Here is a 141154-nt window from a genome sequence, read left to right on the forward strand (position 1 = left end):
AGAAACAGTGGCAATTATGGGGAGCCAGTCACGAAGTGCCTGGGAAATACGTCTTTCCAGGGGCGCCTGCCTGACCCTGGGTGAGAGCCAGACCCCTCAGTAGGGCTTTTCCTCACGGACTCCGTGCCTCACAGCACTGAGCTGTCTGTGAGTACAACACACATGCACGCATGTGGTGGTTGTCAGAACGCCCTTCTTCCCCACCAGATTATGAGGCTCTGGAAGGCAGGGACCTGGACCTGGCACATCCTAGGGCTTCTATGAATCCAGTCGGGAAACCAGAACTCACGCAGGTGTTTCAACAGAGAGAACTGAATACAGGGAACTCATTCTGGGAGTGGGTGGGAATTGCTGAACAGCCCACATGGTGTGACGAGGTGACTTTGGGACACGCAGCAGTGGGGAGCTTCAACATCACTGGGACTGGAGGGACCAAGGAGGAAGCGATAACACCAGTGCCTGGGAGCCAAGATCAGTGGGGGACACTGGAACCAGAGTCAGGCGGGGGATTTGGACAGAGGGCCTGGAACCCAGGAGGTGGCCCTGTCATTGCCCCAGATGCCACCAAAAGAGGGGGTGGGTAAAGTATCCTGGTTCCTGCCCTCTGATCTTCAACCTGTTCCTCCCATTGGCCAAAGCTGGCAGGAAACTGGTTGGCAAGGGAGCCTGGGAAATGTAGTTGGGCAGGTGTCAGCCCTGAGACACAGAGTGGAATGAAGGAAGAGCAGCGCAGAGGTCTGAGTGAGCAGGCAAACGGCAGGCCCACCCTTCAGCTTATCATTCATTCACAAATGCACGAATGGCTGGTATGCACCAGGCACTGGGCAGTGTTCTAAGATTTTTACAAAGGTGAACTTGTTGAATATAAGCCTTTGTTTAAAGAATAAACAGCAGGCACTCAGTAAATGCTGTCCATCCTTGTGGGCAGTGCTGCTGTTGTCAGACTCACTCTAGAAGGCTCAGTCCTGCTGGGGTTCTGGAATTTTCTTGTGGAGACTCCAAGACCCACCCCCAGACCCTGGCCTCCCGGGACCCAGGCCCCCAGAGCCCCTGGGCAGGGAGGAAGGGCAGAGGATGCTGGCCCTGGAGCCGGAGCCCCTGTGGAGGCCCTCCACCCCAGCCCCGGGCTCCCTTTCCCCGCCTGTCAGTCAAATCCAGTGCTTGGAAGTTCAAGCGTGGCCAAAAGGAAGCAGATTTCAAAACACACCTCTGCCTGCCCCCGCTTTCCTCCCATCCCCTCATGCCCTCTGCTCCAGGCTTGGGGCGGGGGTGGGGGTGTTCCGTTGCCCCTGGCCTGTCCCAGGCAGAGCTGAAACCATACGGCATAAGTTTGTGGGGCAGAGATGCGGGTGGGGGTGGGGGTGGCTATGGGGCAGGAGTGAGAGACACCAGCAGACGCTCTGGGGTGGACCTCGGTCCCATGCAGCTCTGGGGACTGCTCCTGGGGGGTGGAGAAGAAATCTGAGTCAGATCAGGGCCACAGCTGCCCCTGCTCCAGTGAGGAGGGGTGGGGGAGGGGCCTGGGAGTGGCAGGGGAGAGGGGCCTGACCCCTGAAAATCAAAGAAGCTCAGGGCTCTTACTGTTTTTAATACTTTACCCCTGCACTCGCACAAGCCTCAGCTTCTAGAAGATTCTCCAAAGTATCTGTTGAGTGAATGAAAAGCGAATTCCCACTAAGGAGAGGTTGGCCTAACCTTGACACCAAAGGTGAAGGGGGTATAGGGCTGAAGGGTCCCCCAACCACCCGACCAGAACCAGAGCCTCAGGCCCCCTTTCTGCTGTCGGCTTCCTCCCACTTTGTCTCAACAAGGGGCTTCAGGCCAGAGCACTGGGACACCATCCTGACTCTGTTGCCGTCCAGCTGTGTGGCATCCGGCAAGCCGGTGGCCTCTGCCAGCCTCAGCTGCCCCCACCATAGGGAGACTGGGCCCCCGCAGCGTGCTGTGAGGCTTCCATCGGAGGAGACCCTGCAGATAACTCCTCACGCAGCCCCGCCTGCCCACCACAGAGGGCTTCGCAGACACGGGGGACCTTGGGAAGCCAGAGAACCAGCCAGCACGTCTCCCTTGCCGGTTGTCAATAGCGTTAGAAGTATGGCTGAGGCTCTGACAAACAGCTATTGCTTCTTGTGATTTCTGTGCAACAGCAGATGGAGATGAAGCAACGCCTCGTCACGGAGGCCCGTCCTGGAAGGAACACCCGGCGGTGGAGGTTCGCCCTTCCCGTTCGGTCGGCTCGCTTTTCACTGCCTCCTCTCCCCCAGCGCCCCTCCCTGCCCAAAGCCCAGCCATAAAAGCGGTGACAGCCAGGACCACACTGTTCACTTTATTGCAGTGTTGTTTTTCATTTGGAAAACCTCTCTCCAGAATGTGCTGGAAAGTTTGAAGAAGTGAGTTAATATATCGATGATGTCTTTATTGTCAGGACACTTCCTGAATTAGAAATAAAAGGCTCTGCCGAATTCAACACAAGGACACAGGCGGGTGGGGGCCGGTTCCTTTCCCAGAATGAAAGCCCTCCTTTCGTGGCTCACTTGGAGGGGCAGGGCCAAACTTTCTGAAGCCCGAAGATTCTTCTGAAAACTCAGGAGCCCAGCTCCCTGGAGGCGAAGGAGAAATCCCTGCCCTCTTGGGAGCAAAACCCTGCGCCCACAGAGGCCCAAGGTGTGGGCCGGTTCTGTGAACTGGGAGGAGACACACTTGGCCTTTGGTGCCCCCTCTCTGCAGAGTGCCCCTTCCCTTCTCCAGGCCCCATCAGCCTGCCCCCTTGACCCCAGGGGCCCAGTGCCCCCCCCACCTTGACCCCTACCCCATCTTGTTGATCTTTTTGAGTCTGAAATTTGTCTATGATTTATTAGAAGAGACGGACAGCAGGGTGGACTGGACAGACAAGGCTTTGGACTTGCACAGACCTGGACTTGAGTCTCTTAGTTGCTGTGTGACTTTGAGAAAGTGACTTTACCTCTCTGTGCTTCAGTTTCTTCAGCAGTGGTGGAAACACCCAGCACAGGGCCTGGTAGCTACTGTTGCTACACAAGCCACTTCCCTAGGGTCTTGTTACCACTGGGGAAGATGCGAGCCATGGGGAGAAGGAGCCTACGGGACATTGGCAGCTGCTGGCTGGGATCATAGACATTTCCTCTCAAGAGAAAACAAATGAAGGGGGTGACACCTACTATGTGCATGGCGCACAGCTACCCTTATTCTGCAAACTCAGAGAGGTCAGGTTACTTGTCCAAGATCACACTGCCAAGAGACTCAAGTTCATACCTGGGCCCCTCGGGTTCCCAGTTCATGCTGGGTGTCCTCCACTCTCCAGGGCACCTCCCTCAAAGCCACGCACAGAGTGAGTCTTGATGGAGGTGTGGAGAGGGAGGGTTCTGAGCCTGGGCGGGGCGGAGGAAGCCCCTGGGTGAGAATCCAGCCGTGAAGCGGGTAGAGGAGGGTGGGTTGGGGCAGAGGGTCCCCCAGCGGTGTCCCCCATCACAGGCAGGGTCTGGCCGGTGCCCCTTCTCCCCTGAGGGAGAACCCGAGCATCCTGGGAACTCTGTGCTGACTCAGACACACGAATGGGGTCTGTGTCCCAGGCCCCCGTGTTTCTGACTCTGTGTCTTATTTCCTTTTGATGGATTTGTCCTTACATCCCAAGCCCCTGCCACTTTGAATTTCGATGGGTCACTTCTCTCTGCCACCTTGGTCCCCATTTGAATGCCAAAGCAGGAAGGTGGGGACAGCAGAGTCTGGTGGCCCATTTCCTCTGTACTGTAGTCAGGGACACTGGGTGGGGCTCCCATGACTTGGGACTCCCCCAAGGGAGGGGGGAGTGGATGGAGAGAGAAGGGGGGATTGGCTGAATGGGGAGCAAAACACCGGTCCCCCCTAATCTGCATAATCCTCAGGATGGCGGGCAGGTGCTGGGAGCCAGGAGGGGACACTGGCGGAAGTGCACCTTGACCAGGGACAAGGGGGCCCAGATGTCAGCACTCAGGAGCAGCGCTGCCTTTCAGCCCGGCAGCCTGGGAAGGAACCCAAGACATCAAGTTCGTCTGCTCTGTGTCCACCCAACCGCTGTGCCCTGTGAATGAACAGCTGCCCCTCTCCTGCCTTGTCCTCCTCCGCAACAGCCTTGCCTCCCCACCCCGTCTCCAGTTCCATCGTCCTGACCTTGTCCCTAAAACAGGACGGTGTCCTGATTCCTCTCGCCCTTCTCCGGCAGCCTGGCTCTGTTTGCTACGTACGGAGCTCCCAGCTAATAGACATGCCGCCCCTGTGTTTCTGTGTGGGGCGCCCGTCCTCCCTGAGGCCACCCTCCCCAGCTCTGCAAGAGGCCACGTGAGTGTCGTGGTGGTGGATGCGGGGAGGGCAGCAATGACCACCCCAGGTGTGGGGCTGTTCCGGATGTAAACTGAGTGGCCGCGGTCTCAGTCATCCCTGCTCCCGCCCAGTGCCAGAGACCAGCCTTCGGTTTCAGACCCGGTTCCGAAGTCGCTGCGTGACCTGGGTACATAACTCTATGACTTTGTGCCTTGATTTACCCACCTGAGACTGAAAGGGTCCCTCCTCCCCACGCCACCCATCTCTCTCATTGCCCCAGACCCTCAAAGGAGCGGGCAAGAGGGTTTCAGCGGCTGCTGCGTGTGGGTAGAACAGTCGGCTGGCCTGGCTTGGAGGCCGGGAGGAGGCCATGGTGGGCAGCCCTCCCGCCCCTGCCCCGGCCCCAGCACACATGCTCCTGCAGCTAGACTTCCAGCGTGCCCTGACCCCGCCTGGCTGCCTTCCCCACCACCCCCAGATTTGTACCCGGAACCTGCACATTTAGCCGTTCGCCGCATTGCAGGCCAAACCATAAATCCTCCTCGGCCGGCGCCCTGGGAAAGAGCTCCCCACACTTCAGCAGAGCCCCGAGGCCTGGCTTCTGAGACCCCACTCGCCAGGCCTCCCGCGGGGAGCGTGTCTGCTCTGTCCTCAGGTGTCCCCCAGCCTCCAGACAGCGAGCCAGGCAGCTGAGAAATCGGAGTAATCAAAATAATTGGAAGGGGAATAAAAGGAAAATAAGAACAGTTCACCCGGACCTGGAGGAGATGAACTGGGACGTCTCTCCCCATTTTGCAGATGGGTAGCCTGAAGCTCAGGGTCAGTCCTGAGTCCTCCAGGGTCAACTCCTGTCCTGTCTCAAAGGCCCGGCCAGACCAAGTGAATTTCTAATTCTCGAGCCTGGACGCAGCTGGAAACTACAAGTGGATCATGGTGTGTGGGACCCACACACTTGGTCTCAGTCCCGACTCTGCCCCAGCAGCTGTGTGGTTGCGATGATGGGTTTCACCCTCTGGGATGCTCCCCTCTCCCTCTCCTCCTGAGCCCGCCTCCTAGCCTCCCCCATTCCTGTCCCAACCCCGAACAGGCAGGGCCTTTCCTGTCACGGATTCTCTTCCGTGAAATGCAGATGGACACCCCGAGAAAGCTGCTCCAGGAAAACCTGCAGAGCAGACATTCTGGTTGTCTGAAGCCACCCTTGAACCTGACCCCGACCCTAACATGCCAGCCATCAGCATTTTATGAGCCCCGCCCAAGGACCCGAAGGTACAGTGAGCCCCTCGGAGAGCTCATTCAGTCCTGACCTAGCCCTTTGGGGAGGGAGGGCAATGAAGAGGATGGCGTCGGTGAGTGCTAGAGGCTGGACTCCAGGCCAGAGTGGTCGGAGGCAGGGCCTGGGCCTTCACCCCCAGGCGGTAGAGAACAAGACCACGGGTGTCCTCAGAAAGGAGTCCTCCCACTTTCTGCTTTGTGTGCCCCTGCGAGTGGTCCAGCCTCTCCCTAGTCCCGAAGGGCCTGGCTCTGCTGCCGTGGGCCTGGCCTCGCTCCTCCACGGCACTGGGTGCCCATCAGGGCAGGACATGCAGGTCCAGGTCTCCTGTCCTCTCTCTGATTCATGCGTGTAACAAGCGCCTCATGCTGGGCACAGTCCTGATGATGGAGACAAAGTCATTTCAAAAATGTCCTCAGACCCATTGTCTCCCGCCCAGTGTGCCTGTGGCGCCTCCTCTTTCCATTACATCTCCACTGATGGGTGAGACAGAAAATTTAGAAGGAAAATGCCCTGGCTGGTGTGGCTCGGTGGATCGGGTGTTGCTCTACAAACCAGAAGGTCACTGGCTTGATTCCCAGCCAGGGCACTCGCCTGGGTTGTGGGCCAGGTCCCCGGTTGAGGGCGTGTGAGAGGCAACTGATCGGTGTTCCTTTTGGACTCAGAAGTTTCTCTCCCTCTCATTCTCCCTCCCTTCCCCTTTCTCTAAAAATAAATAAATAAAATCTTGAAAGAGAGAGAGGAAGGAAGGAAGGAAGGAAGGAAAGAAGGAAGGGAGGGTGGGAGGGAGGGAGGGAGGGAATTTAGAGGGAAAATGGAAAAACTGTGCCTGGAATCACAAGACCTAGGTTTAAGTGCTCACCTTGTTATTAACTTCTGTGACCTTGAACAAGACACTGGGCTCTGGGCCTCAGCTGCCCCTCTGCCTGTCACACGGGAGGCCTGAACTCCAGCCATCATACAGTCTCGGTCACTCTGGTCCCACCTTCCTGACTTTTGCTATGTTCACCTACCCCCTGTAACTTTATTAACTGAATATTATTCTTTAAATAAATGTACTTTCCTCAGTTAAATAAATTTGTTTTAAAAGGAAATTTTAAATCACTTCCACAAACGAAAAAAATCAGTATCATCTGCCATTAGAAATAAAAGGTAACCAGAAAAATAAATACAGTGAAGATGAAATAACATTCTTAGCCTCAGTGGAAACTGTTCTCTGCTACAGGCTGTGGTCCCAGCGTCCTGCTCTCCTTCCATTCATTCCTCTAAGAAATGTCCCCTGAGCTCCTTCCCTGTGCCAGGCATTGTTCTGGTGCTGGAGATGAAAAATTTCAAAACAAATAGACCAGTCCCTGGTTGATGCAGCTCATGCCCTGGTGGAGGGGGACAGACAGTAAGTAAACAAACACAGCACAGTAGTCACCTGCTGTGGAGGCAAAGCAAGGCGGGTGGAGAGGGGTCCTTACCTCACCCAGAATGGCCAGGCATGGAGTTGAGGTGAATTTGAGCAAAACTCTGAAGGGAGCAAAGGCATGAGCCATGTGGACACCTTGGCCAGGAGCACTGGCTCAGAGACAAAAGCAAGTGCAAAGGCCCTGAGGCAGGAGTGTGCTCGTGTGTCTGAGAAACCCCGAGGAGCCCAGGGTAGAGTGAGCCGGGGGATTCTTGCTCAGCAGGGTCTCCAGGGCTGGAGAGGTCAAAGAAAGCAAAGCCTCGAGCTCCCCCTGGAGCTGCCATCAAAGTGGGGAGGCGGCCCCCAAATTCCTCTCTCCAGAAGATTCTAGGCTCGGGGAAGGACTGAGGGAGAGGTCCAGAGTGGAGACCAGCCTGAGGCAGGTCAGGCGCCCAGGGCACAGATTGAAGGAGTCACTCCGGGCAGGGTGGGCACTCACACACACAGAGAAGCACCTTTTTACATTTTGCTCCCTGGTGCCTGGCTTGCCGCACCCCCAGTCCTGGTCCTGATCTGGGGCCCGCTGTCTAGCTTCACCCAGGACAGCAGGAACCCACCCGCCCCTCACCCTTTCCCGCAGCTCACCGCCCCGGGCTCGCTGAGCTGCCACGGCTCACGAACAGGGCGCTGCTGCCGCCTCTGAGCCTCAGTTTCCCCATCCGTGAAAGCGAAACTGGATTAAACTGCCACAGCATCAGAATCACCTGGGACACACGCAGGGGTGGGCGTGGGAGAGCCCTACGTATTCCAGGTCTCCATCTCAGACCTACCGAATCAGAATCTCGGAGTGGAGGGGCCCAGAAATCTACTTGAAGTTGATGGACCATCTGGTCTGTGAGATACTTAGAGCTTTCCTGCTCTGACTGCCTTTGGGTGTATGTACCCAAAATACCCCCAAAGGGAGAAAAATGCCCTTTCTGGATTCATTCATTCATTTAGTCTTCCAATCAAGCAACACATTTCCTGAGCAGTTACTGAAGGCCAGGAAGTGTTCTGGGTTCACAGCTGGTCCTGTACTCACAAGGAGCGCCCACTGGTGGGCAGGTGAGAGATAACAGACAGGGCAGGATGGTTTTCCGTGGTAAAGGCTGCGAGGAAAACACACTGTGGTATGAGACTGGGGATGGGGCGGGGCTACCTTAGGGCCCTTTACAGATGCCTCCTTGAAAAGACGTCTGAGCTGATGCCTGGACAACATAACAGGCAGTGAGAACAGCCAGTGCCAGGGTCCTGGGGCAAGAACAGAGCTGGTGCATTTGAACAATAGAGAGAAGGCCAGTGCAGCTGGTGCGTGGTGAGTGGGAGGGAGGAGCAGGGGATAGGACCTGAAGGGTGAATCAGCCAAGTGTGCAGCAGGCGGTAGCAGCACGGGCTGTTCTTCAGCAGACGACCCCAGTGCTGGATGAGAATCAGCTGGGGGGCACACTAGAAGGAGCAGGAACACAACCACAGGTGTCAGTCGCGGTGAGCTGGTCTGGTGGCTGTGCTGGAGGTGGCCGAGATGTGCAGGGGACCTGATCAGGCCTCATTTGGAGGGAGGGTTGGTAGACGTTTCAGTGGACCTACCTGTGCTCCCGTGCATACACGAGTGAAGTGGTCTGAACAACTCAGGGCAGGTCTGGGACTTACTGGGCCTTGTGCCCTCTTCAGAGGCCAGGCCAGGTGGGCGTGAAATAAAGTCTAAACAGAGCACAGGTAATTCCTAACGTGTCCACAAGATGGCAGAATTCCAGCGTGTACAAGAGACTCCAACAGACACCAGGTCAGTGCAAGGGGACTGCGGGCTGGACCAATGGGTGGCACAGCTCCAGGGGGCACTCCTAGTGCTGCACTCCATGTGACTGGTGCCTACTTGGGTGATTTCTTTCACTGGGAGCCCCTGGAAAAAAGAATAAAATGATTTAACAATCGCATCTAAGGTGCCAGGTGCTTGTACATATCATCTGGTCTAATACTCCAAAGAACCCTCTTGTTAAAAACGGTTATTATCTGTGTTAGGGATGAAGAGACTGAAGTTCAGAGAGGGGAAGCGATTTTCTCAAGGTCACACAGCGGGAAGGCAGTAGAAGCAGGAGCAGAGCCTTGGCCCAGCCTCTGGGGTGCCCTTCTGCACAGAGAAACAGCCGTGTGGCATGCTGGGCGAGGAATTGGGACAGGCCTGCTCTGGGCTCTGTCTCTGCCTCTCTGAGACCCTGCTCCTTCTCTAGGAAATGAAGGGGTAGCTGAAGGAGAGTGGTCAGGAGCAGAGAGATGGGTTTGGAGGAGAAAGCAAGGGCTGGGTGGGTCTGGACTGTGACCCTGGCAGGCACTGAGAGGATGATTCATTCCTCCTCCAGGAGTGAGAGGCTGACCGGGCTTAGGTCCCAGCTTGGGAGCATCCTGGGAGCTGTGGCAGGCCAGACCTGGGGTTGATTAGCCACTGGGAGGGGAGCACGAGGGCAGTTACCTTTGGAGGCAGGCTAGTGTCCCGCTGGGGCCACACCAGGTACAGCACACACAGACATCCGGCCCACTCTCAGGTGGCCTGGTGCGTGGCTCTGCAGGGAGGGGCAGAGGTGGGGTGTGGGTTAGTGGAGACAACCCAGCTCAGGTCTGGGAGTCAGAGGACTGGGCTTCCAGCTGCAGCTCAGCCTCTGGGCCCTGGTGACCTTGGACTAGTCCCTGCTCCCTTCTCAACCAGTTTCCCCATCTGCAAAAAGTGGTGGGTGAAGCTGGTGGCCCTTCCATGGGCTCCCTCCCAAGTCTCCCAGTCCCTGGGCAGGTGAGTGTAGGGAAAGGCCGGTGTTGATATAAGAAACGTCCAAACCTGTAGAGGATTTTTACGAGTTTATTTCAGCCAAAATGATGTCAATTACTGGGGAAAAGAATCTCAACAGAGAAGAAAATGCTCCAGAGAATGACGATACCGAAGCTTATGTTATACATTAGAATCAAAGGAGGAGGGTTACATGAAACTCATTGGTGGTAGATTAAGGAGCAGAGGAAAGCAAAGTGGGGAAACCTCTGGGACTGGATAAAAAGTAAAGCGGAGAAACACATGCTTTTACATTGGTGAGCGCAAGACAATTAAAAATTCACATTTATGGAACACAGAGACGGTATTTAGACTACAGTGAGGGGTTCTGTGGTCTCAGTATCTGAGGTGGTGGGTGTGCCCTGAGGGCCTGGAAAAGGGAATTACTCCGACATCCCAAAGGTCCGTTATTTCAGATACAAAAAGACAATAGACAGGCTCGGTTAAGGTAAAGATTGACCTTTGTCAAGGAAGCTACAGGCCTAGGATGTGACTACCCACCATGGTCGGCTTTTAGTTCGGAATTTGTATGTTCAGACCAACCTGTGTGGTTGCTTTTGGCCTTTAAGTTTGCAGGGCTTGCCAGGCTGGCCTGCCCTGGGCTGCTTGTCAGGTTTGGTACCTAGCCCCTGGGGGCAGGGGGAGGTCCGGGCTGAGGGAGGACGGAGGAGAGCCCAGAGAGAGCCTGCAGCATCCTCAGGACTTGCACTCGGAGGGGACCGCAGGGGACTGGCAGTCCAAAGGGCTGACCCCGACAGTGTTGCTCACCTGCCTCCACTCCTGACTTCAAGGCGGTGGCTTGAAGCTCAAGATTGGCTTGGAAACTCCTGACCTGGGCCCGTCCCACTTCCCAGAGAATGGCCCAGAGAGGGGAAGGGCCTCGCTTGAGTTGTACAGCCAAGGAGGGTGAGGAGACAAGGGGAGGGGCGCCGACACCGCCTACCTCATGCCCTTAACTGTTTGCCTCTCTGGGAAGGTCTTTGATCTGCCAGGGCGGCCCCATGCTTCGGTGGAAGACTCGCCCAGAGGTGTGGTCCTCCGGGGCCCCTGGCTCTCTGACTCTGACGTCTTTGGGAGTCCAGACTATCTCATTCACTGGGTGACTTCCTCATTCTCTGTCCCTTCCTCCTCAGCATCTCAGGCTGGTGAATTTTCATTTCATTTCAGCTCAGAGACGCTGTCTTTTCCAGCAATGGCAGGACAAAGGCCAACTGAAAAACAAGCAAAGAAACGAGCAAATCAAGTCTTATCATCAACTATCAGACAGGGTCTGGCAACCTACCTACCTCCTGTCATAGCATTATTGCTCCCACTTGGCAGATGAGGAAACTGAGGCCCAGAATGGTGCATGGGCTCTCTCAATCAAGTGTCTCCTGCTGGCTCCAGAACCCAGGCCTCAAGACTCCACCCCATGCAGTTTCCTATGGTGAGGCTTTTCGTACCTCTCCCCCTGCCTCCTCCTGGACGCAGTCCAGCCCCAGCCCTGCCCCCTGTCTGCTGGGTCAGCAGCATCCTCACGCATCACCTGCCCCCTCCATATCCTTGCTGCTTTGTGCAGGGCTTGAAGGTGCCCAATTTGGGGGACAAGGGCGACCCCTGGTGGAAATTTATGAGCATGGCATCTTGCTAAATGTTACTGGAGTGTCCCAGGAAAATGCCGGAGTGTATTGGCTCCCTGACTTCCTTCCTCACTCAGTGCATGTTTATTGAAGGCCTACTATGTGCCAGGTACATTCTAAGGTATTAGAAACACAAAACTAAGTGTAATTCTTTCCCTAAAGAGACTTTTCACAATAGGAGGGGTGTTTTCCTCAAGAACCTTTCAGCCTATGATATTATTGTTTTATAATGACGATTATAATCACCACCATCACCATTACCAGCCGCCATCATCAAAGTCACCATCAACACCATCACTATTCTCCCCATTACTGCTACCATCGACTTTCACTCCCCTCACCACGACAGTACTATACCCATCGCCTTTATCATCATCGTGTTCACTGCCACCAACACCCGAGTCCCTGTTCCCCACACCCACTTGCTTCTTCTTTAATTTCACTCATCAGGGTTTTCTAGTTTTCCTCATATAGATTTCATTCATAGTTTCTATCTTCATACCTACATATTTCATCTTTGGATGTGCTCATGGGAATGGTGTTTTTAATTTCAGATTCCACTTGTTCGTTGCTGGTATATTGAAAAGCAATAGACTTTTGTATATTAACCTTGAATCCTGAGACCTGTAATTACTTAATAGTCCTAGGAGATTTTGTTATTCTTTCGGGTTCTCTACAAAGATAACCGTGTCATTGCTGAACAAAAAGAGTTTTGTTTCTTTCTTATCAATCTGTACACATTTGATTTCCTTTTCTTGTCTTATTGCACTAGCTAGGACTTACAATACAGTGTTGAAAAGGAGCAGTGAGAGGGGACAGCCTTGCCTTGTAACTGATCTTAGTAAGAAAGTTTTGAGTTTCCTACCATTAAGTAAAATGTTAACAGTGGGTTTTTTTGGTAGACATTCTTTATGAAGTTGAAGAAGTTCCCATTTATTCCTGTTTTACTAAGAGATTATATCGTGAATGGGTGTTGGTTCTTCTTCCTCAGAATTCCAGGCTGATGAATGCTTTCTTTGTCAATTCTTTTTTTCTGCATCTATTAATATGATCATGTGCTTTTTCTTTTTTTGTTTTGTTTATTGATGTGGTGTAATACGTTAATTTATTTTTGAATGTTGAACCATCCTTACAGACCGGAGATAAATCCCGCTTGGCCATATCGTATAACTCCTTTCATACATAATTGGATCTGATTTGCTGATTGATTAAGGACTTTTACCTCTAGGTTCATGAGGGATAGTGGTCTGCAGCTTTTTTTTTCTTTTTCCTTTTGTGATGTCTTTGGTTTTGGTATTAAGGTAATGCTGGCTTCCTGAAATGAGGTGGGCATGATCCCCTCTGATTCTACTTTCTTTTACTTTCATTTGTGGTGAAGTTTAGAACACAGATGGGTGTGAAAATGTCTATGTCCTCCAGGAGGACAACACTGAGAACAGATGTCTGAGCACCCAGGCCAGGAGCTGCAGACTTGGGACAGTTACTCAACCTCTCTCCTCTTCCTTCATTTTCAAACTAACATTGACTGTAACAAACACTCTTAACCTATAGACCTGTTTCAAGTATCAAATATATTACAGTGTGTTAAAATAAAGGCTTAGCAAGTCCCAGGACATGGGAGGATGCATCGATATTAGATACCATTATGACCAGGTCTTTAATTTTATATATTGAGGCACACCCCAGCCTGAAAATCTCATCCATGCCTGCAGCGTGAGACAGTAAGTTTTGCACAATGAGAAACCACATGCTTCTTTGTCTGAGTGGCAAAAATCATGCATTCCTAACCGACCCAAAATTCCCAACTGAGTCCCCAAATATTATAAACATGAAATAATCCTTGAAGGATTTCCACATAACATAAAGTGACTGAAACACCAGTTGCCTGATGACTCGCCCCCTAATGGGCTGGTTAGTGTGTCTGTTGGTCCGCTTGGCACACAGTCTGTGGACACAGTGATGAGGAAATCCTTGGCGGGTGAAAGTTGTCAGTCCACTCGTCAACAACCGTTTCTCTAGGTTTCTCAAAAACATGGGTCATGCTCCGGAACAGTGGTAATGCATTCCAGGACCAACGACACATTGATACTTGTTCTTTACTTTCTTACCCATGAAAATATGTGGGTGCGTGCAGTAGACGGAAGAACACATGTGGCCCAATGCACAGCTTTATGCATACATTTCTTTCTCTCTGTTCTTCTCCTTTTTTTCCTAGTTAAACAATGACTGTGTTGCTTGAGTACATAGGCATTTCATGCAACCAGAGCAGAGGCTGTGGGTGGATGACTTGTGTTTCCAATTGGTGGGGGAGGACTCGTTTGGTCTTACTATACCAAGCCAGCTGGTGAACACAGCTGGCAAATGAGGCTCTTGATCAGAATCAGACAGAATTTAGCATCCTTATCCTTTCTATTCTTCTCAAGGTGCTTTTTAAAAAATATTGTATTTATTTATTTTTAGAGCAATGGGGAAGGGAGGGAGAAAGAGGGAGTGAAACATCAATGTGTGGTTGCCTCTAGCACATCCCACACTGGGGATATGGCCTGCAACACAGGCATGTGCCCTGACTGGGAATCAAAGCAGCGATGCTTTGGTTTGCAGGCCTGTGCTCAGTCCACTGAGCTACACCAGCCGGGGCCGTATTCTTCTCACGGTGCTTTTGAACAGCAACTGCGTTCTTAACAAAATGGTAGAGATCCTCAGGAAGGTCAGGCTCAAGTCCTGGGGACTGGAGGACTTTCCAGAGCTGACTGCTCACCACAGAGGCACTTGTTCAACTAGGGATCACACCCATTTGTGAGGGGGTCAGGCCCTTCTCCGCCAGCTTGTAGACCTGCTCCTTCTCATCCTCCGATGTCAACTTCAGCCAGGTGGGGGCGCTGCAATGGTGGGGACTGGGACGGGCCCTTCCTGGGAACAGGCGTGCGACCCAGGATGGCAGGGCACAGGCAGAGAAAACAAGCTCCATCCATCTCTCTCATCACCAGTTCTATCCCAGACTATTTCCTGGATGTCTCAACTCACAGACTCTTCCTCTTTTGTGGGAAACGTGTACAACGGACAGTGTGGGAAGACGACAAAGGCGGTACACGACCCAGTGCAGACGCTGGGCGTGGATCTCGGGGGGGGGGGGGGGGGGCCCCGAGGCACCGCCNGGGGGGGGGGGGGGGGGGGGACCGCAGAGACACGATGACCCACTGCTCACCCGAGTCTTCTCCCCGGCTCCACCCACAGCACAGACGTCCTTACGCCATCTTTCTGCAGAATCATCAGGGCAGGCTTTTCGTTCTTTAGTCAGAATGAGGAAAGGCTGGGTCAACCTTTCTTCAGAAGAAATCAAATTCAGACATATTCAAAACAGCTTAGAGCAGAGCCGCCGGAAGAAGAGGGCAGGGGAGCCTGAGGTCCCTCCCCACTGAACCACCACCCTGGACTCCAGGCCCGTCCGCAAAGACGTACCGACTTGCATCACCATCCAGCTTTCTCTGAACAGCACTGAGCCGGGGCACGTCCACAGGTCCAGCCTTGCCCTGGCTGCCAGAAAGCCCAGGGCGCAGCGCTGTGCTCACTTGTCAGAACTTTTCTTAGCTAGGCTTTTTATGGGCGTGATTCCCCTGTCCCTTAAGGTCATGTTTCCATGTCTTCATTGGTTAGCAGGGTTTTCTGGTCTCCTGTCATTAGGATTGCTAACAATAGTTACAATAGGTAAATGTGTTCTAAACGCTCATTCGACCACTTGGTCCAGGTCAACTGTCCTGCCTGGATTAGTGCAGTGGCCTCCTCGCTGGTGTCCCCTCCTGAAGGCTTGTTTCTCTACAGTCTGTTCTCAAGCCAGCAGCCTGAGGAACCTGTTAAAACATAAGTCAGATCATGCTGTCTCCCTGCTCAAGTCCTTTTCTTCTGAGTACAAGCCCAAGCCCATCAGACCCTCAATCACTGGGCCCCTGATACCTCTCTGGCCTCATTTCCTACTACTTTTCCTCCATGCAGCCTATTCCAACCTCACTTTGGCCTCAGGGCCTTTGCACATGCAGCTCCTCTGTGTGAGATGCCCTTTGCCCAGGTAGCCTCAAGGTCTCATTGCCTTGCTTCATTCAGGACTTTGCTCACATCATTTTCTCAGATGGGCTTCCCTGACTCGTTATATGAAACAGCCTCCCTCTCCCAGAAACTCCCTGCTGTTTATTCTGCTTTGCCATTCTCCAATCCCCTTGTCGCCACCCGCCACGTTGTATATTATCGTCTGCCCTTCACTGGAAGGTTAGAAGCTTCAAGAGGGCAGGGCCCTTGACTGATTTGTTTACAGCTGTCTCCCCAGTGTTAGGATATTGCCCAGTACACAGCAGGCACTCAACAAATAGCCATGGGATGAAGGAATGATTTATAGTCCAGTGAGAGAATGAGGCAGGATTCCCTGCATTGTGCTGCATTGTAACTGGTGTAGGTGGCAACTCCGCTACCTGGAATGCAGCTGTCTGTGCTAGAGGGGCTGGTGGTAGAATGTCCTTTTGCTCCCAAGTAGCCACCCCCACTCCCTTTAAGAAAATTAGATAGTCCTGCCCATTGTCCTGTGATTGGTTAACCCTACCCAATCCCCTCTCTGTCCACTGGTGTGGAGCGCAACTTTAGGACTTGCTTGAGCCAATAGAATGTGGGCAAAAGGGACAGATGCCACATCTGAGCAGAAGCTCTGAGGGCCATCGCGAGGACTGGCCATCATTTTTCTTTCTCCAATAAGAACAGCATATCCCAGTAGGGGCCCATTTTTCATCTTCCATCTGGGAATGACAAAGACACAAGCAAGAAGCAGCGCCTCACCTGGCCCTCAGCAATCTTCAGTGGCCATTTAACCTAGATGAGAAATAAACCTTTGTTGTCGTAAGTCAATGAGACTGTTGGGGCTCTTTTTTACTGCAGCCTAACCTCACCAAATCTGACTGATACAGGGCTAAGTGGTAGCACTGGAGAAGTAGTTCAACTAGATGACCTAGCCCCGACTGGTGCGGCTCAGAGGGCTGTGCACCATCCCACAAACCAAAAAGTCACTGGTTCAACGTCCATCAGGGCATATGCCTGCACCAGGTGCCTGGTTGCGAGCATGTGAGAGGCAACCAATTTATGTTTCTCCCCCCCTTCCTCCCTCCCTTCTCCTCTCTCTAAAAATAAAGAAAATACATTTATCTTATTTTCTTTTAATAAAATAAAATAAAATGGACGCCCACTGAAGTCGCTTCTAGGCCCTCAGCCTGGACTTTATGGCCCATCCTCAGTAAGTGGGACATGGTCCCTCGAAAGGAGGCGTATTTAAGGAGGCGCTGTAGCGTCCCCAGGGGGTTTTGGGTCAGGCAGCCCCGGCTGGCTCCCAACTCTGTCTCTCACCAGCTGTGAGATCTTATTGAAATCATTTATAAACTCACCGAGCCCTAGTTTCCTTCTCCATAAAATGGGGATGGTGAGTGTTCCCGCCACAGGGGGTCAGTGTGAGGATTAGCTGAGGCAGCGCCCCTCAGCAGCAGCGGGAGCTGTGATGGGCCTCCGTCGTCTTCGGAGGTGCCTTACTCACGTCCTGTGAATAGTCTCCCTAGACTTGACGACATCCCCACATTACAAGTTCTGCCACCCAAAGTGGGCATCGGAAGTCTAGTTCCCAGCCTCCCCCGCAACCAGACTCATGGGCGAGTGGCCTAGGCTCCTCCAGCCAGACACTCCCGTGCAGGGCTTGGATGTGGAGGGAACAGGCTCTGCTGGGAGCCGCTGTGTTTTGCTGGTGTGACAGAGGTGGCCTCCTGGTGGTGGTTTGCATAACCCTCCAGGGGGCAAAGTTGGCTTCCTGGGACAAATGGTGTCAGATGGAGGATGGTGGTGACAGCTGTCTTACTAGGCCAGTTCTGCAGTATAATTTGAGGCCTTATTCCTGGAAACTGAGCTTGAACCTGGCTATCCAGCCCACCTCAACCCTCCCCCCACCTCAACAATTTAGGGGGCCTTGCAAGTGCCTTATAGAAAAAATTTTGCATTAACAACCAGATTATACTTCCTGTGCATATAGTGCCAATAGTTAATTTTATCCCATCACCATTATTAAGTAAGAGTAATTGGATCCTTGAGGCCTCCAGACAACTGGGGGCGGGGGGTACGGGGGACCGTAGGCTGGCTAGCATCAGCTTGTAAGTCCCACACTCCAAGTTCCCTCGGGAGGGCACTCTGCTGTTGCAACCTGCTAAGGAGACCTGATTCCATGTCTACCCTCACCTGGCCCTGCTGCCGGGGCTCCGCTCTGGTCCCGGGGCCTGGACCAGGTGGAGCCCCCTGTCCCTGCAGCCCTTCCACGCCTTGTCTCTCTCCAGGTTTCTCTTGATGTGCTGCGCTGCGTGCTATGGACACCAGAGGGCAATAAAGGCTCATTTGGGAAGAAAGAGTGTGGAGTGGTTTTTTGGGGGGAGGGGGGTTGCCTCACTCTACTCACATTGGTGAAAGTAATGACCTGCAGACAACTAACTAGTCTGTCCTAGGGCCCTAAAATAGCAAATGTGGTGTATGCATTGTCTGCAGCTTACAGGGGGAAGCAGACCCACCCAGAGAGAAGAAGAGGCGTGCCTAAGGTCAGGTGGCCAGGAAGTTAGCCAAGAAGGGGCTGGAGCTGAACCAGCTCTCACAGGAGGGCCGTGCTAACACTGCAGCTTTCACGGGGTGGGTGGGAGAGAGTAGGGAGCAAAAGAACGTGGTGCCCCTCCCTGTCTTCCTGCAAAGGTCTGTGTGGAGCTGCTGCTGCTGCTGTTGCTGCTGAGAGAGCTCACAGATTCAGCCAGTATCCATCCGCTGAGACGGGACCGCAAAGTCAGCCGCCCACAGGGACAGGCAGGTCACACAAATGAGAAAGGCAGGTTGGTGGGCCACGTGGAGTGGTGGGGACTGGCCAGCTGGGGGCTGTATAGCATGGCCGAAGGGGCACCCACACGCCGGTCCAGCCAGCTGCTGCCCCGTGGAAACACACATTGGGCCATTTGGATTTTTCTATTTTTCAAGAGAAGCTAGAAATCTAAATGTTAATGTGAAATTTCCCAATTTTGAAAGGCTGGTGTCAAATTCAAAACTTGTTCAACTCAACTCTCCGAGTCTTGCCTTTCTTGCCTGTAACAACTGGCAGAATGCCCACCTCATGGGGCCCCAGGAGTGTCCCTTTTAACCTTGGCCTGACTGGGGAAGGTTTTCAGCTTGGTCCTGCACGCCTGCAGCCAGCGGCCGGTGTGAGAGCTTTCCTGTCTGCCCCGCTTCCTGTGGCATCTCCCCCCCATCTCAGGGGTGTCCCGAGAAGACTTCTCTGTTTCCTGCTGTAACAACGACGGTGCCCTGTGGGGGTGGAGGCCAGGGCAGGGGGTCTCCAGAATGCTCTGCTACAGTTCAAGGAGAAAGTAATAGAATTTCTCCCATCCAGCACTAACCAGGCCCCACCCTGCTCAGCTTCTGAGATCAGACGAGATCAGGTGCATTCAGGGTGGGATGGCTGTAGACTAGAATTTTTTTTATTTTTTTTAACATATTGAATATTTTAAGTCATTTCTAAACTTCTGACTTTTTAAAGGTTGTGTTTGTGTATGCTGGTTTGGAATATGCGAACAACTAGCCAATTTATGCATTCATCTTAACTGTAAGTAAATGAGCTAACCTGTATTGGGGTGTGGGCTCATGACTGTGTGGGATGCCCAACCCTGCCAGGGTTGAGCAGATACCCCAAAAGGGAGAACAGCAGGTGTAACTGGAAATTACAGATGGGGAGTCGTCATTTAATAGTTTCAAATAATGACCCAAGTGCCACAGTTTTTTTCTTTAGAAGCTTCACAGTGTGTAAACTGCTACACAAATGCTAGTTATCCATCAGTTAAAAATACTCAAAGACATTTTTTGAGCCCACTGCCAGGCAGCTGTCACAGTGGCTGTGCTGGGATATCACCTGCCGGTTTGCTTTCCTCGGGATGGAGGGCCACTAGTGGGGCCTATGTTCACTCCACAGAGCTACAGGCTTTGGGTAGCCTGGGCACCGGCAGCCCTGACAAGCCCCAGGACCAGCCTAGATGCCACTACACCGACAAAAGGCTCAAGGCAGCCAAGCCAGTGGTGGAGATGGACACAACCAGATGACACATATTATCTGGCAGTTCATCAGGGAGGAACTCATCCTGCCCTGCACACCTGTCCAGCTCACATATTCCGACCTGGGGCTCCCAAACCCAGGCAAGACCAGGTCGCCGTCGACCTTGCAGTGGCCACCAGAAGTACAGTGCAGCCGTCGAATGTGCCTCCATCAGCCCTAGTGAGGTCCGTGTGGAAAAGTTTGAGCTGAAGAAGACGTGGAAGAGTCCCAACAGAACCATCTGGAACATCCTCGGTGGGACTGTCTTCTGGGAGTCCATTCTGCAAAAATACCCTCTGCCTTGTTCCTGGCTGGACCAAGCCCATCACCGTTGGCAGGCACGCCCATGGCAACCGATGCAAGGCCACAGTCTGTGTGGCAGATCGGGCTGGCCCCCTCCTGATGGTGTTCACCCCAAAGGATGGCCGCAGTGCTGAGGAGCAAGCCGGAGGCGCACGGCTTCCCTGCCGATGGCGTGGGCATGGACACACCCAACATGGATGAGTCTATCTGGGGTTTATGCACAGCTGCTTCCAGTAGCCACCCAGGAGAAGCGGCCACTGTACGTGAGCAATGAGAACACGATCCGGAAAGCCTGCAGCAGGTGCTTCGCGGACATCATGCTGGACGTCTCTGACAAATGCTGTAAGACCGAGTGCAACGAGAGCAAGATCTGGAATGAGCACTGGCTCGTTGATGACATGATAGCTCAGGTCATCAAGGCTTCGGGTGGCTGTGTGCGGGCCCGCAAGGCCCATAATGGGGGGGTACGGTCGGACATCCTGGGCCAGGGCTTTGACTCCTTTGGCCTGTTGATCCCCGTGCTGGTTGCGCCCAGATGGAAAGACCATTGAAACTGAGGCTACTCATGGGACAGTCACCCGCCACCATTGGGAGCAGCGGAAGGGCCAGCCTCACAGCATCAACCCCATCACTAGCATCTTGGCCTGGACGCGTGGCCTGGACCGAGTCAGGGCCCATCAGGTTTTCTCAGGCCCTGGAGAAGGGGTGCGTTCAGACGGTGGGGAGCAGAGCCACGACCAGAGCCTTAGGGGGGCCTATGGACTAAAGGGGGCCACATACTAAACCTGACAAGCTCCAGGGAGGCCTGCATGGCAGCTTTACCAGCTCAGAGGCCGAAAGTAACCACAAAAGATGGCCTGATAGAGAACAGGGGGACGGCGACCAGAGGGGAGAGGAGAGGGAATTTCAGGGGGAAAAGGGGAAGGATGTACAGGAACTAGTACAAAGGAGGGTGGAAATGAGAGGGAGGTGAGAAGCACTGGGGGGGGGGGGGTGGGCTGGGATGGGAGTAAAAGACAGAAAAGTGTACTTGAACAATAATTAAATAATTTTTTTAAAAAGATGGCCTGAAATTAAAATTGACTAAAAGCAGTTTAGGCAGCAGTCATGTCCTAGGCCGGAACCTTTTCTGACATTAAGTCAGTCTTTACCTTAACTGAGCCTGTCCACTGTCTTTTGCATGGATACAACATTCCTTTGGAATGTCCGATATCCTTTTCCCTGGGGCCCTTCCAAGCACAGGCGCCACGCCAGAAGATCACAAATCCCCTCCTTGTTATTGTGTCACGTTAATTATTGAGTGTTAATTGTCCTGTACCCACCTGTGTTAAAGGAGCGCCTGTCATTTCACTTTTCCTCCAGTTGCAGAGGTCCCTCCACTTCCCTGTCTCCCTGTCTCTGCTCATGTGGCTTCCCTAATCCACATGAGCAGATTTCAGGGGACCCACCTCCGTCTTCTCTTTTGATTCTAGCGTATAAAATAAGGTGCACACTGCAACTTCCTGGAGCGTTTCCTCAGTCTGCTGAGGTTTTGTTTCCTGGCAATTGTCGTCAGTTTGGCTCAAATAAACTGATAAAAATTCTTACAGGTTTGGAGGTTCGTTACGTCGACAGGATGCACCCATGGCCTCAGCAACATGAAGCAGAACGGATGCTTCCGGAGCCTCCTGGGGCAAAGCCCCTGCTGTGGGCTCTGGTCCCCAGACTTGTGCAAGAGGGAAGCCTCCCCACCCTCTCAGGGGGCCTTTCTAGGGGACAGTTTTTACAAGCAAAATGTTTTTAGAGGTATCTGCGTCTCCTCTCATGGTGACGGGAGGCAGGAACAGTGTGTTTTACCTTAACCAATCGGTAGGGTTGGCATACTGTAATTTTCATCAGCCTTGGGACATGTGCTGCCTGCCGTATTAGCTACTAAACTCTCTTCAGAGAGAAAGAAAGAAAGAAAGAAAGAAAGAAAGAAGAAAAGAAAACCTCAAAGACATTTAAAAACATCTGGTGCATGGAAACAAACAGCTTACTTTAAAAATGATAACTTCTGTTATTGTTCTTGTCATCGCTATTGTTATTGTAACAATGGGGGGCACTTCTGCAGGGGGTATGAATCAGCTTCCCCACTGTGCCAAAAGCCCCCTGAGGCCAGGGTGGGTGGGATCAACTCCCGGACCTTCAGACGTGGTGGGGGGGAGGGGGGAGCAGAGCAGGGGTCTAAAAGATCTTTGTTACATGCCTGAGACAGAGAAACCAGTGGCTCAGTCTGCAACAGAAACTTGGGTCAGGTCCCAGCTACCACCCAGTTATAATGGGTTTAGAGTTCAGATCCTCATTGGGTCCTTTGGAGAGGAAAGTAAAAGTGTGGTCCCACGGAGCCCATACAAATGCAGAAATTGGCTAGATTTAAAAATAGCCCTGCTTGAGGAACTGCTATTAACCACTTCCCAGCCAGAGACTCAGCAAAAGGGCAGAATGTGGGGCAGATTTTTGCAAAAGGGACCAGTGCTCTTTCTGCTACTCCAGCAGGAGCAGGGTCCCTTCGAGGCCCTGCAGGATGGCGTAGGGGCGGTTCTTTGACCAATGTAAGTGGTTCTTTGACCAATGTAAGCCTTGAGGGACAGACCATGTGGCTCACTGTTGGGTGCTCAGAATCTGGGTACCTGTGTCCTGCCCAGCTGGGTCCTTACCCGTAGGGCTCAGTTTCCGCAACAGAAAACTGGAGTTACAGCCCACTTTCACTTCTCTTTCCTCCATCACTCGTTGAATGACCTGGAGCAAGTTGCAGATCTTCTCAGTGCCCCTATTTCCACATCCAGAAGATGGACATCATAATCATCGGTACGCCATCGGGTTATTGTTATAAGGACCGAAGGAGTGCTATTTAAATCTGGAACTTTCAGGAAACAGTGGAGGGGAGGGAGGTGCTGAGTGTATTCCGAGGACCCTGAAGGAAGAAGATCCCAAGTACGGAAGTACTGGTTGTCCACGGTGCAGCTTATTCACTTGCGTACAAATCATTACATGAGAAATATTGTTTGCTCCATTCTTTAAATCAGCTCACTTCCTATGTGCCGCAGCTTTTTTATCCACTGGTCTATTGATGGGCACTTGGATTGCTTTCATATCGTGGCTACTGCGTGCTGCAGTGGACATAGGGATGTATATATTCTTCTGAATTACTGTTTTGGGTTTCTTTGGATAACTCCCCAGAAGCTGAATCACTGGGTCTAAATCAGCTTAATCGAGGCTCTCAGTTCCCACAGAGGAATTTCTACTCCAGTCATTCTGACACCCTGCTTGGGATAGTGGGTATTTTCCAGACTGAGGCCCTGGCCCGCAAATATGTGCAACAATATCTTCGGTCCTGTAAGCTCTTCTTGAACTTTGCCACCCCCTCATCAAGAGAGAGAAACTGTGTTCCCTCCCCTTGAACTGGGTGGGCCTTTGTGATTGCCCCCACTAGTAGAATACAGAAGAAGAGATACTACATGATTCAAGTCTAGATCAGAAAACGCCATGTGCTTCTGCCCTGTTCTCTGTCTTGCAATAAGGAAGCCCACGCAACACGCAGGGACACCTCATGGAGAGGAACTGAGGCCTTGGTCCCCAGCTCTGGCTGAGCCCCAACTTGCTAGCCACTTGAGAGCGCCATCTTGGGAGTGGATCCTCTGGACCAGCTGACACTGCGCAGAGCGGAGATAAGCCTTCCACACTGAACGGACCCAAGATTGCAGATTTATGGGCTAACTGATTGGGTGGTTTGTTACAGAGCGATAGGAAACAGATGCACCACGCTCCCTCCCTCCCTGCAGGGTCGTATAAGTCCTGGGGCCTTACCCAGGCCCAGGCATCAACGGGACCCCGACACCCATGTTCTTGCTCATGAGAACTGTCCGGTTTCCTGCTCTGCAGCTTCTGGGCCATGTTTGGCATGGGGGATCCTCTGAGAAGCTGGGAACCCCATGGCCATATCCTCCTGAGATCTTGCTACCCCACCATCTTCCCTGCCTGCACGTTGGCTGTTTGATATTGGCACTTTCTACAGTGGTTCTCACCCCTTTTCCTGACTCCAGAACTGCCGGCTTCACCTCTGGCCGGATGGGAGAATTTCACAAAAGATGAAAGTAGTCTCTCTCTAGAGGCAGGCGGCTCTGCTCTTCGCCTGGCAGAATGCCCAGGTGAGCCAGGACAAAGACTGACTCTCGCTGGAAAGAGGAAATGCTGGGAGAACAAACCCAATCTGACACGTCAGTAAAGCAGTCAGACACACATCTCCTCAATGACTGTCCCTTCAGCTTCCAGGGTGCGCAAGCATTGTGCTCGGTGCTGGGAGACAAGGGGAAGTCACAGTGCCACCCATGGACCTGGGAAACAGAGGTCACCCATGTCACCTTGCTCATGGCTTTAGGTGCTTAAAACCCTGGAAATCTCTGCCAAAGGACCCAAGGCCAGTTTTATGGTTTACCCAAGCACTTTCCCCAGGCCCGCCCTTCTGAGGGTATGATGTGGCCTTGTGTGCACTCCTCCAGGGGTGACCAATTGGTAACTATAGGCAAGACATGGGCTGGGGTGTTCATACGCCTAGGTCCTCGGCCACTTGTAGCACAAGACAGATGTGGAGCCAGGAAGAGAATCAGGGTGGGCTGGCTGAGGGCTGGGGTCAGGGCTGGCCCACCCCATGCTGTCATGTCCCTGCACAGAATCCCAAAGACTACAAGAATTCTAAATTTGAACATGGCCTTCTTGGTCGTCAGAGAATATTTCTCAAGGCAGGAGAGTAAACGTGTGTTTTTTTCCAGTCTGTTAAAGGTTTGTAGATAAGGGATGTGGGCCTTCATTTGCACTATTAACATGTCAGGGTAGTTCCAGGGGATAGTAACAGTGGGGGGTGGGGGCGGGGGGGGGCATGGAATATGGCAGAGATTCCAGAAGCTGCATGCAGACTGCCCTCCGTGTTGCCACAGCTGCCCCCATCTCTAATCTGGAGTGACAGAGACAGGAAGGGGTAGCAGAAGGGACTAGTGTGATGAGATGTCTGTCTGGGGGAGGGGGGGGCAATGGAATCCAGCTGTTTTGCCAAGTTCCAGTTACCAGCACAAACGCCCCCAGCTTGAGGGGAGGGGACACGAAGCATAGTTGAAGAGGAGGGCATTTTAGAGCCATGGGCTGGCGAGGAACCCAGCCCAGGACAGAACAGCACAGTAGTTCTCAAAGTACAGTCCCTGAACCAGCAGCATCGACATCAGCTGGGAGCTAGTTAAGCTCTTGGCCTCTTGCAAGATAGATGGTGTCCCTCCATGGGAAGAACAATTTGTGTGCAGATTCTCTGAAGAAAACTCTTTGCTGGAAAAAGAACACTTCTCAAACATACAAAGGGTGCAAGAATGGGCAAATGGTTCATTCACAATATCAGATTTGACCTCAACAGACACTCAAGATGGGTGTTATTACTACCTTTCTAAGGGCTTATCAAAGAGAAGTGAAGTACTGTGGATGAAAGAAGGGCTCTACAGAAAGTAACCTCACAGGGTGGTGGATCATAAATCCCTAACTGGGCAGGTTACGGTGGGTAGTCACCCCCAGGCCCACGATGTTTTTAGTGGAAGTTCGCATCTGTCGGAAGCCAGCCCTGTGCTTTGTTCTAGTGCATCTAGATGTTAACACACCTTGGAATAATCATAATCACCCTCACGATCCTAACCATCCTGTAATTCAACCCCCACCTTGCTTTCACGCCACCTCCGTGTAACCTTCCTTACTTCCCTCCTAGTTTCAAACGCAGAAGAGAAACGGCAAAACTGTCCTCCAAAGCATCCCAGATCTTGCTCCCCAGTAACAGTAGTCAGTTTTGGCTTGAATAAACTCAGAAAAGTTCTTTACAGGTTTGGATGATCCTTACCCTGCCGGCCTTGGGCCACAAGTCTCCCTGGGCTGTGTGGTTGTCAGACCACCCAAACTTCTTCTCAGACTTGATGGGATTCAGAATCTCCCGGAGGCCTTGCTAGGGAGCCTAAAACAAGTTGCTAGGCTCCTTCCCCCGAGTTTCTCATTTGGTAGGTCTAGAATGCGGCCCCCAAACACACATTCCTAACAAGTTCCCAGGTGCCGCCGCCGCTGCAGGTCCAAAGACCGTGCTTTGGGAAGGACCATGCTGGCCTGGGATCCAGTTCCCAACCTACTCCACCCACGTGGAATGACGCCCTTGGGAGATGCCAATGAGATAATGGGAATGAAAGAGCTTTGTCAACTGCACAGGTAAATGGCCCTGGTCAGTAACCTGCCTGGTAACCTGCCTGAAGCTGGTCTCTGAGTCTGGGAATGCAGAGGGCTGGAATGCAGGTGGGGGCCCCACTGCCACCTGAAGATCTTTCGCAGCCCATCTTAATTCTGGGAGGTTGGTTCCTTCTCTAGGGAGAAAGCCAGCTTCTGAGGGCTCAGGCCAGCAATCCCTCCTGCCACCCTCCTCATCAACTCGCGCCTCTTCCTTCACCTCAGAGAGCCTACTGGGCGCTGCTCCAATGCTGGCTGGCCCAGGCCACTTCTCCAGGGGCCAGCCAGCCCAGGCAAGCTGGGGCGGCCTCAAGCCTGTGATTCAGGGCTTGGGACAAGATCCGGCTCACACCTCCAAGTGTGAGACTCAGAGGCCACGACTTCTCTTCTCTCAGCTTCAGGTTACTCTTGGGTAAAATGGGCGCAACATCTGCATAGAGTTGTGCAAGTTCAGGAGCCAGTAGGTTTTCACAGTGCTTGGCAGAGAGCCGGGCCTCTGGCAAGAGTTTAATCAGTGGTAATGTTAGTATTTTCAAAAAGCGCTTGAGCCCAAGCCTCCTCCTGATAGAGGTTTGGACTTGGAACACAAACCGCTCCTACGCCGTGCACCGGTTGGACCCGGATACACCCTCCCTGGAATGCCAGCGTGGGGCCCACCGCCGGCCGGCCCGCGTGCAGTTTGGGTTGGAAGGACAAGACCGGATCAGGTAGGCGCTGAGGCGGGGAAGGGGCGTGCTTGGGGCGTGGCCTCATCCAAGGAGGGCCTGGGGCCAGGGTCTGCGGGGAGGAGAATGTGATGGAGGCGGGGGCAAGGCGGAGGAGAGGCGGGACCGTTAGGTAGCACTGTGAGTGGGGCTCCCCACCCAGCAGGGCCAATCTCGGAACCCCGCCAGGCCGGGGTTAGGCTTTATCTCGGCATCGCCGGGAGCTGGAGGAACACAGAGAAGAGGACTGAGGAGGAGGGCCCAGGGACAAACCTCATCCACGGTGGGCCTAGGGGCGGGGCTGGAGGGATATATTGGAGGCCATAGCGGGGCGGGGCAAGGGGCGGGGGCAAGGGGCGGGGCCCCACCCCCAGCAGGGCCGGAGGCGGGGCTGGCAGAGTTACAGCAGGGAGGCCGTGGTGGGCGGAGCCTGGTAGGGCTTGTTGCCAAGCTACATTCCTGCAGCACCCTGGGGCGGGGCTGGCGGACTGGCGTCTGGAAGCCAGGGGGCGTGTTCAGGGAGTGTTCTCCATCGGGGGCGGGGCTTGGCCGTGGCAGTTGCTTTCTCTGAGGACCGCCGGGAGGGGCCGAGTGGTTGAGCCCAGCGCTGCGCAGTTGGACGCTAACTGGGGCGCGAGAGGGCGACGCCAGTCTTGCAGCGCCGAGCGAAAACCAGAACCAGCAGGTGAGAAGGGACCGAGGGGAGGTCGATCGGCAACCAGTAGCAAAGTTAGTTTTCGCCACCACTTCCAGAGCGCGCTTGGGCAGCTTTCTCGGAACAAGTGACAGGTCGGGCCACGAAGGCAGCTGGTGGGCGAGAAGGAGCTTAAGTTCCGGAGTTCTGAACCCCAGTTCCCCAGCTCCGCCAGTACCAGCTGCGTGACCCCGGGTTCATCCCTGCCCTAGGCTCTGGACCTCTCGAGTTCCAGTAAAAGGAGTTTGAACCAGGTGAACTTCACGGTCTCGTTGCCCTTTCTTGTTAAAACCCCGGAAGGCAAAGGCTGGCAGGTGAGAACCAATGCAGTTCAGCCACAGGTATTCAGATTGCGCTGCCCAGACGGCGGTTTCTCTGGCTGCAGAATGGCACTGAGCAAAGCCAAGTCTCTGTAAACGTGAAGCGAATTGCTATACAGGTCACACTAGTTACTTGGATGGGGCTTGAACCCACAAGCCCAGGAAGAATGGGGCCCAAGTCTGGGAGATTTCAGTCTCCCTTTCCCCCCAACTCTGAGAGCCCAGTATGTCTTTGGATCGGAAACTGAACGGGGCTTTTGTACCCCTCCAAGGGCTTTTCCAGGTGAGTTGGCCTGAGAGACTCAGAGCAGAAAGCAGGGGACATCTGGTGACTGTGGAAGAGAAGGGGAATTCCCAGCCAGACATTGGTCCCAGAGTCAAGCCCAGGGCCTGGGGCTCTTGCTGCATGCCCAGGGATAGTTCTTCGGTCTAGGGGTTTCTGTCCTCAGTGGTTGTGGGTGCTCTGTGCCAGGTCCATGGTCGTTGGGCAGCCCAAACCAGGGGTCAAGGGCTTGCTTGGGCTTTGGGACAAAACTGACTTGGATTTCACTCCCCCGTTAAGCTTCCGTTTCCTCATCTGTAAAATGGGGATAATGACAGCGCCATTGTCAGTAGTGAGGACTTAATAGAATAATGAGTGTACAGTACTTAGCAAGGCTCCAAGCACATAGTGAGGCCTCACCACATGCCAGCTGCTCTGATGTGGATGGGCAGGTGGCAGGCTGGCTTGCTGCCTGAGAATAAGCCTGTTTTTGAAGGGTCAGAAGCAGGGTGCATCCCCTCCTGACCTCACAAGAGGCAGAAATTGCCACCTGCCACCAGCATCAGTTTGTCCATTTCAAGATTGAGGTTTAGATTGTCATCTGGACCAAAGAGTGGCTGAGTGTTCCGTAATATTGCTTGAGGTTGGTGGGTATCCAATTAAATAAACACAAAAATGTGTCCTGAGCACCCATTATATATTGGGTGTTGTTTGAGAGGTGAACTAGCCAGACCTGGTCTCTGCCCTCATTTTGAGTTGCTGCCAGTGAGGGCTCCCCATCCTCCCCAAACCTCTGCCAGAGAGGGTAACCCAGGGGCGGGCCCTGGACAAGGTGAGACTCCACGGATCCAGTCTGCTCTGGGGGCTGCAGTCCAGCTCCTCTTGCCCACTTGGCTCGGGGTGGAAAGAGAAGCAGCGGGGCACCTGTTATCTGTTTGATCAGGGTTGGGCGCTGGAGGAGACTGGGTATACTGCGTGCCGGCTCCCTGCATCTCCTGGGGACATGAGCCCTACACTTTGGAACCAGCTGGAAAGTACCATGGATTGAAGAGTGCACTGAGTAGAGGAGAGAGAGAAAGAGAATGAACGTCGGGGGGAGGTGGTACGTAAAAGAAGTGAGACATTGGAGAAAGTAGGGTAGGGAGTGAGGGAGCTTCTTAGACTTGGTGAGACTTGAGAGGGACTTTCTACCTGGGTTCCCAAGTCCCGGATGGTCTTGGATCAGCTTGGGGCCACAGGCTCCCCTCTTCGGCATTTGAGTGACATGAGATTAGAGTGTGGTGTGGTGGGAAGGGAGAGGTCAGTAGCTGGTGCCTGTGGGGGAAGGTGTCCATTTCAAACAGGGCTTAGTAAGCATCTACTGGAAAGTCCTCCCCACCACTCTCTCCCCCACGTGATGGTGACAAACGATGACACATTGATCCCATCCTTAGTTGCTTACTGACTGGGAAGGAACTAAGACAAGGATACCCTTGACTCTGATAGAGATGAATGAAGAAAGGATTAGAGAGATCTTCAGGAAAGCTTCTTGGAATGATGGAGTTCGGGTGGGCCTTAAGGATTAGGAGGGTTCCACCAGCCACAGGGAAGCCAGTGTTTGGTGCAGATGAAACTGTACAGGCAAAGGCAAGGGGGTCAGTGTGTTCACGGAGATTTAAAGAAACTTCTGGGTCGATCAGTCCAGCTGAAGTGTTGGGACTGTGCAAGGATTCGAAGGGGGAATGGTAATTGGATCAACCCATTGAAGGCCTTGAATGCCAAAGTGAGCTATTTGGATTGTTTTATAGAAAGTAATAGCTACTGAAGGTTTTTGAGTTGGGCAGTGACACAGAGTGACACCTTATTTTTTTTAAGATAGAGAGAAGGGAAGGAAGGGAGAGAGGGAGAGAAACATTGATATGCAAGAGATACATTGATGGGTTGCCTCTGGCATGCCCCCAACTGGGGACCTGGCCCGCAGCCCAGGTGTGTGCCCTGACTGGGAATCGAACTGGTGACCTTTTGGTTCACAGGCCAGCACTCAATCCACTGACCCACACCAGCCAGGGCCAGAGTGGCACTTTAGGTATTCTGGAGTGGGTGACCCAGTGGTCAGGGGATAATGAAGTGATGGGGAAGAAGGGGCCTGTGGGGCTTTGGGGATATCTGTAGCTGGGGGATAGTAAAGGTGCCATAAAAGGGGTGGGAGGGACCCAGGGCGACATGGTAGAGGAGAGAGTGCCCCAGTGTATGCCCTATGTTTCTTTCTGTTCCCTACTCTAGCTAGATCAGGGTGCACTGCAGGGGCTGAGGAAGGTGCTAGATTAGGTGGGTGGGTGGGGTGCCAGGGAGGGTGATGAGTGCTACAGAATGATAGAGAGGGAGTCACCCAAGGAGGCCCCATGGTTGCCATGACATCTGGGCCAAGTGGCAGAGCTCAGCCAGTCAGCAGCGGGTTTGGCAGCAGGGCAGATGGGGAGAAATACTTGTGTCTCTCTCCTTCTAGCCCCAGCTGAGGGAGGGCCCAGGTCAGAGGTTAGCCAGTGGGGCACAAATTTCCCATGTGTGGGGGTGGATTTTGGTTCCCCAGCTCCTGTGAAGTTTCTGCCATGTGGGACAGTCCCCTCTCTCTTGAGACCTCCGAGTTTTAAGCCACTGAATGGAAGCTTCTACCCTCCCCCGCCACCCCGTTTCCCCTCCACCCTTGACCCTGAGACCCAACCCCCATTTCCCCTGAGGACCAGACAGTCCCTCCTGGCACAGGGCTGAGCAGACCCAAGCCTTGAGCATTCCTTTGGATTTGGGGCTTCTGGGGCCAGCTGGCACCTCCTGCTTTGGGCTTGGCCTTGACTTCTTCCTCCAAACTGTTATACCCACTTCCTCCACCCCATGGGAAGCTGGGGGATGGTGGTTATGATTTAATAAAGAAGATCAAACCATCGGGAATTGGCCCTGGGAGAAGCAGGAGGGAGAGAAGAGTCTGGGCCCCTGTGTGGGACAAGGCGGGGACTAGGATGCAGGGCTGGTTTAATCTCAGCAGGAACTTCCCTGCACACTGCTTCCCCTCCTCTAAGCGTGGATCCAAGGAGCCAGGAGGGGAGTCCAGAGGTAAACATAAGTGGCGTGGTACCTGTTGCTTCCCGCTTCCCTTCACCCTCGATGCTGCCTGTGAGGAGGAGCCATACACAGACCCAGGCGATGTCTGGGGCCTGGCTGGTTCCTGACTCACCCCTGGGGTTCCCCCACACCATGGTTTTCCTGTCGCAGCTGATTCACTCTGTGCTGATATGGTGAAGCCGCCAAGGGGAGGGAAGAGGCCTATCTCCTGGTTCTTGAAGTTCCTTCCAACCACAGTGTTGAGTGTCGACAGGCTGTGTGACCTTCCATTAGTTTCTCCTCCTCTCTGGACTTCCCTCCCCTGCTCTGCCAATGGCCCATCCCCTTCTTGGCTCTCAGGAGGTTCTATAACCAGATCTGTCATTTGTAAAGTAGGGTCCTGTGAGCACACGGGCACGTGCATGTGTGTGCACAGACACACACATGCCACACAGGCTCTCGATACAGAACAGAAGCACGTGCCCCTACCTGCTGCCCGTCTGCAAGCAGGGACGTGGTGCAGCATGGTGGTGGAGTTGGACCTGGGGCAGGGATCTCGGCCCTGCTCCTTTCTAGCTGTGACCCTTTCTGAGCCTCAGTTTCCTCTGAAAATTATCCTCTGAAAATTGAGGATAATAACGGTAACTACTGTATCTCACAAGGGGACGTGAGAGAAAACAAAAATGTATACGTGAAGCTTAGCAATTTTATACCTGGCGCACAGTGAGTGGTCTGTAAGTCAGAGCTGTTCTTTTCTATCTCTGGCCCATCTTTCAAAGCTTGTACCAGGCTACTTTGCAGGCCTCCAGGGACATTCCCTAGTAGGTACTTCTGTGTGGACTCTCCAAGCCTCTCCAACATGAGTGTGTGTGCACCCCGAGACACTACTCATTTCCAGCTGTGTGGAGCTCCCCAGCTCTTCCTGGGGGTGGCTGGGTCTCCCCAGTGTGACTCTAAGCTTCCTGAGGGGAAGTAGGTCTGAACGTCAATGGCAGATTTTCTCCAGCCCCCCCTCTTCTGTGCTATGTACACTGAGTACTTTCCTCTTTGCAGCTGGTTTGCGGCATACTGAGTGTCTCCGTGAACTGTCCCCAGGCTGGGACTGCCCTGTCTGTCTGTATCCTGACTTCTGGCTCCAGGCCAGGCACACAGCAGGCACTCAGGAAATAACAGTTGAATGAATAAGTGATTCTCGTTGGGGCATCTCAGCAGGACCCAGCTCTGTGCCAGATCCTTGGTGACTCTTTGGCAAAGCAAAGCCTGGAAGCAGGGTCCGGGTGTCCCTGCCTTGCCCTTCAGGCCTTCTGGATCCTGGATCCTGGGTCTAGGGATGTGGGAATGGTCCCCTGGCCTGGGATTGCTTCATCTGGAGCTTCAGCTTCCCTTGTTCCCTTCATGAGAGGGGAACAACTGAACTTCCTCCAGCTGAGGGGCCACACTGGTCCTCAGTGAACTCTGACTTGGCCAGAAAAGGCACCTTCAAGTCAGCAGTTATTTGAGGAAGGTGCTACTGCCATGTGTGGGCACAGGCTCAGAGCTGGGGGAATGGGAGGCCCATTCTTCCACGAAGTCCACCTGGTGTTATCCCTCCAGACCACCAAGTGGGAAGCATTTCCACTCTCACCCATCTTCTTTCACTGAAGTGGGAGCTTCTGCCCCCGTTCTTTGGGTTCCACTCCTGATTTTTCCTGATATGTTGAAGGGTGATCTGGGATGGAAGTTGTTGAGAATTCTAGACCTAGGCTCACAGAGCCAATGCAGGGAAGTAGACAAAGTGCCAGAGGCTGGGCTTTGGGAAGCCTGGCTTCAGACCCTGGCTTGGCTCTGAAGTTGCAGAGTGACCTTTTTCAGGGAGGCGGCCCTCTAGGCCGTTTTTCTTGCTCTTCAGGCAGTAAGTGCTCCAGAAGCCTGCCTGGGGACCTGCCGAGCTCAGCCCAGAGGAGTGGGGAAGGAACAACAGGCAGTGTCACAGACTCTGGAACCAAACTGCCTGTAAAAAATTCCCGCCTCTGCCGTTTACCTGCTGGGTGTGACCTTCCGCAAGTGTTTTAAGCTCTCTGTGCATCCATTTCAGCATCTAAAATGGAGATGATAATAGCACTTGCCGTACAGAGTTGTGTGAGAATGATGTGAATTACTGTGTATGAAGCATTTGTGCAGTGTGCCGGGCACAGGGTATACATGTGCGAGCTGGTTTTGTGCGAGCTGGTTTTGATACTGTTGCAATTACTAATAGGAAGCAAGATGTAAGTCTTTGGGAGCAGAAGAACTTGGTGACTAGCTTGAGCCTGGGGATCCAGAGGCCTGGGTTTTGAACCCAGCTCATCCTTTACTTGCCGGGCAACCTCTGACAAGTTACAACCCTTCTGGGGCTGTAAAACTGTGACTGTGATCCTGCATTTGCTGCACTTGGTGTTTGTGACCGAGGCACATGTGCTGTCATAGTGGGCATCTGTAGGGCCGTGGTCATCGAAAGGACTTCTGGGTGCTGGGCCCTTTCTCTGGTAGGGAGACAGCCACCGCAGGTGGGCGGGCCCTGGCTGCCGCAGAGACACTGCAGACACGGAGTGGCAGAGCTGTCCCCACCCCAGACTGTCCTCAACAAAGCAAGAAAGTAGGTGAGTCCACCTAAATCTACATAAAACAGTGAGATTATGTAGATCAGATTGCGATCCTTTGTTTTTTTTTACTTTCCCCTATTTTCTGATTCTTATCTAGTAACCCGAATTACTCTCATGCTTAAGAAAGAACACTCATACAATAAAGCTATCAAAAAACTTACTGTACATATTTAAACAAAAATGTATTATATGAACTTGGGATCATACTGAGCTTTTTGTTGTTGTTAATAAAGCATATTTTTTTTCAAAAGGGGGTGGGGAGTTGGTTTGAAATGAATATCCATTTGTCAAGGCTCAAGACAGAGGGAATGTCCATGGAAGGAGTGGCTTTGGCCACCAGCCTCAGATCCTGGGAGACAAGAGCCTGATAGAGATGGGAGTGTCACCCGCTTCCCTGGTGGTAGACACACCCTGAGTGCTGCCTGGCATTTAGAAAACTTTTCAACGATCTTTTTAACAGTCGTTGATATCAACGGGCTTAATTTCCCTCATGTCAAAGTTAGGGCAAATAATAATAATTTAGTGGGGTGCTGTGAGGGTTAAAGGAGCTTAAAACATGTTGAGGTTTTAGAGAGAACCTTCCTTTTTCCTTCTGAATTTGGAAGCAAGTGAAAAGAAAACAGTTGACAAAGATGGAGTGCCAAACATTAGCGTCATCACTGAGAAGGCCAGCCGGAAAACGTGGCTTTAGATCCAGGGTCCTGAGGGCTTGCTAACCGTCTTCCCTGGCACTGGCAGAGTTACCCGTCTGGTCACAGGCAACGCTGGACAGGTGCCAGCCTCTCTGTAGGAGCAGGTGGTAGCAGCAGAGAGGAGCCCAGGTGGAATACTCCTGCCGGCAGCTTAGCTCAGCCAGAGTTGGGCCTCCGAGGAGCATGCCCAGTGCAGGTCTCCCAGACGAGCCAATCAGATAAGCCACTGTTGATCCCGGTGTGAAGGGGGCGGAGCAAGGCCACAGGTGTTTCCCCAGTAGAGGTCCCTCATCAAGGAAACAAGTGGGGAGGGGAATATGTGTTCCCCCTCATAAACGTAGGGCACTTTGAAAAATGGGTTTGCAATAGGCACTCAATGAGTGTTAATTTGTCCTTGCTGATAATCGTAACAATGAGTCATTCTACTAAGGTTGGAAAGTCACTCTCCCACTCACTGTCTTAGGAAATGGAATATTAGAACGTTGTGCAATGGGATCTGATGAGACGTTCTCCTATATAGCGGAAATAGACACTCATTGAGTGAGAAGTCTTGCTTTGTATGAGGTTCTGTGGCAAGTGAGTGGTAAGGCCTTGGGTTACTGTTGATCGTGTAGGCGCTGGCCTCCCTGACCTGTGGCCTGACTGACTTTGCAGCACAGATGTAACTGGGGCAGGAAGGATGTGTCATCTACTTTTTTTCCTCAAAGCTTCCCAGTTCCCTTTCTCTTTGTCCTGGCGGATCCAGCAGAGGTATTTCGTTTTGTTCTGGTCACGAGACTGTATAGAAAGAAAGAGTCACGCTTCCCAAACTTTGTTCACACCAGAAATCTGCCCCCACCCCCTGCCCCAGGTATGAGGGGGTCATGGCGCAAGTGGCACATAGGGGACAACCAGGATTGTACTTATAGCTCGGGCTTCTTCCAGCTTCTTGGGACTTGATGCTGGCCAGACCTAGGTATGGGCCAGCTCTTCCTCCCAACTCTTTGCTTGCCCTTGGGCAAGTTTTGCAACCTCTCAAAGCCTTGGTTTCCTTACCAATGAAATGGAGAGTGATAGTGGTAGCTTTCTCTTGGGTTTGCAGGAGGATTAAATGGGATCGTTCGTGTAGGTAAAATGCTTAGTGGTGGGCCCAGCTCCGAATGCGTCCTCCATACAAGTCAGAGGCCGAAAAGGCTGATGAGATGTGGTTGCTCCTGCCACTCCTTTGGGGAAATGACAAAGAGTGAGGTCCCTGATCTGGTGTGAAGATTTCCTTGGTTGTCGGGCGCTTTGGAGGTCAGGAGGGCCTTGGGCTTCTGTGGGCTTGGTCCTTGGGCAGGTTGTGCGAGCCCAGTGTCTACCTGAGTGTTCTCAGCTCAGAACTGAGGGCCAAGTTGGGTGCTTGTGACCAGATTCCCAGGCTCGTGGTTTTGTGAGCAGCTCTGTAGTGCATTGAGTCAAGCCACCTACCCAGTCTGATCCCATGGAAAATATCCAGCATTTGCTTACATACCTCAAGTCTTGGAAGGCTCACTATCTTTCTTCTCTGGACAGATCTGACTCTTAAAAAACATGGTATAGAATTTGAGCAAACCCAGCCTCGCTCCATGTCCACTCATCCTGATTGTGTTTGCTGGGACCATGTGGAATGTGGGTGCTCTCTGGGGGGACCAAGTCTCTCTTTTGGCCAGGATCACCTCAGGCTGGTGGCTTTAATATAGGAAACAGATGTTTCTGTCAACTTTTTTTAAAGAACTGCATCTCCACCTGAGCCAAAAGAGCACTTAAAGAATAACTCTCTAATTATTGAAGAAGTAATTTTTGTGGAAAGAATTTCTGGGTAAAGAACAGATGAAAGAAGGAAGTAACCGTTCAGAGATAAGTAGGGTGAACACACACACACGATTGACATCAGAACCATTTCCTGTGCTGCTGCGTTTCAGTTAATGTTGTAAGGGAGGATTTTTCCACGTTATTCGGGATTCTTACAGCATGTTTCTCTGTCCGTGGCATTGTGCCACATGGATCTACTGTGACCCAGTTAAGTGTCCCCCTGCTGTTGCACAGTTAGGCCGGGTTGAATTTTTTATTAGTATCCACATTGCTACAGTGATCACCTTGTCCAGACATACACTTTGTGCTCAGTTCTCCATGGAGTGAATTCCTAGAACCGGCTTTCAAGTCAGGTGGTTTTTAAACTCAAAGTCTGAGGGCCAGGTTCTCAGACGAGCCCTTTCCCTGACACCCACCAGAATGTACCCCCACATTTAGTTCCAGCCCCCCTAGGGAGAGGAACACACAGTGCCCCTCAGTGCTAGTTAGCAGACCCACAGAAGTAAGGGGGCAGGCTCTCGGGGTGTGTGTGTGAGAGAGAGAGAGAGAAAGAGACAGAAAGAGGAAGACAGATACAGGAGCACTTTCTTTTTTTCAACTGTAGTCTGACTTTTGACCCTCCCCTCCAGGAGCCAGTGGTGTCATTAACTAATTATGGGATCTCTTTACTGTTTAATGACCTCTCTCTATGGTGACTCCTTCTTCTCCAGCTGCCTTCTGGGAGGCAGGGGATGGGGAGATGAGTCCGTGGGAGGAAGTTTCTGTGGAGTAGGAGGCAGGTTATGCGGTAGTGCAGTGCTTCTCAAACTTTGACATATGTCAGTCTCCTGGAGGGTTTGTTGAAGCTACAAGCCCCAGAGTTTCTGATTGTGCTGGTCTGGGCAGGCGCAGCTCAAGAACGTGCATCGATAACGTGTTCTCAGGAGATGCTGCTGCGGCTGGTCTGGGGACCACACTCTGAGAGCCAGTAGAGTTGTGGGATGGGGCGGGGTGGAGGCTGTGTGGTGAATTTCAGCTCCTATGCTGCTGACAGTTGGGCCCTTGCCCTGCTTGGTAAAGCCTCATGTGTGTGCTATGGGTATATTTATGTGCAGAGGCTAAGATGACTATCGCCATCCTGATTGTACGAAAGGAAAATCGAGGCTCTGGCAGGTGACCTGATATGTCCAAGGGAGTGCCCCATAAGCCAGCAGGAACACTGATACTGGAACCCTGGCCTTGTCTCCTTTCCCTGCCCTCCCCTCACTCACTCTGGGCTTCCCCCATGCACATCCAGTGGAGGAGCAGAGGTACCTTACTTGAATACTGTGCTGCCCCAGGGGACCCCAAGTGAGGGGAGAAGGCAGGAACCCCCACACTGTCTCTGAGCCAGAGTCTTGCTCTTTTTACCTCCCCTGCCCCGACTAGTCATTCAGTAACATGATCTTCTTCCAAGATCTAGCGTCCTCCAGCTGGTTTCTGTTCTCAGTTATTGTTCTGGGCAGGTTTTCCGGGAAAAAGGAAACTTTCTCCTGTTGAGCCTGGGAGCTGCCTGGCCGGCCCAGCCGGGGGTGAGGAGAGGACCCTCATCTGGGGAGGGTGCTGGACCCTGTCCTGGGCACTTTACAGCCATGATGTCGGGTCCACCTCCCACCAGATCCCCAAGTAGAGGTTACTTTGAGCCCCCATTTACTGATGAGGAAACTGGAGGTCCTGGAGCTCAAAGGACTTGCCCAAGGTCACAGCTAAAAGGGGCAGGGCTGGGCTTTCCATCCCAGAGTCCAAGGCTGGGTCCTCTGGTCTGAAGCAGTAGTGAGTCTGGGCCTGAAGGAGCTGGGATGTGGCTGAGGGGGCCTGTGCTCCACCCACTGGCCATGCACAGAGGGTCAGCCCCACAGGCAGGGCTTCTCTGGGGTTTTGGAGTCCTGCGGTGGGAGGGCCTCAGCCTAGCCCTCAGGAGACCCAGTTAAAATCAAGCTCTGCTGCCACCTGGCTGTGTGACCTTGGGCAAGTCACTCTGGTGCTTGAGGCATCCAAGTCCTTATTTCCCCTAATGATACCTTGTGCTTTACAGCTTTTAGCAGTGAGCACTTTCTTACACACTTAGTCCTGCAAGCCTCCCAACACCTCGTGAAATGGGCGGGGTGGCAGGGGGAATGATCATTAAGCCCATTTTACAGTTGATGACAGAGGCTGTGAGTGAGATGCCCAGGATCCTACAGCTAAGGAGGTACTGGAGCCGGGACTTAAATGCATGTTGTCTTTGCTCCCCATCCTGAGCTTGGTCCCTCACCCCCCACCCTGCCTCCTAAGTAAGGAGGAAGAATTCTGGGTTCCTCTCCATCCTCAGCCTGAGATTAGGGATCCCAAGGCTTTTAGTCAGGTTGAGGGAGTAGGTCTTGGATGCAAGGGGCCCAGATCTCCAGGAAAGGGTGGCCTGAGATCCTCACTCTAGGCCAGGAACCTGGGGAGGCAAGATAGGGTGGTCCAGGCTGTCCCGGTTACTAGCTCCTGCCCAGGCCTGGGCATTTGGGACCCCTGGAGGTGGGAGGAAGAGGAATCCAGCCCTGCTCCCCTCACCTCCACCTCAGCCCCTGGCTTCTCCTGGGAACTGCACCTGCCCTCCAGATGCACAGTACAGAATTTTCCAGGCTCTCAGACCTCGGTGCCCCAACCCTGTGGCTCTGCCTGAACGCCCTCACCTCCTCCCCGTCTCCTGGCCTGCCTGCATCTTCCTCATTCTTCCAGACCCAGCTCCAGCCACTTCTTTCCTCGGGACAGCCTTGGTGCTCTGGCCAGCCAACTCAGCTGTCCCGAGTCTGTGCAGTAGGTGAACAGGCTAACTGGGTTAGTTCACTCCGCAGTGAGGCCATGTGGGCTGGGGCTGCTGCTATGGGTTCAGGACCCCTGAGGGGTCACTCAGGCTGGCAGAGCTCAGGGTCCTGGGTCTGCCTGGGCTGGGGGCAGCTGACGACTTCAGGGTCGGCCTCAGACCTGTGACCCCCAGACTTTGTGACCCTGAGCAAACCACTTATCTTCTTTGCTCCTGACTTCCTTGTCCTGAAAATAAAAAAGCTATATTTCGCACTGACCTCTTGGGAGGCTTGCATGAGGTAAAGCATGCAAAACACCTACCACGGACATCTGGTGGATTCCAGACACTCAGGAAATGCCGGTCCCTCCCCTTCCCCGCAATCAGCTCGGGCTTCATTTCACCTCCGCCCACCCAGCCCCCTTGAGTGGGTGTCTGGTTGGGTCTGAGTCTAAGCCTCAACTCTATCTGCTCCAGCTAGGGGTGTTCTAGGCTGATAATGGGGGAAAGATTGGGCAGAAGGACAGAATCAGCTCCAAGCAGGCTTAGGTCAGTTCCAAGCTGTGTGTGACCTTGGGCACAGTGCCTACCTGAGCCTCAGTTTCCAGACCTGTGGTAGAGGATTGTATGTGCCCTGCATTCTCGAGGTCACACAGGGCTTGCCAGTAGAGCTGGACGAGTACGGGTGAGAATCCAGGTGACCTGAAGCTCTGAGCGCCCCGTCCCAGGAGTCTCGAGTCTGGTCACTAGCGGTTCATTTACACATTTTTTTTCCTGTTGCAAAGCAATGAGTCTCCTTTCCTCCTGGGTACCCGGACGCTCACCAAGCTGTCGTGCTCTTGGCCCTCGGCCTGGGGTGCTAGGCCTCCCCTAAGGGGGAGCCACCCCTCTCTGAGCTTCCTCCTCTCAGAGAGGGTCCTGCCTGGCTCTTTGGAACCAAGGTCTGTCACTGCAAGGACCCTGCCCTGAGAGCCCTTGAATCTTGGTGTCTGGCCCCAGGAACCTGGTGTCAGACCACTTCCTGTAGCACCAAACACATTTCCTTTCCCTCTCTGTTTTCTCTCTGTCTCTACAGCCCCTCCTGCCACCTCTGTGGCCCGGAACCTCTCGCAGTGATAATAATCACCCCGCTTCCCTGCGTTGTGCTCACAAGTGATCACTTGTGCTCCTCCCTCTGTTCCTCAGTCCTCACACCCAGAGTGCCCTGGGAGCAGACTGTTGCTCTCCCAGAGAGGGAGGGGCCTGGTGCTGAAACCCCTTGCCCAAGATCACTGCTGAAGCGGGCAGAGCTGGGTTTTCCATCCCAAGCTCCAAGGCTGAGTGCCCTGGTCCAGAGTGGTGGTGGGGGTCTTGGACCAGTGGAGTTGGGATGTCGGGGAGGCATGCCAGGCCCACAGCTGGGACTCCTGACCTCTCCACCGGCCCCCAGCTCTCAGTGAGCGCTCACATTCTTGGCTAACTGTTGTCTTCCAGGGTCATGCCCCTCCAGTCTGAGTGGGAAGTGGGTTGAGAGAGGGGGGAGCCAGGCAGAGACCTAGGTCTCTAGCAAGGGGCGTGGGTCTGAGATGTTCACCCTGCTTTAGGGGCTGCGTAGGGACTGTCTACATTGCACAGGTAGGAAAGCTGTGGTTCAGGGAAGGGGCTGATGACAGGGTAGAGCCTGCTGGGCATGGTCAGTTTCTTCTTTCCTCCCCAGGGCCCTGAGGCTCCAGTTGGGGGGTGGTGGGGTTCATGTGGCTGCTTGGGACCTCGTGCCCGTGCTGGCCAGCCCTGCTGGCTGATGTCAAGCCCCTCTCCCTGCTCTGGCTCCTGCGGGGCCTGCGAGTGCTAAAGACCCAGGCTCCTCAGGAATCTCAGTGAGGGGGCTGTGGGGAGTTTCAGCCGAGGCACCGCCCAGTGCTCACAGAATCTGGGGGAGGCCAAGGCTGGGAAGAATGGGCTGGGGAGTGGCTGGGCCATTGCAGATGGCTGGTGGGGGGAGGGTGGTGTGGGTAACAGCCAGAGGGTCCTGGTGCCTCCAGGAGACCACTTCTCTTGGCTACAGAAGAGGGTGAGGGTGGGCATTTGGGGTGGTCGATCTGGGCCGACTCCCAGGGTAGGCTTTGGCCTGGGCCAGCAGGCTGCATGGCTGAGCAGGTTGTGCCTCGGGCTTCCCTGGGGACGTTCCACGGAGATCAGAGAGGGCCTGCAGTCGGCAGGCTGGGGCCCTGGGTGTGCAGCAGGCTCCCTTCTCCTGGGGTCCATCTCTCTGTCCCTCTCTCCAGTCATTCCCCGTCTCTCTTTCCCTATCTCTTTGTCTCTGCCTCTGTTACTCGCTCTTCCCCATCCTTCCTTCTCTCTCTTTTTGCCCCTATTGGTTCCCCTTTGAAGCTAGGGCATCTCTGCAGGGTCTGGTAGGCACTGAGGCCCGAGGCCACCCGGCTGAGTCCAGGCTGAGGCAGGTGGATGGAACTGCTCAGGCCCGGCTCCTCAGCAATCCCAGAGGGCCTGAGAGGCCCAGGGCACCCTCTCCCTGAGCAGGGAGTCCCGACAGGCTGTGCTGGGCTGTCACCCCTTTCCTGCCCAGCTACCAGGTGTCTGGTGAAATGCCGTCGCCCAGCCTGGGCCTTGGGGTTCAGGATCTACACACCATGTGGACAGCGTAGCCCTTCACCCCATCGTCAGAGGGCTGGGGCTTGCAGGTGACTGGACATGGGGTCCTCTGGGCCACTCCTCCCTGGAGCTGTGTGCCCACCATGTGGAGGGCTGGCTGGGCTGAAGCTGAGGTCCGTGTGCTGGGTGAGGTTGCCCTGGACGCTCCTTCTCTCAGGGTATGAGAAGGAGACTTAACAGATGGTCTTAGAAACAGGGAGAGACAGGGCAGAGGGTCAGGCTCAGAGGAAGCCACTGGCAGAGGCAGAGACAGGTGAGAGGGAAGAGCTGAAGGACAGGAGGGCGAGCCCCCAGAGAGCCCTGCCCTGCCCTCTCCTTACATGGGTCTCAACCAGGAGGACTACCCTCCACCCAACTTCGAGCTCTCGGAGTTAGAGTTGCCTCGATTTTCCTGTGTTTTTACCCAAGGACCCATGGGAGAAAGAGTTCCCATACCTGTACATGCAGCCCATGCCGTGTCTTTACTGTGTCTCGCTCACACTCTCCCTTTCCCTCCTTCCCTCTGCCTCCATCAAGTGCCCCTGAAACCAAAGCGGCTCTCAGGCCAGGTAGCTGCTGAGAACTACAGTCCAGGGAAGTAGGAAGGATTAGCCCATTCTACAGATGAAGGTACTGAGGCTCCGAAAAGGTACATGACAATGATAGATAGAGCCACGGTTTGAACCCACATCCATCTGATGCCCACCCTAACTACTCATGCTGAGGTGATTAGGGCTGTCAGATAGCGCTCTGTGAGGGTCTGTGCAAGAGAATATTCTGGGAAGGCTGCTTGGAGGAGGTGGCATCTGAGCAACCCTCTCTCCCCTTGAGCCGAGGGCCTGGGGAGGGTTTGTTGTGACTGAGTTGCCTGCCTGCTGCCATATGTGGTCCCTAATTGGCATCCCTTCCTTCCTAACCACCCCACTGAGGGTTCACCCCAGTGCCCAGCGTCAGTCTCTTAGGAACCCAGCTGTGGCCCAGATGTTACCACTTTGTTAGCCACCTGCCCCAGCTGGCCGGTCTCTAGGTGTGCAAGCTGGCCCCTGGGGCCTATGCAGCCAGAGGCTGTCTTCAGTTGGTTGGCGAGCCTAGCCCATGAAACTAAGTTAACTCGGGCTGGGCCTTGGCTAGGTTATCTTAGCTACCTACCATTTAGAACTGCTTCTGCAGGCAGCATAGCATGGCAGTAACACACAGGGCCTCTGGGCTAGACTGTTGGGGCTCGACCTGCTGGGGCAGCACCATTGGCTGTGACCTTGGGCCTTGAGCCTTGCGTCTCAGTGTCTTCCACTGTAAAAAGGGGGAAAAGCAGTGCTGACCTCAGAGGGGCAGTACGAGGATAAACTGAGCCAGGTGAAGCACTCAGCACAATCCCTGGCAAGTAGTAACTGCAAAAATATTGTTATGAAATAGTTTCATTGTTAAATACTGGACACTGTGTTCTCAAGAGGCTATCTTATCCCTCAAAGGAAGAGCCGGAGGCTGGGTGGGACCGCCGTGCTGCTTGATGATCGCGTTGGTGTGCAATGCTCCTTCTCATGTCTGTGCTCCTCCAGACAGGGGGCGCTTCCTGGGGGCAGAGATGGGTCTCATTCACCCACCTCCGTGTCCAGCTCGGGGCCCACTGGGAGTGGGGATTCAACGAACTGCTGTGGCAGTGGCTCGAGATAGAAATGCCGAGCAGAGGACGGTCACTCCTCCCAGAGGAGCCCCCTGGGAGGGTGGCCGCCCCGGGCCTTCTGTGGTGGGAAACAGTATTGCAAAGTCGGGGGGACCTTAGGTTTCAGAATCAGAGGGTTTGGAGCACAAATCTCTGCTGTTCTCCATGTGACCAGGACAAGTGCCACCGTCTCCTTAGGCCCCGGAGGTCCAGCTTCTGAAGTGGGGATAATGAAGCTGTGCCCTCCACCTGGAAGGGTGGTGTGGTTAAGTGAGAAAAAGATGAGCAAGATGCGCCCCCATGGGGGGCTTTCCCATGTGGTCATTCTATTCTCCAGTTCTCTCTCTGCTCAACTGGCATTTCAAGTTCTTGGCTGATGGTGACCTTTCTGGGGCAGTTCATAGGAACCTGAGGCTCTCAAGGGACAGGTTTCTGGCATGTGAGTAGGGGACTCTCTCTCATGTGAGCTCCTCCCAGAGTCTTCTGTCTTTGTCACACTCACATTCTGGGGCTTGGCAAGCTGATTCTGCCATCTCCCTGGACGAGCCGTGATATTCCCATTTTACAGATGATGCTCAGAGTGGGTAGGCAACATGTCAAAGGTCACACAGCTCAACAAAATGGTATTGGAATTAGGTCTCTCTCAATTTCAAGTCCATACTGTGACCTGGTTCGTTGTTCCGCTTCCCTCCTTGGTGCTGTGGAGGGGTCCTTGGAAGGAGAATGGCTTTGGGAGGCCACCTGGGGATCTGGGTTCTCTTATTAGGGCCCCTGGAATCTGGGACTCCTAAATAGCCTCTTCTCTTCCTAAATCTCCCTCTGAATTAGGGCCTCCCAGCAGATATACCGAAATGAGTTACAAATGTGTTAAGATATCTCCTTAGCCCTTGGGACAGAGCCTGGGCCACTCAGCTGAGACTAGGCACAATGCTGTTTGTCTACCTGTGTGCTGAACAAATACAGATCCTTCTCTGCACGCTTCATGGTGTGACTCAGGTTGGGAAGCACTGACGGCTCAACCCCAGCCATGCACACTGAACACACACTGTCCCCAGATGGGTGGGGATTCATGGTCCTCTCTGGGCCACCGTCTCTTCATCCAAGAAATGGGCACTGCAGTGGGTGACGTCAAAGGCCTTCCTGGCACTGTGAACCTGCGTGCGTGAGCCTCAGAACACGGGGGGAGTGGGGTCTGCATGGGGCCCAGACAGGCCAAATACAGTCAAAAAAGGGAGCTATAGAGAAGGAGAGGCCAGAGGCTATGGCTCTGCCTCAGCTTGAGTCTTTGGCTACACAGAGGCCAGGTGGGGAGGCTGGGGGAGCTGGAAGGCTGCAGGTGTCTGCTGTTCGCCATGCCGCATCCTCCAGCAGAGGGCCCCCTTCTTGATACTGAAGGCTCTCCGGGCTCATTGCTTAGGTTTCAGAGCAAAGCCTGCTGGGAAGGCCACATCTGTCAGACCCATCAGCCACAGTGAAGGGACACCCTGGCCAGGTTTGGCGGGGCTGACCTTTTCCTTTCTGATAGGAAGCCAAGAGTCATGCCTCAGAGCTGGGGCAGGACAGAGGGCCAGGCTGGCAAATGGAGGTAGGAAGGTGGGGTAGGCAGCCCCACAATCTACCTCATGCCCTCAGGCAGCAAGCCGGTGAGGAAGAAGGAATTCTGGTCTCAGATCAGACCTCAGTTTTAGTCAAGGCTTAGCCAGTTACTTGTGTGACCTTAGTAAAGCCACTGAGTCTCAGTTTTTTCCTTTGTTAAGTGGGGATACTATCTCAAAGGTGGGGTTTTAGAGAGATTAAGTGAGGGGCAGTGGGCACGGCATGATATAAACTATAAAGTACTGTCCCTCCTCCACCACAGTCTGGCCAGGGGTGACCACTGCCTGCGTCCCCCTGGCCTCCTTCCCCCAAATGCCAGGGGTGAGTTCCAGCTCCAGAGGGTTACCCTCTGGAGAAAGGGGGCCTGTTACCCAGGCTGGTGGACTCAGTCCCGAGGCAGGAGCTGTTCCTCATTGGGCCTTGGGTTCTGCATCCATGAGACCAAAGGGGGCCTTGGGGCTCTGAACCCCCATGACTCCTGGGAGGGTCTGATCTGGACGAGTTTTCTCCAAGCCACGATGGCGTGCGTGGTGGCATTTGCTACCTTGAATTGAGCAGCTGACAGTGCCCCCAAATATGCGCCCTACCTAGGTCTTCCAGTAACCCTGGGAGACTACGGCCTGCTGATGTTTCTGAGTTCCAAAGGAGGTGTCGGCTCGGAGAGGCTCAGCAACACCTCCCTTGCTCGAGGCCGAGGCACAGCTGCTGGGAAGCAGGGCTGGGATTCAAACCCAGGTCCTGATGGAACCTTGAGATCCCAGTCATGCCTCTGCTGTTGTGTTTTTCCTGTTGCCCAGAGTAACAGCTTTTCACTCTTGTTTTTCTTTTTTGTTTTAACAACAATAGAAAGGTAAGACTAGAAACTGAAAACTAAGACAGAGAAGAGTTCAAAAAGCCAGCCCCTGGACTCAGCTGTGTTTGCAGGAAATAATCACCTGTCACACGTGAAAACAAACATAGCCACCTGTGACCAGCCTCTTCTGGACGGGACAAAGTCCAGAGGACAGGAGAGCTGGGTCACCAAGCACCAGCTTGCAGGTGGAGTGCCTGAGGACTGGTGTCTCCCAGAGCACAGTGGGCACGCCAGGCTCTCACTCTGCTCTGTACCCAAGCAAGCAGGCTGAGCTGCCATGGGGTCAGCTGTCCCGCTCACCAGACTGGCTGGACCTCCAGGCCAAGGGCAGCCCCTGGGCACAGCCCAGAGGCTTGGAGACAGGGGCCCCTCCCTTGTGGGTGGGACAGAGACTCTCCTTCCTCAGGCGGCTTGGCCCCGCCCTATGTAACCTAACCCTGGCCCTTGCCCCAGAGCAGCGGTGGCCACCCTCTGGCAGGGATCCTCCAGCCTGGGCACACATCTGCAGGCTGGATCAAGCTCTGGAGGCTTTTTCCTGTCTCAGAGGGCTCTGGGCAGGAAACTAACAACTTCGGCATAGTAATCATCATCATCGGAACTAGTACATTTATTTGACATTTACCTGGTGCCAGGTACTTTACAGATACTAACTCATGTAAGTCTCACCGTCACCCATCATTAAGTTCGTTTTATAGGTGGGAAAGCAGAGGCGCAGTGGCAAAGTGATTGCCCAAGGCCACACAGCTGGTAAGATGTGGCAGATTGGGCATTTCGGGCACGGAGAGTAGGAGGAGTGGGCTAGGGTGCCAGCTGAGACTAAGCCCTACTGGGTGCTAGCCTGATTGCAGGTCACCCTCCCACCTGTGTATGGTGAACAGTATCCCCATTCACTGATAAGGAGGTAGCTCTCTAGCATCGCCTGAGGTTTTGAGGCTGATGTGTGGCAGATCCAGGGGAGGAAAGCAAGGGTCACTAAGCGACTCTGAGTTCGGTTCTAATACCTCCCTAGGCTGCAGCCCCGGTGACCTGGGACAGGGCAGCAAGTAGGGAGATCTCTGGACTCCAAATCTCTGAGTCCCCCACTGTGTGCTTGGCCCTGATTTCACTGTGTGGCCTGCAGGCTCCTGCTCTCTTGGCCCCTCCAAAAAACGCAGGGATCTCAAAGGGCTTCCCCTTCAGAGCAGACACTGCTCTGGGGATGTGCCTCCAGGAAGTCAAGGGTGGAACGGAGGTGTCAGGAGCTTCGTGGGAGCTCTTCATGGCCAGGCCCTGCTGTACCAGGCACCCCAGGCCTGCCTGCACCCCACTCCCAGCAGAGGGACAGGGCCCCATTAGAGTCCCCAGGAGAGCTTTAAAAAATCCTGTTGTTAGCCCTGCCTGGTGTAGCTCAATGGATTGAGCGCGGGCCTGTGAACAAAACAATCGCAGTTCGATTCCCAGTCAGGGCACATGCCTGGGTTGCAGGACAGTTCCCAGCAGGGGACGCATGAGAGGCATCCATACATTGATATTTCTCTCCCTCTCTCCTTCCCTCCCCCTCTAAAAGATAAATAAATAAAATCTTAAAAAAAAAATCCTGTTGGCCCTGGCTGGTGTGGCTTGGTACACGAGTGCCAGCCTGCAAACTGGAAGGTCACCAGTTCAATTCCCAGTCAGGGCATATGCATATGGGTTGCAGGCCAGGTCCCCAATTGGGGTCATGAGAGAGTCAACTGATCAATGTTTCTCTTGCACAGCAATGTTTCTTTCCCTCTTTTTTCCCCTTGCTTCTCATTTCTCTAAAAATAAGTAATAAGCTCTTTTTTAAAAAGTCCTAAAACTCAGACTGTACCCTGGGCCAATTAAATCAGCATCTCTGGGAGGAGGGCCCAGGCACCAGCAAGTTTTAGAGTTCCCAGGGAAATCCCTGAGTGCCGCCAGGATCAGGGACCACTACTCCAAACAAATGGGAGACGGGGAAATAAGAACCTCCTGGCTATCTGGCGACAGCCCGTGCCTGACCAGGCGACAGCCCGTGCCTGTCGCTGTGTGCATCATTCTTAGGAGACAGTTTGAAGCTTGATTGGCTTTTCTGACCCAGAGGAGATTAAAATCCAGTCTTGGCAGAAGCAACCCCTTCCCCAGTGGCACAATAAAAGTTGGTTTGTCCTCTCTAAGAAACCTTTCCCCACCTCTCCAGACTGCCCCTTTTCCTTTCCTGCTTCCTGCAAGCGTGTGTGAGTACCTGCTACGGACTAGGCACTGCTCTAGGCTCCGGGATGGGGGGTGGGGAACGAGACAGACGGCGCCCCTCCCCCTAAGCCGGCTGCAGCAGGGCCTGTAGACACAGCGGGGAACCAGCTAGATAAACGCAGTGAGCAGGGCATGCGAGTAGCTGTCAAAGCTGCTACTCCTTCGAGTCATGGGGGGGTCCCCCCAAGATTCTGATGACTTCCGGTCAGGAATTGCAGCAGGGGTGCTGCTGGGCATTGGCATATTGTGATTCTAATGTGCAGCTGGAGGTGGGGCCTGCTGAGTAGATCTGTGTTCAGGAAAAAGCCTCTGGAGGAGGGAGCTCAGCCTTCAAGGAGCAGGGAGCCAGCCTGGGGCCTTGGGGGAGGAGTGAACTTAAAAGAAGCAGCGCAGGTCAGAGGCCTGGTGGGCAAGGGCCTGCTCTACTGGAACAACAGGAGAGAGTGGCCTTTGTGTCCTGCAGAATGAGTGTGTGCATGAGAAGGAGGGAGGGGCAGGGCCCCCAGGGTCACATAAGATTGTGAATTATAGCAGACATCTTGGCTGTGTCACTGTCGCAGGGTTGCAGGGTTGGGGAGCGGCAAGATCCAGTTTGCATTTTTCAGAGCCCTACCCAAGGCGTGGATAACAGTGAGGGCAGGAGGGGGACCCGTACTGGTGCCCGTGTGAGGTGAGGCCAGGGGCCGGCAGGGGTGCTGGGTTGGGCTGTGGGTGGGACGAGGGGCCTGAGGCACAGGGAGACCTGACTGGGGCCCCCAGGTGTTCAGGCTGAGCCTGCCGGTGGGTCAAGGCCATCCATCCCCTCCCCTCAGAATCCTGCAGCACTTCGAACCCTGGAGCCCGGGCCCTAAGGGACCCCCAGAGGGTTTCCTACGCTGTGCTCCACGAGGTGTGAAGGGCTGTGAGGTGAACACGATGGTTTTAAGTCAGGAGCGGGGTCCTCAATAGCCGAATGCACAGTGACTCTCAGGGAGAACTGCTGCTGCACAAACTTGATGACAGCAATTTTTTTGTTCTTAACAGAGCATCTCCCAGGCCTCGTGTTCTGAGGAACCACTCCAGAAAAGGCTGCTTGGGTCCTGTCACTTGACAGGTGAGGAGGTGGGGTGGTATGGGGGGGCAGGGGCAGTCACCTGCGTGCCCTTTCCTCCTGAGTGACCTGTCAGAGCAGGTCACAGCCTGCACCTCCGACTCCAGGCCTCGAGGTCCAGTGAATGCTGCAGGAGCCACTCCGTGTCCCCAGGGCTGTATGGGGACATCCAGGTGCCAGGGTTGGGCTGGAAGGCTCCTCCCCCTTCCTCAGCCAAGGGACAAACCCAGCCTCCTAGTGCAAACCCACGGGAGGGCTGCTCAGAGGGGTTCTCTTAGAGACACTCCTTCCCTGTGACCAGGGGCTCCGGGGAAGGCTGGGGAGCCCTGGCAGTGGGCCCTGGCCTTCAGAGCTGGCTCTGGGTGCTAACCCTATACAACCTCCACCCCACCCCTTAGGTGAGGGCATGAGAGGCCTGAAAATAGAGTCTCAGCCACCCAGGGGCAGCGGTTCTCAGACGCCCCTTCAGGTGGCCAAGTTTAGAAAGTCCTAGTATTCTATGGGGAGTCCTGCTCCTCCCATTCACCTCTCCACCCCACCCTCCATTCCTCCCTCCATCCTTCCATCTTCTCATCCCTCTATCCACCCACAATCCCACTGGCAACATTTTCTGGGATCCTATTTTGTTCTCATAAATAATACACAGTCTTTCCCCTGGAGGTCTCATGACCCACTGGGGAGATGGGCAAGTGAGTAGAAAATTAATGAACAGCATCAGGAGTCGAAATAGTCATCTCCATTTATTGGAAGCCTACCTTGTGCCAGGCACTTTACCCACATTATCTGATTCAATCTCAGAGCAAATCTGCCAAAGAGATTTCATTTTTCCCTTTTCACAGATGACTAGAGTGAGGCTCAGAGAGGTTAATTTCTTTATCCAAAGTCACACAGCTGAAAGGTGATAGAATCACATTTACAACCAGGCAGCCCAATGCCAGAGCCTGTTGTGGGAAACGCTCCAGCATGCAGTGCTATTGGTAGGAAGCCAATTGGGAGCGCCCCTCACCCACACGTGTGTTCTTGGGGGGCGGCAGCCGGGGCGGTGATGACAAGCCCGGTTGGAGTGGAAGGCTTCCTGGAGGAGGTGGATGTCTGAGGTGAGTACTGAAGGATGAGTAGGAGTTAATGACATATTAGTGTAATAGAATTTCACTGTACAAACTGATTGGGCATAAAATTACATATTTGGTCAATTTAAATTATAGATGCTTAGAAATGGTCAATTTACCTGCTATGAAGCATAACAAAATCAGCACCTTCTTCCCGCTGCTCACACAGCTGTTGGTGACTGTTCTGGCATTTTCCAAATAAAATGTGCGTGTTTTGCGGCTGTCAAGATACCCTCTCAGGAAGGCAGGGGCAGACCCTCCAGGGTTTGCAGAGCGTGTGTACACGGAAGCACAACCCTGGGAGATGGGCCCCGCTTCACTTCACCTGCAAGTGCAACGCTCACCCTCGCTTCTTCCCCAAGTCCTGGTAAAGATGCTTATCCCAGCTCTGGCTGCCAGGTGCTGACCTCACTGTGTCTTCATAACAGGGGGTTCAGCTGGGAGCCCCACTGTACAGGTGAAGAGAACAGGGCTCCGGAAGTCCCTTCCCTGTGGCCACGCATTGGCAGAGCCAGGCTGTGAACCCTTGTCTGGGGATCCTGTGCACCACCATTCAATCCCCTATGCCAGGAAATGACAAGCTTTTTCCGTAAGGGGCCAGGCAGTAAACGTTTAGGATTTTGTGGGCCAACGGTCTGCTGCAACTGCCCCGCTCTGCGTGGCAATGCCACAGCAGCTGCAGGCAGGACGCAAACCAGAGGGTGTGGCTGGGTGCCAACCCAAATTTATTTATGGACTTTGAAATTTGAATTTCATGTGTTACAAAATATCCTTTTTAAAAAATTCTTTTCCAACTTCAAAAACATAAAACTTGCCCTGGTTGGTGTGGTTCAGTGGATTGAGTGCCGGCCTGTGAACCAAAAGGTTACCAGTTAGATTCCCAGTCAGGGCACATGCCTGGCTTGTGGGCCAGCTCCCTGGCTGGGGGCATGCGAGAGGCAACTGATGGATGTTTCTCTCGCATAATTTGTTTCTCTCCCTCTCCTCCTTCCCTTCCCCTCTCTCTAAAAATAAATTTTAAAAAATCTTTTAAAACTTTGTTCCTAGCCCATAAGCCATACAAAAAATAGGTGGTGGGTTGGATTTGATCCGCAGGCCTAGCTGGCCACCCCGTGCTGCCCTGGCCCGTGTTCCTGCCTAGAGGGTGAGGAGACTGAGGCTCAGACCCTTCAGCACGGGCAGGCAGAGCTAGAATGCAACCCCACACCCTCTGATTCCAACTTTGGGGTCTCCTCAGGGCTTAGTGGGGGTGGAGGGCTCCCAAAATTTGATGCCACGCCCCATCAGAGGCTGACCTGGGTGAGTTCCCAGCCTTCGCTGACACCCCACCTGCCCTCGTGGTACTGCCCACCTGCTGTCAGGTGTGGACTGCCGCTCATGCCTCGCTCCCTGGGGCCGTAAGGGGGAGACGTCTGCACTCTCGGGGCAGAAAGACTTTGCATCCAGGGTCCTGGCCCACAAGCCTGGGAGATACTCATCCCAGGCTCTGGTTCTTAGTACCTTTCCTCTCTCGGGCAATTCCCAGGTGGTCTCTGGACCTGTCCCGATTGGCCAAGCTGCCTGCCAGTCATGGGGCTGCCTGAGTCCTCTTCTAGCGTCTGAACCCACCCAGCTTCCTCCTGGAATGAAGAGGGCAGCCCAAGGGGTCAGCGGCCTGGATTCTGTTCCTGGCCTGTCCGCATACTGGTGGCTGAACGAGCCCCTTTAGCCCTCCGGGCCTGCGTTTGCTCCCAGCATGTTGAAAGGCTTTGCCCAATGCCTGGTATGGATTGTGTGTGTAATCGAGACCAGCAAAATGGCCCTGGGGTTGGAGCATCAGAGATGCCTGCCAGCCCACTCAACCGGGGCTCCTTCAAGCTGTCACCTGGACCCTCACCACCCGCTTGGTCAATGGAACCCCAGCCATCCCCAGATACAGTCCACAGCCAGTGCCTGGCTCACAGCATTTCACAGTGGAAAGACCTGGAGCCCTAGACCCTGGGTTGCTTAATGAGCTGAGTGACTTGGGCAAGTTAACTGCACCTGCCTGAGCCTGCCCCACCCTTCCCCAGGGTAGGAATACCCTCCTCACCTCCTGGGCAGGCTTTGATGATGAAAGGGAAAGGGGTTGACTGGCCTGGTGCCAATGGCTGTTCACAGGCAGCCCCTGCCCCTTACTGGGCAGACGTGGCTCTCACTCTGGTCTAAAAGCTGCCCATTCTGAACACCCCCAGCCCTTCAGGGCTGCATCGCAGACCTGGCCCAGGAGCAGGATGTGGGAGCCGGAAGTGCGCAGACTCCGCAGGCTCTCTGGGCCGCTGCAGTTGCCCAAGGGCTGTTTCTACACTCCTCCAGTTTCACAAGAACCAACCCGTAGGCACTACCGCTGGCTCGCTGGAGCCTCTGCGCCCCTCTAGGCTGGGATGTGGTTAGTGAACAGTGCTTCTGGTGAATGGTGACTTATCTGTAGGCTGTTTGGGTTGAGCCTGTGTCAGCCCCTGGGGCTGGCATCTGCATCCCCCACCCTTTCCCCTCCATGTCCTTTACTGGGAGGAACCCCAGACAGGCAAGCAGGTCTCTGGTTGGAAAGAAAAGCACGCTTCTGTCCATGGGGGACAGTGTCCCCACGCCTCTTTCCTCTCTGTCTGTTTGTCCCTTGTGAATTTACAAAGTGCCCCTGGTGCTGTGGGGGGAGGGGAGAAGGAAAACAGCAGTCTCTGGGCCTCCTGACTTGGGGGTGAGGGTAGCCTCTGGGTCTGGGGGAGCTCCCAGGCAGCGTTGGTGAGGTTGGTCTTCCAGGGTTCCTGAGTCACCGCTGTCCCTGCATTTCTCAGACCTAGATCTTGAACCCTGGGGGCTTGGAAGATCATCATTTCCCCTTGTAGCACTTGAACCAACTTCCTCCATAAGTCTTTATTCAGACTTTGCTTCCATGCTACTTGTGACGGGGTGCTCACTACCAATCAGGCAGCTTTTAAAAAAAAAAAGCTACCAATCAGGCAGCTTTTAAAAAAAATTTCTTCTTTGGGTGCCTTTGCTTCATGTGCCCAAACCTGACCCATAGAAAGGCAGCTAAAGAAAACTTTCTCTAATGGGGATATTAGAAAACTGAACTGAACCCCTTGGGAGGCAGTAAGTCCTCCCCCTAAACCCCCTTCCCCTGTCACTGGAGGAACATAAAGTCAAGGCTGAGCTTCCACTGGCGAGGATGTTGGAAAATTGTTATAATATCCAGAGCAGGGTGAGAGGCCTCTGTGTGAACAGGGGAGAGTCCCATGACTTAGGACTGCCTTCCACCCTGCAAGGAGGGGTGAGAGGGCCTCCATCCTCTCTGCTCTGTGGCCTCCCCCACTCTTCCCCCTCCACAGAGCAGTGGGAACAAGACCGGGTCTGCTGCCTGCTTCCCCATCCCCACCCCTACCCTCAGGGCCTGGCTCTACCCTTGCAGCTGTCCCTGGCCAGCTGTCCTGGCCCGAGCTGCCTGGCACTGGTTCCCTCACCCCACGGGGCCTGAGAGCTGGCTGTTGTCATTCCTGCGTTTGTCTGGCCTCTGGGAAGGCGCATAGGCAGCTGGCTTCCAGCTTCCCTCTTCCTCCCCGAGTCCTGCCCTAGCCTGGGGTCCTCTGAGTAAAGGGACACAGCACGGGTTGTATCACCCAGGGTAACTGAAAAGTTGTAAACAACCCGTATGTTCAATCTTCAGTGTTAATTAAATGCTTTGTGGTATATCTACATCTGGGGCTTTAACCTGGAGTCCCTGGGGAGTTCCCGAATGGGCTTCATGGGGTCTGTGAGCTCCCAGAAGCTATTTTCAAAATGTTACCTATACCCGAGTTTCCTAGGAGAGTCTCTGACTGCCCCCTCCCCCGCCACGTTAATAAGGGTTCTCAGTACCGGGAACCCTATGCAGCGCGTGTAGGGCTGTGCTGCAGAAGGATGTCGTCCCCCCCCCCCCCCCCCCACAGAGACAGTGCGCTGTAGGACGGGAAAGCAGTCGGCAGCTCAGTGTGCCGCTGTTTGTTATGCCCCCACGTGCTGGTGGTGCAGCCACTCAAAGGATGGTGGCTTTTATCTCTGGGGCGAGATAAGACTTTCTGTTGAATTTGCGTTTTTCTGTATTTGTTGGATATTTCACAACACGCACTCCTTCCCTTTGTGTAAGGTAGAGGGAGTGCTCAGTCCCTTTTCCAAGCGGCTGGAACTCTCCCTCTCCCCACAGCGGCCCCTCTGCCCCAGATGTGCGGAACAAGCCACAGGACTGACCTCTGGGGGTCCAGCCGTCACTCACTAACTTCCTGGTCTCCTGACTTCCGGGAGCCCACCTGGGCAGGGTTTGAACCCTGAGGTTCTCCTATATAATCTCCCCCCAGGCCTGGCCCCCGTAGAGTGGCTGGCCCAGGCCCTAACTGCCAAGCATCAAGCGGCCCAGAGTACTCACAGGACCACTTCCTAGCTGTGTGGCTTTGGGCCAGTCATCTAACTTCTCTGGGCCTCAGGGTGCTGTCAAGCAGGACTTCATACTAGTACCTACCTTCGGGGTTCTTAGGGTGAGCTAGGAGGATTTGGGGCCAGCAGATGGTGGGTGCCCATGGACTTGGTTCTCTCTCCAGTCCCACCTTGCCCAGTCCCACCTTGCACTGACCTTGACCTACCTGCCTTCTCTCTCCACAGGGAGCTCCAGGGCCGGCAGAATGGGGTCTGCCTGCGTCAAAGTCACCAAGTACTTTCTCTTCCTCTTCAACTTGCTCTTCTTTGTAAGTATGGCCAGTGCCACCTGACTGCCACTAATAGAGACTCTGGTCCCTCAGGCATGCCAGCCTGAGACCCTCCGGAGAAGCCAGGCCTGGGGATGGAGGTGGGGTGTGGGTGGTAGGGGCTGAAGGCAGGCCATTCCAGTGGAACCTGGTCAGGCTGGCGAAGAGATTGCTGGCGCTCCGGCCGGCTCCCTGGCGGAGCACTGGACCCTGGCCCAGCCTCCCCCTCTCCTGGGGCACTGAGGCCAGCTGTCCAGGGAGCCAGGTGCGGGGGAAGGAAAGCACTCGGGGCATCTCCTCAAGTCTTGCCATCCGGGAATTGTTGACTGGGAGTCTCTGGGGTCTTTTTGCCCTATCCTGCCCCCCAACCTTCCTCTGCCCCTCTGAGAACCTCCCTATTACCATTCTGGTCTCAAATGTGCCCCCTCACTCCCACCTCCATGGCGGAGAGTGTGTCCCGAGCCCCCCAGAGGATGGGCATGAGAAGGCTGGGCTCTGGGCCAGAGTGGAGACACAGTTTCCTTCCCCAGACCCTCCCTGGCAGGCGTCATCAGGTCCTCGAGCCAGGGGACGCCCAGATGTAAGCTCCACGCACATCTGGAGCTGCTTTTCATGGGGCCTTGATTCCCCTCGTTGGCCTGGCACCGCCCGACTCCTGCTCTGGAGCTGCCAGGATGATGGGGTGGGGGGTGTGCACGAGTAGTGGTGTCGGTGTGTGTGGGAATGTGCGCACGAGAACGTGTGAGAGTGTGTGTGTGAAGGGGTGGGGTGAGAGCAGCCGACGGGGGCCTTTGCAGCCCCAGAGCGAAGTTGGGGCTGAGGCTTCTCCATGTTGGCTCACCCTGTGCTGTTAAAAAATTGGGTTCTACAGTAAGATGTTTATTAGGATCCAGTTTTACTTTTAGACATTGTACACATACGTGAATATTTTTAAGAGAAAAACAGTACCTCTGAACGCTAATGTCAGGCTTCCAGGAAACTTGGGGTTTGTTCTTTATGCCTCTTCATTTTTCAAATTTTCTACACTCAACATGAATTGCTTGTGGAAAAAAATTGTCTTACAAGTTATATAGGATTATGGAAAGTTTAGAAACTAAAGGATCATCCCAATTCCTTCTCATAACTATAACCCAACATATGGATACTTACAAGTGAGTTGCTGGCACATGGGAGCACACACCTGTACGTACGTGCACGCACACAGACAACCCTGGTGCCATCTGCTCGGCTCCTGCCTGCCCTGCCTCCAGCCCCACCTCCCTCCTCGAGGACCATGCTGAGGCCCCACTGCAGCTCTGCCCTCCACTGATGGCAGCCAGGCCTGGATGCCACCCCGGGCAGGGCCTGGGCACCTGGGCTTCCCCAGCTTGGCGCTCGGGTCCCTCCTGGTTGGCCCGGGTCACTGCAAAGCAGCTGCCCAAGCAGCCAGAGCCAAGCTTTCCCTGGCAGGCAGTAGGATCCCAGGCTGAGGCCCGCTACAAGGGCCAGCGGGGAACAGGGGTGAGGGGGTGTAGCTTCGGCTCCACCCCTCGGGGCTCTAGAGACGAGAGAGGGGTCTGGCCATAGCCTGCTGGTGCCAGGGCTGAGGGTTCGGAGCTGTAGGCACCCCTCTGCGCCCATGCAGTGGGAGGGAGGGGGGCAGAGACTTCCTGGAGAGAGGGAGCAGAGTTAATGGTTTTGGCTGAGGTGTCCTCTCCTGTGCTACGGGGCTGCCCAGAGACTGGAAAAGCTTCTCTCGGGCCAGAGCTCCGGGGGCTGGTCTCGGGGGCCTGGCTTCTGCCAGCTGCTCCAGGGGGAGGCTGGTGGGAGTCAGGTGTTAGCTCCCTGTGTGCTGGGGCTCCAAATGGCCCCTTGGGAGGGGGGGAGTGTGTAGTGGGGGCGAGAAGCTTTTATTACAGGAGGGCGACAGGGGAAGGAGAGTTAGAGGTGACAGTGTGTGTTTGCTGTTCACTCATCCACCGAACGTCTGTTTGACACCTCTGTGTGTTCAGAGCCCCTGGCGGTGCCAGGCACACACTAACTGGCTGAAGACTGTGGTTTCTGCACTCCTGGGGCTCACGTCTGGGCGGTGATGGCCTCTGATCAACTACTCAAATGGGTGATAAAATCTCAGTTGGGGTAGGTGCTGGGAACGAAGGACGTGGCCCCTAGCACAGCAGATAATAAGGCACTTCAGTTTGTCAGGGTGGTCAGCAGAGGCTTCCTGGAGTTCCCCGTGTCTGGGGAGAAGGGGGTCTGAGCAGCAGAACATCGGTCCCTTGGGGGAGGGGCAGAGTGCGCCTGTTGGGGCTTAGGCTTCCGAGAGCGACTCTGAGCTATTGCCACAGTGGGAAGTGCTTATGTGATCGGGCTCGTGGTTTGGAAAAATCACTCTGTCTGCCGAGTGTGCTCACACATGCACACGTGTACATGTCCACGTTTTTGTCTGCGCACCCTCCTGACCCCAGACTCCTCACCAAGTTGCCTCATTAGCTATTCTCACTCACAGAGGAGCTCTGAGGCTGCTGGAGCCACTGTTCTGGGGGGACTAAGGCTGGCTGTCAGGGTCCCAGCTCCTGGCTGAGACCTGGGGGCAGATCCTGGCAGGGCAGGGGTGGTTAATGTGACGTGTGTCCAGAGCCCCAGTCTTGTTCACAGAGAAGTAAGACTCTGTGAACAAGATGGTGTCTCCCCCATTCTAGTCGGCCACGGGGCCCAGCCTCCCCGTCCTGGCTGTCTCAGGACTTGATGGCCGACCCAGCCACACCTGACTGCCGGGCTGCGGGCAGCAGGCTTGCAGGGAAACTGACAGGGCCAGATGGGGACTTACCTCTGGGTTTCTGCAGGCCAGCCGAGGAGCTTAGCCCAGCAGTCTGGGAATTTTACTCTATTTGGGATTATATCTGCCCAGAGGGGATTTTCTGCCCTGAGTCCCATTCCCTCACCCTGGAAGGACAGTCCTCCCCACCCCTGCCTGCCTGGCCGGGCCCTGCTCTGTGAGTGCTGATAGGTGAGTGGGTCTGTGGTAACAGGGCCAGACTGTGGGCCTGACCGCTTGGCCCACTGCGCTGTGATGTTTGGGGTGGGATGGGCCAGGATTCCGGAGTCTTTGGGAACCTAACTGCCAGGTCCTATAAAGCTCCCCTTCCTCCCAGCAAGCTGTGCAGTCTGAGGCACCCCCACATGGGGGTACACCCTCCCCCTCCCCAGGGTCTCAATAGCCTTCCTCTCCCCCGAGACTGGCTTTCTAAGGCTAAAACCCAAGGCAGACCCCCAGTATCCCTGCAGCTGAGGTACCACCCTCTGACCCAGCTTAATAGTCAGACCTGGCTTTGAGCTCCTGGTGGATGAATTGTGTGACCTTGAGCAAGGTCAGGGCCTCCGTTTCCCCAGGGGTAGGAGGCACAAAGGAGGACAATAACAGGGTCCGTCCACCAAAAAGATAGGGTAGACGAGTGAGCTGCTGGAAGGCTGGGGACGAAGGGGGGTGGTCCTCGTGCCTTCGTGCCTTCAGATCCACATCCATGGTCGTCACCTGCCGTCGTCTTCAAGGGCCTGGGCCAGGGTGAGACCAGTGAGACGCTCTCTGCAAGGCCCCAAACAGCCCCATCTGTGCCCCATGGGGCATCCGCTGCTTGTCAAAGGAAAAATCAGTAGTACTGAGCCTGTTTTTATGTAGAAGTTTAAAATATTTTGTCCATTCTGGATTTTTTTCCCACTAATTTTTAAAAAACAATTGCTGTAAGCTGTTATTTGTCTTGGTTACTGAGTCTTTGGTGCCCCCTTAATTTTTTAAGGCCTGAAGGAAATGTGCTGCTCCCCTCCCTCAGGGTCCCAGCTCTGGTCTTGATGAGGTAGAGCCAGCGCTCAAGACCCTGGGCCGGACCCCAGGCTGAGGGCTTTCCCGGCAGCTGCTGGTCTTGCGCCTGATGCTATGGGATGATGGCTAAGGAGGGAGCCTGAGGCTGGTGGTAAAGGTGGGCAGTGACTCACCAGGACCCTCAAGGTGGGTTAGGCCCCAGGCAAAGGCCAGCTGTGTGGGGTGACACAGCACCTGCCACCGAGTGGAACCTGTAGTTTTGTTGCCCCACCTTAGCTGCTTTGGTGGGGTGGTGGATCAAGGCTGGGGTTCCATCTGGGAAGGTGGGTTCAGGCTGTGGGCTGCCCTGGGCCAGGGCAGGGGGAAGGGAAGAGGCAGGGAATGCCTGGGTCTGGGCCTATGGCAGCCACCCCCTACTCCTTCACCTTTCTACTCCTGCATTTACAGTTAAGTTCGTGAACTCATTTATTTCCCAAGCCCTCAGCCCCTGGTGCTGGATACATGCTGTATGCGACCTTGCCCTGCTCTCCGGGAGCCTAACCAGAGCCTAACCCTGGCTCTGGGCCTATGGCAGCCACACCTGGTAGTTAACCCCAGTGGAATGCCTGTTAAGAAGGGTTTCACAGTGGCGGCCATGGAGGAGAGGCCCCTTAATTTGCCTGGGAGAGTCAGGAATGCTCCAGGGGAAGGTGGCCTTGGAGCCAAGCTCTGAAGGATAAGTTGGGTTTTGATGTTCAAGTTCACAGGAATACTTCTCAGAGCCTGCCTTATTTGGGACACTCTCAGCCCCTAGGCTGGGCTGGAATGGAGGGAATGAGCCCTGAGCACAGGAAAGGACCAGGAGATGAGTACAGGGAACCCCTGGTGGGAGGCTGTGCCCCGCAGAGCCTCCTGACCACACAAGGTCACAGGGCAGGGAGACTGGGGCTCTCTATGGTGGTCCTGCTGCCTGGATTGCTGGGGTGTCCTGGAAATTGGAGTTCGGGGCGTGAGGCCACTTTGACATCCCTGGATTGGGCAAGGATGGAAGTAGCTCCCCTGTACCCCTCTGACCTAGGTTATAGGTACAACTGGGCAGGGCTTTTTCCTAACCCCCCACCCCCCGTTCTCAGTGCCCCCGCTGACTGCCCCGTTCTCCTCCTAGATCCTGGGCGGCGTGATCCTGGGCTTCGGGGTGTGGATCCTGGCTGACAAGAGCAGTTTCATCTTTGTCCTGCGTAAGGAGCCCTCTGCTTCCCCTGCCCCGACAAGTGCTGCAGCCGCAGTGCTGCCGGTCACTCTCCCAGCTGGTTCCAGGGCCCTGCCCGGGTCCTGAGGGTGACCTCTGCAGGGGGTTCTGGAATGAATTTTCTCTCCCTCCTGAAACAAAGCATCTGCTGTCTGAAGAGCCCTGGGGGGTAGGGAGGCTTGTTCTCCCATCCTGGCCCCTTCCCTCAGCCCGACCTTGGGAAAGCCTCTTACATTCTCCATTGGCCTGTTCAGCAAAATGTGGGCAGCAGTCCCGCCCTTTCCCAGTTGAGAGAGATGTAGGAAAGAGCCAGGAGTGACAGACTGCTGGGGGTTGGTGAAGTGCCTACTGTGTGCCTGGCACTGCCTGGGGGTGTTGGGCATATGCACTGAGGAGGAAATCACCAGACACAACTTCTGTTGTTCGCAGTCACAGGGCTAAGCAGTGTGCGTATGTCGGTTGTCTTAATCCCACAATAGCTCTACAAGGTAGGAACTGTTCTGGTCCTGCCTTACAAAGAAGAAATGAGGTCCAAAGGACTTCTGCTCCTTGCTCAAGTTCACACGGCTTCTGAGTGATAGGTGTGAGAGCTTTGGTCCTAAATGCTGCCCATGGTGAGAGAGCCACAACATGGAAGCCCCTTCTCTCGCTATTTGGAATCAGGGGGAAAGAAGCCCAAGATGATAAGGGCTGTTCTGAGTCTACTCACAGTCTCCTCCAGGAAGCCTACCAGGCTTGCTGCACTGACCTCTCATGGATGCCCTCTGGTGGGAGGAGGCCTAGCACATGGCCTCAAGCAGCATGGCGATGCCACTCCCATCAGTGAGTGTGTCACCCTTGGCTCAGTTCCCCTTCCAGCAGCTGCCGGAGGTAGCGGGTGTGGACTCGGGCCCATGACAGCTGCTTGATTTGAATAAAACAGAGCTGGCTACAGTGGGGTCACACCTGTCACTGTGGTCCCAGGGGGCTAGGTCTTCTCCCCTCAGAGGGTAAGGGAAGGAAGGATGATTCACCCCCCACATACATCAGACTTGGCCTGGGGCTGTTGGCCTTTCCTCCTCCTGGGGGATAGCAGATGCACCCCCATTCTGGGGCCAGGGTCTCGGTTTCCTATCTCTACCAGGCGCCCACACTCGCCCCATCTACCCGTGGCCCCAACTAGGCCCAGGCTCCCCACCCCCCGGGCCATGGCCCACAGCCAGTGGGCACTGTGCCACCAAGCAAAGTCCTGAGGCCCAGCCCGCCCGCTGCGTTTCTGCCCTCTGCACCCCGCCCCAGGGCTCCAGGGACTGCCTGCTACTCCTTGTGCCTCCTCCGGTCTCCCCGAGTTCAGGTCCGAGACTCTTGAGCTGGCCAGACCTCAGAGGGCACCCCCCCCCCATACACCCTGGTGTTTTTAACAACGCAGGGCCTGGCCCCACCCCAGGGGATCTGACCCTCGCTGTGGGCTGGGGCCTGGAGCACCGTGGTTTTTACAAAGCTCCCCAGGTGTTTCCCAGGCAGCCAGAGCTCAAACACCAAGCTGATCTCCTAGCCCAGTCATTTTACCGTTGGGTAAACTGAGGCTTGGCAAGGAAAAAAAGACTTGCTGAGAGTCACTTTGCAAGTAAGGGTCAGGTCTGAGAACCCAGGGCTCCTGACCTACTGTGTGCCAGGCTGCATGACACAGCTCTGCTCTTAACCTAATTGAATCCTTGCTGCAATACTATCCTTTTTTTAATCCTCACCCAAGGGCATGTTTATTGATTTCAGAGAGAGGGAGAGAAATATCGATATGAGAGAGAAACACCAATGGGTTGCTTCTCTCAAGTGCCCTAACTGGGACTGAACCTGCAACACAGGCACATGCCCTGACTGGGCATCCAAACCATGACCTGTCGGTTTCCAGGAGAATGCTCCAACCGATACAGCCACACCGACCAGGGCTCCATGTTTTACAGCGGAGGAAACTGAATCACAGGAAGGGGAAGTAGCTCATCAGAGGACACACAGCCAGCAGGTGGAGAGCTGGGATGTGAACCAGGGGGTGGGGCTGCAGGGTTCTGTGGCGCACCACGAGTTCACAGGACGAGCAGATGCAGCACAGCGGCTCAGAGTGCAGATGCTGGGTACAGACTCTCGTGGTTCGAATCCTGGCTCTGCAGCCTAGCAGCTCCGTGACCCCTGCCAGCTCCTTTACCTCTCTGCACCTCTCTGTCTGCAAAGTGGCAATGAAAGAATGTGCCTCGTAAGGTTACTGTGAGCAATTAAATGAGTTATTATCTAAAAAGAGTTTAGAACAACTCTTAGTGAATAGTAAACCCGACATAGTGATTGTTAAATAATGATGTTTATATTATAATTATTAAAATTGTTAAATAGTAACATTGATAATACCATCTAATCCTTATGATATCTTTAAGAAGTAAGACTTTGTTCCTTTTCACGGAGAAAGAAACAGAGGCTGGGGAAGGGCCTGCCCGGCTCAGGAACTGCCAGCAGCAGAGCTGGGAGCAGTACTCACACATCATGGTCCACAGTCCCTTTCGCTTTGGGCCACTCCCTCCCCTCACTAGGGCCTGCTTGACCCAACAGGATTGTGATGTTTCTGCTGCATAGTAGACAGGTCACCCTGGAATGTCCTCAGGTCCCTTCCTAAGTCAGTTGCTCAGACTGGGGCTGGCCTGAGACCCTGGCCAAGGACAGGGCCTGGTGTCTACAAAATGTTCTGAAAGACCAGCCCCCACAGCTTGGCTAGCCTCCCAGGGGAAGGGGCTGGGGTTTCAGCCCTGGGCCTTGCCTGCTGGCCACCTCGGCGGCCTCAGGGCCCCTACAGACAAATCGGGGGTGAATCCCCACCCTTGGGGCTGCCGTGGGATGGTCTGGGTCAAGGGCCTGGCCGGGGCTGGCATGCTGCAGGTTTCCAGGCAGTGCCAGCCCCTTTGTTGCAGCTGTAGGTCCCGGGAGGGCTGTCAGAACTCAAACCCAGGAAGTTCAGGGAAAGTAAAATGGGGCTGCTCCTGCTGCCCATACGGATTGCTGAGAGCCAGGGCAGCGAGGGCCTGGAATAAAAAGGAAGCCCCACCCTCACACAGCGGGGCTCTGCTCTGATTCCCCAGGGGCTGCTGTGAGGAGCAGGGCGGAGGCAGCCCTACCCTGGCACCCTGAGAGTGGTGGGTGGGCCAGGGCTCTTCCTGAGCTCCAGAACATTCTGTCTGCCACCAGAAAGTGGAGCTGGGTCAGGCCCTGCTCCACCCACACTCTAGCTTTGTAGTTAGACTTTAAGGGTCCTAACGCCCCCTCAGTGGCCTCTCCCAGGCCCCCCAGGCAGCAGGTGGTCACTTCCTACTAACAGTCATTTCTGCCAGCCGTGCCGTGACTGCACCCAAGTCACTGCAGAAACACACTGAAAATGAAGGTTCTGGGTGGTTTCCTCGTGATGGGCCCAAGAATATGCATCCCCAAGAAGCTGCCCTCATCGTTGGTGTGCTCCAGGCTGTTCTCCAGCCTCTGAGGGCCTCCCTCCCAGGCTGCCTCCCAGGAGTGCGGGGCTGTCACAGTGTGAGCCCGCAGCCCCCAGCCCTGGCCATCCTGGTGTGTCTCAGCCTCGGCGTAGAGTGTGCCCAGGCCAACAGGTTGGAGTTGGGTCTGAGCTCTGCCCTGTGTGTTCTGTTGGGCTTCTGGAGAATGGCTGGCCAAGTGCCCTGACAGAGCCTCCAATCCGCCCCCACCGGGTGGGCCCTGCAGAGGGTCTTCTGCCATTAGGCCCCTCCTCTGTGCCTCTAGCGCATCACCTGTCATACTACTCGGTCACACTGGTCTGTTCATTCTCTCCATTCTTCACAGACATCAAGCCTACTTCTTCCTTAGGTCTTTGCACCTGCTTTTCCCACAGCCTGGAATGCTTTTCCCTCAGGTCTTCACCCTACTGGCCTTTCCTTTCTCACCTCAGCTCAAATGTCACCTGCCCAGACCAGCCTTCCCAACACCCCAGCCCACTCCCTGCTCTGACAGCTCTCTACGGGAGCCGGCTTCAACACCTTCACGGCCCTTTACGCAACCAGGAGGTTGTACAGTTTAGTTTTCGTCCCCACCCCACATGATGCCAACTCCTTGGTGTGGGGACCTCATCAGTCTGACTTCTGTATCCCCAGCAGCTGCCACAGTGTCTGGCACCTGGTAGCCCCAGGCCAGGACGTGGCCCTGGCATTAGAGGAAAGAGCGTGGCATTGGAGGCCTGCATATTTCCCAGTTCTAGCTCTGGCCTGTGCGCTGCACCTCTCTGAGCTTCAGTTTTCCCATCTGTGAAATGGCTGTAACTCCGCGAGTTACGTCAGAGTCGGAGACAGTGTGGGAAGCCCCTGAGGCGCATTGCGTGGGCAAGAGCGGCTGGCGTTGATCCTGTGGACAAGGAGGGAGGCAGACCTGTGGCTCGTTAACTCAGCAGCTGTTCATACATCATTTTGCTGTGCCAGACACTGCGAGGTGGGGGCTGGGGGTTCGGCAGGGCACTCACTTTCTGGTAGGGCTACAGCCATGAGCTGGATAAGCTAGCACAACGTAGTCTTCCTGATCCCGGTCAGTGCCGAGGAGATCGAGTAAGGCAGGAACGAGGTCTAGCATAGACTGAGGGGGGCACATCCAGGCAGCTTCCAAAGAAGGTGAGAAGCAGGTTCCTTGCCGAGGGGTGGGGGGCGCTGACCCAACACCCCAACTCCAAGGAGGACATTTAGGAGCAGTCCTGCCCCTGGTTTTGTACTTCATGAGTGGGAGTCAGCCAGGCTGGGCTGAACACCCTTCTTTCCCTCCCCCAGAGACCTCCTCCAGCTTGTTCAACGTGGGGGCCTACGTCTTCATCGGCGTGGGGGCCCTCACCATGCTCATGGGCTTCCTGGGCTGCATCGGCGCCGTGAACGAGGTCCGCTGCCTGCTGGGGCTGGTGAGTCGGCCCTTCACCACTGCCTGCCTAGGCCCCCGAGCCCTGCCCTGGCCCAGACTGGGTTGGGAGTCCCTGAGGGGAGTGGGGACCTGGTGGGGGTCTCCCAGCTGACTCTGCCTGCTCTGTGTTTCCAGTACTTTGTCTTCCTCCTCCTGATCCTCATCACCCAGGTGGCTGCTGGTGTCCTCTTCTATTTCAACATGGGCAAGGTAAGCGCCCCCTCCCCGTCCCTAACCTGCATTGGACCGGCCATGTCGGGGACTGGTCTGGGGGTGGGGGATAGACAAGAAGCCTCAGTTGTCACAGACAGACCCAGTAGGTGCAGGACACCTCTCTGTGGTTAAATGGGGGGCTGGTAGAAGGGAAGGCAGTATCCGTGGGCAGAGTCTCTCTGGGGCCTGGATGCCACTCCACCCCACTTGCCGTGTGGCTGTTGTGTGCAAGTTGCTTGCCTCTCTCTGCCTGTTTCACCCTCTGTGAACTGGGGACAGGAATGACATTGAACCCTTTGGGTAGCTGCTAGGGTTCAGTGAGATTATGTTAGTGAAACACAGCACAGTGCTTGGCATGGTAAGAACTCAGTAAATCTTTGCTGTTCTTGTTATTGTTGAGGCACCTGGGCAAGTATTCCACCCATGCCAGGCACCCACAGGTGAGGCCCCGGGAAGAAACTGTCAGTAAGAACATTAGTTCCGTGTCACAGCGAAGGTGCTCAGCTTTGAGGAAAAGAACATTAGACTTACTCTGGCTTAAAATCTAAGGACATGTGTGAGCACAATCAGAAGTCAAGTTTGGAAGCTCAGAGACCCTGGTTCTGGCTGTCTCTCCAGCATCCTCATCATAATGGTTTCTCTACATTTATACCTCTCACCTCATGGTCCCAAAGTGGCTGCCATAGCACCATCTTGTGCTGCCGTGGCCAGAAGAAGGGGAATGGGGCAGTGCCAGCCATGGCCATTTCTTTTATCAGAAGAGTAAGCCCCCTACAAAAGTCCCCCAGGTTGGGTTACAAAGATACCCCTGGCTTTATTGGTGGCCGAGAAAGTATCTAGCTTTTACACTCTGAAGGCAGACGCACAAGGAGCCAGGAATGGCCACTGGGTGAGCCAGTCCATTGTGATGATCACAGGTATTTATGGAACATCAACTATGTGCACAGAACTCTTCTAGAAACTTTATACACATCGTCTCATGCTCACAACAGCTCTGTATGGTAAGCATTATGTTGTCAGACAGCCAAACAGATGCTCAGAGGGATTAATAGCAAAACAGCATCAATAATAGTAATAACTATACCCTCTACCATCCCTGTATCGGTTCAGCACACATCATAGGCTGGGTACAGTACTGGCCGCTTTACATTCATTCTTTTGTCGATGCTCACCACGCTCTCCCAAGATATGTGAGAATCCCAGTCCTACGGGTGAGGGGGGAGGGCACCCAGCAGGTCAACGGCAGGCCGGGGGAGAGCTCAGGCACATGACTCCAGTGGGTGTTCACCTGTGGCCCAGCTGAGCCTGGGGCCTGCCCTCCTCCAGTGCTACAGTTCTTGTCCACTGAGCAGGTGGCAGAGCCGGCAGCTGGGGGTGGGGCTCCTGCATTTACCACGTGAAGGTCACGTTGCCTCAGATCCCTCTGCGAAGGAAGCTGAGATAACATTACACCCTCAGCAAATAGCACTTAGAACCAGTCTGGAACTAAATGTTGTGCACATGCTGATTGAGTATTTGGATTCATAGAAATTCTCAGGTCATGGATGTGAGCACTGCATTTTCAGATGTGGACGCTGAGGCACAGAGAGGTTGAGCAACTCAGCCAGAGGTCACACAGCCAGTAAATGGCAGAGCTGAGATGCGAGCCCCAGCAGCCTGGCTTTTGAGCTCATGCTGGTGAAATTTTCACTGTGGCCCCTACCTGAATCTGCTATGCTTATTTGCAATCCACATCCAGCCTATCTCCCAGGAGAGTTGGACCTGACTTCCGATGTAGGCACAGGGTGGCTAAAATCAAAGGGAGAGATCAGAATGCACACCGAGAGAGAGGAAGACCATTGTTCCTGAAGCCACGAGACAAGATGCTCATGTAGCTGAGGGCTAACTTGAATCTGAACTTCCTGGCAGCCAAGGCAAAGGGGGAAATACAGTTTCAGCAGATGAAAGGAAGCTTACTTGGCTACGGCACAGGGAGAAGGTGCTTTGGGCAGGGAAACTCCTTTTCCAGAGAAAGGGTTGTGGGACAAGCGCCTGGGGCTTCAGGGACCCAGCCAGCTGTACATTCTAATCGGGGTGGATGGAAACTGGGCTCCAGTGAGCCGGCTGCTGTGACTGAGCGCTGGCCAGCTCCGCAGGGGGCGCAGGCAGTCCACCTCGCCGCCTCTGCATGTTTCCCCGTCTCGGAGGAACAAAGACGGTGCCCATCCGTGGACATGCCAGCAGTTGATGTCGGGACTTGACCCGTTTTGCTTTTATGGGCATTTTCCACCGTAAGAAATTGAGGCCCAGAAAAGGGAAGTGGCTTTCGGCCGCAGTCACACACAGGGCGGAGGTGTCAGGGTGGCGTTGTCCATCCTGCTCCCTCCGTCTTCCTTTTCACCATGCCGCCTCCCCGGAATGGTACACTCTCTGCTCGGCTGACGACCAAAGCCACACGGAGGTCTCCCTCAGGTCTGGAGCAGGGCTTGTGCGAGGGTCACCTCTCCTGACTCCAGTCTAGACTCTGTCCCTTGTACCCCTGTGCCCTTCTGTGCCTCGCTCACCAGCCCAGGCCCGGGCCCTCACTCTCCCCTGTCCCAGGCCCCCTCGCCTTGGCCCACCTCCTCTTCTGGAAGGCAGAGGAAAGTTTTCTGGCTTTTCTGTGGAAATTCTGGCGCCACCCTATCGCCCAAGTTGGAATGAATGATTTATTTTTTCTTTCTCGGCGCATTGTGAATCCCAGTGGGAGACTAAACATGCCCTTGATGGTGTTTATTCCTGCAGATGAGGCCCAGCTGGGGAGGCGGGGCGTGGATGAGCCTGAAGGGAAAGGAGGGCCCTTTGCAAGGCAGTGGGCCCATCTCTCTGGCCTCTTCCAGGCCTCCTGGGCAGGTGGGAGGGACAGAGCCCTGGGCTCCCTTTGAAATGGTTTCCAGGCTGTCACCTGTCTTCCCTGCCCCACATTTTCAGCAGCTGCTGTTTCCAAGGCAGCAGTGGGGTGGGGGTGGGGGGAAGTGGGGAGGACTGGGTCCTTGGGCCAGGCGTGTGGCCTCTGCCGCTGGCTGCTGTGGGCTCCTGGATTACAAATGGAGGAGAATAAACCTGCCTGAACCCTACCCTGACCCAGGAATGCCGACTGCCATGTGTTTATAAAATGCAGAGTGGTGGTCAGGGCTGGGGCTCCGAAATCAGAGTGCCCGTGTTGGAACCCCTGCACTGAGACCCTTGGCAAGTCGCCCACCCTCTCCGGGCCTCATGTGCCAACTGCAGTGATCACACAGGCCCACTGTTCTTTGTCTTCAATTCGGAAACCCAAAACCACTTTGACATGCCTCCTGCCAAAGCAAAACAAAACAAAACAAAACAAAACCATTTATAACTCATTTGGTGGCAAAATGGACCTGAACGGGAGTGAGGCTATTTGTGCCCTTGCGTCCTGCGTTCAGGTGTCCCTCTGGAATGTGAGTGGGAGAGACGCGGGGCTGTGACACAGGCCCTGATCCCTTTGTAAAACTGGGACATTTCTTGGTGCAGGAGCACATGGCCCCCAGGCACCCCTAGCGCCACGGCGGCGAGGGTGAAGGCACCGACCTGTGGGAAGGGCACAGCAGTGGTGCGGGCCCGGAGCAGATGTTTGCTGGCATCTGTGCAAGGGTTATTGTTATTGTTGCCGTTATTGACCTCGTTAATGCCCAGCGAGGGCCCAGTACATGGCAGCTATTGCCGCTGTTGTCAGGATCCATGTCAGGGTTAGCGAGGGCCGTGGGAACCAGAAAGTGTGAAGCTGAGGTCCTCTGGCTTCTTCCTCACCTGTTTATCCGGCTTTCGTTTGGTGGGCAAAGGGCTGACCTGGGACTCAGGGGCACTGTGTTCTAGGGTGGGCTCTGCCACTGATTGCTTTGTGTCCCGGGACAAGTTATCCAGCCTCTGAGTCTCAGTGGACCTCCTGGGCCATTCTGAGTTCTGCCAGTCTGGGCTTCTGACTTGTTCTCTGCAGGCAGGGGAGGGTAGGAGCAGGTCAGGAGGAAGGAAGTGGACTGACTGTGCTTCCTACGATGTGCTGGGCCCAGGGCTTGCTGCACTTGTGCAGTCCATTCTGCTACCCACCCCCCACCCCAACAACCTGCACAGGTGGGGCTGCTGCGGCTCCAAGAGGTTGTGTCAGGCACTCAGCAGAAGGAGGCTAAGAGCTTGGAGGGAAGTGGGCTTGCACAGCCTGGGTGGGAGCTGGGGATGACAGTGTCTGTGTGCCCCACAGAGAGGGGGGTCAGGGCAGCTCTGACTCCTTCCTCCTTCCCTCTCCCACCTGAGAAAGCCAAAATAGGCACTGCGCAGGCGTCCTAAGATACAGGTAGTAAAACAGGTTCCTTGAGGACAATACAGGTCTGTGAGGTGTCTCTGCTCACGGAGAGGAAAACTTCCTGAGGCCCTGGCTTGAAGGCAGCTAGAGTCAGGACAGGGGGAGGTGGCCTTTCTCTTGCCCATTGGGAAGACAGAAGGCTGCGTCCAGCCTGTCCTTCTGGAAAGGGATCGTGGAAAAAAATGGGACAAAGGCTTGTGAGTGCCCACTGGGTGCCAGGACGGCCCCACCCTCAGGAGCTTACCAGGTGACACGGGGGTGGGGGGCAGTCACGGGAGGACATGACGTGGCCTCCTGCTGCACCTGGGGTGTCTGGTTGCCTGGGTTACAGCGGACTTTCAGGAAAGACTCAGGCAGTCACTGAGAGTAAACCTGCCACCCCCCGCCACACTCACCACTGCTAAGGGTCCTCGTTTCCTATCAGGATGCCGGGGGAAGCCTCAGAGCATTGGCAACATGGCCGTGGGAACCGCCAGGGAGAAGACAGGGAGATGTGGCCCATTACATTGCATCTGGGGCACCTCATTCCAAGGAGAGGAAAGAGGGTGGAGAGAAGTCTGGACACAATCTCAGCGGGTGGCAAAAGGGGCCTAGAGACTTCCCCCGGAAAGGGGAGCATAAAGGGAGACATGGTCGGTCACAGACATCTGAGCCATTTGACCTGGGAGACAGCGACCTGGCCAGTGCTGTCTGGCCCCAGCTGGGACTGGGGGTGGCGTGGGGGTGAGAACTCACACTAATGGCGGAAACCACTGGGGCTTCACTGAAAACGAAGAGCAGGTGCCAGCAGGCCCCGCCCTGTAGTGGGCTGCTGTGTGAGGTACTGAGTTCCCCCTCAAAGGGAGCATTTAAGCAGAGCCTGGAAAAGTGTGAGAAGGATTCTTATATTTAGATTTTTATATTCAACCTCTCTGTGAAAAGTCACACTTCAAGGTGAAATAAAAGCACAGACTGGCAGGGAAAGGTGGAGGCAGTTGCCCTGGGGGGCGGTGGAGTCCCCCGGCCGGTGGATATAGTGAGCGGCTTGTTGAGGTTAAGGTCACGGGGTCCTGGAGCTGCACATGTCAGTTTATAGTCATCTCTGCCTCCTGCTAGCTGTGTGATCTTGTGAAGTTGTTCTGACTCTGGGTGGCCTCTGTTTTCTCTTCTGGGAAACGGGAGGATGGTGTTGGGCAGGGCCAGGGCTGGCTTCTTAGGTGTGTAGCCTAAGTGTAGGGGTCCCGCTAAGTGCTTGGCGAAGGTGATGCTCTGCTGCTGCTGTTTTGAAATTCTCAGTAATTTTTGAACAAGGGCCCTGCGCTTTCATCTCGCCCTGGGCTGCAGACTGCGCAGCTCTCCCTGGGCAGGGCCCTCGACTGCCTGCACTGGCGATCCCACTGTAAACAGCTGGGCCTGCAGGCCCAGCTGGGTGCAGGTGCTCGCAGGCAGTCAGCAAGACTCCATCCCCTCTCCATCCTCAGCCTGCTCTCCTCTGTGACTCCCTCTCAGGTGGGCTGTCCCCAGTGGAGCCCAAGGTGGTCACCAGCAGTCCAGGCCCTCCTCCAACCTGGCCAGTGCTGTCTGGCCCATCAGATTAGCAGAAAGAGAGGGCCCAGGACCCATGAATGTGACCCTGGGACAAGGACTCACCCTTAACCCCCTTGCTGTTCTTAGGATATGAAAGCATTCAAGTGGCATCCTGGGCCTTTACCTGTCTTGGGCCCTGAGGAAGGGAGATGCGGGCAGGACTTCCAGCCACATGGGTGGGTTGAGGGTGCTGACCCCCGAGGAAAGGAACTGTTATTTCAGGAAGAAGGGAGAACAGGTGCAGGTTGGTCAGAAACCACGGAGCAGCCCCTGCAGGGACAAGGCGAGATTGTGAGCACTGTCTCACTAGGTCTCAGGAACAGCCTGGTTGTCAGGGCGACATCCACGTGGCATTGGGATCCCAAGACGTCAGCTCCAATCTGAACCAGCCCCTGCAGCCCTGGTCCCTGCGGCTCAGATGTGGCCCTCAGCCACATTCAGGGCTGGAGGACGAGCTGGCGTTCCCATGGAAACCACCTGGTCTCAGTGGAAAGCACAGCTTCCACCCCTTCTTATTTCAGGAGGGCCTGAAACAGAGAAGTTGGGGCTGCTGTGGCAACCACACTGGGGTGTAAATAGAGCCCGGTCGGAGGGGAAGGCCAGTGAGGAGGATGTGGGAAGGCTGGTTTTCCAAGCAAATATTTCTGGGGAACCCCCTTCTTTTCTTGCCTCAGAAATCATTGGGGCAGAGGTGGGGATGGTTGGGGCACAAAGAGCCAAGATCTGCAGGCAGGCAGCCCCAGCCGTGTGAATTGGGCAAACCACTTGGTTTCTCTGGGCTCCTCTTGAAAGTGCTCTGACCTACTTCAAGGTGTAGCCATGTGGTTAAAATGCAGTAGAGCTGAATGGGTAAAAATGGGTAGAATCAGACGGGCTTGAGTCCAAACCTTAGCTTTTCTACTTTTGGGCTGTGTGACCTTGAGCAAGTTAATGAACCTCTCTGAGCCTTGTTTTCTACACCTCTAAAATGAGGGAACGAGGTCAGTACCTAGACCACAGGTCTGCTCTGAGGATTAAAGTGAGGTGACATTAAAATACTTAGCATAGCACCGGTGCAGAACAAGCATTTGATAAATGTTAGCCAGTCCTATTGCTGTGATTAGTTACTGTCAGGAAAGCTTTGTAAATTGTAGAGAGCTCTGAGTAAGTAAACAAAAGCAACATGTGAAGAGTTCTATCAGGAAGAAAGGGCAGAGGGAGGTCCTGGGGGCCAGTTTCCCCAGGTTCCTGGTGGAAGGGGCCGGGAGCCACGGCCTCAGGTCCATCTGGAGGAAGTGGTTGCTCTGAACCCAGCATTCGGGGCTGCCTGAGGGGACCTGGCGGAAGTCCCTCATGCAGGGTTCTGAACCAGCCTCTGAAAGCCCCTGCCTGGAAGCGCCTGTCCCCTCTCCCTAATCCCTTTTTCTCAGAAACTGAGGGCCAGGTGTGCGGCCATCCCCTCAGTGCCCTGCCCTCTCAGGCCCCTCACTGTGGGTTCCACGAGCAACAGGTACGTGCGTGTGTGTGTGTGTGTGTGTGTGTGTGTGTGTGTGGAGAAGGGCCTTGGGCAAAGTTCACGGGAGAGGCCAGGTGGGGCCAGGCCAGGGCTGGCTTTGGGCCCCGCCCACCTGGACCAGAGGCCCTGTCCTCCGCTCTCCAGGCTGGTTTGGGTTTGCCTCCCTTTGCGTGGCTGACGAGTTCCTGAAAGGCTGCTGCTGCGAGCTCCTGTGTTCAGGGCCCCAGAGAAAGGCCCTCAGTGCTGGAGTCCTTTTGATCCCTGCACCCCTTGTCTGCCTTATTTGTAAATTTGTAAGTCAGAGTTTTCTCTGTGGGGTTAGTGAAAAGCAGGGTGTGTCTGTCTTCCTCAGGGAGGGCCTCTGAAAGCCTGAGCACAGTGGCGAGCGTCACGGTCAGGATGTGGACTCTGTGGGCCCAGGGGCAGGCGTGAGGGTTAACTTGGAGGGTGCGTGGTGATGCACATTCCTGACCATGGACACTGCACACCTGCCCAATCCTGGAAACAAATGAGCACGCAATGACCATCCATGAAGAAAGCACTTGCCCTGGCCTGTGTGGCTCTGTTGGTTGGAGCGTCTTCCCATAAACCAAAAGGTTGCAGGTTCAATTCCAGGGCAGAACACATAGCTGGTCCTTGGTCAGGGCCTGTTTGAGAGGCAACCGATCAATGTCTCTCTCACATCGATGTTTTTCTCCCTCCTTTCCCCTCTCTCTGAAGTCAATAAACATGTCCTGAGGTGAGGGGGGTAAAAAGAAAGAAAAAAAATGCAGGATATTCTTTGCAGGATAAGGAGGGCCTGGGAGGGGTTGGGGAGGGAAAGGGGAGGGATGGTATTCTGAAGGGAGGGTCAGGAAGGCCTTGCTGTGGACGTGGCATTTGAGCAGGGGCCTGAAGGAAGTAAAGGGGCAAGTTATGTTGATTTGGGGGGAAGAGATTCCAGGCAGAAGAAACAGCAAGTGCAAAGGCCCTGAGGCAGGAGTGAGCCTAGCACAGAGACAGCACGGAGACCCGTGTAACAGAAGCAGAGGAAGCAAGAATAGAAGAAGCGAGATCTGGGACGAGCACCATGAGCCACTGAGAGGGTGTTGGCACTCTTCCTGAGAGCACAGCAAGCCACTGGAAGGCTTTCAGCCATGGCATGGAGGGTTCACATTTAAAGGGTCACGTGGCTGCTGAGTGCTGAACAGACTGTGGGCTGGGAGTGGTTGGCCCTGGCTGCACTGGGCTCTGCATGGTGACCAGTAGGCAGTGTCAGGAGAGCGGCTGGGGTGGACAATGAAATGCTCTCACACTGTGAGCATGTCCCCAGGCTGGGGCTTTGGGGTGGGGAGGGGCAGTTTGAGTGGATATGACCACTGGTGGGGTATGGGTTTCAAGAATCTGACCTTGATTCTTGCTCTCCTCTCTGCAGGTGAAGGAAGAGGTGGGTGGCATCGTGACCAAGCTCATCCAGGACTACAAGGACGGCGAGGAGGACAGGCTGCAGCAGGGCTGGGACTACGTGCAGGCTCAGGTAAGGGGTGGGGGTGGGGTAGCGTGAGGTCTGGACCTGTTTGCCTCTGTGCGTCAGGGACGGAGTCCATATGCCTGTATGCGCCTGACAGGGTGTGTTCGCGAGCTTGTGTGTGAGTATGTATCTGAGGAGCACGGGGGCCCTGAGGCGCCCTCCCCATCCTGACACCTCAGCCACCACCACAGCTGCTTCTCAGGGCCTTCAAGGCTGTGTCCTGGCTCACAGTGCTTCTATCAATGACCCCGGGGGGCGGGGGTGGGGGCGTTGCAGCTCTCAGCCCTTTGGTCTCAAGCCAGGTGGGCGAGTGTTGGCAGCTCTGCCCTGTAGGTTAATAAACTGGGTGCCAGGTGTGGGTGGAGACTACCTCTAGGGAGGAGCCCGTGGAAACCTCCTTGGGGTTTGTCCTCCTTGGGAGGAATGTTCCGTTCAAACCCGGTCCAGGCGCTGGTCCTGCCGGCACGGAGGTACAGACTCGGCCAGCCGGGTTTGTGCACTTTAGCGTGTCCGTGCTCCACCTCAGTTAGAGTGTGGGGCCCAGAGATGGCTGACTGGCTGACAGAGTGGATGACCGAACGACAGACTGGCATATGGACTGGATGACTGGGAGGATGAAGGACTGGCAGAGTAACTGAACGACAAACTGGCTGAGTGAATGCATGACCGTCTGCGGGGTTCCCAGCCTGCCTTGGTGGTGACCCAGTCACCACACACACAAATCGGCATCAGTGAGCCGGTCCCAGCTGCCCCCTTGTTCATGGCCCCAGGTGCTGTGTGTCCTTGGCCAGGACCCACCTCCTCTGGGCTGCAGCCTCCTCCAGTGGGGACACTAGGTATGAGTCACTTAGGACCTGCTGGCCCTGGCTGGAGACTGAAGGGGGACTTTGTCCAGGAGGCACCAGCACACCTGTTTTCTGGGCTGGGAGAAGGGGAGGGTGATGTTTTCTGGCCTACGTGCCTCACAGATTTTTCGTGAGGACCAGGTGAGGCCAGGCAGGAGGGCCTGTGCAGGCCAGAGGGCTCAGCGCACAGGAAGGTGTTCTCATCAAGCCTCAGGTTTGACCCACAAAAGCTGAGACACTTTGCTAAGATTTGAGGGAGTCAATGCCCCAGAATGAGCAAGTGCCGCCTTTCAAGGGGCCCTGGGGGGAAGCGGGTCCCTTGGGAGATGAGCACCCCACCATGGAGGTAGTGGGCTGCTTGGGGGATTCCTGCAGCCAGCAAGTCCTCTAGACGGTTCTAATACCTGTCAGACACTGCTTGGGGTCATGGTTAGGAAAGCGGACTGTAGCCCTGGTTGGTGTGGCTCCGCTGTGCCAATCTCTCTTTGGGAGAGGAGGCAGCCAGGCAACTGCTACATAAAAAATACAACCTGGAGCCTGACAACGCTGAGCGTGCTTGGCACGCCCCCTGCTGGCCACCGGGCTGCTTGTCCGAGACTCCTCAGGGAGATGGATAGGGAGCAGGTAGGGGAACCTACCCTGCACTGGGGACGGTGGTGTGCAGCTTTCCCTTACAGCTCATTCAGTCCTCCCAGGGATCCTGGTGTCCCGGTTACTGCCATCCATTCTCCAGATGAGGAAATGAGCTCAGAGAGGGGCAGCAGCTTGCCTACACATGGGGCAGGGGCAGGGTTTGAAAGGAACCTTGCCCCACTCTGCTCTGCCTAGCCAGGCTGTTTCCAGCCCCGGCCCAGCCCCAGCCCCTGAGATCCCAATCCTGTGGGAACTCCAGCCCAGATGTGATCGAAGCCTCTCGGCGTCCCCTTCCTGAGTCCCTGGAGGCCCCTTTTAGCACACAGAGCCCAGAAAGTCTTCCCTTTTAGAACAAGAGCATTTCCTCTTCTCCCACGGTGGAATGAACTATGTCTCCTTTGTCATTCGAGTAGCCAGAAAGCTCAGGGACAAATCGAAGCTTCGGTGCACTCCCAGCCCCTGGAAGGGGAACCAGCCTTTCCTGAGCAATTACGGCGCTCTCCAGACCTGGGCTAGGTGTTCCACCTGCCCGATCCCTTCGGCCCTTGTAACAGCCCTGGGAGACAGAAACCTTGTTACCCCATTTTGCAGATAAGGAAACTGAGGTCAGTACTTTGACCAAAGCTGAGCAGCTGGTAGGTGGCAGAGCTGGGATTTGAACCCAGTATCCTGACTCCAGACCCCATGCTCTTAACCAGAGTTATTTCCCCTCCAGTTTGTCCCCTTTCAACTTGTGTTCTGCCTTTCAACTTAAACTTCCCTCCTGTTATGCTTTATATTTTTGCTGGTCCTGATGTTTCCTTCTGACTGTTTAGTAGTTTGTGGTATATATTTCCTACAAGCCACTTTAAACCCTTTGTGGCTCACGGAAGCCACAGTGAGACCTAAACTCGGATCCTGGCCGTGTGGCTGGGGCTGGGGAGGCCTGCAAGTGGCAGATCTGAGCCTCTTTCCGTGGAGGCCCCACCTCTGCCAGGAGGGGCAGCCCGCCTGCATGGGCACGGGCCCGAGCAGCCTGTCCCCTCTTGGCCCAGGGCAAGTGCTGTGGCTGGGCCAGCCCCTACAACTGGACGGAAAACATGGAGCTCATGAATCGCACCACCGTCACCTACCCCTGCTCCTGTGAGGTCCAGGACGACAACAGCAGCAGCCACCTCGTGAGGAAGGGCTTCTGTGAGCATCCCAGCAGCAACACGACCCAGAGTGGCAACGATCCCGACCACTGGCCTGTGTATCAGGATGTATGTAGGGGGCTGTGGGGCCAGGGGCTGGGCTCGGGGGGGCCCCCGTGGGTTCAGGTGCCCTGGCCACCCCAGCTCCCCTGGGCTCCCGCTCCATCTGTCCTTCCTTTTTTGCCTGGTCTTCTTTCTTTTGATCCACTTGTTCCCTCACCATTTCAACCTCTGTTACATATTCATTAATTTGTCTACTGAAGAAACTCTGTTTACACAGAGCCTTCTGGGTGGGGGGTGGCCCCTCCTGGTGGCTCTGCCTGCTGAGGGCCGGGGAGGGGACAGGACTCGGGCTGACTCGGCTGCATTCTCCCCTCGCAGGGCTGCATGCAGAAGGTGCAGAAGTGGCTGCAGGACAACCTGGGCATCATCCTGGGCATGTGTGTGGGCATCGCCGTCATCGAGGTCTGGGTCCCCTCTCCGTAGCCCTCTCTGTCCTCCCGGGCTGTCCCTGCGCTGTGGGTGTCCTGGCAGAGGCCCATCAGCTTCTGGAGGCCCCATTGTTACCAAGTGGAACCCATGGGGGTGGGGGGGGCCCACACACTGTCACTGAAACAAGCCCCCTCCCCTGGGGTCCTTCTGTCACTGTGGGTTCTTTGCCCGCCACCCTTAGGAATGGCAGCTCTCAGGCCAAAGTTTGGTAAAAAGGAAAATAACTTTTTATTCAAAAGTTATACAGGTTTAGGGTGGCAGAATGTTGCCGTTAAAAACCCAAAGTCCCTTAAAACACCCACAAACACACACAGCCCTTACTTCCTGACTTTGCCAGTCAGGCCAGTCCCAGAACACGCCAATCAGAAGTGTCGTCCTCCAGAAGGAAAAGAACAGAAGTCCACGGCTCACTCCTCCTGGTTTCTCTCAGTCATCCGTGCTTGGCTGGGCAGGTCTCCCATGGTCCCCCACAGCATCAGCTGTGTCACCGGGCCATCTCCAATTCTTAATCCAGAACCCCGTGGCACCTCCTCGTGGCCCACCAGCGGGAGTCCTTTTGCCCCGTTCCTTCCTGCATGGTCTCGCACTGTTCCCTGTCCCTCCTGGTGGCCTGCCTTTAGTTTAAATCCCAGCCTGGAGCCTCCTCCGAGACCCCATTTCCGACTCCTCCCACAGTCGGCTACACCTGCCAGCACTCTCGAATTTTCTGCCTTTCTGGGCTGCCATAGTAAGTCCAGTGGGCATGGCCCCGGGCGTGGAGTGAACCACTCCAAGCTCTCACACAGATGCTGCAACCAAGGCGATCTGCCTCCCAGTTACATGATGGGTCCAAGTTATGCATGCCTTCTGGCTCCATTCTGGCTGGAAGACTAGTGTGCTGTTATTGATATACAAAATAACCATTTTTCTCATATCAGGGATGAAGCTGGCTGGCAAAATAACTCTCCAAGGGCCTGCTCCATGTGTCCCTTCCCCCAGCCAGGCCTATTATCCTCTTCTGGAACACCCCAAATTCTGGACCCTGTCACTTGGTGGCAAGGCTGGCCTGAGCACAGCAGTCTCTGGCCCCCCACCGCCCGAATCACAGACTGGTGGGGGGAGCTTGTGGCCAAGGCTCCTCCTGGCCCCTCTGTGCTGAGCTGGACAGCAGGGAGTGGATCTGGGGCCTCTGGGAGAGTGGGCAGCCCTACGCCCTCTGACTTTCGCCCTCTCCCTCAACAGCTCCTGGGGATGTTCCTGTCCATCTGCTTGTGCCGGCACATCCATTCCGAAGACTACAGCAAGGTCCCCAAGTACTGAGGCAGCTGCTGTCCCCACCTCCCTGCCTGTCCGCCAACCTCAGGGCTCTTCCTGGGAGAGCGAGCTTGGCGTCTCCCTGGCTCCCTCCTCCAGGCCTGCCTTCAACTCACTGCCAAGGCCCCTTGTCCATCCTGTGCTGGCTGGAAATGAGGGGCCTTCTGGGGCCTGGACCCTACTCCCTGCCTTTCGCCTCCAGCCTTGAGCCTGGCTGTTCTGTGGCTCCTCCGCTCACTGCCCACTGGAGTTCTCTGAGCAGCTCAGAGAACACACCCCCTGCAGCATGTCTGCACAGGTGGGCTGGGTCTCTACCTGCCTTTGGGGATGTATATATTGTGTGGGGGAAAGTATATTAAAATGGGGGGCTATGTAGATAAGGTACCCTGGGCTGTCAGGGGACTGCCCACTGCGTGGGTCAACTTTTTTTCCACTATGATGCTTAGACCTTTGGCTTTCACGTTTCCATGAAAGGCTGTGGGAGAGGGTGGGCTTTACCTTATGTTAGGGGCAGCACCTCTTCCCCAGGCCTGGCCTGGCCCCAGCCAGGCAGCTCAGATCCGCCAGGGCCATGCCCTGGGAGCAAGACCCGTTTGAGCTCGGCCGAACGGGGTCTGGCCCAGCCCTGGGCTTCTTGGGGAATCAGGGTGCATCCTCGGGGTGTGGCACAGAGCTGGCCCTGCATCCTCTTACTGTCCAGGGAAGCGGGAAGGGTGCTCTCCCTTGTCCTCTGCCTCCCAGGGAGTGGGCGGGTGAGGCTGCGCTTTGTAGGGGAGTGGGAAGGGGCTCCGCACACAGCTCTGTAAAGCATACTCAAGATTTGAAAACTGACTATTAAACAGGATTTGTAACAACCTAGCCTGACTTGGGGATGCTGCTTCTTGAACTGCAGGAGGACCAGAGGGGAGAGCGAGGTCGAGTGGAATGGCTGGGTCCACAGGGAAGAGTGGGAGGCACCTCACGGCTGTCCCCAAGGGCAGGGACCCTTTCCAGCCTGGTGCCTGAGGGGTGTGTGACACCCCATTCTGGTCTGCCTGCCTGGCTGCCGACTGGCTGGGGTTTGGTTTGTATATTGAAACAAGAATAGATTGTATGTCTAGGTTCCTGCTCCTGAGCCCCAGGTACAGACAGGTGCACAGTGAAGTCTCGGGCAAGACTGGATTCTTTCTAGAGCATCTGTTTTCAACAAAGGAAAGAATCACTTTCATATTAAAGAAATGTGATGGAGTAAGGTGTGCAGAATTCAGGGACTTCAAAGATGCAGCGTGAGACTTTAAAGGAAGCTCTTACTGGTCACAGAGGGTGAGCCCAGCACACCCCATGCCCAGCCGAGGAAGCCCAGGGGAGGTTCTCTGGCTTTGCAGCTGCTTTATGAGTGGAAGGCGGTGGAGAAGCCTGATCTAGGAGGCACTTTTCCTCCCTCTCCCCAGTGTCCTCCTGTCTGACTTCTTGAGGCCCTGGAGGAGGAGGAAGGGTGGGACATTGGGACTTGCCTCCCTACAGCAGCACGGCAGGGAGGACTACGGAAGGGAGGTGTTCCTGAAGAATCCCCCAGGTGGCGCTGCTGCCCCAGCCCAGGAGCCCAGGAGCCCAGAGCTGTTCCGGTTTCTCCAGGGGCCTCACCAGCCCCAAGCTTGTGGTCTCTCATTGCAGTGGGAACACTGGGGGAAAAGGCAGATTCGAGGGCTCAGGAATTCTGATGCAGCACTTTGAGCTGGGGACAAGGAATCTGCATTGTTAGCTGCCCTCTGAGGTGATTACCGAATCTCATTACTTTAGATTCTCAGTCCTCCCTGATTAGATGTAGCCAGACATACCCCAAAGAGAGATGGGGGTGGGGATCCTCAGCAAGGATGTAGGGGCACACCTCCGTGGCAGTCTAACTCCTGATCTGACTCTTGATTCATTTCTTGCAAGAGGCTTTCTGTGGCTGAAATCCAGGGCCAACTCACTTTCCGGCCTGTGGGCGGCGCCAGGCACAGCACTGGGGGCTGAAGGAGCCCTGAGCTCTGTGGTGGCTCCTCCACCAGGAGGGACCCTCCCTGGGCTCTTATCCTGCAAAGAGGGCTGCAGGCTCCAAGTGAAGCCCGTCAGCTTATTTTATGTATAACCCGCCTCATTCCACAAAGGAAGGACCTATCATAAAATACACAACATAACAGAAAATAAAAATTGTATGAGGAAGAGTGGACTTGCATGAAATAAGCACATAGCTGCATTGCCCAGCCTGGTGATGGCAAACTCGTGCCATGCGCATAGTGTGCTCTCCACTGTCGTGCCCACAGCAGACATCACTGTCTCATCTCCTTGGCCCCGATGCCCCCCAGCCATCACTAGGGCTGCTATCACTCGCTGCAGCCTCGGAATCCTCACCCCCGAACTCCCCATCAGCCAGGCTGGAATTCGAGATGAAAGCAGCTGCCATCCTTGAGCTCTTATTGTTTAAACGAGACAGGGGTGGGCAGAAGTAGGCCTACCATTGTTTGAACAATACAATAATTAATTAACTAAGAATACAGGAATAAACTCTGTTCCGTGCACTTACAACTGCACGCCTACTTTTGCTTACCCGATCACTTTACCTCTGAGCTCCCCAGTGGTCAAAGCAAAAACGATACTGTTGTCAGTTACATAGCTCTCACCCCCCAGGGTTTCCTCGTGCCTAGCTACTAGGCCGAATGTGGCCATCGGCAATCTAGAATTCAAGACCATCCTCAACCACACAAACCTTGATGGTTGTTCATGACTGAAGCAAAGACTTAAAAGAGCCTGCTGTGGGTCTGACCTTGTGCTGGTTATTGGCATTGAGGACACAAGTTTGCCCCTGCCAAGGAGGCACCAGAAAGACCAAGAGAATGCACGTGCAACAAGGGGCGACAGTTTTTGGTGCAGCAATGCTCAGGTAGCACCTGTTCTGTGCTAGTTCCACTGACGTGTGTTAACTGATCTGCTCACTGCAATCCTGTGAGGTGCATGTTCATCATTATCCCCATTGTAGAGATAGAACAATGAAGGCCAAAGGCTAAATAATTTCCTCAACATCGTTCCATGGGTAAGAGGAGCTAGGAGCCACACCCTAACCACCTGGTGGCAGATGAGGAGAATCTGGGGCTGCAGCAGGACTTGGAGCTGTGTGGGGTGGGGAGGGGGTGCGACTTCACTCAGGGGTCCCTCTGTGCACATGCAGCAATTCCACATCGCTAGGACTTGGGTGGGGCACGGCTGCCCATCCCCTTTGCCCTGAGAAGGGCGCAGGTTGTGGGTTGGACAGACCTAAGTTCCACAGGAGTCTCAGTATTTTGTAGCCATGTGGCCCCTGACAAACTCCTTCACCTCTCGGAGCCTCCCTTTCCTCATCTGAACCCTGGGGTGTTGGCACGGTTGTGTGAGGCTCAGGTGACGTGGAGGATGTAGAGCCCCCAGCAAGGTGCCTGGCCCCCAAGACCCCTGAACCAGAGCGAGCCATGGCTGCCCTCGGCTCAGCCCACCTCAGTGCCCCCAGCTGAGCAGACATCTTTCCCATCTCTGTCTGAGACCATGGCAGTGGAGGGCGTGGGAGTAGAATGGAGGGCAAGGGTCTGCAGGGGGCGTGGACTGAGGAGCACAGGGCCCTAGGGGGCAGGGGCCGGAGAGTCTGGGCTGTCAGAGGGTGGGGCTTAACTGCCCTTCAGCGACACCTGTGGGTGGGAGACCCAAGCGTGATACCTGGGTAGAAGTAGCCATAAGCGGAGCTTAGGTGCACCAGATGGGGGGTTCTGCCCAAGCCATCAGGCCCGTGGAGTTGGGGATGACACCCAGGGTGGGGTCAGCCATCAGATAAGCACAGAGAAACTGGGGCTCCTTGTCTCCCATGTTTGTCTCTTCTCCCCACCCCCTAGCCCTCGAGGTAGGAAGAATGGGGGTGCTGGGACGGTTTGGGAAACTGAGAGCCCCCTCCCCAAAGAGCAGCAGCAGATGATAGCTGGCCAAGAGTGGAGCATGAAGTCTGAGTGGGTCAGGCACCAATGTCCAGGGCTCTGGGGCTTGGGCTGGGCGTCCTGAGAAGGCAGGGGCAAGGAAGACCTGAGGTAACCCTGTCCTGGCCACCTGTGGATGAACTCCAAGTTAAATGGGACCAGCTGAGAGGTATCAGCTGTAGGTCCCTTCTGTGGCCTCGGCCACCTCCCTCTCAGGGGGTGGGGGGAGGAAAGAGGAACATCAAAGTTTGCATGTGGCCTGTCCTCACAGGCATGGCTTTGTCATCATGGTTGGGTCCCCTCTCAGCTTCACCTGAAGGTACAGGGAGTGTCTCAGGATGGCTTTTTATAAATGCTTTGTCATTTGGAGCAGGGACCCTGGGCTGGAATCTAGCTCCACCTCTGTCTTCCTGTGTGGCCTCAGGCCCCGAAGTAGGGGTGGGCTCAAAACTGTGTTTGCAAAAATACTTCCAAGGAGACCAAAAATGCAAGTTACCAAGGTGAGTGGGCTAAATCCCCCAGCCTGCTTCCTCTGACAGGGCCACCCTGGCTGGCAGGGCCTAACGGCTGGACAGTGCCCATGCCCCCCACTGCCCAGACTTCCCAGGCAGTCCCGAGTGTGCTGTGTGGTGAGACTATTACTGTAGGTAGTTGGTGATTATGAATCAAAGGGGAGCAAAGGGCTTAACGAATGGGGAGCAGGAGCCTGCCTGCTTCACCAGGAAGCTACAGCTTCACACCCAGGGGACCCAGCGCTGCTCCACCCAGGGGATTCCCACTCCTCCATTCCCCACTCCAGTACCGGGTTGTTGGGAGTGCGGGGGGGGGGGCAGGGGGGAGGCGGTGCTCAATCATAGAGGCCTGTCAGTCTAACTAGGGGGTGGGCCCATCAAAACCCCCACAAAAGCCTGGGAAGTTGCTTGGTTCTTTTGAAAAAAACACCTGGTCTGTCCCAAACTCAAGCTAATCTAATCCCAGGGGGACAAAGAAGTCTGCTTGCTCGCTCTCTCTCTCTCCCTGACTCACCCTGTTCATTTGCTCACGCCCTTGCCCAGGAGGACACGACCACGTGGGGCTGGCAGCTACCAGGGCCCCCCGCAGACGGCGGAGGCGCCAAAGGACTGAGCTTTAATACAAAGCAGAGACCCTGGACCTGGCTCTTGTTCTGGCCTTGCTGAGGACACAGTTGGGCTTTTTGCATGGCAGGACAGACAGGTGGGACACAGGGGAAGCCGACACTGGAAACCCAGGGGGCAGCTTCTATTTCTCCATGAATAAACCACCTTGCCACGCCACAGTCTCCCACGCATGGGCCCTCAGAATGCTTTCCTTGCGACCCCATGGAAGAGCCCAATTTCCCCCACCAGCAAGACCATGGCCTCAGCTTTGGTGAAACCTGGTCACTAAGCAGAGACCTGCTGGGCTCCTTAGTCCTTCCTCCTGGAGAGGACCTGGCTTCAGGCTGAAGTTCCATGTGGAGGGAACATAGTCCACCTTCTCCATTCATGTGGAGCCTGCCCAGGGCTTCTGTCCTTGCCTCCCTCCCCGAGCTACTGGGTGGGCGGAGCTGCTACCAGGCCTGCTGTGCGGGGAGAGGCCACCCCCAGGCCGCCATGTCTCCCACCCACGTCCATGCCAAGGGCCATGCTGTTCAGAGGACTGACACAGGAGCCCCACAGTAGCCTGTCTACTGAACCAGTAGGCAGGAGGAGGCAAGGGACCCCTGGGCAGTGCTCCCTGAGGCCAGGCAGGAAGCATAGGAGGGCACCGGCTTGCTCTGGTGGAGTACTTCAGTGATTGACACCCTGTATGGGCAGATACCGTTGAACGCCAGTCCAGTATGCACACGTGCGCGTGCACACACAGGTTCTGAGCCCCCTGAGAGCTCAGTCCATTTACAGGGTGAGGGACCCCAGCTCTTCTGCTCCCAGATGAAGCTGTGGTGGCCAGCAGTGGGTAGGAAAGGTCAAATATCTGCCACCTAGACTGTTCCTGGTCGGTTGCTAGCAGAGCGCCCTCCAGCTATGCCCTGGGGCCTCCCAGGTGAGCAAGTCCCCCAGCCTGAAGCGCAGCGGTGTGGAGGGGGCCCCTTGTGACACTCATGTTCTGCCACCAGGGCATGGCCTGGGCCAGGACACCACCACCTCCTTCCCCTGAAGAGGGGCAGAGACCTAAGCAGCCAAGCAGCCTCAGGGCAGATATCTGGCTACCCACTGGGGTCTCTGAAACCTGAGGGTTAAGGTTTGTTCATTCGTTCGTTTGTTCGTTCATTCCATGAATATTTAATGGATGCCCACTACTATGTGCCACACCGTGTCCTAGGCTCTGAAGAGCACAGCAATGAAAAAGCCTACATGTCACCCATATTCTGGTGAATGCAGGGAGTCTTGCACACTCACCTGTACACACCTATACAAGAGACACATGCACACAAACAGCACACGCCCACACCCAAGCCAACTGCTGGCAGCATAGTCCATGCAGATGGACCCCTGGGGCCCAGCCAAGGCCGCGGGCATCCTGTGGAAGGAAGCAGAATAATGAACGTGGAGAGGGACAAACAGGATAGAGGGTGGAAGTGCTCATCACTCAGCCCCCTTACCCTCCACCCGCACTCCTGGCAAAGCCCTTCTCAGCCAAAAGTCAATAAAATCAAAACAGCGATTGGCAGAGTGACTTCATCTCTTAGTCTCATCTGTGAAATGGGGCAACATTTGCTCCCTCCCAGTGCTATTGTGGAAATTAAATGAGGTGACGGGCTGCTTCCCACTGCCCCCCGTCCCCAGGAGGGCTCCTCGGCTTCAAGTGGGACTCCCTATCCCACAGCACAGGCCCACCCTGGTCAGGAACGGACAGGCTGGGGAACTTCGGTGCCTCCAGGCCAGGTCCAGAGGCTGGCACTGGGGCCTCCTGGCTTCTGGGGAAGGTGCAGCCAGGTAGGAGGAGCTTCTCTCAGAGCTCACCCCACCCCCAGCTGACCCCTCTGAAGTCATTTCCCCAGCACCTGCCTCCTGGGCTGGGGCAAGGTCAGGCCCAGAGCCAAGCCCCTCACCCTGCCCCCTACTGTTACCTCAGACTCTTAGAGCAGCCCCTCTGGGGACAGAGATGGGCTTCCTGCAGGATGTGGGGGTGGGGGGTTGGCAGGAACCGCTGGAAGTGCTGGGGGGCCGGAGGGGCGGGTGGAGGATGGAGGGTTGGGAGCTGGACAGACCCCGTAGCCCCCTGGGAAGCTGTGGGGTGGGAAGGGGAGCCAGTGCAGCCGACCAGAGCCAAGGGATCTAGCCTCTGCCTCTGCGTTGCACGCCTGGATGAGCCCATCTTCCAGGGTGACAGGGACCCTGGGATCCCAGCAGCCAATCCTCTTGATCCTGGTGAAGCCTCAGGGCCTTAAGGGCCTATCCTACCTGGGACCTGGGATAGAAGCAAAGAGGCCCTTCCCCAGGCAGCAAACCCCAGGGAACTCACAACAGGGCGGGAAAGAGAGAAAGAACAGTGCTGCCCATAGGCCCCCAGCTACAGGAGGAGCTGGGGACCAGGGCTGGGCCAGTTCTGCAGAGCAAGGCATGACTGGGCAGCAGGCCAAGAGGCAAAGGGGTGGGCAGCGGGAGGGGAGGGCAGGAGCCACCAGGCATGGGTGGGTGGGTGTCTCTGCCTGGTGCCCTGCCTCTTTGCCAGCCACCATGCTCATCACCATCACTGCAGCCAAGCACTCAGTGTTGACCTTTCACCTACACACCAGCAAAGTAGAAACGCTGGCTCCCCCATCCCATCTGGTTGCGGAAACCAAGACTTGGAAAAGCTAAGTTGCCTGCAGCAGGCTGGAGGGGCCATTCACAGTGTAGTCTAAATAAATGGCTCCCCTGGAGCTGGCTGTGAGTGACTGGTATGACCGTCCATGACTGCCCTGTGTCCGTGGTCACATAGAAAGTGGAGAAGATGGGACTGGCCCCAGGGCTCTGTGTCCAGTGCCCTCTCCACTGACCAATCGGAATGAAGACCAGTGGCTCTGAGAAGGGGTAGAGGTGTGTGTGTGGGGGGGCCCTCTGAGGAGGCCCAACTCAATTCAGGATGACATTTCATCATTGGTCTGTACCATAACTGTAGGGCACGCACTCCATACCAGGCTCTGTGGAAGGACCTGGGGGCTCACGGGGGTGACTGAAGTCACCGATGTCGTGGAACTGACAGTTCAGAGGGGTGACACAGGGAACAAGCACAAACATAACCCAGATAATGCACCCTGTGTCCAGCCAAATGACAAGGCCTGTCTCCTCCCACAAGCGAATGCACAGAAGGTGGAAGAAGCCTGTCCCAGACTGGGGATCACCTGATGTCCTCATTGCCTGGGACCCGGTGGGGCTGCCACTCCACCAGGAGGCTGACTGGCCCGGAGGGGATGCACAGGAACCAACCAAAATGTGAACAGAAGTGAAAACCAGGTGCCTCCTGCTGTGCGAGAGAGGGAACTCGCACAGCACTGTCGATTCAGTGCAGGCAAGAGAGCCTTTGCTCGGTGGCCAGGGAAAGTAAAATGCTCGCTCACTGGGATAGTTTGATGAGTTATTCAGCGGACAGCGGGGCTGCCCTGTGGGGAGGGGCCCACGGGGGGTGTGGGTCCTCAGGTTCCCACGACTCCACAAGTGGGGTGCCTGTGGCTGACCCTGTGGGGAGTCTGGCCCCCAACTCCTAAGCAGAAAGGGACTTGAAGGAGGCAACCTGGCTCTGCTCAGGGTGGAGAATGGAGCAGCGAGCCCCCCTGGGGGAGCAGCGAGGGCCCCCTGGGGAAGCAGCGAGGGCCGCTGGGAGAGCTTTGCTGCTGGTGCCACAGGAAGCTGAGGTGGGGTCATGGCTCTGGGAATTGATGAAACCTGGTTCCCGTCCCAGGTGTCGGCTGTTTGCAGAAAGGGTCAAGCGATTCCCCTTCCCGTACCAGTGCCCTCTGCCAAGTGATGGTGTGGCCAGCTCCCGGCTGAATCTTGGCTGGCCTTGTGACTTGCTGTGGCCAAAAGAATGTGGGGGAGGGGCCAGTGGGCCAGTTCTGAGCCTGAGCCTCAGGAGGCTCTGTGCCCTACCACTCTCTCTCTCTCCGTCTCAACACCCTGCCGCTGCCACAGGAAGGAGCCCAGGTTCGTCTGCGGGAGGATCAGAGGCAGGTGGCTCAGTCACTCATCACACCAGCCTGCAGCCTGCTCACCTTGAAAGCAGAGCCACCCAGCTCACCTGCGGCCAAACACATGCAAAAGCAGGAGGTGGGGGGGCCAGAACCACCCAGCTGAGCCCAACCTATGTTTTGGACACGCAGAATTGTGTGCTAAATAAATGGTGGCTGTTTAAAGTCCCTAAAATTGGGAGTAGTTATGGCCCAGCAGTAGCTGATACAAGTGTGACCTTAGATAGCAATAACAACAGCTATCATCTGCAGAGGGCCTACTGTGCGCCAGGCCCAGGTCCAAGCTCTCGACAGAGATCACCTTGTTTAACCCTCCTAGCAGCCTTTGCCTTACAAACAACTGCGGCTTGGAGAAGACACAGGCCTTGTCCAGGGCTGCCTGCCGGGAAGAGGCAGAGACAAGACTGGAACCTAGAGTCTTCTGTCTTGGTGGACTCAGTTCTAAATCTCCTTCCCAGACAAGCCTCAATGTCAGAGAATGCCTGAGAGAGTGTAATGTATTCTGCTCACAGGAGCTGACGTCATTAAGAACGTTCTCAGCCTTCCCTGCCCCGAGAATCAGGCCGTATCTCACCCCGCTCTTCTTTCACCCCAGCCCATGCCTCTAATTCCCAAGTGCTTTCAGAAAGAAAGACAAAGGCACAGATGTTGAGATCACTTTTTATTTTTTTTATTCCACCTCCCACTTAATCAGCGAATATTTATGGGGAGCTTGTCCTGTGCCCATTTCCATAGTGGTTTTTCTTTTGTGACATTCCCTGGATCCCTCTTGCAGGCCAGCCCTTCACTCAGCAAATGTAATCCCAACAGAAACAGCAGGGTTGTTGGGGTCATCCCCTCTTTACAGATGGGGAAACTGAGGTTCCAGAGGTGTGAACTGACCACGCTGAGGCCACCTAACGAGTAAGTGGTCAGAACTGAATTCCATTCCAGGTTTGGCTGAATTCAGGCAGGGCCTCTTCTTGCTCTGTTGCCACAGCTGTGGCTTTTTAAAAAGAGATTTTGAAATTTCCCCCGGGGTTCTGTGTGTGTGATAGGTAAGGGGCTGGGAGGCTGAGGGAGAAAGAAAGAGGGGTGGGGGGGGGTGTTGGAAAGCGTTCTCCAACTCCAAGAGCTGCTTATGTCCCTGCCTTGGAGATGCACAGGAGCTGGGCTGTGCTGGGGGCAGTGTGGGCCGGAGGGGCCGAGGTAACCACAGGCTCCATCCTGCGTCCCCGTGCCCATGACTGACAAGTAACAGGCACTGTTCATTCCCATCCACCCTCCCCACCCCTCTGCTAGCTGCTGGACCACAGCCATCTTCCACCGCCAGGCACCTGGCTGAACTGTTTACAAATGGGAAGTTCGGGTCCGTCCGGGCTGTCTCTTCCTCCCAGGGCGATGATCACACTTCTGGAGTCGGGGGTGGGGGTCACAAACTCAGAGCTCCCCTAAGTTCCCAGAGTCCAGCCCCTGCTGAGGCTCCTCCTCCCCCATCCTGGCCGATCTAGCTACAGCGGGCCTTTCCATGGCCCAGGAGCCGCATCCAGCAGATGTGTCCGTGAGAGCAGGAGAGGTACCCAGGTGAGGGGTGATGAGGCCTGGGGGTCGTCTAGGCAATGAGGGGAACTTGTGTTCCACAGCCAAGCCACATGTGGCTTCTCTCCTCTGGGACGCCTCCTCTGGGTGCTGCAAAATCCCTGCCCTGGGGCTGAGAGACCTTAGACAAGTCACTGCGAAGTGACTCCGTCTCCTCGTCTTCCAGTTGGAGAGAATGCTCAGAGCCATGTGCCACAGACACCAGTAACTAATGTTTCGTGCCAGTCCTCCGTATCTGTTATCTTAACTATGCCCTGAAATAACACAAAGATCTAAGAATCTTAGCATCATCCTCATTCTGACTTTATCGAGATTAGATAGCTTACCCAGGGTCACACAGCTGGTGAGTGAGTGACCACAGGGCATTTGAATCCCACCCTGGCTCAGCCCCGCGGCTGCTGGCCTCCTGGGGAGAAGGAGATAGTTACAAATGCCTGGATGGTGCCCTGCCTGATGCAGCAGCTGCCCGGCAGGTCGCTCTCCCAGGCACACTTGCCTGATGTCTTCTGTCGCCAGCCCCGAGCTCCCATGGTGCCCGGACCTCCTCTGCGGTAGCATCCAGCTCAGAAATGAGGCCTGCTCCTCCAGCCCCTGGAAAAATCTCCCTCTGTTCTCCTGCCTAACCTTGCTCCCCCTTCAGCTCAACCTTTCGGAAGCTTCCCTGACCACACCCCGTGATGATATTGGTGGCTTTGCTGTGCCCTCCCATAGCCCTTGCCTTCAGCTCTACCTCCTATCAGACCATGGGTTCAAATCCAGACTCTGCCCTCCCGAGCTATGTGACCATCAGCAAATGGGCTAACCTCCTAGTTCACCCTCTCAAAAATGGGCACAAGGACAGTCCCAACCTCCCAGGGGTGCTGCAAGGACTAAATGGGTTAGCGCACGGGCAGGCTTAGAGCCCCTGCTCCACGTGGAGCGAGCTCTCAGTAGCTGTCTGGTTGCAGGCAGCGTTCTCTCCATCAGGGCTCTCCTGGCAGTAACTGTCATCCCGGTCAGGGCTGGTGTCTTCTCTGCTGAACTCGAAGTTCCTTGAAGGCAGGGAGGGCTTCTGGCTTGTTCCTTGCCCTGCTCCCAGCTTGGAGCACAATGCCTGACATGTTAAAGGCATTTAATGCGTGTTTCATGGATAAATGGGTGAATGAATGAGTGAATAAGTGAATGAATGAGAATATAAAGAAGTGCCAGAATGAAATAAGGTGATGCAGAAAAGAACTTAGGCTACAGTCCCCCTAGCAGCGACCCATGCTTGCTGTATTTGGTAATCACTGGAGCCTCTTCTTAGAAATCCAGATTCCCGGGCACCCCCTGGGGAATCTGGCTCCTTGAGGGTAGAGCGCTCTGGGAATCTGTGCTTTCAATAGGCTCCTCTGTTGATTCTGATACACGGGAAGCTTGGGAAATGCTGGCCTAGAGCAAAGCTTGGAGAAGAAACTAGCAGCAGACGGGAGCAGATACACCACTAATGAGTCATAGACAATTGGGGCAGGAGTGCCCTGCTGTCTGAGGGGAGGGGCGGGAGAGGGGAGCCTGGAGGGCTTCCTGAAGGAGGTATCAGTTGGGGCCAGCCCAGAGGACTGGGAATGCAGAGGGGAGGGTGGGAGGTTGCCCGGAAGGGCGGGGCTCCAGCTTGCTCCGCACAGTGGCCGCACCTGGAAGACAGAGCCGGGTGGCTGCCGCTCCCTGTGCGCCACGTCCAGGGTCCTGTGACTCATCGAGCTGCCCCTTGGGAAACGCCAGAGAATGAAGTCCTCCACCTGCCCTGCCTGGGGGGAAGCAGGTTCGGGGGGCAGCACTTTCTAAAGGAAGCCCCTGCAAAAGCCTCGGCCCGTGACTCCCATGGAGGGGTCACCCCTGGCTCTGATGGGCTGGAAGAGGGAGAGGAGCTTGGTAATGGTTGACAGTCCCCATTTCTGTCGCGGTCCAGAGGAGAGATGACCCGGAGAGAGTTATTTGGTGGCATCAGGACTAGAATTTGGTAAAGGCACGTGGACTGTATTGGGGAGCCCGGGGAAGGTGAGGAGACGACCCGAGTTAAAAAAGGGGCAGAGTCAGTGGGAGGGAAATTTCACTGTTAGGTGTTAGCCACGGTCTTGGGCCTCATGAAGTCTAGGCCCCCCAGAAAGCCACTGCAAGCTGAGGTCTTTCTTCAGGCCCGAGTCTGTGGGTCTCTGTACTCGTGTGTGTGTGTGTGTGTGTGTGTGTGTGTCCCCACAGGCATACTAGGGCTCCTAAATGTACACAGGAGTGTTGATGCTTCACCACCGTACCCTGAGAGCCTGGCACGGTGTCTGGCTTGCAGCAGGTATTCAGTGTGTCCACACGCATGTCATCCCTGTGATTCGGGGCCAGACGAGACTCACCGCCAGCCATCAGAGAGCTGCAGGCAGGATGAGACCTGCTCCTGTTCTCAGAGTTTAGGCTCTTGAGGGAGTTAGGAGGGATCTGACTGCAGGACACAGGGCCGCCCTTGACAGTCCAGGGTTTCGTGAAAATGGGCCCTATTAACCAGGCCCTGCAGGGGAGAGAAAGTGAGGGACACTAAAACCCAGAGGTGGGAGGTGCTCCTCCAAGGAACTGGCCGGCCCAGAGTGCAGAGCTGGGGACAGGGGAGAGGGGAGGGCAAAGAGGTGAGTGAGGACCAAGGGAAGATGGGGGTGTTGGAGGGACATGGTCACCCGGCACCTTTGACAAATCACCCTGGTGGCTGTGTGGAGAATGGGTTGGAGGCCTGCGGTGGGGCAGGGAGACCAGCTGTCTGAGTCAGAGGCGCCTCGACCCAGCCCAGGTGCACAGGGCAGAGTGAGTGCGGGACGGCCATCCAGCTCTGCCTGGACTGAGGGGCTCTCCAGGTTGTGGGACTGTCAGTGCTAAAACCTGGAGAGCCCTGGGCAAACGGGATGAGCTGGTCACCCCGAGATGGGTGAATCCACAGAGCAAAGGGGCTGATGGGGGTTAGAGAGCAGGGGCCAGAGGAAGCTCCCGGGTCCCAGCATTGGTAACCGAGTATGGCAAAGCCCCATCTATAGGCTTGGGGACCCTGGGCAAGGGGTATGATTGGGGATATAAGGGTTCAGGATGGAAGGAGAGCCACAGCAGAATCCTGGGTCAGGAGCTGGTTGGTGACATGCCGTGTCGAGGGTACTAAGGGTCAGGTGGCTACAGAAGCAGAGAGAAATGTTGTAAAAGGAATTCTCTGGAGTGAGATCTGGGGGTGCTGGGATTTCTGCCCTTACGAGGGGGTTAAGGTGGGAGCTCCCGCCCCTCGCTGCGGCTTGGCCAATGGCTGCCCAGTGGACTGTGAGAGGACAGTGCCGTGTGTCTCTCGTGGGTCAGACACACAATGGCCCAGACACAGTTGGCTTCACCAGGAAAATCAAAAGGGGTCAGGAAAGGGCTGCTTCCTGCCAGGGGTGAGTGGAAGGAGGCATGTCTGGGGCGGGGGTTGGACCCCAGAGCTGGTAAGAGCACAGAACACATGTACGTGCTCTGTGGTCTGAACATGGGCCCGGTCTGTGAGAACTTTCACAAGACACAGAGCACCGCCAGCACCATCTTCATCATATACACCATCATGAGGGTTGTGTGGTCTGATACATTCGGGGAATAATGAACGGTCTTCGTGGCCCTGGAAAGCCAAAGAATTGGGGAGCCGTCATGTGAAGGAGGCACATAGGTCGTGTTGTAGGATGTACAGCTGAACGTCCCCGGATGGGGAGGAGCCCTGAGGATCCCCAGTGCAGTCCCACTCTCTGCAGGGCCCTGGGAGCAGTGGCCAGCTCACAGTAGGACTAGGGAATAAAGGCTTTTCTTCCCTTCTCCCCTCCTTCTCTAGGCAGCCTCAGAAACTGCAAATAGCAGGATGAGGGAAGAGGGGCAAGGAGCAAGGACGTGCACAGGGGCGAGGGAAGGTCAAAGCCCCTTCTTTAGCTCCCTGTCTGCAGAGGCCAGCAAGGGCGGAGGTCCTAACTCTAAACCAAGTTCAGAGTTGTGATTATCACCTGGGTCTAGATGCTTTTGATTGTTAACCGGACTCTGTGTTTGCAATGTAAAGTGACCTAAGAATTTTTGTTACCCCCCAGAGGTCAGAACACGTGTGGGACTGCCGAAGTTTTCACCCAGGAATGGAGAAAGAACTTGCTTCTAAGAATGAATCAGAAACAGACGTCAGGAGACAACCATGAAGTTGCTTTCCATGCTCAGCCAGTAAGTCTCGCTCGTCCAAGGCACCGGTTTCCCTCATCACAGGTGTGAATCTGCCCACCCCACCCCAGCCCGAGGATGCGAGCTCCTTAAAAGCAGGCCCTTGTCAGATTCAGCTTTGTCCCTCTGGCACCTGGCCATCTGTAGATGTTTACTTCCTCCCTCCCTTCCACCTGATCGTGGTTGCTCAGACGGTGCAGCCTCAGTCACCAGGGAGAGGTTAGCAAAAGGTCCCGTGGAAGTGGACAGAGATTTGGGCCATCCCTGCTGCCACCTCCAAGTAAATCAGACAGTCCACCAACCAGTGAAGAAAATAAACAGTCAGGCCATCAGACAGTCAGGCACCGGTCAAGGGACAGCTGGCCACTGGCCTTGCTAGTTACTCAGACAGGCAGACAGATAGACAGGCTGCCCGCGATCACTCAGGCTCAATCTGACATGGATGCTGCTTTCTAGAGCCCCCCCAAGGTCTCTGAAAATGCCTCTCCTCCGCCAGAGGCCCCTCTCCGGGAGGTCTGGTCCTCGGGTACTCCTGGCACAGGGCCCACTCCTGATCGCGGACTTGGCAGCCTCCTAGCTTCTGGCTCCAGCACCGCCCCTCCTCCATCCTCTCCCTCCCAAGGTGGGAGCTGCAGGCTGTGCCAAATCATTACTAAGAGTTGGGGGTGACGTCAGCCTCCCTGGTCCCACCCCGCCCCAGGCCCTGCTTACCCTTCACCCTTGGCTGCCCCTGAGAACATGACACATCCTGGGTGGGGGAGGGGGCCATCCCCTGGACAGTCACACTCAGACTGCCCTCTCTCCCCAGAGCCAGAGGCGGCTCTGCCTTGCAGAAGCCGTCCTGGTTCCAGACACCAAGCCAGACAGACCCTCATGCACAGACAGGCGCCTCCACTCACCAGCCCTGGGCAAGGGCCTTGATCTCCTTGGGCCTCACCTCTAGAACTAGGATAAAAATCGAACCTGCCTCTGAGGGTTGGTGTGAGGTTTAAATGATGTTGTGTCCACCAGGACTCTGCCCTGGGGAAGGGAACTTGAGTTCATCCCGTATTACCTCCGGGGTGTTCATTCCTAAGAGACACCCCAACACACACCACCACCAAAACCAGAATAAGAGCATGGAGGGTACCTGCATGGAGGGTCCACTAACTTGGGGGAATAATGCAAAACCTTCCCCACGTGCTCTCCATCTACACAACCCCACCCACTTCAGCTTCTGACAATGAACCCTTCAGGTCTTCCTTGGTGTTTTTATTGTACAATGGTACATGATCACTGTATCAAGCCACAATGGAGACAGATCTAAAGCTGGAGATAAAATTCTTCAGCTCACTTAAAAATATGAACAAGTAACAAGAGCCCATACAAACTACATAGACTTGGAAATTGATCAAATACAACTTCTAGAAATCAAAAATATCATCCTTGAAATTGCAGGATTCAAAGCGAAACAGGAGATTCTATAAAGCTAAAGACGCAACCAGTAAAATATAAGATAGAACTGCAGAAATCATTCTGAACGCAGCTCCAAGAGAAAACAGTTGGCGAATAGAAAGAAGTGGAAAGATGTATGATCGTGGAACATGTTTAATTAGAATACTGGACAGAAAGGAGAGAAAGTACAGAGAAGAGGAAATGTGCAAAGAGAGCGTAACTGAACATTTCAAGTGTTGTGGAAAGACAGCAAATCTTACATCCAAAAGCCCAGTAATTCTTAAAGTGAATAGGAAGCCACCCCTAAATACACACAGAGAGAGAGAGAGAGGCCATGAAAGCGGAGAGACAAAAGTCACCTCTAATGGAACAGCATTTAAGCAGATGGCTGGCTTCTCAACAGCAATGATTCAATCCACAAGGCAGCAGAATGATATTCTTAGTATATTTGAAATTTATATTGCTGAAATAAAATAGCTGATAATCTAGAAGTCTCTGTTTACTGAATCTATGTGTCAAGAGCAAAAATGTAATAAAAGTGATAGGGTTCACCACCAACAGACCCCATTACAGGTCATGCCCCCTAAAGTCCAGAGCAAGACGAGACTTCTCCTCTCACTACCTCTGTCAAACAGTGTGCTGGAGGCTCTAGACAGAGCAATTAGGCAAGAAAAAAAATTAAAGGTGTTCAGATCGGAAAGGAAGAAGTAAAGCTGTCTTTATTTGCAGATGGACATGTTCTTATATATACCAAATGCTAAGAAACTGACTAAAAATTATTAGAATCAATGAACAAATTCAACAAGGCGCAGATATAAGCTCAATGTATAAAAATTAATGGTATTTCTATATATTATCAAAGAATAATCCAGAAATGGATTTAGGAAAACAATGCCCTTTACAGTAACATCAAAAAGAACACAATACTTTGAAATACCTTCACAAAAGAAGGGCACAAGTTGTACTCTGAAAATCACAAAATAAATGAATAAGGAAGACCTACATAGATATCTCCTATTCATCAGTTTGAAGACTTGATATTGTTAAGATGGTAACAGATTCCAAATTGACTTACAAATTTAATGCAAGATCTATTAAAACTCTAGCTGGCTTTTTTACAGACATCTCCCTGATCCTAAAATTGGATTGATCCTAAAATTTATGAGGAAATTTAAGGGACAATGAGTAGCTAAAACAAACTTGAAAAAGAACAAAGTTGGAGAACTCACACTTTCTGCTTTTAAAACTTACTACACACTTACTAAAAAGAGAATATAGTACCAGCATAAGGATAGACATATAGATCAGTGGAACAGAAGTGAGAATCCAAAAATAAACTAGTACATTTATGCAAAAGGATGCCAAGAGAATTCAGTGGTGGGGGTGGGGGGTAGTGTTTGTAACCAATTGTGTTGGGACAACTGGATATCAACATGCAAAATAAAGAAGTTGGAACCTCTTCTTTACACCACACATGAAAATTAACTTCAAATGGATCCTAAACCTAAACATAAGAGCTAAAATGATAAAACTCTCAGAAGGAAACATAGGTATAAATCTTAGTGACCTTGGGTTAGGCAAAACCTTCTCAGATACAACACTGAAGGCACAAGCAGCAAAAGAGACATTGGATAAGTTATTTCATCAACATTAAAACTTCTGTGCTCCAAAGGATGCAGAATGAGAAAATATATTTGCAAATCATATATCTGATAAAAAACTAGTGTCCAGAATATAAGGAACGATTACAATTCTATATTGAAAAGACAAATAACCTAGCCTAAAAATAGGCAAAGGACTTACACAGGCATTTTTCTAAAGCATATACGAATGGCCAATAAGGACACAAACACAGAAGTATATGCACCACATGGTTAGCCGTCAAGGAAATGAAGATCAAAACTATAATACGATACTACTTCATACCCACTAGGGTGGTCATAAGAAAAAAAAATGTTTTAAGGGAAGAACAGAGTTTCGGCCAAGATGGAGACAGAGGTAGAAAGCCTCCACTTCCTCGCACAACCAAAAGGAGGGCAACAACCAATCTGAAATCAGTAAAGAACCAGAAGTGCCAGAAAATCAAACTGCATGGAGCTCTGACAGAAAAGGAATTAAAGAAACAGTCAGCCAGAACAACCAGACTGGTGCACTGAGACAAAGAAATGGCCCACATGAAAGAACAGGGCAAAACTTCAGGAAGAGAACTAAGTGATGAGGAGATAGCGAACCTATCTGAGAATTTAAAGCCCTGGTCGTCAAAATGCTCACAGAACTGATTGAGCTTTGTCTAAAAATGAAAAAAAACAAAAAACAAATGAAAGATACGTAAAATGAAATAAAGCAAAATATTCAGGAAACCAACAGTAACAGGAAGAAAACCAGGACTCAAAGCAACAATCTGGAGCAAAAGGAAGAAATAAACATCCAACTGGAACAGAATGAAGAAACAAGAATTCAAAAAAGTGAAGAGAAACTTAGGAACTTCTGCGACAACTTTAAATGTTCCAACATCTGAATTATAGGGGTGCCAGAAGGAAGAACAGCAGCAAGAAATTGAAACCTTATACGAACAAATAATGAAGGAAAACTCCCCAATGTGGTGAAGGAAATAGACTTCCAGGAAGCCCAGGAAACCCAGAGAATCCCGAAGAAGTTGTACCCAAAGAGGAACATGCCAAGGCACATCATCATTAAACTACCCAAGATTGAAGATAAAGAGAAAATTCTAAAAGCAGCCAGAGAAAAGGAGACAGTTACCCACAAAGAAGTTCCCATAAGGCTATCAGGTTTCTCAAAAGAAACCTTGAAGACCAGAAGGGCCTGGAAAGAAGTATTCAAAGTCATGAAAGGGACCAACCAAGGACCTACAACCAAGATTGCTCTATCCAGCAAAGCTACCATTTAGAATGGAAGGGCAGACAAAGCACTTCCCAGATAAGGCCAAGTTAAAGGAGTTCATTATCACTAAGCCATTATTATATGAAATGTTAAAGGGCCTTATCTAAGAAAAAGAAGATAAAAAATATGAACAGTGAAATGACAACAAATTCACAACTATCAACAAATTAACCTAAAAGAAACGAAAAAACAATGAAAACAAGACTAAGGAAACACCTAGAACAGGAACAAAATCAGAGAAATGGACATTACATGGAGGGATTTCGGTGGGGAAACGGAAGGAAGAAATGGGGGGGGAAGGTACAGGGAAGAAGAAGCATGATTGGCAGACATAAAATGGACGGGGAGAGGTCAAAGGGTATAGGAAACAGAGAACTGGAATAACTTATATATACACCCCATGGACGTGAACTGAGAGGGGAAATGCTGGAGGGTTGGGGGTGCAGGGTGGAGCAGNCACCTAGAACAGGAACAAAATCAGAGAAATGGACATTACATGGAGGGATTTCGGTGGGGAAACGGAAGGAAGAAATGAGGGGGAAGGTACAGGGAAGAAGAAGCATGATTGGCAGACATAAAATGGACGGGGAGAGGTCAAAGGGTATAGGAAACAGAGAACTGGAATAACTTATATATACACCCCATGGACGTGAACTGAGAGGGGAAATGCTGGAGGGTTGGGGGTGCAGGGTGGAGCAGGGATGAAAGGGGGAAAACAGAAAAGCTATAATAGCACAATCAATAAAATATACTTAAAGAAGGAAAGGATAAAGAAAGAAAATATCAAGTATTGACAAGGACATGGGGAAGTTAGAACCCTCACGCATCACTGATACAAATGTGAAATGAAGTAGCCACCTTGGAAAACAATCTGGCAGTTCCTAAAAATATTAAACATGGGGTTTCCACAAGACCCAGCCATTCTGCCCCTAGGTGTATACCCAAGAGAAATAAAAACATACCCATATAAAAGTTATATACAAGTGTTTATAGGAGCATTATTCATTTAACAAGTGGGAAAAAAACAGATGTCCTTTGGCTGATGAATGAATAAATAAAACGTGATATATTCATACAATGGAACATTATTGGTCATAAAAAGGAATGAAGTGCTGATACATGTACCATCGTGAGGAACCTTGAAAACATCATGCTAAGCAAAAGAAAAAGACAGTCACAAGGAAACCAGTCACAAACACTCACAAACACCCATTGCATGATTCGACACAAGTGAGATGTCCAGAATAGGCAAATCTATAAAGACAGAAAGTAAGTTAGTGGTTGCCTAGGGCTGGGGGTTTTGGGGGAAATACAATGTGACAACTAGTGATTAAGGGGTTTCTTACCAGGGCGATGAAAACCACCGAGTCGTACCATGTAAAGGAAGAATTATGTGGTATAAGAATTATAACTCAATAAAGCTACTTAAAAAATGTACTCTAGGTAGAAAGGAAAATACATCAGCATCGGAAGGCCTGGCGAGCAAAGACGGTGGTGAACATGTGGTTACGTCGGAAACCCAGGGGCGGTGATCGCCTCTGGTGGGGGGGCTCCAACACAACCAGATGGGACTGACTTAGCTTCGTTTTGCTAAGAATGTGAAAATGTTCAGGGTAACAACTGGAAGGATAAGTGAAGAAAATAAAACTGCTAAACTAGTCAAGGAAGAAATGGAACTCACCATAGGAAGAAATCTGGACCTCGTCTGATTACTGTTCGTATCAGCAGGTCACAGTGGAGGAGACACGGCCTGCCTCGGGGTGGTGGTGGTGGGGCTTTCCAGTGCTGGGTTTGGGGGCTCTGGTGTGTGGCCGCCTCAGGGTGGTGGTGGTGGGGCTTTCCAGTGCTGGGTTTGGGGGCTCTGGTGTGTGGCCGGTAACACTACTTATCATTCCTACTGTCTGTTTTCTGTCTGTTAATATGTCTCTCCGTCAGGGTCAAATCCACTCAGTTCAAAGGGAGGCGAGAAACAGGAGACACAGAGGAAGCTGCACAACTAGAAAACGCAAGTTAAGGTGGTAGGAACAAGCCCAGATATTACCATCGATATTAGTGAACTAAATGTTCTGGTTAGAAGGCAAAATTTTCAGGCTAAATTAAAAATCAAATTCCAGGTCGAAACTGGTTATTTTTAATTCTTTGAACCTACGTTTGCTTGGGGCTTGTTTGTTTCTTTTTTAAAACAGCAGCTTGATTGAGATGTGGTTCGCACACCACACAATTTACCAGCTTCCAGCGTGCAGTTCAAGTCCTCAGCGTGCCGCCAGGGCTGCGCCCCTCTCAGGACGAGAAGAGCCTCATCGCTCCAGAGACGCTCCAGGCCCGTTAGCACTCGGCCCCCAATTCCCTCAAAATCCCTCAGCCCCAGCAACCGCTGCTTTCTACTTTGTCTCCAGAGCTTTCCCTCCTCTGGACCTTTCGTGGGTTCAAGAAATGGAATCACACAATATGTAGCATTTTGTGACTGGCTTCTTTCACTTTGGGTAATCTCTCCAAGGTTCACCCACGTAGCAGCGTGGCTCAATACTTCAACTGTTTTATTAACAAATAATGTTACATTGTGAGGAATATTATCCATCCATTTTATTTGTCCACTCGTCAGCCAAAGGACATTTGGGCTATTTTTACTTGTTGGATATTATGAATAATGCTGCTATGGATACTCATTTACAGTCGTTAGGCGATTTTGTCATTGTGCGAGCATCACAGAGTGCACTCACGCACAACCAGATGGAGTAGTGTGCTGCACACCCAGGCCATGTGGCGCAGCCTGTTGTTCCTAGGCTACAAGACTACACGGCATGGTCCCCTGCAATCAGGTGCACAGGAAATGATGCAATCAAAAGACACAGTAAGCACAAGCTGTACGAGGCTATCGGGGCTGCTGTCTTACAGCAAACTCTTTTCACCAGTGTAAAGAAAGAGTACACTATAGAACAACAATTAGAAGCATGATATAGCCCTGGCTGGTGTGGCTCGGTGGATTGAGTGTGGGCCTGTGAACCAAAGGATCATGGTTCAATTCCCAGTCAGGGCACATGCCTGGGTTGCAGGCTAGTTCCCAGCAGGGGACTCATGAGAGGCAACCATGCATTGATATTTCTCTCCTTCTCTCCTTCCCTTCCCCTCTAAAGATAAATAAATAAAATCGTTTTTAAAAAGCGTGATATAGTCAATACACAAACCAGTGACATAGTCACTTTTGATCATTGGCATTATCGAGTATTATGCGCAAAACTTCATGTGCTTTACTTTTACACGACTGGCTGTGAGGCAAGTTTGTTTACGACAGCGGTGCCACGAACCCGTGCATTGTGACACCATGACAATGACAACGTCTCAGCTCCATTAAAATCTTATGGGACACTGTCACATACGAAGTCCCTCATTGAATAAACCGTCATGAGGCAGTGTGTGCATACAAAAGTTTCTGTGTGGGTGTGTGGCGTTTTTCATATGTTGTGCGTGAGTATCTGTTTTCTAGGATTGGAATTGCCAAGTAATATGGCAACTCTGTGTTTAATCTTTTGAGGAACTGACAGATTTTTCCAAAGTGGCTGCACCGTTTTATATTCCCATCAGCAACAGGAGAGGGTTCTAATTTGTCTGCATCTTCTCCAGCACTTGTTCTTATGTGACTTTTTTATTACAGCCCTTAATTTGATCATGTATCATGACCAAGTAGGGTTTTATTACAGAACATAAGTTTAGCTTAGCATTAAAAATTCCATCAATATAACCAATCTTTTTGAAAGACTAAACTATAAAAGCCAGTTGATCAGGTGAGTGGAAGCAGTAAAAGCACTTGTCAAAACCAACATCCATTCCTGATAAAAGCTCTCAGCAGTAGAAGAGAATGGGAGGGAACTTCCTCGATGTGATAAAGGGTGACTATAAAACCTACAACTAACATCCCACTTAATAATGAAAGACTGAATGTTTCCCCATAAACTGGGAATAAGTCAAGGGTGTCCACTGTCACCCCTTCAATTCAATATTGTATTGGAGGTTTCTGGCCAGTGCATTTAGGCAAGAAAAAGAGGAAAAAACCCTAATAAGAAAGGGAGAAGTAAAACTGTCTTTATTTTGCAGATGATATAAGATCTATGAACAAACACTGGAATCTACAAAAACACTGTTATGACTAATAACAGTATTTGAGGTGAGAAAGGTAATAAGATATAAGATCAACCTGGCTGGTGTAGCTCAGTGGATTGAGCGCGGGCCTGTGAGGCAAAGGATCGCGGTTCGATTCCCAGTCAGGGCACATGCCTGGGTTGCAGGACTGTTCCCAGTGGGAAACACATGAGAGGCAACCATACATTGATATTTCTCTCCCTCTCTCCTTCCCTTCCCCTCTCTCTGAAAATAAATAAATAAAATAAAAAAAGATATAAGATCAATTTACAAAAATTGGTAGTATTTCTATAGACTCATCACAATAGGAGGCTGAAACAAAAGTTAGCATTTACAACCATGTCTAAAAATATGAAATACTTAAGGAGAAATGTGAGAAAAGCTGTGAAAAACCTGTGTGTTGAAAACTATAAGACATTGCTGAGAGAAATTAAAAAGACCTATGTAAACGAAGAGATATACTGCATTCGGGGATTGGAAGGCTCAGCATTGCAAAATGTCAGTTCTCCCCAGATGGAGCTACAGATTCCACTCAATCCCCATAAAAATGCTGGCAAGCTTTTCTTTGTAGAAATTGACAAGTCAATTCCAAAATTTAATTGGACATGCAAAGAACCTAGAACAGCTAAAACAATTTTGAAAACGAAGAACAAGGTTGGACTTACACTACTTCATTTAGTATGAAGCTACAATAATTGAAAGAGTGCGATACTAGCAACAAAATAGACAATTAGATCAATGGAAAAAATGAAGATACTGTAACTAGACCTGCACACGTATGGTTAATTCATTCTGAGCAAAGGTGCAAAGGCAATTCAGTGGAGAAAGAATAGTTGACGAGAATGTAAGCTCCTCCATGGTATTACCACCTTGACATCCATGTCCTTTGACCAAGTGTCCTTCTAGGGGCCTTAAATGGACACAGTCCCCTCACACAAGAGCATTCTCTAGGGTCACAGGCAAGTGCAAGTTCCTAATGTGACTTCCTCAACAGCACTTGTGATCAACAGTCTTCCCCACCTCCCAGGGCCTTCCCTGGCGTGCTCCCTTACATACGATCCACACAGCATTTATCAAAATCCTGCTCTTTTAAAATTTGAATTGGCCATCCAGCCTTAGCCCAGAAACCCCAAATCACACCCATGGACCCTAATAAAGGCATGCACTCCAGTTCCTGCCCCCCTCTCTCTGCACTCCGCACGAACCCCTGCACGGGGCCCCTGGAGGCCTGCGGTACACTTCCTCCAAGACCGTAAATAATAAACGCCTCTATTTCAATTTCCCTCACGGTCTGCTACTGAACCTTGATGTTCCCTGGGAGCCACTTAACAAGCGTTAATTTAATGAAGTGAGAACGCTCATCTTGGCGACACCTGGTGCTGACACAATTGGACGTCCGTATTTGAAAAAATAACTTTAATCCATACCTCACACCGTGTACAGAAACGAACTCACAATGGATAGTAGACCTGAATGTAAAATACAAAATTATAAAATTGTGGAGGAAAACATAACAGAAGATAGGTGTGACCTTGGGCCATTAAAAAAAAAAACTGGAAATCTGCATGTCATAAAAGTTAAGAACTTTCGCTGTTTGAAAGACTTTGCAAGAGACCAAAGAGGCAAGTGGCGAGCAGAGAGCAAATGTTTGCCAACCACATATCTGAGAAGGAACTTCTATCCAGAATACATAAAGAACACTTAAAACTCATAAAAATTAGAAAAGGGCAAAACATTTGTACAGGCACTCCACCAAGAATGATGTCAAATAGCCCAGGATTAGATGCTCAATATGGTTAGCCAGATAGGGAACAGCTGATTAAAGTCACCTCAAGACACCATTCTACGCCACCAGAATATTTAATATGAAAAAGACTCACCAGACCAAGAGCTGCAGGGGCATGTCGGGACGCCCAGGCGCTGCTGGTGCAAATGTGGAACGGTGTGACCACTTTGGAGAAGCTCGGCAGGCTCTTGGAAAGTTAATTACACACCAATGACACAACCTCCCCATTCTACCCCTGTTTACCCAGAAGTAAACGCGTATGTTTCCTTTGAAGATTTGTTCACTGATACTCCTGGCAGCTTTTTTTACAGTAGCGCAAACTAGAAACAGCCTGAATGGCCACCGAGAGGGGGAAAGGACAGACAGGGTGCGGTACAATGGAATATTACTCAGCAGGAAGAAGGAGTGAACTATTGATACACACAGCAACTTAAATGAACGTCAGAATAATTACACTGAGTGTAAGAAGCCAGACAAAACAGTGTATGTTTTGTACACTTCCATTTTATAAAATTCTAGAAAATGCAAGCACATGCCTGGACACATAAAGCAGATCAGTAAGTGTTTGCCTGGAGGGCAGGTGGAGGAAGGGGTGGGAGAAACCTTTTGAGAGGTGATGGATCTGTTCTATCCTTAGAGCAGCCGTGGTTTCACGAGTGTATCTGAAACTCGAACAGCCAGCGTTCATGCTGCCTGTCACCACCAGAACCAATGAGCAGAGACAGGGGTTGAATCTTTTTGGACGCTGTGTGGGTGGGTTATGAACCCTCACAGACCGTCTTACATTCCATTTCAAACCAACCCTTTTTATAAGGAGAAGAAAAGCATAGGTAAGGGGTTTGGAATTCAAGGAAAAGGTTATCAGATAAGAAGCAGCAGCATTCTTTCTCTGGTGAACCAGTGATTATCTGTGTCCCTTCGGCGGGCGTCTCACCCTGGAGCACAACGGCTCAGATGCCTTCCTCATTGCTTGTGGTCCTCCTGGGGCACAAATGTGGAACTGCTGGTGGTCTCCTGGACTCAGGATGGGTCATACCTTTCGTTCCTGAAGCAACAGTTTTTACATGCATTAATTACAAAGCTAATTGACTATTACCCAAAACTAAAATTGTCCAGCTCTTGAGCCTCCATCATATACATACCTCAAAGTCATTACATCGTGTGCTTTATGTATGTAAAGTTAATTCGTCAATTATACACTGACTAAGCTGCTAAAATAATCAGAAGACTTTATGAGCTTTCTCCAAATGTATATTAAAATTGATGGGGCATAAATAAATTCTTAGAGAAATAAAACTTAAAAATTGGCACAAGAAGACTATGCTGCAAAATGGCGCCTCCAAAGTTGGGCATGGGGGTCCCTCAAGAGACACTGAATCTGAAGTCTCAGACTTTCTGCTGTTGAAGCATTGCGCTCAGGCAGCCCAAAAGACCAAATGCTACCGAACAGTCAAGTCTCGGATCGTTCCAGTCTCGCACAAAACACTCCAGAGACCAGGACAAAGAAGATAATTTCCAGCTCATTTTTATGAGATGAGTGAAACCCTCACAGCCAAGCCAGACACACCACAGTGGAGAAGGAAACTATCTCCCTCGTGAACATAGAGACAGAGCTCTGTGCACCGTGGTAGCAAACAGGATCTCCCGATGAATAAAAATGACCGTGCATCAGGACACGTTCGGTTTGTCCAGGAAGGCAAAGTCACTTTGACTTTGGGAAGTAGGGCGGTGTGATTCCCCACAGCAGGTGGGCCGAAGGGCAGCCGGTGCAGACGCGGAAGGAGAGTGCCATGCATCCCAACACCCACTCATGAAAAAGCCTTAGAAATCTAGGGAGAGAAGACATTTTTTTTAGCCTCATAAGTAGTATTTTTTTCCAGAGCACATGTTATAAAGCCTGAGAAATGGTTGAAAACTCTAAAATCAGGCATAAGGCGAAGATGCCACTTCTAGTTGGTATTGTATTGGAAGATCCAGCCAACACAGTAACAAGAAAATAAGAATAAATTAAAAAATTAAAAGCTTAAAGGATATAAATATTGGAAAGAAAGAAAAAAAGAATAACTATTTGTAAAAGGTGATGGAACACCCAAAGGAATTCACAGTTACAATATGAGGGCTAACAAAGAACTTCGAAAGGGCGCTGGGTACAAAGTTGACACAGAAAAGTCCATTATGTCTTATGTCCCAGGACAAACAAATAGCAAATGTAAAGAATAAAAATGACAGTGTTGACAGTAGTTGCCTGATCTGTAAGGTGTGCAGGGCAGGGCCTACCTCCCCATGTTTGTGCGAGGATTAAGAAGGTGGGTGAGTACCGGCAAGGACAAAGTTACCAAGTTATCACGGGTCCGTTCCTCTTGCTCCTCCCCAAGGCACTGTCTTAGGCACCTTCTGGGGACCACCCTGCAGGACTCAGTCACATCTCAGCCTCAAGAGCTGAAGGAAGGCAGCCATGACCCTCACCCACAGATCTGTCATATAAGGCAGAAAGTGACCAGTGGTGCAGGATGGCAAGGTACCGCAGTGTCAGAGGATGGAGGGAGACGTGTTCCATCCAGAAACCCTTTACTGGGGCCCTCAGAAGCAGGCAAAATTTAGATGCTCAGAGAGAAGCGATAGAAGCAGAGACCAATGTGGACAACGGCTAGAGGTGGGAATGTGGGGAGAGGGAGAGGGTTTGTGCTGGCAGCTGCCAGCACCTGTGGTCGTCTCCTCCTCCCGTGCTCTTTCCTGCGCATGCCTCTGAGCACCACCCAGCTCTGGTGGCGCCCCCAGAGCTGGTGGCCCTCTGGCCTGTGAGATTTAGAGAGAGGTCTCCTGTCTGTGGAAGGAAATCTCTGCAAGGTGTTTACTGCAGGGACCCAGGTGGCCTCTCGCCAGGCCTGAGTGCTGACGGGGGGACTTTGGAAGGAAGAGGGAAGAAGGCCTGGATGTTTGAACAGCTGGGCTGGATTGGGGGCTGCCATCCCCACCCCTGCTTCCGGGCTTGGAAGCCCCTTCCTACCTGGGGGTCAGCCTGTAGAACAGGCAGGTCCCAGAGCTCTGTGATGCAGATTTGTGGTGGGAGGGCATTTTCTGCCCTCAGAAAGACAGATTGTTGGGGGGAAGTGTGTGTGTGCTCCCCTGAGTGGGTTTGTGAGTAGGACATGCAGTCACATGGGTAAAATTTTGCCGGTAGGTCCCACCAATGCCTGGGCTGGAGACCCAGCCCCCACCAAACACAGAGGCGCGGAAACGGTCAAAGGTTACAGCTAACTTGGGTTCGTACAAAGGGTAGCTTCTGGGCAAAGGGCACGGGAGCTACTGTGTTTCCTCTAGGAGACTGGCCAGCAGGGTGGTGCTCCGGCCTGGAGGTTGTGGGGAGCCCCCAGCCCCGAACTCCAATCATCTCTCCCAGAGACGCCAGCCTAAATCCTTCATATGGCTAAACGGCCTTTTACCAGCCGCGTCTCCTGGACCCAGTCCTGAAATGTGTCTTTGAACTGCGCCACTGTCACCTATGTCCTTCGAGGAGCATATCCTGAAGACCAGGCATCTTCATGGACGGCCACTCTGCAGCCACCTGCCAGTGAGATGCGCCCTGAGCTCTCTCCTGTGTGACCAGGCCTGGGAGGCGCTGACCCCAAGCAGTTTTGTTCAGGACATCCGCATTGCCCACCCAAACCTCCCACTCGGAGCATGTCCTGCAGTGACCAGAGGGGCTTTTGGTGAGAGACTTCAGATGACATGACGTGGGACTCTCCAGAAAATTTCAGAGATGGTCCAGCAGACTCACTCAGACCCTCCTGGGCCCAGAACAAGCATCAGGGTCTCAAGAAGTTTGTGACAGAGAGTGACTTACACCCATCCCCACCGGGGGACAGGCTGTACAGGAACGCTCATTAAAGCTCAACTCCCGACCACCCCACTCCCCTGCTGTGTCATCTCGCTGAGCCTCAGTTTTTCCATCTGTGGAAGGGACATAGCGAATCCTACCCTCAGGGTTATTGTGAAGACCAGTGAGACATAAAGGGCTTATTATGTAAGAGGTTTGCTGAACATTCCTTCCCTTCGGTGCCCCCACTTTGCCGTCAGCTCAGTGGAGGGTGAGGGGCAGTTTTGGAAATCCCCATGGTAGGCCCTGGCCTGAGAGCTGGGTTTCCCAGCCTCTCAGCAGATGGCATTCCTCACACTAGTTTTTTCCGGGGCTCTCTAGTTCCATAGCTGCGTGCAGCCCCCAGGGTGGGGGAGGGGTGGCTGCAGGGTTGAGGGCAGAGCCTGCTGACCTTGCCTTTCTCTTCCCCTGGGCCAGAGGGGGAGGGCACTCCACAGGAAGGAGGCCAGCCTGGCCCTTGCTGTGCACCTGCCAGAGGCACAGAGCCCCTGGGTAGAAAACTGCTTGGAGGCTGTGGAAGAGGAGAGGCAGAGTGGCATTTCCTGTTCCAGTCAAGTTTCTAGCTCCCCACCGACAGAAACTTAAACACCGAGCTCTCCTCATTCCTTTCCCCCTCCTCACCTTCCCTCCTGCAGACTGGCATAGCGGCAACACTCTCCTCTGCCCGCTCTGGGCGGGCCCTGGGCACCCAGCTTGGTTAAGCTGGGATTCCGGACTCCCTCCTGCCCTCCCTGGGAAGGAGGCCACAGAAGGGTGTCACTCTCGTCAAGGGACTTGGAGCCAAAGCCTGTGAGACAAAGCCCCCTGCCTGGGGCGCTGGGTGAGCAGTGACGGGCAGGGGCTTTTGGCTGAGCTGGGGCCTGTCCCAGGGGACTTTAAGGAGTGGGAGTGGGTCATCTTCTCTCCTCTGGAAGCTCTCATTTCTCCTCCTTCCTGCTGACCCAAGAGGGCCCTCCCGGCCAGAGCCTGCTGCCCACACCTCGCTCTGTCGCTGCCAGCATGTGCTTGTGTGTCGTGGGGCACAGTCATTCATGCATCAGCATTGGACAGCATGGGGTAAAGGCGAGAGCCACACAGCAGGAGTTGGTCTCAGCTTGGCCTGTGTCCCAAGCTGTGACACTCGGGACAAGTTAGTTAGCCTCCCTGAGACTCTGCTTTCTCCTCTGCCACACAGCCCTGAAAGCATCCCCCTTGTGAACCGAGGGCCAAGGCGTAGAGGGAGCCTGGCCCAGAAGTGCACTGAGGAAACTGGCCCCATTGTCATTGTCATCTTCTCAGCTGTCATCCTGGGTGTCGCAGTCCCTGGGACCTGAGCACTGTGTTGTGATTGCCAAGGGTGAGTGTCCTGGGCTGGCCGTGCTGTGGTCCAGGGGGCGTCGGGCAGACTGCTGTTCACTTGGCTCACCTCCTGGCCGAGGGACCTTGCAGATTCCCTCTCACTTGACCCAGGTTTCTGTCCTGCTGGGCCAGCTGGGTAGAAGAGGGCCTCAGAAGCCCACCCACTCTCCCACCCCACCGTGCCCAGCCTGGCTGCCCAGGTGTAGTGCAGGGGACAGAGGGGCGAAGGGACTAATGTCACTACATGCCTTCCATAGACCAGATGAGTGCTTTGTGACATGTCCCCCCACTAAGCCTGTGATGTGACTATTGCCACACCCATTTCACAGATTAAAAACTAAGGCTCAGGTTGTTGGGCAATGCCTCCTCGGTCTTGAAGGCAGCCTGGCCCTGTCAGCGGCAGAGCTGGGCTCTCAGCAGAGCTGGCACAGCAGACCCTACAAGCACTCGAGGCTCCGTTCCAAGGGCGCTTGTAGGTTCAGCTCCCACGAGTAGGAACAAGCCGGGACGGGTGGCACAGGCACGCAGGCCTGGCTCCAGCCTTTCTCCTGTCCTCAGAGGGCCTCACTACCACTTCCCTCTCGGTGCCTCCAAAGCCAGGGCAGGGCCGTGGGCTGTCTTGACAGCTCTGGGTCCCGGGGGTCCCACTGCTGTCCAGCCCTGACCATGGGCTTTCTGGCTGGGAAGTTTTGGGAAATTATCTCCTCTTCCTGAGCTTCATTCTTCTACCTGCAAATAGGGACGACAATGGAGCTCACCCCTGAGCAGGTGTGGGTTCAATGACTTGGTGCCCGCCAAGTCTCAGCCCCTGGGGTGGGGGTAGCACCCGTCACACCCTCGCTCTTATTATTTGACCCTCAGATTCTCTTCCTTGCTTCCCAGACTCCTCTGTGGCCTGGACAGGGCTGGTCTAGGACAGGGAAGGCAGGGAAACGAGGCGTTAGGTGCAGTCCGATCAAACCTGGGCTCCCCAAGTTCAGTCAGTACCCACCCCACCCCAACCGCCGTAGAGACTAGGCCCCTTCTACCCCCTTTCCCATGTGGAGGGGGAGGTCGGGTCAGGAGGGTCTGGGTGAAAGTGGAAGCTTTTTGGCAATTACAGAGATGATGCCCTGTGGGTCCTCAGCCTTCCAACAATGGGTGTCCCTCCTCTGCTGATGATAAATAGTTTTAATAGTACCGTGGTTATGAAGCTGGCTAAATACATTTATTGCTTGCCCATTGTGCATGTGCTGGTGTTGGGTTTTGTGGGGGGCGGGGCGCTTAGGGAGGGACCAAGGGGACTCAGACCATAGGTCCCTGCTCAAGGAGCTCAGAGGGAGGAGACACACAAGTCTTTCACTTGACATATCTTCAAGCAAGGCAGAGAATGTGGTATGTGTAAAGGGGGTGTAAATACAATTTTGTGGGAAATGGTTAACTCTTGCCGAAGTTGGTAAAGGTGGGGGCAATCTTGGAAGACCTCCTGAGGGAGGCATTTTTGGAAATGCACGTTGGCAAGTGGATAGGATTTCTTCCGGCGGAGAAGACTGGGGGACTCTGGGCTGGGGACAGAAGTGGCAGCGAACAAATCAGCCTTGAAGTGTGGGCTGTGTGTGGTGGAATACAGGATCACTGGAGGAGGGACATACAGTGAAACCAGAAAAGACACAATACATCTGATCCCCGAAGTGGAGCTGATGGTAGGGCCAAGGTGCATTCAGATCTCCTTCCTGAGCCCAGTTCCTCGGTCATCACATGGGGATAAGTCACTTCTTCCTGAGAGCACTGCTGGAAGGAAAAAAAGAGAGAGGCCCCTGGCTCCCCATAAATAGTCAGGAGAGTGGGGTCCTTCTGATGTTGCCTTTCTGTCCACCCACTTCCCAAGCACAGGATCGGTTTCCACTGCAGGCCCAGCACAACTGGAGTTTGTGGTTGACTTACCCTCGCTGTAGTGAAAGCTCTGGAAGGCCGGGTGCCATTAAGTCCAGTCTGCAGACATGTATTGAGATATCGTGGTGTGCAGCACACAGCCCCCTGAGGACGTGTATGGGTAGTGCCTGGGTCACTGGGAGTTCTCCATAAGTGGATGGAAGGATGGAGAGATGTAGGGATAGAAGGAGAAATGAAGGGTGATGGAGACAGATGGAGGGGGGTGTGGGGACAGCTGGTTGGCTAGATGAAAGATCAAAGGGTGGAGGAATGTGGAGGAAGAGGGAGGGAGGGAGGGAACAAGAGCTGGGCAAAAGAATGAAGAGATAAATGGATAGATGAAGGGATGGAAGGGTAGAAAGTGGATGGAGGAATGGAAGGGTGAAGAGACTGAAAGAAGAATGGAGGTGGATGGGTGGGGAGATAGATGTGTGATGGGACGGAGGGAGAAAGGGAAAGATGAATCATTGGCTGGATGAAGGGATAAAGGATGGAGGGTAGGGTGGAGGGCGGAAGGGAAGGACAGAGGGATAAAGAAGTGGACGGATGGAAAGATGGAAATGTAGAGAGGAAAGGAGGAATGAGGGGATCAAAAGTCAGAGGAAGGAGTGGAGAGATAGAGACGAATGGGGGGAGGAGAGAGGGAGAAGAGGGGAGAGCGGAATAAATGGAAAGATGTCTGGGTGGATGGATGGATTGGTGGATGATGAATGGATGGATGGATAGGTGGACAATGGGGTGGAGGAATGGGTGAAAAGACAGAGGTCTGGGCATCCTCTGAGGAGCTCACCTTTACCTGTCCCCACAGCTCCTGGCAGGGTGTAAGTGTCTGATATCTGGTTGATTTCAGGGTATGTGTGTTTGGTTCATTGAAAGCAGTGCATGTGGACATTCCTTGGAAAGTCTGGGGGCCCTGCAAATGCTAAACCGTCCCATTTTAATCCCTCCTGGGTCAGGAGGGGAGGTCCTTTGAGGAAGACAAAGGGAAGAGAGGCAGGGGACTCTGCAGGGGGAAGAGGAGGAGGAGAGGCCAGTTCCACTGTTCAGTGTAAACTGCCCGCCCTGGCTGGTGGCATATGGGGAACATGTGGCACCCCCTCCTGGCAGCAGAGAATCATGGCGTCAGCCCATGGCGTCATGGCGCCTGGCAGTCACAGGCACGGAGCGTTCCCAGAGTGGGCTGCTGGCAGTGGGCAGGAGCCTGGAGCCGAGCTTTGGGGTGGGCCCTGAGGGCTGGTGGAAAGCCAAGTAGGTGGGTTCTGTGCCCCAGTCCCCTGGGGCTCAAGGAGCAGTCCCGCCACCAAGTCTCCAGAGGAGCCCAAGGGATCAGGCCCCCACGTGTCCAGGCCCTCTGAGCCCACCTAGCTCTGAGAAATCCGTGTTGTGGAAAGAGCTCTGTGGGCTTGGAGATCACTCTGCTACTCACTTACCATGGACTTGAACACGTGACGCCTTTCTGGGCCTCAGTTTCCCCATTGTTCCAAATACCATCCCGCCCACTGTGGCTAGTCAGTGGTGAGGAGCTGTTACCACCAAGTAAGAAAAACAAGCACCCGCACCTGGTGGCAGTTCTCCCAGTCTTGAAACTTGCAAAAGAGACAGCAGGACCAGCCGAGACCTGCCAGCCAGCTCAGCAGCTTCTCCCGGCCCCATTCCCCAGCTCTGCGAGGCCTCTCCCTCCCAGCGGCTTGGGAGACAGGGCGAGCTGCAGACAGGCAGGGCCCAGCCGGGCTCTCTGGTTTCCTGGATCTGAGAGTTTGCACTCATTTATTATTTAGCACATATGTCTCACTCACGGACTAACGGATGTGTAAAGCACCCCAGAGGGTGCAGTGGTGGGGTGTGTGTCTGTGCGCGTGTCTGTGTGGGTGGGGAGGGGGCTACGAGGGGAATCAAGCAGGGTCCCTGTGCTCCAAGGGGCCTGGCTCCAGCAGGTGTGTACGAGGGGGAGGCCGGTGCACTCACGGTCACGGTCACGGGACCAAATGGCGAGGGTGCTGGTAGATGCTCCTGCTGTACACCAGGCCAAGATATGCCACCCTGGCCTTGTTTTTCTCCACAGTGCTTGTCAATATTTGACATTCTATATATTTTTCTTATTTCTTTATTATCTTTAGCCATCAGATCCTCCATGAGGACAGGGATTTTTCATTGTTTTTGTTTGCTACAAATCCCCAGCACCCAGGATGGTGCCTGGCACAGAGGAGATGCTCCATGAAGATGTGTTGAATGAATGAATGGATGAGCAGACAAATGGAGCATTTCAGCTTTGAACTTGGATCCTCCATAGTGTCTCTGTAAAGAGCTGTGTCCTGAATGAGGGAGTGAGGGGAAGCGTTGGAAGTGAGCCTTGCCCTGAAGAATGTCATCGGGAAAGCCTTCAGCTCCATCACGGATGACAGGGGCCCACGTGGGCAGAGCACGCGGGGTGAGACCCCCAGGCTCTGGCTAGGTTTCTGGACCCTCAGAGTGTGGCTACCCACTAGCCCATTGCCTGGGGGTGAGGACAGGCCTCAGAGACCCCTTGCCCAAGATCATGGGTCCCAAAAGGTAGGACAAGCTGAGAAGACTATCTGCCCTGTGCCCCTGACCTTGTGCTTCTATAGCCCCTGTGCTTGGACCTGCCCAGCACTTGCCCAACCCCCTTATCCACAGACTGCTGAGCTGTGGGTCACCGCATTTTGCGAGGGCAAGGGACCAGGGCTGACTGGTCATCTCTTGCTCAGGTCCTAGCATAGAGTCCTGTCACAGGGACCCAGGGGATGTTGGAGGTGTAAGTGCAGGAAGAAAAGTGTCCCCCCTCCTCCCTGCCCCCCACTAGAATGCAGCCTCGCACCAGCCACCTCGTCTGGTCTCGCTGTCTGCCTCCTGCATCTTGGCCACTTACTCGATGGGCAGCCTCCAGGAAGCTCACAAAGGCCCATCTGCGAGCACAGACCCTGCATCTTCTCCCCTCCCTTTCACATCTCCATCCCCAGGCTTGCTCTCAGGCTTGCGACCTTTACCTCCCATTAAAACAAACATTCATTTACTGGGATTTCCTCATGGTGCCTCCCCCTCCCAGGGCAGCCTCAACCCTGGCTTCCTGCCTCTGGGTTTCCTCTTAATTGTCCTTTTCCTTTTACTTACTCAGGAGGGGGTTAGGTCGAGGGTGGGGGAATACAGCTGGGCTAGTCCAGCTGTTTCCCCAGCAGCCTGGAGCTGCTTCGGAAACTAGGTGACAGATAGCCACCCCCACCCCAGCTCCCCCCAATTTGGTGAGGATTAAGTTAACAGGCTGCCAAATGTTCCTGGGCCCTGGGCCGTCTTCCTCCCTGCAGCCGGTGGAGTGGTGAGAACAGGAGAACAGGGGCGTCTGGCCCAGTCCAGTGAGGGTCTGACACATTGCAGAGCAGGGATCCTTGGGATTCCTTCCAGCTGTGCCCCCACCACCATCCCATCCCCACCGTTGGTCTTGCTTCTGCTGCAGCTTCAATCTCCAGTGCTGCTCTGTGACGTGGGCAGACCTCCTATCCTCTCTGGTCTCCCATCACGCCTTCTGGAAGTGGGGGAAATAATGAGGCTGAGAGCGTGTTGGACCTCCACCACTGGTAATGTCCCTTTGGACTCTGGGTCCAGGCATCAGCCCCCGTGTTCTGCATTGGTTCATTTAACAAATGTTTTCTGGCCTCAGAATGGGCCAGACCAGGTGTTGGGGACACAGGGATGCACAAAGGCCACAAGCGCACACAGGGATGAAGAGACAGAGAGTTCAGTGTGATCGGGGCTCCTGATGGAAGGAACGCAGGGGTCTGCAGGCACAGAGGGGGGCGTCTGCTCCTGGTGTTGGGAGATCGTTGGGGAGAGGCCGAAATCTGAGAGACAGTCAGCAGGGCCAGTAGGAGAAAGTCCTCACCAGACCTAAACCCCCCCTGCCTGTGGGCAGCGCTGCTCACCGAGCTCACGCATGCAGCTTTTCCCTGGAGGCCCGGCTTTCTGGTCTTCATCTCGCCTGAGGAGCTGCCCCTGTCAACAACCATCCATCAGCTCCGTGGGGATCCTGATCCCTTATATTAGGGTTCTCCGCAGAAATAGGACCAATAGGAGATAACTTTGTAAAAAATAATATATGTGCTTATTATAAATATTAATTACAGAATATGGACCTGTAAATATGTTTTAAAAATCTCCTCAAATCCCATTGCCCAGAAGCACTGTTACTACCATCTGATCGATACAATTCCCAATGCCGCTTCGTGTATATGTATGGATAGAGGGGGGAACAGAGAAGTAATAGAAAAAATAGAGCAGCATGCTGTAATCATGTGGGATAGCAAATATCCTATTTTTAAATAAAAAGCACTGCATTATCCCTGGCTGGCGTAGCTCAGTGGATTGAGCACGGGCCTGCGAACCACAGGATTGTGGTTTGATTCCCAGTCAGGGCACATGCCTGGGTTGTGGGCCAGTTCCCAGCAGGGGACTCACGAGAGGCAACCATACATTGATATTTCTCTCCTTCTCTCCTTTCCTTATCCTCTAGAGATAAATAAATAAAATCTTTAAAAAAAGCACTGCATTTAATTTTACCTGACTCTAACAATAAAAGAATAACAATTCAGTGGGGCGGGGGGGAAGGAGCCAACCTAAATAACTTTAAAAAGCCCTTTTGACTGGATACCTAACGCTGAGGCAGGAACACGGCACGCAGACCCTGGGGACTCAGGGGGTCAGCTCGGCCATCCTAAAAGCACTGCACAGGTACACTGGGGCGGAACAAATAAGTATATGTATTCTCAATTGTGAGAGCCAGGTGTTTCCCTGACTGTGAAAGAAGTTACAGAGACGTAAGCGGGGAGGCTACAATGAATGCTGTCACGATGGATCACAGCCAGAATGCCAGCATGAAATCGTTTATTAGAATGTGCACTCAGGTAGATGCAGAAATAAATAGAGTTATGTGTGTACGCATGAATTCCTGGCTCCGTCTGCTGAGGAGACCTAGAAACAGTGACCCCCCAGGAGCAGCAAGCACACCCAGCAGCCAGGTTTTGATCTCTACACACCGTTCGCCAACAAGAAACAATCGAACAGAACCAGGACTTCCTGGAGGAATGGCTGATTCCCGGGCTGCAGGCTGAAACAGAGGAAATGTGAGTCTGGAGCCTCTTGGACCAGAAAGTGAGGAGGTGCTGACAAAAGAAAAGGGTGGCAAAGGAAACGGAAGTTCCACAGCCTCGTAAGTGATCAGGGAATCGCAAATTAAAACAAGACTGGTATCACTACCCAGCGATTGGAGAGGCTGACGTCTAAAACCCTTACGCCACCAGACTGAGAGGGTGTGGAGCAGGGGAACATTCGTTCCCCGCTGGTGGGAATACAACCACTGCCACCACTTTGGAAGATGATCTGGCACTTTCTCATCAAGCTCAGCGTCGTCTTGTCACAGGATCCAGCAGCTGTAATCTTCGGCATTCACCCAACTTGTCCGAAAACTACAACCATGCTAAAACCTACACATAAATGTTTAGGGCAGCTTTATTCATAATTGCCAAAATGTGGAAACAACCAAGATGTTCCAATAGGTATACAGATAAGTGGATGGGTAAACAGTGGAATACTATTCAGCAGCAAAAGGAAATGAGCTATCAGGCCTGGAGGAGACATTCAGAAAGTTTAAATGCATGTTGCTTCGTCAAAGAAGCCAATCTGAAAAGGCTACATGCTGTATGATTTCAACTATATGACATCCAGGGAGAGGCAAACGATGGACACAGTAAAAATATCAGTGGTCACCGGGGCTGAGTGGGAGAAAGGGATGGATAGCTGGGGCCCAGGGGACTTTTAGGGCAGGAAAACTCTTCTGTATGAAACAGTGATGATGGACACATGCCACTGTACATCTGTCAAAGCCCATAGAATACGCAGTGCAAAGAGTGAACTACTGTCTTTAGCTAATAACAAATAATGTATCGATGTTGCCTCATCAGCTGTGGAGAATGTGCCACACTAATGCAAGATGTTACTACTAAAAGAAACTCCATGTGTGTGTTGGGGGTGGTGACAGAGTGCATGGGAACTCTCTGTACTTTCTGCTCAGTTTTTCTGTGAACCTAAAACTGCTCTAAAATATGAAGTTTATTAAGTTAAAGAGAGAGAGAGACCCTGGACCCAACCTGACACAGCTCCCAATGGCCAAGGCCAGAATAATCTGAGCAATAAAATAGATGATAGAGTTGGTTATAACCCAAAGAATAAATATTCATGAGTCCATATTGAAATAAACAAATAATTGACTAAACAAATACATGGAGGAGAAGGGAAGAATCTTCCTATGGAACACTCCAATAAAAAATGTAGAAGGAATGAGGCCAGTAGAAAATCACCATGAGAACATGAGAGTAATAATCGCGGCAGGCAAGATCTCCTGATGAATGTCCCCAGTGTGTCCCTCTTAAAATATTTATTAATTAATTACCGTGGTGGTTTTAATATATGTCCACAAATTCTTCCATTCTCTTCCTGCTGGGAGGGGGCGGTGAATTCCTCTCCCATTGAGCAAGGGCTGGACTTGGTGACTCAGTTTTGTCAAACAGAAGATGGAAGGGGAAACCCAGTTTTTCCTCCCAGAGAAACCTGGCAGATCCTCCTCAACCAAGTGGTCAAGGTCAATATCACCAGTAATACGTCATGGCGATATCATATATGCCCTGACATGATCTGAGAAGGGCATTTTTACTTTTTTTGTCATTCTTCCCCCAAATCTACGTGTAGTCTCAGTCTAGTCATGAGAAAACACCAGAGAAACTCAAATTGAAGGGCATTCTGCAAACCACTTGACCACCTGACCAGCGCTCCTCAAAGCTGTCAAGGCCATGAAAGACGAGGAAAGTGTCACAGGTTGGAGGAGACCGAGGAGAATGGCAATTAACTGTAATGTGCTGTCTTGGATTAAATCATGAAACAGAAAAGGAGAAGAATAGGGAGACGGGTGAAATCCTAATGTAGTTAATACAACTGTACCAACATGAGTGTTTTAGTTTAGACAAATGTGGCATGGTTATATAAGCTGTTAACCTCAGGAGACATTAGGGAAAGGGTATATGGGGGAACGTTTTGCAACTTTTTCGTAAATCTAAAATTATTTCTAAATAAATAGCTTAAAAATACATTGGCAAATTGATGCCCTGGCTGGTGTGGCTCAGTTGGTTGGGCACCATCCTGCAAGGCAGAGGGTCACCGGTTTGGTTCCCAGTTGGGGCGCATGCTGGGTTGCAGGTTCAGTCCCCACTTGGACCGCATTTGAGAGGCAACGTATCAGCGTTTCTGTCTCACATTGACAGCTCTTCCTCTCTCTCCCCCTCCCTTCTTCTCTCTCTAAAGATACACAAATAAAATCTTAAAATAAATAAATAGGTAAATTTAAGCAGAAGAAATATCCAAATTTTAGATAAAATGCTTTTTTTACCACAATTGATATTAGTTCCCATCAGTCCCTTTAAAGTTAAGAAATGTGATTGTGTAAAATATTAATTAAGAGATTGGAATAATTGTTATTTTTGAAATGATGTATTCCAAGTCTATCCCAAATATCTAATATTTGCTGTGAGAAATGAAAAAATTGACATATTTACATTTCTTGCCACCTTCTTGTCTCCATCTTCCAATTCTTGTTAGACAATAATAATCAATATTACTGTATTAATAATACTGTTTATTAATTATATTATATGTCAATCAGTATATATTAATTAATGTATAATTATAATGTATGTTATTAATTAATGTATCATTGCACTGCATATTATTAATGTATAACTAATAATATATAATTATGTTGATAATCAGTCTGTTATAATTAATATTATTATTTTATTGTTGATGTTTACAACATTTATACTGTGTTCCACACTTTAAAGAGATCTTTATTTCTTTTTTTAAAATCAACTCTGCATTTACTTTTTAAAAAAGATTTTATTTATTTATTTTTAGAGAGAGGGGAAGGGAGGGAGAAAGAGAGAGAGAAACATCAGTGTGTGGTTGCCTCTCACATGGCCCTCACTGGGGACCTGGCTTGCAACCCAGGCATGTGCCCTAACCAGGAATCGAACCAGCGACCCTTTGGTTCGCAGCCTGCGCTCGATCCACTGAGCTACACCAGCCAGGCGAGATCTTCATTTCTTTATTTAAATGGATTTGTTGTTTATCACCAATGTGTTTACCCTGTCTTCTCCATTCTGAACTCTGTATTTTGATAAATCCCTTTATTGACTAGAGTTCATTGCCCAGTAGTTTATGTGTTTCAAAGAAAGGCTAAGAGGTACTCATCCCTAAATTCTTGGATGCTTGGGAATGTCTGTGGCCTTTCTATTTGAAGGAAACATCCTGGGTTTAAATTCCTGGGGTCACAGTTTCCATCCTTCAGGGCCAAATAGAGTCACCTGCTGACCCCAGCACAACACAGCCTAGAGAGGGGCACGCAACCAGCCCGGTTTCCCCTGCTCATGTGACTCTAGATTTTCATCCCTACGAACCTAAGATTCTGTCTTTATCCTCAGAGCTCAGCAGCTTCATTAGCATGTCACATTTGGTGCTGGTGGCCCTGAATCAATTTCGTATCCCCACATTCAGATCTTCATTTTGGGAAAGTTTTTTCCCATTATGTCTAAATCTTTTTCATCATTGTTCTATTTGTTTTATTTTTCTTCTCAGGAACACTGATTGTGAAGCTGTTGTAGCTCTTTGGTCTGTCCCCCATGCCATGGAGTCTTCCCTATAACTGTTTGTTATGGGCTGAGTTGTGAGCCCCAAAAAGCTACATGGAAGGCCACGCCTCAGAATGTGACCTTCCTGGGAAATAGGGTCATTGCAGAGGTAATTGTTAAAATGAGGTTATACTGGATTAAAATGAGCCCTTTATCCTACAAGAAGAAGAGAGGCCCAGAAACGCAGAGGGAAGGATGGCATGTGACGGGGAAGACAGATATCGGAGGGTCACAGCTGTCAGCCGAGGACCATCTGCCCTCACCAGGAGCTGGGAGTGAGCGTGGGACAGGTTCTCGCTCTCAGCCCTCAGGTGGAGCCCGCACTGCCAACACCTGGATTTCAGACTCCTAGTCCCCAGAACTGCAGGAGAAAATTCTGTTGTGTTCAGACGCCTGGTCTGTGGTACTTTCTGACAGCAGCCTAGGAAACTAATACACTATTTTTATATGTTTGTTTTATGAAAATTAACAGGGAAATCTCAACTACAGTTGGAGTTGGGAAGGCGTGTGGAGGAAGCTCCCGCACCCTACAGTCCACGTCACTGACACTAAAGGAAGACATTGACGCCAACCCCAAAAGGAAGAGGCTCCATAAAAGACCCCAGGGGGAAGAAGAGGCATACTTTGTACTCCCAAACGGAAAGTGCGGCTACTTACTACTCCAGTGGGAGGAAGATTTTTCTTTCGCCCAGCAACAAGCACAGCGGATCCAAACTCCACAGCTCAGCCAATGAGAAGCTACTGCCACCTGACCTCTTACTTTCCTCCAATGAACTTTCATTTCCTCTGGCTGATTACTTGCTCTTCTCCGCTTCTTTCTATAAAAGCCTTCCCTTGTGTATGACCCCTCAGAGTACCTCTCTGAGTACTAGGCAAGATGCAGACCAACTATGAATTGTTTAATAAAGCTAATTAGATTTTCAAGTTCACTCAGTTAAATTTTATTAACAGTTTCTTCCTTTTCATCTATTTTTGTGTATCTTTTCCCCAGTGTTTGCTATGAGCCCTTCTCTGTTTTGTATCTCTGTTTATCGAGGTTTTCTTCTTTTCAATGTGTCTTTTAATTCCTAAAAGTCTTTATCTGTTGCTTTCATTTATTTCCTGAGTGCTGCTGATTCTCTCCCGTCTGTTACTTTACAGCCTCTTTAAGGAACCCTTGATGTCTCTTAGCTCATCCAGACAGGCCAGACTGCCTGCAATTTCTGAGTCCACAGAGAGCTGTGTGCTTGAACCCGCCTTGCGTTTTCGTTTTTTAATAATTCCTCTTTCGATGGAAGCTCTTTTGCCTTTTACTTCTGTTTCTCACCTTCATTTCCTCTTTTTTTCTTTTTGTATTTTCAGTTCCGTGATGTTCCTTTGTGATTATCAATCATCTTGGGAAAGGCTAGTCATTTCTTGAAAGCTGATGTTGAACGGAGCAGAGTAGCTAATATGGGGGAGTGCCTAGCTTTGTGCCTTTGTGCTCTCCAACAGTCCTAAGGAATTCTTCCTTTTCTTTCCACATCTGCCCTCCCCTTGCTCCTCTCCCCTCACCATTCTGCTCCTAGTTTCAGCCCTGAGGCCTGAGTGACTCTCCAAAGACCCCTAGGCTGCAGGGCTCCAGTGTTGCAATTTGCAACTTCTCCACCTCATCTATCTCCACCCCATTGAACAGGGCCCCCCAGTGCCGGGAGGTGTTGGGTGCTGGGCAGGGAGAGAGCAGGTCAGCAAGCTCCCTCCCCACCTGCACACTGCCCTGTGGCATTGAACTAGGTCGTGGGCTAAACTCAGCCCAGACTCTGTAGATCCCTGGGCAGGGCTCTCAAATGTGCTTTCTGGAGGGATACCCACTTCCTCCTCAGGGCTCTGTCTTATCTCTTATTTGAGATCATATTCTATAGCATTTAGCAGGTATATTTTCTGGTATAATAGAAGATGGAAATCTTGCTCTTTTTCTCTCTCTCCTCCAAATTCATTGTTGTTTTCCGTGGCTTTGGGTTCAAGGAGCAAAGTAAACAGGACTTTAATCTGCCATTTTTAACTCCTGCCTTCTTGGAAAACCCTTGGCTTCTAGGACCTGAAATACATGCCAAATTTTTCTCTTTTCTTGCAGGTGACCCCCTGGCCTCCCTTACTGTGTCTCTCTCTATCAGGCCATGTGATGTAGACAGAGCAGAGGTGACTTTTGGAAGCCACAAAGATGATAAGAGGAGGAGCCAGGATTCCAACCCCTGGTGCTGTGGCTTCACCCCTAAGAGTGGGTGTGTTTGGGGCACAAGTGAAGGTGTGTGCTGCCTCACCTACAGCTCCCAAGGAACCTATGCCATCCTTGCTCACCTCTCAGGACAGAGCCCCAGGGGTAGTCACCAGGGGCTTGCGTGGTAGAGAGGGATTCCTCCCACTTCCTTCTATTGGCTTCAGGGCCTGGGGAAGGTGACCTATCAGCCTCCAGGAATCCTAGATACTGACTCACCTGGAGAATTCCAGGGTTTGCTGAGAAAGGAATAGCTCTTTCCCAACATGTCTAGGACAGTTTTCCCAAACTGTCCCTAGCCAGGATCCCTCTAAGAGGTGTCAGAGTGTTCTGACCTTCCTACCTGGTGCCAGTACTCAGCCAAGGAATCAAAAACAGGGCCCAGGGGCAGGGAGGATGGGGACAAACCCCAGAGCCTGGGTCCTGCATCTAAAGCCCAATTCTGCCGCTGATGGTCATGGGGCACCTCGGAAACCACTGCCTTCTCTTGACTCTGTGTCCCCATCTGTACAATGGGTGGGGTGGCCTGAAGGATCCCTGAGTTTCTGCCAAGGTAGATGCTCCAGGACTCTGGGCCCTCCTCCAAGGGCCCTCCTGGGGGCTCACCCTGCTCCCCATTCCTCCTGTAATCTAGCTTGAGTAGCTGGGTGGGGATTATTCCCAGACTTCTCTAGGGTGTTTCTGAGAAGGCCTTTCAGGGCCAGCTGGGCATTTGTTTCTGACACCCCAGGGTCACCATGACCAGTCAGTCTTCCTTGACAGTGGGGGAGACACTCAGGGCTTCTCTTCCCCCCAGAGTAACTTTGGGGTCAGTAACCTGGGAGGTCCAAGGCTCTGAGAGAGCCCCTTTGGGCAAGGTCCCTCTTCTGGCCCAGCAGACGGCCCTTCAGATGCTCCAAAGGAAGTCTCTACTTACCCCAGGGATGTAACCTCGACATGGCCCAGGGGCAGCCAGGGGAGGCTAAGCTGAGGTTTGCGCCATGGTCAAAGTCTTGGGTGACAAGCAGACCTTGAGTTTCGTCTCCAGGCACTGAAGTTTTTTGATTTTGTTGTCATTCTCTTGCCTCCCTTCTTCTATCCTTACTTATGAAGGGAGAGGATAGCTTTTCAGCCAGCCAGCCAGCTGACCATCATCTGTTTACTCAGTCATCCCTCCCTTGCTCTGTACATCCCTCACTCAAAAAGCCATGGGCTTAACAACGACAGTACTACTGTGAACAATAATGGCCACTATTTACTGAGCCTGACTATGTGTCAGGGGCTGTGTTAATTGCTTTATTTGCATTACCCCAATTTACTCTATCTCTCTCTGTCATGGACCCTTCTCATGGAGCATTTGGGCATGTTTGGTTTTTTTTTTTTAGTAATACAGGCAAAATAATAATAATCTACCTCTATCCAGTGGGTCCAATGTTGCGGTTGAGGAAACTGAGATAAATAATCACCCAAGTACTTCCCTGGCTATGCAAATCTGAAGAAGACACTTTTTCTAGCTTTCTGTGCTCACCATGGAGTGAAGGAGGCTGATCTTTGAAAATGGAGGGTATCCTCAAAGTCTAGAAGCACAGTTTATGTTTATTTATTTATTTCACAGATTGAAGATGTCCTTGACAGCATTGTATAATCTATATACGTACATTAGAAATGCAAAGTGATAGATGTTCCTCCAGGATTTAAATGAAAGTCTGCACAGGCACTACAAGAAGAGAAGGGTGTGGGGAGTGGAGGGGGAGATCAGGGAAGGCTTCATGGAAGAGGCAATGTCTGACTGGAGTATGGTGTTGCTGGGCAGAGGACGGCTTTACAAGGAGAAGGCACATTGAGTGTCAGGGCCTGGGGGCGTGGTTGAGAAGACCTGGCGGTTTTCAGTGTTTGGAGCTGAGAAATCGTGTGAGAACCTGGACAGGGTGAGGCTCTCAGAGAGGCCACCCTACACTGTGGGGTCATTAGAATGGCGTGGTCTCAGCGGTAAATGCCGCAGTGCTGCCTGGCTGACGTGCTGTATTTATAGAAGTCGATTCATTAGCATCCTGTCTTATGCTATTAGGTGCATATATGTTTTTTTGAAGTGCATATATGTTTATAGAAAAAACCTGGAGAGATATTGTAGAATCTTAGCAATGGAGACTGCTGGGTGGCGGAGTCTGGGATGGCTTGTGTGTTCCTCTCTGTAATGAGCATGGTGGAGGGAACCCAGGCTGAGGGTCTGGACTCCTGGGTTCTGGTCTCCTTTTGGCCCCTGATGTGCTGGGAGACCTTGAGCAAGTCCCTTCCCCCGCTGGCTCTGTGCTTCCTCACGTGTAGAAAGAAAATTACCCCAGTGCATTTCAAGATCCCATCTGGACCGGCTGCTCTCAGACCGGGGACAGGAAATGTGTTCTTGGGGTCTTTGCAGTCTTTGAAATTTTTCAAAAAATATTTGCCTGCTTTCATTTTAATGAGAAACTCTCTTAAGGCATGAGCTTATACACATGAAATACTAAGAACTGCGTCTGGTACACAGGAACCCCTCCTTGTACGTGAGCTGTTCTCAGGAAGGGAAATGCTGTTGCCGTTTACCGAGACAGATGCCTCTCTTCTGCAGTGATCACTTACCATGAGGAGGCACGTTCCTAGACTAACACCTTGGGTCTCAGGCCGGCATTTCCCACATCAGGGCCTGTGGACCTCAGAATTCCCGCCGACACGTTTTCTCTCAGAAAAGGGGGTTACACGTGAGTCAAGTCTGAACAAGAAACAGGTTCGGGGGCCCCTGAGGGACAGCGCATGTGAGTCAAGTCACCCCTCACCTCTGCTTTCACAGCTTCCCCTCGACCGGGGTGACTTGCTTTTTCCTGAGGCTGGCAGAGCCCGTGGAAACTCACGTACCTTTCCCGGGAAAACGAGGCCCTGGGGAGGCCTCCCGGCCCACAGGCTCACCCCAGCACCTGCGTTCTGTAACGTAGCCCTAATTGAAATCACATTAACATTATGATTCCATTACGGGGAACAAGAGGCTGGCTGCAGGAACGCGCCCCATGGGGCCTAATCAGCTGGACTGGATCATTTATAAAGGACTGTGCATCTGCTTGGAGCTCAGTGTTAAGTAAGGCAGACAGGGGCCTATTCATTATTAACAAGGCTTTATGCGTTTGGCCAGGCAAGAGCACAAAGCTGGCCGCAAGGGGCATCTGACAAAGAAGCATTAAGGTGGAACTGCGACCCACCCCAAACCCCGTCTGCCTTGCCCATTGGTGGAGCCCCCAGTGCTTCCACCCAGGTGGTGGTGTCTCCAATCCCAAAAGTCTTGCCTGAGGCAATCCCTCCTGCTGATGGGAGAGGCTAAGTAACTTGCCTGAGGTCCCATAACCAAGGATGGAGTCAGAATTTGAACCCAGTTCAAATTCCCTTGACTCAGGTGGATCCAACCAAAGTGGATCCTTGCTGAGTTCACTCCTCGGCAGTTTGCCGGGCTCTGCCCTTGACCACTCATGGTTCCAGCAACTTCAGATGCTTGAGGCTGTGATGTCAGGGAAATGGCTCTGGAAATCAGGAGGGGGATCAGCAAATGTGGTTGGGGGGTCAGCTTTTCCATTCATTCATTTCATTCACTGCTCTCAGCACCAGTCCTGTGCCAGGCACTGTGCTCAGTGCCACGACGGATGAGTAAGCGGGAGCCAGTCCCTGCTCCAGAGGAGCTCGGAACCACGCGGCTGCTTCCTGATCTCTGGGGGAGCCCTGTGCCCACTGCACTGTGTACACGCGATCTCAGCGAATCCCTAACTACAACAAACGGATCCTTAATTACAATGTAATGCGTAAGAACCACCAATGGGAGATTAATAAACTGTAAGTATTCCGCTCTAATACATAAGTACCTAAGACTAAATACTAAATTAATTAAGTACAATGGGAGGCAATATTACTTGTTATTGAGGATCACAGATTCTGGAATCCAACAGAACTCATTTTAATCCTGGCTTTGTCGCTTAAGTGTTGTGTTGGCCCTGCTTATGGAATTTCCCCTCTCTGCACACCTCCTTGCCCCCCCACCCCCAGCTATTCCTTCTGCCTTGGCTTGTCCTGGGTACGCAGGGTGAGGTGAAGGGACAAGCAGTATTGACAACTCCTAGGTTGTACAGTCAGCAAGCGTGGCTTTGGAGCTGGGAAAGAAAGTGTGGGCAGTAGAGGGTGGTGGTCGAGAGTATGAGTTCAGAAGGTTCTGGAAGGTGCTGAAGAATGGACCTGGTCCCAAGTCATGGCTCTGTTCTGATGACTGTGTAACCCTGGGCCAATAACTCTATATTAGGAACCTCAGTGTCGACACCGGTAAAATGGGACAATAGTAATACTTACCTTACAAAGACTATGAGGATTAAATAAAATGATGGAGGTGAAGCACACAGCACACAATCTGAGACACAGTAAAAGTTAAAAAACAGCCCACTCTGAGTGTCGTTCACTTTGGAGAATATCCAAGGCGGTGGGAGCGTACTCGGAGCTCTGCCAGCTGCATGACCTTAGACGAGTATTCTGGACTATTGCAGGCAGTAAAACAGAAGAGGCGAGGCCAGTCCTGCAGAATTGAGAGGCAGCAGCGGACGTGGACGTGTCTGGGAAATGGTACCACCATACACAAACGTGCAATTCTCCCCATTAGCACTGAGTGTATACCAGGCCACAACTCAGATGTGGGACATGTGGGGGGACATGGTCTCCTGTTCTCCAGGGGTACCCAGTCAGCTGGGGGAGGCATTGTAGCAATTCAGACTGTCCCGTGTGTGTGCGTGTGTGTGTGTGTGTGTGTGTGATAACTAGAAAGTACAGGCCCTTGGAGGGGAGAGAGTGAGCCTACCCCTCCTGCCCACAGCATGTGGGGGGGCAGCCTATTTATTGGGCATGAGGACAACCTGTTGTGTGTCTTTTTATTCAGCCTACATTTTACCTCGTGGGTGTGTGTGTGTGTGTGTGTGAACATCTAAGCTCTACTCTCTCAGCAAATGTCAGTTATGCAATATGGTGTTATCACCTATAGTCCCCACATTTTACATTAGATCCTCTGACTTGGCTCATTGTATAACAGAGTTACTACCCTTTGCCAGCCTCTCTCTATACCCCGCCCCCAGCCCCTGGCAACAATGTTTTTACTCTGTTTCTGTGGGTTTTCCATTCCAAATGTAAGTGGTACCATGCAGCCCTCGTCTTTGTCTGGCTTGCTTCACTTAGCAAAATGCCTTCCAGGTTCGTCCACATTGTCACCAATGACAGGATTTCCTTCTCTGTTAAGGCTGAATAATACTCCATTGTGATAGAACAATTTTGGATCCCTTCACCCATCGGTAAACACTTGCGTTATTTCCGCATCGTGGCCATTGTGGCTCCTGGTGCAGTGGTCCTGGTGCAGGTACACCTTTGAGATAATTGTTTCGTCTCCTTTGGTCGCATACCCAGAAGGGAAATTGCTAGATCTAGCCTTAATTTTTTAAGAAACCTCCATACCATCTCCCATAGTGGCTGCTCCAATTTACAGTCCCACCAACAGTGTTTAACGGTTCTCTTTTCTTCACAGTCTCCCCAGAATTTATGTCTTCTCTTTTTGATAAAGGGCGTCCAAACAGCTGTGTGGTGATACCTCGTTCTGGTTTCGATTTGCATTTCCCTAATGAGTAGTCGTGTTGATCACGTGCCCTCTCTCCACGTTCAAGAAGGACACTTTGTTTGCCTTCCCTCCAAGGTGCTGAGGACCCTGATCTTGTCCAAGGAATAATGTTCCTTTTAAAGCAAAACCACCGTTTATTGTGAGCCCTTTCTACTGTCAGATGATAAATTCATTAAAAAAGGTTTTATTTACTTATTTTTAGAGAGAGGGGAAGGGAGAGAGAAACAGAGGAAGAGAAACATCAATGTGTGGTTGTCTCTTGTACACCCCCTACCAGGGACCTAGCCCGCAACCCAGGAACGTGCCCTAGACTGGGAATTGAACCTGTGACCCTTTGGTTCACAGGCCTGCGCTCACTCCAGCTAAGCTACACCAACGGGGTCAGGTCCTAAATCCTTTACACACAACCACAACAGCTACTCTGGGAGGAATCTTACAGATGGAGAAACTGAGGCTCAGAGAGGTGGAATGACTCATGTCACAGCCCGTGGGTGGAGGCTATCTGATACCTAGGCTCCTGCTCACATTCACTAGGCTGAACTGACCAGGGCCCCCTCCCAACCCTGAGGAAACATTCATGCCCACGAGAGGCATCTTCACCTGGCATTTCTCACTTAGATAATAAGACACAATCTTCTCATGAAACAACAACAGCTACCATCCACTGGTGCTTCGTGCAGGTCTGACTCCACGCTTGTGTCTTGTATGGTCTCTCCCCACCCTCACGGAAGTTTCCACGTAGGAGGTGCACAGCTGATGCGCATTATCTTACAAGTGAGAATCGGGCTGGGAGGGCCTGAGTGGAGCTAGGCTGGGAGTCCAGGCAGCCTCCCCGAGAATTTCAGCTCAGTTTCCCTCAACGTTCGCTGGGCTCTTTCTCTGCAGGTGCTGCGTGCACCTAACTGCACACACTCGGTCCCACTGAATCCTCAGAATATCCCTGCCAGGCAGGTGCTCCCGGCGAGGTTCTGCAAGAAATGATTTGCCCAGAAATACATAGCTTAAGTGGCAGAGCTGGAGCTTGAGCACACCCCTTTGGGAGGCCCACACCCTGCTCTCCACCTCTTTCCTGAATGGGATGGGCTCCTGGTGACCTTTCTCATGCTGTGCTGGAGAGGAGGGGCTCCTGGGGTGGTGGGGGTTGGGGGGCTGGGGGGGCAAGTCCAAAGCAGCTTTCCAGGGAGGACAGAGGCAGGACCTCCTTTGAAAGCAACCCAAAGAGACCAGTGGTCTCCACCAAACTGCCCCTGATTAAAAGTAAAGCCCATGAGCCTGCCTGGCTGCCCAGCAGCGGATCTGAGATCAGAAACCATTTCCAGCAAGCCTGGGTCTTTTAAGTTATTTATCCATCTGCATTTTTCATCATTTGCCATTGATTTGCAAGGGCCCTTCCTGAGAGTCCTTCTGGTGCCCGCCTGGCAGGGAGCTGGCTCTTTGCCTCCCTCACCCCTGGGGTTCTCCCCTTTTCCTGTAAGGCAGCCCAGCACCAGTTGCCTGCTCAGTGGCCTCCCAGCCTGGAGCCTCCATTACCAGAACTGCCTGGGCAGAGGGGCGTTCCCCCCTACCCTATCCCCATACCTCCCACAACACGAGGGCTGTGGAAGTTCTGGGACAAAGGGGTCTGAATGTGAACACAGTGATCCCTGCCCTCCTCTCTCAACACACCTCCTGCCCGGGGAGGTCCACCTCTAGGGACTGCTTCTGCCAGGCTGCCTCACGCTCGATTGTGGTCGGCCTTCGGTAATGAGAGAGCTGGCAGGAGACCAGAGTCCATGGAGGTTTGGGCTGCATCCCTCTCCAGTGGCGGCCCCTGTGGGTGGCCCCTGTCCTTGCTGGGCCCTCTCCTCTGATGCCCAGGGGAGCAGTAACTTCCTGCTGTTGCTTGTGCTGGACCGTGGACACCTCAGTATCCATTGCTAGTTCTCTTAGCCCTGTCCACACCTGTATAAAGTCCCTTCATCAAGACATCCTCAAAACCTTAGCCAATACGGCGACTCTTTTTTTCTAGGACCCTGAGTGATCCACGGAAACTCCTGGTTTCTGGAAATGCAAATCATGGGCAGAAGTGAAAGCTCTCAGGGTAAGGCTGCCAGGAATCCAGGAGAGACTCACATTTATTCCTGGTCAGAGGGGTAAACTATACAACTCAGGTGGAATGCCTTTTTCCTTCTCTTTCTCTGATGGATAAACAGCGAGCTTCTGTTTTATCATAACTCTTTCAAAAGCTGCTTTGTCTTAAGAGGACTGAGGCTTGATTTGCACCTCTTGGATCTAAGGGGCAGAACCCCTGATGGGGGAGTGGGTTGGCATCACAGAGCTCCTCCCTGGGGTTGTAGGCTTTCCCTGTCCCTGGCCAGGGTATGACTTTAGGCAACTCCACCACGGACCTCACGGAGTACCTCATTTGGCATGCTTTGTCTGCAAGTGATAGAAAGACCAATGAACAGAGCTCGGGTAGTGAAAAATGTATCTCACCTAGCAAAATGTCTAGAATGAGTATTCCTGACTTGGCAGATTCAGCAGCTCAAAGGAAGTTGGCTTTTCAGTTATCTTTTTGGCTTCCCCCTCACGGTCACAGAATGACTGCCACAGCTCTAGACATCACAGCAAGATGTAAAGCAGGAAGGCAAGAGACCCTGTATTAGATAAGACAGTTACTGTAACAAGACTCAAAATAACAATGGATTAAACAAGGTAGAAATTTATTTTTCTGTCCCTTTATACTCCAAGGCTGGTTCAGGGTTTACATGGCAATCCAAAAGTATTGAGGATGAAACTTCTCTATCCTATTGCTCTTATCTGCAAGGATGGAGATGGTTCATCATTTTGTAATTAGCCTAGTCATCAGGAAGGAAGAATGGAGGGAGGAGAGGACATGCCCCTCCTCTTATGCACACAGCCATAGAAGTTGTTCATGTCATTTATATCATTGGTTATAACTTACCTACATGGCCATACCTAGCTGCAAGGGAGGCTGGCAAATGAAGTCTTTGGCTGAATAGCCATCTACACAGATAAAAACTTCTATGTGGAAAAAGGGTAAAACAAATACCTGGGACCCCAAAGTATCTCTTCACAGACCCTGTCTCATGTCCCCTTTCAATAATAAAAAAAAACCTTCCCTAGGACCACTTATTACCACTGCCAGACTCTCCCTTATATCTCTCTGGCCAATGTTCATGCCAGGCCAGTTCTCTGTCTGCAAGGAAGCCTGGCTGGGATGCAGGAAGAGCCAGAATGTCTGCTGAGTAATCAACTTAAATTGTCTACCAAATGACCCAGCTAAAACCTGGAAGGCAGATTTATTCTTGTATTATTTGTCCTCCTCCTCTTCCTCTCTCAACTCTTGTTCTTCTTGTGGCCAACAGCAGAAACTGGGTCCCCTTAGCCAGACCAACATAAAGGAGGTCTGACACACAGGATGTGCTCAAACCTTGTTGTTATTATTTTACCTGTCATTTGAGGTAAGGGGTCTATGGCTAAAGGAATTAGAAATGACTCGCCTGTGAGAACAGAGAGAGTCCGGGAGTCTAAAGCCTGTGTCCTTGTGCCAACTGGAAAACAGGCCCCTTTGCCTCACGCCTGGGGACAGAACCCCATGCCAGGGCATGTGACTGGGTGGTGGGTCAGCACGGTCTCCAGCCCCTTCCCTCCCCTTGAGTTGGACGCCCTGTGCCATGCATTCCCTGCTCATCTTTGGGCCTCGGTTTCTTGTGTGGTTGATGGAAGCCACACAGTATCTCACTTGTCTGTCGGGGTGGTTGTGACTGTTGACATGTCAACGGTCACATCAGGGTTTTGAACCTGCTGTGTCCTTGTGAAGTTCCACAGTCCTTGGAACTGTGGCTATGACGAAGTGACCAGCTGGGCATCATGGGTGATGAGAGGGCAGGGGCGGGAGAGAGGACAAGCAAGAGCCCTGGGAAGAGCTCTTCCTGACTCCAGGGAGGGGGTAGGTGTGGGGTTCGTCTGCCACCCTTCACCAGTCCTCACCCCAGGGCTGGCAGACCCCCATCGACTGACTGGACCCTGAGAGACCCACCTGCTGGGGGCTTTTAGATGCAGCCTTTGACCTCTCATCCTGTTCAGGCTCCCAGATGAAAGGGGCACAGGGAAGGGAAGCGGGGGTGTAATGGCTCGCCACCCCCACCAGCTCCAGTGCAGCCTCCACCCCCCGCCCCCCTCCCCCGCCCCCAGATGCCACGGAGAGCCTTTATTCCCTCCTTTACAAGCTTCAGCTTCAGCAGCTGATGGTGCCACCTGGGTACCTTCTGGCTCTCTCTGTGTGGGTGCCTTCAACAGCCTAGTGAAGGATTTTTCAAACATGCCTGACCCCAAGAATCACCTGGGGCACTTGTCAAAAATACAGCCTCCAGGAACTTACTTCCCTTGCATTCTGATTTAGTGAATCAGAGTGGGAATCTGCATTTATCAGCATCTCAAATTATCTGATGGACACTGGAGTTGGAGGGTCACATAGCCATTGAGATGAAGGGGGTGGGTCAGGGATCCCTTCTGACTTAGGTAGATGCTGTGTGACCTTGGGCAAATGACTCGACCTCTCTGTTCCATCTGAGACACAATGGGGATGACATAGTATCTACCTAAGAGGGTCATTGTGAAACGTGAGACTAAGAAAAGAAAGTGGTGAGCCTGGTAAGCTGCAGCAGATTTATGTATTTGTTATTTTTGTTATTATTATTGGTATCATAGCTAGCGCCTGCCTATAATAGGACACTGTGTTGCTTAAGTGAAGGGGGCAGGGGAACACAGGGCACCTGGACCAGCTCCTAGACCCACATTTTGTCCCCTCCCAGGGCCTGAGATAAGAGCTCAGCTCTGTCAGCCCTTAGGGTCTGTTAACGTCATTAGTTCTCTGGCCACAACCCCCTCCTGCCACACTCAACACCTCCCCTCCCCAGGGCCCCGTTAGGCAGCCTGTCTGTTTCTCCCATCAGTGCTGCCCCACATGCTGCCCCCTGTGGGCTGGGAAGTAGTCAGGTCCACGTCAGGTGATGAGTGGGGAGCTGCTGCAGGCCCCCAGGTCCAGGCTGGGGAGGGGGCAATGGGTAGGGGCAGGGAGTAGGTGGGCAGGTGGGGGCTCCTGCTTTCAGTGCAGGGCCAGCTGCTGAGTCCCGAACTCTCACCTGGGCTGTGTTGGGGTTGGGAGCAGGTTGCCTGAATGGAGAACAAGGTGGGGGGGATTTGACAAGTCCCCCATAAACCTCCTCTTTCTTTACTTCTGCCTGAGGGTGTGGGGTCCCCAATTTAAAAAGCAGATGTCTTTGAGGCTCCACAGCACGTGTGGGGCCTGCAGAGGAGCTGCTGGCCAGCCTCACCTCTGATAGGATTTCTATGGGGAGAAGGATGGCTGAGGGAGTCCTGACCCTGCTGCTGGGGCCTGTGCGGCCTCCCGGGACCTCGGCTTCCTCACCTGTAGAATGGGGTCGCAGAGCCCCTGGGCCAGACTCCTGTGGATTGAATTGCAAACACTTGTGTGCTCCACTTTCGTGGCACCTGCTCTCCAGGCCTGCACTGTGCAAACCACGTGAGTGGAAAAGGAACACGAAATGGGTTCACAACCCCCCCCTCCACAACGTCCTTGTTTCCCCCGAGCCTCTGGTCTCTGTCCCCACTCACAGAGCGCCATCATGTCTGAGCCGGCGCTGCAGTCTGGACTCTTTTTTCCTACTTAACCTCATAAAATGATAAAACATTTTCTATTTGACTGCAGTATTTCATGTATTTCATTCAATCCAATAAAAAATAAACACCCCTGTGCCACGAAGCCCTGGGTTGCCGTCTTTAAAAACCTTGGCTTGTTAAACTTGGTAAATTCTTAGGAGGCAGGTACCTTTATTGTTCCCATTTGGTGGTGAGAATTCCTTCATGGGAGCAAAGGAATGAAAGAGATTGCCCAAGGCTCCCACAGTGGGTGGTGGAGGTAGAACTTGAACCCAGAACCTGAGGCCACAGCCTTGCTCTCAGCCTCCCGTTTTGCCCTCACCATAGCAGATGTAGCCCCCTTGCCCCTCTCGGCACTTTGAAGAGCTGGAAGACTTGGGTTTTTGAAAGCTACATGCAATGCCTTTGGACCTCACGATGGCTCTAAGATAGGTCATAGCCGGCTGATTTTTGTTATTGCTGTTAGTGTTATGGTTTTAGTGATTCTGAGTTGCCCCCAAGGTCTGGACCTCTGCCCTATATTGGGGACAGGCCCTTGGGTTCAGAATTTCTGCAGCAGGTGAAAGATCAGTGTGAGGTGTCCTCTTCGTTCCCACCCTGTCCCAGGCCCATGGAGATTGCAAGCCCTCTGCTGGGAGAGCAGGAGAGAGGGGAGTCAGGACTCTCATGAACCTGCAAACCACTGTTCCTGCTGTGCTGTTGAATGAAGACAAGGCGGAGGGCATGTGCCCGTCTGCATCCTCGGCCTCCCAGTCTCCCTAGGATAGGGACTAAGAACATGAGCAGAGCCAGACAGCCTGGGTTCAGATCCCAGCTTTGCCACTTGCTAGCTGTGTAACCTCGGGCGAGTCATTTGGCTTAGTCTTCCCACCTGTAGAATAAAGGTAACAGCAGGACTTCTCCCATAAAATAATTGCGCAGACTGAGTTCATGGCCAGTAGGGCATAGGTGCTTTAAAAGTGTTTGCCATGATTCGTGGCCTGGTTCAAGGACATCCCTTGGGGCAGCTGTGTCTGTTCTGGGAACAGAGGCCCTGTAGGTCTAACCCAGAGGAGCTGGTGTGTGTCTGCATGTTTTGTAGAGGTCCCGAAGCCATTTGGAGGCTGCTCTGGCTTCGACAACATCTCACCACTCAGCACTGTTTCTGATTCTGAATCAGACCTTGACCAAAGCCCACGGAGCCAGGCCGCCCACTTTCCTAAGGCAGGGCTCTGATTCTCTTTCCTGCTTGCTGTCATCACCAGCACTCGGTAAAAAGATGCCTGATTTGGATTCACGCTGTGGCCTCAGAGCAGGCTTCCCGACACCCCTGTTGGTTCTCTTTCCTCTCCACGTGCTGAATCTAAGCATCCACGACAGAAAGCTTCTCCCAGTTCTGACCCCTGTGGGTTTCACTCTCACCCCCACTCACAGCCTTTCTCCCATTGTGCTCGCTGGAAAGACCAGACTTCCATATCTTGCTTTTCTTGCCTCTATACCTCTTCTCATTCTTGGAATTCCCTTCTACTTTTATGCATTTGACCTAGTGCCTGCTCATTCTTCCAGACTTGCTCAGTTCAGGTATCACCTCCTTCTGCAAACATTTCCTCAACTGCACTGAGAAGAGCTAGGCTCAAGATAAGCTCAGGAGTGTTGATTGCCAGTGCCAGAAATGCAGACCCAACTGTTAAAGCAAAAAAGAGAATCTTTGCTCATGGGAATATTGGTCTGGCAGGGCACGTAGAAAGTATCAATATGTAGGGCTTCAGGCACAGTTGGATCCAGGTGTCATAATTATGTTCTCTCTATATCTCACTTTTGTTTTCCTCTGGGTCAGGAAGTCATTCCCAGAGGCCAGAGAGCCCCTGGCAGTTCTAAGCTGACTCCTTTAGAAGCTTCCCTTCTCTGAGTTAAGTTACCGAGTTTTTGATTTGTTTGCTTATTTCCTTGTGTTAGACCTTGGGTCACAGAATTCGATTAATCATAATCCTTTCTGAATGACACCCTCTTGTTCAAAATTGGTTTTCCTTAAATAAACACTCATGACCTAATCATCCAACAGAAGAATCAGAGCATTTACCAAAAGTTGCATCTACCTGCTGCCTTCTCCCCTATTCTCACTTGTTAGCCTTCTCATCTGAGGAAGCCACATTCCTGCACCCTTGCTCAGGTCACATGATCATCCCTAAACCAATCACTGTGGCCTGGGGGACAGAATGTGCAGATAGGCCAGGTCTGGATCATGTGACCATACCTGGGCTTTGGGGACTGAGGGCAAAGCTAGCCCCACTCAGTGCATGAACAGACTATGATGGGTGGTTTTCCAAAGGTGAACCAAGGAGACTGATGCCACCAGATGCCACAGACCCTGACACCATTGGGGTTCCAGTCTCCACTCTGCCAGGCATTAGCTGAGTCTTCCTGGGTAGAGTTCGCAGCTCTTCTCTGCCTCAGTTTCCTCGTCTGTAAAATGGGGGTAATATTACTTGCTGTTTTCTAGAGCTGTTATGAGGACTGAACAGGTTCTCCGTGAAGTACTTTGCATAATACCAGGGTGTGATTAAGGGTTTCGTGGGTGTAGCTGGGACCATAACTGCTTGGCTATTAGCTTTCACCCTTTACAGTCAGTTCTAGCTATAGTACCAAACTAGGCTGTGAGTGCTGTTAAACCTTCCCAATGTACAAATAAATTCACTCAGCACACATTAGGGAATGGTCACTGATTTCCTCACTTTGCACAGAGGTTCATCAGTAGATATCGCCTAAAACAGATAAATGAAGAAAAACAAAACCAAAAGGCAAACTTGGAATGTTTGAGGGAATAGAGAATTCTCTTTTTTTAAAATCATTTTAACCATTGCATGTATTTCTTCCATGAGAAAAAAAAAGTTTAATAACAAAATTTAAAGCCAAATAAATAAAGGTATATCCACAACATGAATAGCAGTCACTTTGCATGTGCCACCTTGGAAAGTGTTCTCAAATTTATGCTAAATTTATTATCTAGCATAAAACAAATCGTATCATAATAGACTCAATCCGATCTGGATTTGTGAAGGAAGACAGTGAGTGGGTTGGGCACTCGCATGTGGAGAAGGGCACACACTGCATATTGACAGCGCCAGCCTGCCTCTGCTCAGTAAGGAAGGCTAGACGGGACAGGGAATCCACATCCCTGTGCTGTTTGCGGTCCTTTGACAGCAAGTGTTACCTGTAAAGGGAAAATGTGTAAACAAAATACATTCGAAGCCGTGTGGTGGTTTTCATTCCCAGCAGGAAGCAGGGTGATGCCCAGAACCACAGCCCACACCTCTCCCACGCTTCTGACTGGGCCTGGGTGGGAATCCCTGCCCACAGCCTGGGACTGTGGCAAAGGCCCCAGAAGGTGGGACAGTGGCCCTGATCCAACTCTCGCTGGGCCTTCAAATCCAGGTGGCTTCTGCTCAGGGGCTCCAAAGGAGGGGCTAAGCTTATCCTGAGCAATTTCCTGGCCCAGCAAGGAGCCAGCTGCCAGGACCAAGGAAGCCTTGCGCTTCACTGGCCCACGGGAGGTTCTGGAACTGGAAGCAGACAGGCCCAGGCCGGCCCAAACAAGAGGTCACCTGCCGGTGGTTATAGGAGGTTGCGTGTGCGGATGGTAGTGTGAGGGTAACGGGAGAGTCTCCTTTGACAGCATGCCTCCAGGTGTTCATTCATTCATTCACCCATCGGGTGTGTGTTAAGCCCCAAACAATAATGTCGGAATTCTTCCACATTCATCAGGGCTCTGCAACACCAATTCTCAACCCTCTCATACCTTCTTTTTTTATTAAACATATGTAATATCCTCTTTAATACTCTGGAATGAACCCCGTGGACACTGTAACTTGCCCACACACATAATTTTTAAAAATATCCATACGTAATGCCCCAACTGTGGTATAAGGGAGCAATATAAAGAAGTTTGGGTAAAATAAAATCTGTCTGAACACGTAAGTGCTCAGGCCCAGCTGCGCCAGGTGACAGAACGAAGTTGTTGGGGAGCATGTGGCCCTGCAGAGCTGCGGTGAAGGGGACGGGGGCTACCAATGTGCAGAAACACGGGGCACTGAGCGGAGAGCAACAGCGTCACCACGCAGAGGGGTACGCGGCTCTTGGCATGTCCTGAATAAAACTAAATATAGACTTCTCTGGCTTTCGTCTTCAGTTCCGCCCCTGGAAAGTTCTGTGTATATTCAAACTGTGCGAACATGCTTTCTATTTATACGGAGTGCTGAGTTACGGTCCAGACTCATAAACATGTCTTCTTCCCTACATGATGTCCCGCAGCACACGGGAGAGTTATGTGGATCATGGGACCGTTCTCACTGATCCAGATAGTCCCACTCTGTGCTCATCACCTGCCTTCCTCGGTCTACTGCCTCCTAAATACAGTGGTGCTCCCCACCTGCCCCTGGCTTTGTGACAATCCAAAATATCCCTATCCATTTCCAAAACATGCCTGGGAGCAGTGCCACCCTATTAAACACATCCTTTAATCATCTCATCAAGCTGACATAATAGATACTAATATTACCCCCATTTTACAGATGAGGAAACTGAGAGCACCTAGGTAGGAGTGGCTGAGCCAGGACTCTCACCTGAGGTCATTTCAAGTCCACCCAGGGGGCTACACTGCCTTGTCTCCTGTCCATTAGTCCTGAACTGGTATCCAGGACCCAAATATGAAAAAGGCCTCCCTCCTGGGGATAGCAAGGATCCCTAGACCCCACCCTACACAGCATGGTGAGAACATGGACAGAGGAACGTGTGACATGCCATGGACATGTGGCCTTGGAGTGATCACAGGTGATGAGTGTGGAGGAGCAATGGGGGAGCGGCATGCTGGGAGGGGGAGCCACGTGAGTAAAGGGATAGAGGACAGGGGACCATACTATGCTCTTTGCGAGAAGCAAAGCGTGGTGACAGGGGCACCGCCTGGGCTAGCAGACTGCGATGTCATTGGGAAGCATCCAGGAGGCCCAGGGAGGTGGTGTGGTTTTAGTTGAGGAGGCAGTGGGGAGCCATGGGAGACCTTAGAGCAGGGCAGCCACCTGAGAGCACTGACTGCAGAACAGTCCCTGGGGGCAGGGAAGGGGATGAACTGGAGGGTGGGGCCCGTGAGCAGGTTCTCAATGGTCCAGCCTGGGGGTGGGGGTGGGAACTTGATGACAGAACCATCAGGGTGTCCCAGCGGCAGAGGGGCTGGGGGCCTGAGGAACAGGAGTCGCAGGTGACTAGGGAAGCAGGGAGAAGCTGGAGGAGAAACGAGTCCAAGTGCACCCACAGTCTGAGCTGGGACATTTGGACTTCGGCCTCTCTCCCCAGAGTGCCTCCCCACCTGCGGCTCCCGCTGCCTGGAGCAGTCTCCCCAGTTTTCACGTGGCAGGGACTGTGAAACGTCTCCTCTTGCAAGTGGCTGTCCAACCACTGTCTGGAGTAGCCGCCCCTACTACCATTTCCTGTTCTCGAACTCTGCTAGTCCCCTGGTGACACATGTTCCAGTCGGCAGTCATTCCTGTTGTTGACCTGCTTGTCTTCTGTTCCCCGGAAGACAGCAAGGATCTTCCCTATTTTGGGTCACTTCTGTATCTCCAGGGCCTAGCAATGAGCCTGGCACATAGTAAGTGCTTGAAAATGTTTGTTGAATGAGTAAACGGCACACCGGAGGGCCACCACGGGAGAAATGCCCAGGAACACTCAGACATGCCCCTGCTGCCGGAGAGCCACCATCTGGGTCCTTTTCTTTGATGTCATCCCTGCCCTCTTGTCACCTCAAGATCCTCTGCTAGAAAGGGGTGTGTTGGGCTCTTAGTGCAAGTCTGGGTGGGAGTAGGGGTGGAGGTCTCTGTGGGCCTTTCCCTCTCTTACTGCAAAGGGACAACGGGAGGAGCTCCCTCCATTCCTGCTGTATGCGTGTAGGGTAGGGAGCCTGGCGTCAGGAGCCTGGGTCTTTCCTGGAAGCCAGAGGCAGGATGCCAGAGGCCCGCTTCCCCAAGCAATTCCCAGGCCCAGGGGAACGAGCATTATGAGACCTGAGCTTGGCAGGTCCGAGATGCACCTGCTACCCAGCCCCGGCCCTGCTCAAGACCCTGCTGGCCCAGTGGGCATCCCTTTTCCTCCCCACAGAGCTCATGATGGGACTGTCTGCCTTAATGACAAAAGCGAACCATCTTCAGTCATGCTGTGACTTCCACTGTCCCCTTAGATTCTCACACCAACCCTGGGAGACAGGCGCCATCCCCAGCTCTCTCACAGAGAGGGAAACTGAGGCTGGGGGAGGCTGCGACTCACCCAAGCTTGCAGACGAGGCGGAGGTAAGGCACATGCTCTTAGTCAGGGAGCTACACTCGTATCGTCACCGTCCCAGCCCCAGGTTCGGGCACCCCAGGCCTGGGTGCCTGGAACATTTGGACCCTTTGCTCTGGCAGAGGGAGCTGGCCAGGTGGGGGCCTTGGGCCCTGAGCAGTGTCCCGACCCCAGAGCCTCTGAGAGCATTGCCTTGACTCTCGCAAGAGTCATCCGTTCTCTCCGTATCTCCTAGGGCAGGAAGCTCAGCTGCAGGGAGATAAGGAGAAAAGAAAGGAGGGGGGGCTTCTGTGGAGCCAGGGCCACTACCTCCCACACATAAGGCAGAAGAATAGAAGGAAGTGGCCAGAGAGAGGCAAATGTCTGTGTGGGTGATGAGGGGGGCAGGGGTTATCGGCTATAAATAACCCTATCTCCAGGACTCCCAGGAGAGGGTCAGAAAGCTGGGAGAGGGGGCAGTTGTCATTAGTGTGGCCTGGGTTTCACATCAAAGGGCCAACAGGGAGTAATGGCCTGACCCAGGACCCTCCCTGATGCCTCTTGCTCGAGGTAGCTGCTCTGACCTTACAGTTACAGTCAGCCAAGCAGGTTGTAAATTCTTCCATCATTCATGCACCCTGGGATCCATCCATCTACCTACCCATTCATTCAGTCACCTCTCCAACCGTTCGTTCACTCCCTCCCAGCCACCCAACCACCCGGGCGCCTTCCTCCCGGCCTCTGAGCCTTCCCATAGCTGTTCCTGCTCTCCCTTCCTTCTCCACCTTGCTAGCTTGTCCTTTAGGAGCTGATGGCCTCTTTGAGTCTCTTGACCTTTTCCTTGTGGTGGCAAGACGTCTGTCTCACCTGCAGCCTTAGGTGGTTGAAGACAGCAAGGGAGGTGGGGGTTGGGCATGACGTGGGGAGCCAACCAACGGTGTCTGCCACAAGACACTGACTAGCCAGAACGTGATCAGAAAACTCTGGAACGCCTCCTATTTTTATTTTACATCTCACTTTTAAAAACCATCTAAGTGCTACCAAGTCCTGATTATTTTAACTCCATCATGCCCTGTCTGTCTCTCCCTTGCTTGTCATCCCTTTTGTGTGGCCTTTGTCAGGACAAGGCCACACAATAGCCTCCTGAATGGTCTGTCAGGTTCCTGTCAGTCCCTCTTCATCCCGCAAAGGTCACCGAGCCATCGTGCCATGGCAGGACCCGATCCAGGCCCCTGGGAGACTCCGGCGAACAAAACAAACAAGGCCTGCTCTCCCGGCACTCACCGGCTCACAGGAGGAGGGACGCAGTAAACAATAAGCGCAACAGAGAAGGCCGTTCTCCAGATGTGGGGCAGTGATTACACTGCCTAAGCGCAGAGATCAGGATTGGGGAGAGCGGAGGCAAGGGCACGATTTCAAATGGGGTGGCCGTTATATGCTGAGCTGTGTCCCCTTTGTGTTCATTCCTTGAAGTCGGTGTCTCCCCACCCCTGAGGGTGTGGCCTCGTTGTAACCTGTCTAGTCAAAGGGGGAATTTGGGCACAGACATATGCCTAGGGAGAACACCATGTGAAGAAGAAGGCAGAAGCGTCCGAGCCAAGGATCACCAGAGGTTGCTGGCCAACTGCCAGAAGCTAGAGTGGAGCACGGAACAGGTTCTCCACACGGAGCAGGCTCTTTGCACAGCCCTCGGAAGGAGCCAGCCTGGCCTTCTGGCCTCTAGAACTGAGAGGGTGAAGTTCTGTTGTCTGCAGCA

General features: G+C 53.0%; 1 protein-coding gene and 1 pseudogene across 4 annotated transcripts; both read left to right on the plus strand.

The window, feature by feature from the left end:
- Positions 1–19446: 19446 nt before the first annotated feature.
- Positions 19447–20650, plus strand: LOC119002970 (isocitrate dehydrogenase [NADP], mitochondrial-like; annotated as a pseudogene).
- A 6756-nt stretch (positions 20651–27406) lies between these two features.
- Positions 27407–79380, plus strand: CD82 (CD82 molecule). 4 transcript variants are annotated; one of them, XM_037069049.1, is made up of 11 exons: positions 27407–27534; positions 27756–27857; positions 49112–49181; positions 54938–55020; positions 59964–60036; positions 64841–64965; positions 65100–65174; positions 73992–74093; positions 76600–76806; positions 77119–77202; positions 78451–79380. In XM_037069049.1, the coding sequence occupies exons 4-11, from the start codon at positions 54958–54960 to the stop codon at positions 78526–78528; spliced, it is 807 nt and encodes a 268-aa protein (XP_036924944.1). In that variant the 5' UTR covers positions 27407–27534; positions 27756–27857; positions 49112–49181; positions 54938–54957; the 3' UTR covers positions 78529–79380. The 4 variants fall into 4 exon arrangements, with proteins under 4 accessions (XP_036924944.1, XP_036924943.1, XP_036924945.1 ...); XM_037069048.1 differs by lacking the exon at positions 27756–27857; XM_037069047.1 differs by lacking the exons at positions 27407–27534; positions 27756–27857 and adding an exon at positions 35239–35263 and having other exon boundaries at positions 49114–49181.
- Positions 79381–141154: the final 61774 nt, after the last annotated feature.

Source organism: Sturnira hondurensis, unplaced genomic scaffold (genome assembly GCF_014824575.4).
Source record: "Sturnira hondurensis isolate 20B ecotype Veracruz unplaced genomic scaffold, ASM1482457v3 Scaffold0018399, whole genome shotgun sequence".
Classification (NCBI taxonomy): domain Eukaryota; kingdom Metazoa; phylum Chordata; class Mammalia; order Chiroptera; family Phyllostomidae; genus Sturnira; species Sturnira hondurensis.

Excerpts from the sequence above, each read along its gene's own strand:
- CD82 (XM_037069049.1), top strand. The coding sequence starts at position 54,958 with ATGGGGTCTGCCTGCGTCAAAGTCACCAAGTACTTTCTCTTCCTCTTC. Across the intron at positions 60,037-64,840 it reads CAGTTTCATCTTTGTCCTGC|AGACCTCCTCCAGCTTGTTC; the intron begins GTAAGGAGCCCT and ends TCCCTCCCCCAG. Across the intron at positions 76,807-77,118 it reads ACTGGCCTGTGTATCAGGAT|GGCTGCATGCAGAAGGTGCA; the intron begins GTATGTAGGGGG and ends CTCCCCTCGCAG.